The sequence below is a fragment of the Leguminivora glycinivorella genome, chromosome 15 (genome assembly GCF_023078275.1).
Source record: "Leguminivora glycinivorella isolate SPB_JAAS2020 chromosome 15, LegGlyc_1.1, whole genome shotgun sequence".
Lineage (NCBI taxonomy): Eukaryota > Metazoa > Arthropoda > Insecta > Lepidoptera > Tortricidae > Leguminivora > Leguminivora glycinivorella.
The window spans coordinates 19,459,341-19,596,484 of record NC_062985.1 but is presented as its reverse complement, the minus strand read 5'-3'; the positions used below and the strand labels follow the sequence as shown (position 1 = coordinate 19,596,484).

Sequence of the window (137,144 nt, the reverse complement as noted above, 5' to 3'; positions counted from 1 at the left end):
AAGTAAAAACACGTTTAGTATTTTTTTATGAAAAAATATATACCTATAGTTTGATAAGCCTTATTCGTCAGTACAAAAAGGCGGCAAATAAAAAAAAGGAGACGAAAAAATTAGTTTCGCGCTTTTTCTAATGAATTAATAAACTACCAGAGTACAAAAGAGGAAAATGATGGTTAGTAACAAGGAACTATACTCAATAAACAATTAGGACTTCTGCAGTTAATGTTAGGGTCAGATAGGCAGTTAGGTAGGCTCCATTAGAAATCTGGCTAGCCATTAGGCTCATTAGGTCTAATGATTGGGATCTAAGTAAACCACTTTGTAACTGTGAATAATCGAAAGCAAGCAGCGACGGTTGATGATGGTAGTTAGTACAGTCACGGCAAAAATAAGTAATGATTTCTGTACCTTGTCGCTTTCAATCATTTGACAACTTCGTATCACATCAAACAAGATGTTAATGTTACAAGGTAGGTACAGAAATCATCACTTATTTATGCCGGTGACTGTATACGCGCGGTTTCCCGACGAAGTTTTCCTTCACCGAAAAGCGACTGGCAAATATCAAATTGACCATTTCGCACATAAAATCCGAAAAACTCATAGGTACGAGCCTGGGTTCGAACCCGCGACCTCCTTATGAATTGTAAGTGCTCTAAAACAACACCAAACGCATAAAATATGCACCCTACCATGTCTGAACCAGTTTCCGTTAAGTGCTTATAATAACTTATTAATCGTAACTCGCAACTGGAAATCCATTAATTAAAAAGTTCAATCTAAAGATTAAACTCATTATTAGACTTTAGAAGTTACTTTACCAGTTTCGGAATTATTTTGAAGTGTAATTTAAAATTAATACCGCGTTGCTTGTAAAAGGATCATAAAGGTTATTTTACCTTTATTAATTGAATTTACGCAGCGCTGTCTGAGTCGTACTTTTCTTAATGCCACTAAACTTTTCAACACTTGTCATATTAACGCACAAAGTTTGCCCAGTCACTATAATGATTTTTTGGACACATTTTCCTCTTGCAATGTTCACGCCATTCTTATTTCTGAAACTTGGCTTAAACCTGGTCTTGATTCCACTTGCTACGGTCTACCCGGTTTTGTTTTATTGCGCAACGACCGTGTCGGTAAGGGTGGCGGTGGTGTTGCCATCTACATCCGTAGTAATATCCCGTTTAAAATTATTTGTACATCTCCGTCTTTGTTCTCTGGGTCTGCGGAGTACTTAATATTGGAAGTCAATATTTCTGGTACCAAAGCTGCTTTAGGAGTGGTTTACTGTCCACCCAGTGTTGATTACTTTACAGATCTGGAATCTATTCTGTCCCCACTTAGCGCTGACTACACGCATCAGATAATAATGGGAGATTTTAACACCGACCTTATGAAAAATAGTCTCAGAACGCGTAAACTAAATAGTATTCTAGAATCTGCCGACCTTTCAGTACTTCCACTTTTGCCTACTCATCACAACACTGACACATCAGACTCCTGGTTGGACCTAGCTATCGTTTCCTGCACTGAACGAGTCACTGTGGTTGGCCAATTCTCAGCCCCTGGCTTTTCGCGCCATGACCTTATTTATCTGAGTTATCGTATTCGACCCCTAAGTTGCATCGTGTCTCAGTTCAATTGCGGAGTTTTGCGAGACTTGATAAAGAAGCCTTAGAGCGCGATTCTCAGGCGGCTGACTGGTCTTCTGTCATGTCGGCGTCGTCTGTTGATGAAGCGGTGGCGTCCTTAAACGCAATGATCCTAAAACTTTTTGATAGGCACGCGCCGATTCATACTGTTAAACTTAAACGCCCACCTGCGCCTTGGATCACCAAAGCTGTCCGTGTTGCGATGACGCGGCGTGATCGTGCGTTCCGTAAATTTAAGCGTGATCGTTGTGATGAAAATTGGTCGGCTTTTAAAGTGGCTAGGAACAGGTGTAACCAGATGGTAAGAGCAGCGAAACGGAAACATATTCATGACAACATTGCTATGTCGTCCTCAGCTGAGACTTGGAAATTTCTAAAATCTATTGGAGTGGTAAAGTCCAACAACAGCTCTAATAACTTTCCTCTTTCTACTTCTTCGTTTTCACTAAATGACTTGAACGTACATTTTGCCAAACCTTGTTCATTAGATCCTAGTACTAAAGTTAATAGTATTTCACATATTAATGCCCTGCCTTGTAGTTGTAATAATACTTTCTCTTTCGCCCCGGTCACATATGATGAAACTCGAAAAGTAATAATGTCTATTAAATCTAATGCTGTTGGTCACGATGAGTTAAGTAGGACGATGATTCTGTGCATCTTAGAATGTATCCTCCCGGTTATAACTTATGTTATTAACCTTTCCATGTCTTCTGGGGTTTTTCCTTCATTATGGCGCAATGCCTATGTTATTCCACTAGCTAAAGTTACAAATCCCAGTACAATTAAAGATTTTCGCCCTATTTCCGTTCTCCCCTTTTTGTCAAAAATCTTAGAAGCTACAGTTCATCAACAGTTATCTCATCACATCTTCTCTAATCAGTTGCTTTCACCTCTTCAGTCTGGATTTCGTCGTGGCCACAGTACGTCTACCGCGTTGCTTAAGGTAGTTGAAGACGTGAGGGTCGGTATGGACTCTTCACTGCTCACAGTGCTGGTCCTTATCGACTTCTCTAATGCATTCAATGCGGTAGATCACGATTTACTTCTGGCTTCACTTAAGCACATGAAAATCTCATCATCTGTGACTGATTGGTTTACTTCCTATCTCCAACACCGCCATCAGTTAGTTCGTGCTGATAAATCTTCTTCGGACTGGTGTGAACTGCAATCTGGGGTTCCACAGGGCGGCATTCTCTCCCCTCTGCTTTTTTCAATATTTATAAATTTCATTACTACCAAAATCAATTGTTCTTACCATCTATATGCCGACGACTTGCAACTTTACACTCAAGCTAGCGTGGACGATCTAGATCAAGCTGTCGCCAATTTGAATGCAGACTTGGCCAACATTTCTACCTGGTCACGTTGTTTTGGCATTGCAGTGAACCCTGTTAAATGTCAGGCCATCATTCTCGGTAGCCCACGCTTGCTTTCTTTGACTGACACCAGTCAATTGACCCCTATCCAGTACGAAGAAGTAGTGATACCTTTCTTGCCGAAAGTAAAGAATCTGGGGTTGACTATGGATAGCGGTTTGACTTGGGACCCTCAGGTGTCTGATGTTTGTCGTAGAGTGACGTACACTTTAAGATCTCTCTATAGGTTTAAATACTTTCTCCCGTCCTCCACCAAGACCCTTCTGGTCCAAGCCCTTGTTCTGCCCATCCTGGATTATGCTGATGTGTGTTACAGCAATATCACCCAAGCTTACTTATCCAAGTTCGATCGGTTACTCAATAATTGCATCAGGTTTGTCTTTGGGCTCCGAAAATACGATCATATTTCAACTTTTCGCAAAAAACTGAACTGGCTTCCTATTCGTGAACGTCGATCCTTGCGCATTCTCTGTACCTTATTTTCAATATTATTTGATCCTTCAGCCCCAAATTATCTTCGATCCAATTTTAAATTTGTTACCCCGCGCTCGGGCACGGAACTCCGAACCTCCCGTAGTCTTCAACTTATTGTCCCCCGACATCGTACAGGTTTCATGTCAAATTCGTTCACCATCCAGGCAATCCGGCTGTGGAATGATCTTCCTCTCACCATTAGGCAGGCTCGGAACAAATTCGCCTTCAAGCGCATGCTGCGTAAGTATCTGTTTGATAAGGTTCGATAGTCACCCTCAATGATCTTTCACAATGGGTATATTTTATATTATATTTATGTATTGTATATTTATATACCTATTTATGTATAATATTAGGTCTGTATATATTTAAATGTAGCATATATGGATATTGTTTGTATCTTAAATTCTTTTCCATTACACGCTAACTATACTAGGACCCTGCACCTACTTAATCTTTCGGTTTAGCCCATGGTTGACTGGTAGAGAATGCCATCTGGCATTAAGTCCGCCATTTGTACTTTTTTATATTGTGCAATAAAGTTTAAAAAATAAATAAATAAATAAATTTATTAGGTTAGGTACTTACTAAATAATAAAACACTTACAAAACATTTAAATAGGATCCTCTGGCCGTCGTTGTGTTCAATAATTATTTTTGTGTTGTGCAATTAGAGCTCATCCATTAATTACGTCACACCAATTTCATGTCTTTTGACCCCTCCCTCTCCCCTTGTCACACTAAACTACACCCTCCCCCCTAGTGTGACGACACATTCAGATTCTTAGTTTTGGAAGGTAAAAATCACAAAAACACTTTGAAATAACTGTCACATTTCACTATCTGTAATAGGTACCTATGGAGATTGAGATTCACGGACGTGAATTGCGTACCAAGTTACGTCATTTTTAGGGTTCCGTAGTCAACTATTAGGGTTCCGTAGTCAACCAGGAACCCTTATAGTTTCGCCATGTCTGTCTGTCCGTCCGTCCGTCCGCGGATAATCTCAGTAACCGTAAGCACTAGAAAGCTGAAATTTGGTACCAATATGTATATCAATCACGCCAAAGTGCAAAAATAAAAAGTGGAAAAAATGTTTTATTAGGGTACCCCCCCTACATGTAAAGTGGGGGCTGATATTTTTTTTCATTCCAACCCCAACGTGTGATATATTGTTCGATAGGTATTTAAAAATGAATAAGGGTTTACTAAGATCGTTTTTTGATAATATTAATATTTTCGGAAATAATCACTCCTAAAGGAAAAAAAAGTGCGTCCCCCCCCCTCTAACTTTTGAACCATATGTTTAAAAAATATGAAAAAAATTACAAAAGTAGAACTTTATAAAGACTTTCTAGGAAAATTGTTTTGAACTTGATAGTTGCAGTAGTTTCTGAGAAAAATACGAAAAACTACGGAACCCTACACTGAGCGTGGCCCGACACGCTCTTGGCCGGTTTTAAGTAATCTGGGCTGTTCAATGTCCAGGTGTTCTGTTCGATTGGTGTTTGTTGGTGAAATGTATACGGTCAACATTGAAACTGAACACAAACAATTGAAATTGAATTATATTTAACTTAGATTTTGCAAATATTTGTGACTCACAAAACATGGAACTCTTCCCTCCCCCCTGTCACTATATGTCACATTTTGTGGACCCCCTCCCCCTGTCTAGGAGTGATGTAATTAATGGATGAGCCCTACATGTTTTCGTTAGCTTCCATCTACAGAAATTGATACACAAAAGCTGTGAGTAGGGGCGGGCTACCTGGTGCGGTCTAGCACTCTCGAGCGCGAGTCCATACCTACTTGAAGTCGCGCTTGATGTATACGCAAGTTGTGCTAAAGCGCCTGGTTTCACACGGAAATGAAAATTTGGTTATTTTTGCGCAGATACGATCCAACTATTCAGTTTTCATTTTCAGTTGACTTTAATTTATTTCATACCATGTTTTTGAAAAGCACTGCGCAGAAAAGCACAAAATTTTTTTTTACGAAATTTGCTTGCCGTTAAATAACATTTTATCTTTATTTAGCCCTCAGAAATGCGAAGATAAAATCTTTCGGTTTCCTCATGTTACACCGTGTGCACTATACATACATCGCCGGGAAATAAGGGGTTGCCCGCCTCATACTTATCCGGCCTCGATTCGTCGATCCGTCTCCGGCCGGCAACCCCTTTTGTCCCGGCCTCTGTAGTAATCCTCTGTAGTAAATATTATAAATGGGAAAAGTGTGTCTGTTTGTTTGTCCGTCCTTCACGGCAAACGGAGCGACGAATTGTCGTGATTTTTTAAGTGGAGATAGTTGAAGGGATGGAGAGTGACATAGGCTACTTTTTGTCTCTTTCTAACGCGAGCGAAGCCGCGGGCAAAAGCTAGTTTACTATATTATAATTTCATTTCGAAAGATGAATCAATTCATGGTGTGAATAAAACATTAGATTGTATGTTATTTTTATTATAAAACCTTAATTACTGCTATATTTAGGTACAGATATTGTCTTATTTCATAAGCGGTGTACATAAATAAATCTAAATAATAATACTACATAGTATTAGATCTAATACTATAACATCAGCTAAAATACTGATTAGGTTTGTAATGGTTGTGATACTTTATCACAGATATTTATTATGTCTCATAGTAAAGTCATGCAGTTAAATATAATAAATTATGCCTAAATCATTTAAGAGTATTTTATATAAAAGAAACTTATTTAAAAACCAAAAAGCCGCGAAGGAGATGGCGGCACGATCTTGACGTCTTTCGAAAAGATTGGCCAAACATTGCCTTGGACCGAGACGCGTGGAAGAAAGAGAGGGAGGCCTTTGCCCAGCAGTGGGGCACAACCGGCTCACAAATAAATAATAACTTAAAATCGAAATAAGATATCATATATACCTACTGCTTGCCCTTAGAGTTGGTCAAAGACGCCTAGTCTTACAAAGATGACATATAGAAGAGAAATTTCGACGGCTTCCGCTGTGGCGAGGTGGCCTAGGGGTTCATGGCGTTTGGCCCGGATTGCTAAAAGACGCCGGTTCGAATCCGGCCTTCACCACTGGTGGTGCTCGTCATTTTTTCTTTAATATATGACATCTTATTTCGATTTTTAATTTATATATAGTAGTGTAACTACATAAAAAACTCAAATCAAAATATTTGTTAAAATAATTTGATTTGTTCCCATAGTTGCGTAAATAATAACTTATTAAACCATGATTTTGCTCTCACACGAGGTACATATTGCACAAATAGTATTATTACAAATCACATAAGATAAAATTCAGAGATCATTCAGATTTCAAAATGGTCCCAACATCTATAATGCCACAAGGTTTATATATCCTCTAAAATTAAACTTGATTTTCAAGCAGACCGATTTTTCATTAGTATGTACGTACATACTAGATTTTTGAATAGTTTTGTTCGCGATTTTGTCCACATTTTCGCAGGGCAACGCCTTTCGTCGTAAATGTTTCGTTTCTAATGGGTCGGCAACGCGCATGTAACACCCCTTGAGTTGCAGGCGTCCATAGGTTACGGTGACCTCTTTCCATCAGGCGGGCCGTATACCTGTTTGCCACCGAAGTGGTATAAAAAAACCATACGGTTTTCCTTGGGTTTGATTTTGACGTCAGCACAAGTGCGTCAAGTAGCGAATGGCTTTCCTCGCACGACTGACGTAGGTACTGACGTTCAAATACAAGGTTCACACGTCGAATTTCAGACTGTTGGTCAACTCCAGCATTCTTCACACTAGTATGGGTTTCACGTTAGCACAGGCGCGTCGAGCAGCGGGCGGAGTTTCCTCGCGCGACTGACGTAGGGCGCTGGTTGTCGTAGATGCACGGTACGGACGTGAAGTTTGCGACTGTTGGACTCTCCGCCTTGCGGCATACTTCACACTAGTGGCACTGTTGGACTGTCCGAACGCCTTGTCGCAAACTTCACACTAGTGATACTGTTGGTCTGTCCGAACGCCTTGCCGCAAACTTCACACTAATGACACTGTTGGACTGTCCGAACGCCTTGCGGCATTCTTCACACTAGAATGGGTTTCACGTGAGCACAGGCGCGTCGAGCAGCGGGCGGCGTTTCCTCGCGCGGCTGACGTAGGGCGCTGGTTGCCGTAGATGGACGGTACGGACGTGAAGTTTGCGACTGTTGGATTGTCCGAACGCCTTGCCGCAAACTTCACACTCATATGGCTTGACACCGGTGTGACTCTGAAATTAAAGCGTTGCTTGAGAAAATAGGGAACTTGACTGTAATAGTTAAAATAAAATATTTTATACCGTGCACGGCCGAGCAAAACGCGCGCACAAAGAACAACGGTAGAGTTCCCGATATGGAACTTTTTACAAATTGCTGTTAAAATTATGTATAAAAATAAATAAGACAAATGTCTGTCGAGTGCTCCTTTACACTTGAAAGCCTTAAAACCTCAGAGGAAAAAATTCTATAGAGAGGACAAGCCGCGCGCGGCCTGGTCGCAGATGTAGGCCCATTGGGCCTACACCGCCGCCAGTTCGCCGTCCGCTGTCATCGAGTGTACACGCGCGCTGTTCACCGACGAAAAACGAGTTTTATCCAAAATGCCGAAGTGTGCAATAATAACTTGCAAACATCGCAGTGACCTGAATAATTTCCAAGCCGATAGGATAACATTTCATAGGTAAATACTATTTATTTCCTTTTATTTCACATAAAACACGAATTCAACGTAATACTCCGAGTTGTACCATGTAACCTTACGTTTGCTTGTGCTTTAAAACGTTCATTATACATTGCGGCTACACAAGGAACATATTGTAAACAGTGTAGTGTTTTGCGCCGCAATGAACGGTGTACAAAACGATTCACTCAGTGAGACATTTTTCTCGGAAACGAGGCGAGGCGTTCCCGCTATTTATCGTTGTGTGCGTGCGCGATCGCGCTCGCTTATCGTTCGCATGTACACAACCATTGAAATGATGCGCGTGTATTGCGCAATAGGAGCGTCCAGCTACAAGTGTGTGTGGATTAGGTGTGTGCGTGCATTATCTTTACAATTACTGGTGCTTTGTGTGGGTTGCGCAGACCTTGCGACAGGCGTATTCTATACAAATCGCCCGGCATGACCTATCTCCCGAAATCTGTGCTTAAAACACACAGAACAAGAACAATGTGATTTTTCATGCATCTGTCGATTGTTCCAAATATAGAACGCTTTTTACAAATTACTATCTAAATTATAAATATCAAATATAAGACATACCCTAAAATGTCTGTAGAGGGCTCCTTGAAACTTAAAAGCCTTAAAACGAACCGAGCAAGAGTAGGGCCGAGCGTCAAAATGTGTTTTTTTTTCATGCATCTGTAGGTTGTTCCAGATATGGAACGCTTTTTACACAGTGTCTTAACTCTCTGTGTAAATTATGTATAAATAAAATATATAAGACATACCCTAAAATGCCTATCCAGTGCCTCTTTACACTTGAAAGCCTTAAAACAGACGGAACAAGGGTAGGCAAGCATTTTAGTGAGTTTTTTCATGCAACTGTAGATTATTCCTGATATACAACGATTTTTACAAAATGCCTGTCTTATATTAGACACGGGTACATACCCTAAAGTGCCTATCCAGTGCTCCTTTACACTTGAAAGCCTTAAAACACATGGAACAAGGGTAAGGCCGAGCGGTAGATGTTTTTTCGTGCATCTGCAGATTGTTCCAGATATGGAACGCACATGCATAAGAAATAATAAAGATATACATACCCTAAAATGCCTATCCAGAGCTCCGTTACACTTGAAAGCCTTAAAACACATGGAACAAGGGTAAGGCCGAGCGGTAGATGTTTTTTCGTGCATCTGCAGATTGTTCCAGATATGGAACGCACATGCATAAGAAATAATAAAGATATATGTACCCTAAAATGCCTATCCAGAGCTCCTTTACACTTGAAAGCCTTGAAACACACGGAACAAGGGTAAGGCCGAGCGTCCGAATGTGTTTTTTCATGCATCTGTAGGTTGGTCCGGTTGTGGAACGCTTTGGGGCAGACGGCGCATTTGTAGGCGCGCTCTTCGAAGTGCGTGCGCTTGTGGTAGACGAGAAAGGCATTACCCTGTTAAAAAATAATGCAAGTTAATTAATATGATCTGGGGCCCGTTTCTCGAAAGGTACAAGCAAGGACGATTATAAAGGACCAGCAGAGTCCATACTAAACACCGTACCCCGTTGGCAGCCGTAAATCTATGTCGCTAGATGTCACTAAGAGTGTCATTTGAATAAAAATGTCGTTTTTTTTTAAAGTACGCACGCGGTAGTTCAACGGCATTACAAGTGATACAGTGAAAAGTACATAGATGACGCTAGGGGCCCGTGTCATGTTTCGGTCCCTGTTTACAACGCAAGCCATCGTTCTTATTTTGAATTATGACAATCATGCAAAAGAGTACCATACTGTCAAATTTTCTATCTCTTTCATTTCAGCGTGACGTCAATGATTAGTAATATTACTTTCAATATATTTAAAATGTAGATTTTAATGAGGCCATTTCGAACGGTGTTTATGATAGATATCATGTTGACAATCAATCTCCTGACCGTCTCGCTCACACCAATCCTATCCTATATTTAAACAAGTGCGACCGAAACAGTCGAGTATTATTGAAGATTTTTGAATGTCTAAAATCTAATTGGTAGTTGTCGAAAACCCGCTTTTTCCATAAAGTGTTGGCGCGACGTCAAGTGGGTGATAGGCGTACGAGCAAGTACGCGTTGGATGGTCGACTACTATGCGCGGCGGTTTTTACGCGTACTTAGACCGTTTTCACATTTTTATTTATCGTACGTCTATCGCCCACTTCAGACTGCGTTTCGATCGGCGTTTAGCGTCAATGATTATCAGCTCGGCTTCATGGCTTTACGAACCTTAAGCTCGGACCATCGAATATGAAACTTATAAACTTCTTTGTACACAAGGATATAAAGAAGTTTATAACCAGGTGCTCCATGACACCATTGCACCAATCTGTCGCCAGCACCGCTACACTTCAACGGCCAAGTCACGTCAAGTATAAATGGGAAAGTGTGTGTGTCTGTTTGTTTGTCCATCTTTCACGGCAAAACGGAGCGACGTATTGACGTAATTTTTTAAGTGGAGATAGTTGAAGGGATGGAAAGTGACATAGGCTACTTTTTGTCTCTTTTTATATCCCCCCACTTCCTTATAATGGAGGATGGAAGTTTGTGGAGAGATTTTCGAATTTAACGCGATCGAAGCCGCGGGCAAAGGCTAGTTAACTATAATAATAAAGAAATCGCAGTAAGAAACTTTATGTAGATTTCATTACTTTTTAGAGATAAACAAGCAGCTCCATCGAGACGGCTATTTTTTACAGAATGTTTTTGGTGGGATATACATAGGCATAGGTATATAACACTAACAAGGTATCTATTGTCTTAGTCCGTTTTCACATTATCCGATCCGATATCGGATGTCGGAAGGATTTCATTGGAAAAAATCCAAGATAGCGCCTGTAATGTATGGGGTATCAGTCCTACATCCGATATCGGATCGGATAATGTGAAAACGCATTAAATTTAGTCTCATTAATTATTAATTATGTCAGAGTTTAGGTTTATAGGAGTACCAAACGAGTAGTATACGAGTAGAAAATATATTACTAAAACAATACAAACTATCATTAATTTATTATAAAAACGTAATCCAAAGTGCCACACCTAGTCGGCCAGTGCATGGCCTACGCTGCCGATGGTCAGGGTGCTCGGAGTGACATACAAGAAACGCTGAACTATCCGCGTTGTGTCCAAGACGAAGCCTGACCGACGAAGCTAGCAAGTCTCTCTACATGTTAGCTGAAATACTGTCAAACCGTTCACTGTGATTACTCAGATTATTCAAATAAATATTTCATTTTCATTTTCATTTTCATTTTCATATTATAAGCAAAATGATCTTCGAATGAAGTGAACTTTCTGGACAATTGAGATGCATGGGCGCAGTCGAAACCAGCTCGCCCCTTCAGCCGTGTCCCGTTGAAAATCGGAAAGATTCTTTTCCTTAGCACATTTAATGTTTACAAATTGGATTCGCCTTCTGTCACCTAAACTGGTAAATTTATGTATGAGGTCATTGGTCATACAATTATTAATTTATACCGTTATTAATTCTGTATCTCTACTCGCATTGCTACTGCGATTCTAAAATATTTAATATCCATATTATGAATATTCAATAAATCATACAATGACATTTGTGATGTGACATGGATGTCAGATGTAACATCTGTTGGCACAATGATTGCGTTTTGTTGAACGTATTTGAGCTCAACATATAGGTTTATTATCACTAAGTATATTATATTAATGAACAACGAAACGGATGTGACATTTTCCTAGTCCACCAACGTCATCTAGTCATTTTATTTGGCAATAATTAGATAACATGCGAACAAACTTAGCCAGCGAAGCGATCACAACTACGTCGAGGCCGACCAAAAAATATAATTTGTAAAAATTGTGTTTTGAGCCAATATTTTGATATTAAAATAAAGTTTTTTGATAGTTATTCATAGTATAATATAAAAACAAGTAAAAATATGTGTGAAAATATGTTATTTTCCACTCCCGGGTTACGAAACAACGCCATCTAGTTTTAAAGCAAAAACTAAGCTTTTTTCAGGGGTACGCTTTTTTGTATGGGCTATATCAGTCTAGTATTAAATGGTCCTTGGTACAAGGTAGGTAGGCCTTGTATTACAAGCGTGTTTCCATGACAACCCATACGATTTGACAGTTCGCGCACTTGTAATACAAGGCTTGTACCTTTCGAGAAACGGGCCCCTGGTGAAAAATATCGTCACTACTTTTAAAAAATCTCGTATCTCACGCTGTTCCTCAAAGTTAAAACGCAGTAAGTCTATATGAATTCCATACATACTTACTATTATTTTATTTTCATTGACAGACGAAGATACAAGTTTTTTTAAAAGTAGTGACGATATCTGACTGATATTTACATCTTATTGTAAAGAGTTACCCCCTGATTCAATGTTATCAAGCCGATAAAGTTCGTTTGTCTCTTTCTATCACACTAATACATCGGAAAGGGACAAACGAACTTTATCGGCTTCTGACTATAACTACGTACTTACCCTAAAGCTTTTGCCGCAAATATCGCAGATGTAATTCTTCTGTATGGGGTACGGCTTGTCAGGGTGCGCGCGACGGAAGTGCGTCCAGTACTCCCGTGCGTTGGGGATTTCTTCTGAACACTGTGAGAAATTATAAATATATGTATTAGATAGGTAATGTAATTATCGTAGCATTATCCAGTAATTACTGATTTACACAAGGACTTGGCCACAAGTGGGCACAACCAATCAATCGTCCTATTTTGAAATAATCTCGTATCTCACACTGCTCCTCAAAGTTAAAACGCAGTAAGTCTATACGCATTCCATACATACTTATTACATTTTTCTTTTCATTGACAGAATAAGGTACAAGTTTTTTCCTTTTCGTCCTTGGAACTCTGGTCCTAAGAAGCCACGGTTCTGGAGATAGGTACGACTTTTTTCCTTATTCATAAAAAAACTCTCAATTAAAATTAGGCTACATTTAAATTCCGTTTATTTGTAATAAAAAAGGCCCATGTGTTCGTTTTATGATGTAATTTGTAAGACTTATCACACAAATTATGCATTTAACCATAAATTAAATATAACAAGATCATACCATCCCATACATATTAATGCGACCGCCTACGAACGCGCTTACACTCCACCACACATAGATGGCGCCACAAAAAATGCCTTGTTGCCACCGATTATTTGTAGATTGGCATTAAGTGTCAATTCCGAGCCGTAAATCTATGTCAAAAGTGACACAACGCCATCTACAAGTATAATCGAAAGCTACAAGACATTTTTTTTGTGGCGCCATCTATGTGTGGTGGAGTGTAAGCGCGTTCGTAGGCGGTCGCATTTAATGTATGGGATGGTATGATCTTGTTATATTTAATTTATGATTTAACACACTCCAAAAAAAGTCCAAAGTCTTGGGCTTCGAATATCACATTCATTTTGGACGATCTAGGAAGGAAAATAACAAACCGTATCTCCAGAACAGAATCGTCACTCACATGTTCGCAGGGTGCGGGCCAGGCTTGTTCTCTATTCTTCCCATAGTTCTTAGTGTGGCGTCTTGCGTGCGCGGCGCGATGGTGGAGACGGAGTTCTACGCCCGTCGCGAACACGCTGCCCGTTGCCATGGCAACGAGTGGAGACAACACAACGCATGCAGCTGCTTGTGACAGAGACAGCAAGGCCCTCTCACTCTATCAGAGGTACTTACGTGTTCGCAAGGAGCCGGCCAGGCTTGTTCTCTATTCTGTCTTGCGTGCGCGGCGCGATGGAGGAGATGGAGCTCTTTAGGGATGTTACGAATATTTGCATTCGCATTCGCATATGCGAATGATTCGCATTCTTTTAAACATTTGCATTGACATTCGCATTCGCTTCAAACGATGCGAATGTTTTGCGAATGCGAATGTGTGCAAGTCGCAGCTTGTTCCTCGCCCGCGCCGGCCGCTCCAATTGCTACTTGTCGACTGTCGACTCGCGCATGCGCAGATAGGTCAAATTCGTACGGCGTGAAGTTCGTACTCGGCATTTTGACCAATAGTAAGCGTTTTAAATTTTTTACCTAGCGGGTTGTTGGTGATTGCTTGGTTTTTGTTTTGGTTTTTTATGAAATTCAGCGATATTCGCATTCGCATTCGCATTCGCACATTCGCATTCTGAATATTCGCATTCGCATTCGCGAATGTGACACATGCGACATTCGTGACATCCCTAGAGCTCTTCGCCAATACACTGCCCGTTGCCATGGCAACCAGTGGAGACAACGCATGCATGCAGCTAGTGACAGAGACAGCACTAATATCTCTCCCTGTCGCTCTGTTAGTAGTAGTCACTCACATGTTCGCAGGGTGCGGGCCAGGCTTGTTCTCTATTCTTCCCATAGTTCTTAGGGCGGCGTCTTGCGTGCGCGGTGCGATGGTGGAGACAGAGTTCTTCACCCATCGCGAATACGCTGCCCGTTGCCATGGCAACGAGTGGAGACAACACAACGCAATCAGCAGCTTGTGGCAGAGACAGCACTAATATCTCTCCCTGTCGCTCTGTTAGTAGTAGTCACTCACATGTTCGCAGGGTGCGGGCCAGGCTTGTTCTCTATTCTTCCCATAGTTCTTAGGGTGGCGTCTTGCGTGCGCGGCGCGATGGTGGAGACAGAGTTCTTCACCCGTCGCGGACACGCTGCCCGTTGCCATGGCAACGAGTGGAGACAACACAACGCATGCAGTTGCTTGTGACAGAGACAGCAAGGCCCTCTCACTCTATCATAGGTACTTACATGTTCGCAGGGTGCGGGCCAGGCTTGTTCTCTCTTCTTCCCATAGTTCTTAGGGCGGCGTCTTGCGTGCGCGGCGCGATGGAGGAGATGGAGCTCTTCGCCAATACACTGCCCGTTGCCATGGCAACCAGTGGAGACAACGCATGCATGCAGCTAGTGACAGAGACAGCACTAATATCTCTCCCTGTCGCTCTGTTAGTAGTAGTCACTCACATGTTCGCAGGGTGCGGGCCAGGCTTGTTCTCTATTCTTCCCATAGTTCTTAGGGCGGCGTCTTGCGTGCGCGGTGCGATGGTGGAGACAGAGTTCTTCACCCGTCGCGAACACGCTGCCCGTTGCCATGGCAACGAGTGGAGACAACACAACGCATGCAGCTGCTTGTGACAGAGACAGCAAAGCCCTCTCACTCTATCAGAGGTACTTACATGTTCGCAAGGAGCAGGCCAGGCTTGTTCTCTCTTCTTCGCATGGTTCTTAGGGCGACGTCTTACATGCGCGGCGCGATGGTGGAGACGGAGTTATTCGCCCGTCGCGAACACGCTGCCCGTTGCCATGGCAACGAGTGGAGACAACACAACGCATGCAGTTGCTTGTGACAGAGACAGCAAGGCCCTCTCACTCTATCATAGGTACTTACATGTTCGCAAGGAGCCGGCCAGGCTTGTTCTCTCTTCTTCCCATAGTTCTTAGGGCGGCGTCTTGCGTGCGCGGCGCGATGGAGGAGATGGAGCTCTTCGCCAATACACTGCCCGTTGCCATGGCAACCAGTGGAGACAACGCATGCAAGCAGCTTGTGACAGAGACAGCACTAATATCTCTCCCTGTCGCTCTGTTAGTAGTACTCACATGTTCGCAGGGTGCGGGCCAGGCCTGTTCTCTCTTCTTCCCATAGTTCTAAGGGAGGCGTCTTGCGTGCGCGGCGCGATGGTGGAGACGGAGTTCTTCACCCGTCGCGGACACGCTGCCCGTTGCCATGGCAACCAGTGGAGACAACGCATGCATTAGGGTGGAGCGAAAAAACACTTTTCTGGAATTAGCAAACCTAATAGTTATCAATCAATGCCCCTCAGTCTATGAAGCCTTTGTGCAAATTTTCAGCTTTTTAAATCAACATTTTCTGCCTCCGCATTAGGTTTGAAATTTTGAAAATCTCATACAAACCTGAAAAGTCAACTTTTAGAAAAAAAATGTTTTTCTGCAGTATTATGTTCAGTTAGCGATCGAGCGCGCAAGCGGCCGGTTATGTGTTATTGTTAACCTGCTTGTTAAACTGCATAATTTATCTGCGCTATTGAAATCTGAACCCTATTAACGAGTTGTTACGGTCGTGTTTTCAATATGTCATCGTGTAATAAATGTGGTGACAATTTTATTGGTGATGGTGAAGTGCCGTGCTCCTTTTGCGGAGGTCACTATCACTATAGGTGTTCTGGACTGCAGGAAAACACTTACAAGAAGATGACAGCGGAAAAAAAATCGAATTGGAAGTGTATCCCTTGCCGGCAGTCGGAAAACAATGAGTCACTATCTGAACTCTTGAAGGAATTCAAAGGTTTTAAGGTGCAATTGCAAAACATGCAGAGTGGTCTTGACCAAGCAAATGCGGGAATTGCTAATCTCGAGGGGAAGTTCGCCTTAATCGAGGATCGCCTCGAGAATTTCGATGTTCGGCTTACCCTCACGGAGGATAAAGTTGACCGACTCCCAGGGATTGAGGAAAATCTCAAGCAGCTTCAGACTGAGTTTGCTACATTGAAAGCCAATGAAAACGATAGAGATCAGTTTTGCCGGCTCAACAATGTCGAAATTAGTGGTGTTCCCCAAAAAGACAGCGAAAATTTAATGTCAATCCTAAATGCTATATGTGTTAAGGTTGGTTTTGGCCTGCTCGATACTGATGTCGATTCTATACATCGCGTACGTCGATTCCCGGTTTCTGTGAGTAACGGTAACCGCGCGGACCCCAGGCCCCCGGCGATCGTCGTGCGTTTCTGCCAGCGTCGCCGCAAGGACGAGCTGGTGACGGCGGCGCGCGCGCGCCGCGGCCTGACCAGCGCGGATGCCGGTCTCCCGGGCCCGGCGGTGCCTATCTACGTGAACGAGCATCTCACGGCTGTAAACAAGGTGCTACTTAGGCGGGCTCGTGACAGGAAAGCCGAGTTGAATTTCAATTACCTTTGGGTTAAGCAGTGCAAAATATACATGCGAAAGAGTGACAGTTCTAAGGTGTATGTCATAACGAACGAAGCCGACCTTAAGAAATTAAAATGACTGTTTAATTTTATCAAGTGGTTTAACTTAACTTTTAGGTATTTAAAGAGGATGTCGATAAGCACTTTTCATAAAATTAATTACGCAACTAGTGTACTAAACAATTATATTCAATATAAACCCTATGGTTACGAAACTAGTTTTCCAATTTACGGGATCTCATCTATAGTTTTATTGTTACTGACTCGCCTGAATAAAAGTTACAACATATTTTTTCTTAATTATTATAAATTCTTAATTCAACTAAAATAGAACATAATATCTCAATCTATTATCAGAACGTAAGGGGATTGCGGACCAAGTCTCACTCATTTTTATCGAGTGTCATTAATTCGAACTATGACCTCATTTGTTTATCTGAAACATGGCTGAACCCTGACTTTTATAGTAGTGAGTATTTTGATAGCAGGTATGAAGTGTATAGACGTGATAGAACAGGGCGTACAGCGCAGCGCGGCGGGGGCGTGCTGGTGGCAGCGCGGCGCGGGCTGAGTGTGTCGCGCCGGGACGAGTGGTGTGCGTCGCCGCGGCACGAGGAGCTGTGGCTCACCGTGGAGCCGCGGGCCTGCGCCGGCGCCGCGCCCCGCTCTCCGCGAGCCTCGCCCCGCCATCGCCAACCGGCCGGCCGGCCGCCACTGTTGCACATCGCTTGTGTTTATTTCCCGCATAATGATAATCACATCAATTCTCTGCGTTGTTTTTTTGATAATGCCGCTAATTTAATTAACACTTATCCGGATGACATTTTCGTTCTTGTAGGTGATTTTAACGTTTCATATGCCTCTTGGTCCTTGTGCGCCGATTCACATCGCCTCAATATTGAAACGTGTGAAGATCCAACTGCCACAGTTCTCTCCGATTTTATAGCTCTGACTTGTGTAGGTCAATTTAACACTTGTTTTAATATAAATGGACGTGTATTGGACCTGGTGATGGCCAATGTTGGTTGCACTGTCGGCGCCTGCTTGTCACCACTTACGCCGGAGGACCCTCAACACAAAGCATTAAATATTTCACTGGCCCTAAACTTGACTAGTTTTTTACCATGCTTAGCGCCTAATCAGTGTTCTAGACCGATTTTTTACCGCGGTAATTATGACCTTATTCGCAAGGATCTGTCGGAGACTGATTGGTCGCATTTGAATAATATGAATGTTGAGGATTCTGTTACGTATTTGTATTCGGTACTTAGAACACTTATTTTGAAACATATTCCTCATAAAACCGTTAATAATAATACTGGATACCCTCCTTGGTTTTCTCGTTCGCTAATAAGACTTCGCAGGCAGAAGCTGTCAGTCCATAAAAGATGGAAAAAGTATGGCAACCCTCTTGATAGGGCAGAATTTGAATTATTAAGAAAAAGGGAACACAAACTATCTACCGAATGTTATAACAAATTTATTTCATTAGCTGAAGATCGAATACACAGTGATCCTACTTATTTTTGGTCGTTTATGAAGTCAAAATTTCCTAGTAACTGTGTACCCGACCAAATGTCCTATCTTGGGGAAATTTCGAAAGATGGACCGACTATTAGCAACTTTTTTAATAATTATTTTAATTCTGTTTTTGTTCCTGGCTCTTCTGTGTTGCCTGATTATTTACATGTGGCTAATGAGTCCCCTATTGATATTAGTACTGTCGATATTTCGGAGGAGTGCGTCTTCAAGGTTCTGGAGAGAGTAGATATTAGGAAGGGTAGCGGTGCGGACTTAATTCACCCCCTGTTTATTAAAATGTGCGCTCGTGAATTGGCAGTACCTTTAACCCAAATTTTTATTAAGTCTTTAGCCCATGGTCACTTTCCTTCTAGTTGGAAAAAGGCCTTGATAACGCCTATTTACAAAAGTGGCGATGCGCACCTAGTAACTAATTATAGGCCCATTAGTAAACTGAACATATTTGCTAAAATCTTTGAAAAGATCATATACAACAAAATTACTTCTACTTTCTCTCAACACATTGCGCTAAGTCAACACGGTTTTTGTCAGGGTCGGAGCGTAGATACTAATCTCCTGACATTTACCGATCTTATCATTAACAAAATATCTTCTGGAGATCAGGTGGACGTCGTGTATACCGATTTTTCTAAATGTTTTGACAAAATAAATCACAATCATTTGCTTAGAAAACTCTTTGAGCTCGGTATACACGGCGACCTCCTCAGATGGATAAAGTCCTATCTATGCAATCGTAGCCAAGCAGTTGCTTTAAAGGGTTTTACCTCATGCTTCCTTCCTATATCTTCCGGAGTGCCCCAGGGGTCTCATCTAGGTCCACTATTTTTTATCTTATATGTTAATGACATGGCAACCTGTTTCCGGAACTCTGAACATCTCGTCTACGCTGACGATACTAAAATATACAAAACTGTATCCTCGGAGGCAGATTGCCATGCATTACAGCACGATCTCGATAACTTTTCCCGTTATTGTTCTGAAAATCATCTTTTTTTAAATACTGAAAAATGTTACGTAATAAGCTTTAATCGTAAACACGATCCTCTCATTTTTAATTATACGTTTTCAGGGAATAATATAACTCGGGTATCCTCAGTCAGAGATTTGGGTGTTACTCTGGATTCACAATTAAATTACAATTTACATATTGATAATATCTGTAATCGAGCGTATAAAAGATTAGGTATGATTCTTAGGATTGGCCAGCCCTTCAGGCGGCCCAACACTTATAAACTATTATTTTATTCGTTTGTTAGGAGCATTTTGGAGTTTGGTTGCGTTGTCTGGACGCCGCAGTACCAGGTCCATATTGATCGACTGGAAAGGATCCAAAATATTTTTCTCAAGTCTCTGTGTTACAGAACTGGTAATTATTTCGAACGAACTTCGTCTGCTGCAAAGCATTTTTGTGTCCCTTCCCTTAGTAGTCGTAGGCATTATTTAGATGCAATGTTTTTATTTAAAATTCTTAAAGGCGTGATAAAGTGTCCGAACCTTTTAGACTTAATTACTTTCAGTTGTCCGCGACACCCCTACGTCCTAGATCTCTATTTCATATTAGTTTTGCTCGTAAAAATTACTCAAAGCACACTTTTTTCAGACGAGTCCCTAGTTATTATAATAAGTATCTATTTGACATTGATCCTTTTAACACTTCTTTGTGTAGTTTGAAAGTTTTACTCAAGCGAAAAGTGTTTTAGATTTAGACTTAACACTAGTATTACAAATAAAAAACCTAAGTGTACATTTTTGTTCGGTTTAATATTAGTAACTAATATTTACCTCCTCTAACTAAATTAATTATAATTGTATCCGATCGTAGTAAAGAAAATGTATTTAGTCTAATGACTGTAAAACTTCTTAAGTATTACCTACTGTTCATGATTTCTTTTGCTTACCTATTAGCTTACATACCTAATTTTGTTAGTATGTTAACAATCTTTATATTCAGTAATGAACCTCCAGGTCTTTTTTTATCCAAATTACTTAGTACCTACATTGTAGTACACCAACTCATTTGTTTATGTGACTGTTTGTGTTCTAAATAAATTAAAAAAAAAAAAAAAAAAAAAAAAAGTATACATTATTGATACATATTATTACAAGAAACTACCAAAAATTGCGAAAATAGCATTAAAAATTGCCAATTTTCAGTATTTTAGCGGCTCTTTTGGCGAATGTACTGAAACTAGACAAACTTTGGCGATTCTTGACGCTATTTTCGCAACTTTTTGTAGTTTCTCATAATGATAATGTATCAATAACATATACTAAACATAATACTGCCGAAAATTTTTTTTTATCCGAAAGTTGAATTTTTAGGTTTGTATGAGATTTTCAAAATTTCAACCCTAATGCGGAGGCAGAAGATGTTGATTTAAAAAGCTGAAAATTTGCACAAAGGCTTCATAGACTGAGGGGCATTGATTGATAACTATTAGGTTTGCTAATTCCAGAAAAGTGTTTTTTCGCTCCACCCTAGCATGCATGCAGCTAGTGACAGAGACAGCACTAATATCTCTCCCTATCGCTCTGTTAGTAGTAGCTACTCACATGTTGGCAGGGTGAGGGCCAGGCTTGTTCTCTCTTCTTCCCATAGTTCTTAGGGCGGCGTCTTGCGTGCGCGGTGCGATGGTGGAGACAGAGTTCCTCACCCGTCGCGAATACGCTGCCCGTTGCCATGGCAACGAGTGGAGACAACACAACGCAATCAGCAGCTTGTGGCAGAGACAGCAAAGCCCTCTCACTCTATCAGAGGTACTTATGTGTTCGCAAGGAGCCGGCCAGGCCTGTTCTCTATTCTGTCTTGCGTGCGCGGCGCGATGGCGGAGATGGAGCTCGTCGCCAATACACTGCCCGTTGCCATGGCAACCAGTGGAGACAACACAACGCATGCAGCTTTTGACAGAGACAGCACTAATATCTCTCCCTGTCGCTCTGTTAGTAGTACTCACATGTTCGCAGGGTGCAGGCCAGGCCTGTTCTCTCTTCTTCCCATAGTTCTTAGGCCGGCGTCTTGCGTGCGCGGCGCGATGATGCAGACGGAGTTCTTCGCCCGTCGCGAAAACGCTGCCGCACGCTCGGCACCCGTTCCTGCATTTATGATGGACATGTGTAAACCCATTTATAAATTAAATAAATAAATATTGGAGGACACCTTACACAGATCAACCTAGCCCTAAACAAAGCTTGTACAAAAATAAATACCCTTACCGGGTTTCGAACCACGGACCGCGGCTTAGCAGGCAGGGTCACTAGTTTTGAGAATCATCTCTATACACATCCCTCGTCCGTAGTCTACCGAACATGATCAATGATCATAAGACAAAGTTGATATAACTATGAGGAGTACTGCAAGGAACTAATACAGCTACTCACAAACATAAACTGCCAAAGAAAAGTAAAAATATAAATATAAATATCTACTGTTTTCCTATGTAATAAATAATCTCTACTTGTACTAACGTGCTGGTGAACATGTGTCGCTTCCACGCTTGTTATCACTAAGAGTAAGATAAGATAAGATATATTTATTTGCAGAAAAAGGGTTAGTTACATGTCTTACTATTATGTTAGATATAGTTCTACCTTTTCCAGCTGTCTTCATACAGCATGCAAATGTATTTAGAGTAGGATTTTAGTACGTCGCACTCCTGGCAACACGAGCCTGGTTCCTTATCAGCCTTTTGCGATACATACATACTTGAAAGTGTTGGTGTTTTTATGAAGAATGTACTTGACTTCTCTAAGGCCTTTGGCTGACTATACATAAGTTTAGGTACTGCCAGCCAAATTGACTGTGATTTTGACGACAAAGCAGAAAATAGTTAAAAAGTTACCTCTATTAATCAATCTGTAAAAACAACCCTTGTTTTTAGTCTTTAAGAAATTATTCAATAATATAACTACAGGAGTACCCCAAGGATCCGTTTTTGATCCACAACTTTTTATCACAAATTTTACTGACTGTAACGAAAGTAGGTATCAAAATACACTTTTCTTATATGTAAAATTAGTATGGGCGTCCCAGATATAGCTGGTGTGAGGAAGCCCTAAAAGACCTATCCGCACTCTGTGTACCCAACTGGCGGGAAAGGGCTCAGGATAGGGCAGAGTGGCAACCTCTTGTGTCAGAGGCCAAGAGCCTTTTTGGGTCGCTGAGTCAGTAAAGTAAGTAATGTGGTATTCCTTGCCTGCGGCTATGTTTCCGAGCTCATATAACCCTTCAAATCATGAGTGAACAGGCATCTTCTGGACAAACTCACTCCATCGTAGGCCAAATTGCCTTTGGCTAGTCTGTGGCCAAGAGTAAGCCCATTCATAATAAATAAAAGAAACTTAGAACCCCGGCTCGCACCAGTGAGTTTTTCGGAATTTATGTGCGAAATGTCATTTGATATTTGGGTGATTCTAAGTTAAGAGGTACTTTGGACGGCACTGACAAAAAAATATATTTTTTCAAGATAATACTTCATAATAACATATTTATTTTATAAAACTAAATGTTTTCTACCTGGGCACTCAAAATTATTACAGAAATTCATGTAAATTAGTCACAATCAGCTCTAATGTAGGAAAAATGTCTCTCCCCTGGCCTGTCCCCCAACCGAATTTATTTGTCAACAAGTAATTATGACTTTGTTAAAATTCACTTATTATTTTAATAGCCTTAATTTTACAAACATAAATAACTAAGGAACAGTATTTTATGAGTGGAATTTCTTATATTACTGTATTTAACAACAATTATGAACTCCAAACTTTGTCCTACGTGTTTCGTGTCTCGTCCCCTGGCTTTTTAGTTTTCGTTCAAAAGTCGGTTTAATTTGTTAATCTGTGGAGGTTCTGTCCTCTAATACACAGGGTGTTATGTGAAGTTACCGTCAAGAGGCGCGTAAGGCAACTATGCATCCGTTTTGTTGATTATTTCGGCCACGGCACTCGCTGGGTACAGAAATGTTGAGTGAATGCAGTCTTTCCTCTGGTCACTTTTATTTCACAATCATTTGTTTAAATACTAATATATATAACAATATCCACTGTAAATGTTGAATATATTGTTACGTTTATTTATGAATTGCGTACGAGAAACACTTTTACAGCTATTTTTGATTTTCATCGAAAATGTATCTCCCCTGGCGTATCAAAAAAGCCAGGGGAGATACTTTTGTACTAGTTTTGATTATTTTTATTTCCGTTTTCTCTTAACCTTTGTTTAGCGTTGTACCTATTTTTATTTTAGCTTTACGATAGAAGGTTTTCTTTCCAGAAAAACGCAACTATTAAGAAAAAAGAGGACACATTCACATTCAACTTCATATGAAATTTTCGTGAAGCTGTTTAATAAAAAGGTTTAATACTGATATTAAAAGGATAGGTTTTTGTTTACTTGTTGCCTATTGATTGTACATTAAAATTATTTTTGTTTTAATGGATAATATGGAGAAGTGAAAAATAAGACAACTCATTAAGGAATTATCACTTTTCTTGCTGTAAGAATGTTATGAAATGTAAAGTCTGAGTATAAATAATCAATAATTATAATAAAAACAATAAATAGAGTTAATTCTTAAAAAATAAAACTAAATTTTTCATACAACTGTCTCTTCCCTGGTCACAAAGTATCCTCCCCTGTGCAACAGTATCTCCCCTGGACTGAGTATTTCCCCTGGTCGCTGATAAAACACGATAAAACAAATAAATTGACTGGTCCTCTTTGTAAACACTTCAAATTGGCAGTTTTAACTAATACAAATAAACAAATAGGTAAAAAACAACAAAAAAGTTCGCGCCGTCTCTCCATACAACGTATTACCTCTTAACTTAGAATCACCCATTTGCCAATCGCTTTACGGTGAAGGAAATCATCGTGAGGAAACCGGACTAATTCCAATAAGGTCTAGTTTACCCTTCGGGTTGGAAGGTCATATGGCAGTCGCTTTCGTAAAAACTAGTGCCTACGCCAGATCTAGGGATTAGTTATCAAAGCGGACCCCAGGCTCCCATGAGCCGTGGCAAATATCGGGATAACGCAAGAAGAATGAAGGGATTATACTAACTTGAAATCGTTAGAAGGCGCGTGTTTAGCGGAGGTGACCATGTGTCTCTTCCACGCTTCTTCTGTCACGAATTGAACGTCGCACTCCTGGCAGTATGGACCTGGTTCTTTTTCTGTATCTGGTTCAGTCTTTTCCTATGAACAAACACACATTTTTAGCGTTCCGTACCAAAGAGGTACAAAAGGAACCCTTATGGCGCGACTCTGTCCGTCTGTCTGTCTGTCACATTAATTAACGTCTGCTATCGATTTGAAATTTTGCATAGTTATGAACATTGTTAACCTCTACACAGTATTATTTTTATAAGTTTATTAATATTAATCAAATTGTACAATATCAAAACTATTTATTTTATTTTTTTTACAGATTATCAGTGACCAAATTATAATCTGAGCTAAATACCAAAACAGATGAGCTATTTAAAACAGTAACGAGTATCTTACTAAAATATATAAAATGGTACACGCTGAGATGAGGCCATTTCGTGGCACTTCATTCCTTTCTGTCTTGCTGTTATTATGTGTATTTTGTCTTGCCTGTGTTCACGAATAAATGTTTATTCTATTCTATTCTATTTATTATTCACACATGAACAGTTTGAAAAAATGTCGCTAAAAAGTAATGTTACTCAATTTTATTTTCAAATAAAACAATAGAGTAGTTGTAACTTATTTGAAAGTAAAACTAAACTTAAAATACAACAGTTGTAACATCCATTCTTCATAAAATAAGTCATCATCATCATTTAGCTTACATGTGTAAGCCGCAACCTTATCTTTTGTTCGCAAGTAGTAACGCATTTTCTGTGATGTTCGACGACTTTCAGCGAGAACCGTTTTGCTCTTCATCTTTGACTGGAGCGTTAATTTTTTTATTAAATATATAGGTATACTTACTCTTCTTTGCGGTATGATAGACTATTGTTAGACTATCGACCAAGTCTGGTGTTAGGGCTACAATAATCGCTAACATCCTGAACATTAAATAGTTCTAAGACAAAAATCAAAAATGTAAGTAGGGTCTATATCCCGGTCAATATACTTAAGTCAAAGAACGATCTTGTTTTCTTCTTTGTCGTCACACTCTTGACAGAGTGGTCGTGGCCGTCACATCAGGGGTGGTAGCAAGCTTAACAATGCATCGACATTCCTTACGCATTCGTAGAGTGGGCCACTAAGTGCAGCCTTGACTTGGCTGGTCCATCGCATCTGAACCTTCTGCAGGATACTCTTAGCTTTCTTCTGCAGCACCACATTTCTAGGAAATCTATCTTCTTTTCCCTTGAAGTCCACGTCTCAGCACCGTAAAGAAATATGGGAAAGTTGGGAGATACTAATGCCCTGACAAGTCGCAGTTTAGTGGCATTTGTGATGAAGATTCTCCATATTTTGCCGAGCCGGTCCATGGCGGACCTGGTGATAGCCAATGTACCGCTTGATATCATCCACCTATCCTGTTATCAGTGCCCCGAGAGGGCCGAGAGACCACTGCTTCATGCCAAAAACAGGACAAAAAACTAAAAAAAACTTGTTCCTTAGAAGGAAGTCGAGCGTCCAAAAAATACCATAAGAAACCTTCCCTAGAAACTAAATGCCACGGCAACTAGTATTTTTTTTAAAAGAACTTGCTTCAATATAAAAACTTTTCATTAAAATCACTTTTAAACCACCTACTACTAAAAGTGACATAAATTTTGTTTCTAGCCTTTCCTGCGCCCATACTAACTTCTTCAGACAAAAGTTGCCACAGTGTGCGACCTCTAAATATTGTCCGATTTCCCTGATTTTTGGTATATGGGCTCTGTATAGGTGTAGAAACAAGAAGAAAAGCGAAGTCAAAGATAAATCAAAATTTTGGAAAAATGAAACACCCTATTATTCATAGGCAATAAAGATCATTCTATAACAATTTCTGAGGGAATTTCAGATACAAAAGTTCCTGTTAGAGAAAGTGGCCGTAAGAGGAACAGGCCGTTTGAGGAAGTGGCCATCAGAGGAAAAGGCCATGAGAGGAAGTGGCCATAAGAGGAACAGGCCGTTTGAGGAAGTGGCCATCAGAGGAAAAGGCCATGAGAGGAAGTGGCCATAAGAGGAACAGGCCGTTTAAGGAATTGGCCATAAGATAAAGTGGCCTTTAGATAAATGTGGCCCTTCGGGGAACGTTGTCACTAAGTGGCCCTTAAAGGAAGTGACCTATAGGGGAAGTGGACGTTCATACAACTTGGCCTAAAAATTAAAGTGGCCATAAGTAACCGGATCCCTAACAAAAATAATAGCCTACTAGACTCATATCGACTTTGGCACAATAAATTATTGTCTTCTGTAGTATTTGACATAAAACAACAATATTTATAAATTTTGGGTATTAAAAATGTACCACGTATTTTCAGTTAAAAATGTGTGTAATTATTTTGGCCACCGAAAACGCTGTCAGGGATGTAGTGACGTCATCGAATTCGAACCTTACTGCATGTCAAAACAATCACCGACATATTGAACTTTATGCCTTCATACTTAAAACGTCAGAAAATGTTGTTTTCGAGTAGAATGACCTGATGCACAGACAATGTACCTATAGATTAACATGACTGTGTTGTTTTCACCTGACTGCGTATGGTAATTTATTTTGTGGTATTTTATTTCGGTTAATTGGACAGTACTTAATCATATAAGACAGACTTTAAAAATGGGTAAAGTAGCCTATACTCACAACATAGTCCTTATGCATCATAGTCTTGTGCATGGCGAGTCCCAGTTTGCTGACGTAAGAGTATCCACAGACACCGCATATGAATTCTGAAGGGTGCTTGATTCGCACGTGGCTTAGGTATGATGTCCATTTACTGTGAATAAAAATTTAGATAACATTTTAGAGTTGTGCCTGCTCGTTCACTGAAAAGATCGCTCCCAACTAGTACGATCTCCGAAGTGTACTAGTTCGTTCTTTTAGGACATTTAGTACAGTAGTACACCGAGAGAGCTAGAGACAAATCCATACTATAATATTATAAATGCGAAAGTAACTCTGTCTGTCTGTCTGTCTGTTACGCTTTCCCGCTTAAACCACGCAACCGATTTTGATGAAATTTGGAACAGACAATCTTTAGACCCTGAGACAGAACATAGGCTACTTTTTATTTCGAAAAAAAGGGATGAAGGGGTTGAAAAAGAGGTTGAAAGTTTGTATGGGATTTCTTAATTTTAAATGATAAAACCATGAAACTTTATATTTTAGCACTTGATAAGAAATCATTAAACATATATTTAAAGTCACATACAGGTCGAACGCGATTAATTAACATTATTTTTACCTTTAAAATAAACATGGTGGGAAATAAACATTAACTAAAAGCGGGTAGATTATATTTATTTGTCTACCCCGAACATTTATATAAATTAATATCGGGTAGTTTTGTGTTGTTTACATCTCCGGTGACATTTTGCTGGGACGTCAGTCTTCCGCGACCACGGCCAGTGCAACCTGGCCGAAACGTTGGGAAAAAAGGTAAAAATAATGTTAATTAATCGCGTTCGACCTGTATGTGACTTTAAATATGTGTACAAAGCGCGAGAACTTAAAGTGTTATATCATTAAACATCTTGATAAGGGATAGGGATAGGGATAGCGATAGGGATAGCGATAGGGAAAGCGATAGGGATAGCGATAGGGATAGCGATAGGGATAGCGATAGGGATAGCGATAGCGATAGCGTTAGCGATAGCGTTAGCGATAGCGTTAGCGATAGCGTTAGCGATAGCGTTAGCGATAGCGATACGGATACGGATACGGATAATATGGGTATCGTTAGAGGGATACGGATAATCGGTCGGCGGTCTCTTACAATCAATGTGCTCTAAGACGATCGTTGTTTGCTTGCTTGAAGATTACGTTTGCGATAAGTATAAGCAAAATGTAAAAAATTGTAAGGGATAATAGAAAAAAGTACTTTTTACCCACCGATCATAGTGTCGAAATACGGGCTATGTGGGATGTTTATAAAGGTTTCCCCAGCGTATATAGAATTACCTACGCTGTGGTCGATGTGTAATATTTCTACAATCATTGCAAGCAAAAGTATTATGTGCAATCGAAATAATCGCAGATAAATATACCTACAGAGAAACCTACGGTCCCTACGGATCCAAATGAAAATCTTAATGAATACTTTTATTACGCGGGCGAAGCCGCGGGTAAAAGCTAGTTGTGCATATGGCGTACAGTAACGCTCGGTCCGAGTCAGTCGGTTCTAGTTCGGTTGCGGTCGGATCACAAGGATCGCTTTGCTGTCATTGTCACTTCTCGGCTCTTCGCTCCTTTCGCTCCCATTCTGTTGCGCGTGTGTGAGTGTACTAAATGTACTAGAGAGCAGAATCATTTGAGAGTAGTTCGGTCTAGTACAGTGCAGGGAATCGTGTCTTTTGTACTATTAGTACATGTACTACACACACGACACGACATCACTAGCCGACGTTCGCATCACTAGCCGTTTGCAAGATGGCGTCAGAAGGAATCGTCGCGACGATCGTATCGATTGTCATTGATCTGTGATTTACTCTTGTATTTTAGGATTCCGTTCAATAAACTGTATGATTAAGTGGTGACCTGGTGTTTTTACTCTAACACATTAAAACTTACATGTATTCCCAAAAGGATAGGCAGAGCACATGATCTAATCTAGTTTTAGTATCAATTTAAGCAATTAAGGGGTTGAAATGTGTATACTGAATGTTTATCGAATTAAAATGTACGTTATTGTTATTGAAACGTTAATACAAATCACGAAAAACCGTTATTGTCGAATTTGTTCATCTGAAAAAAAAAAGTAAGTAAATATTCTTTCATGCACCATTTTAGCATTTTACGTGTAAAAAATTTAAAAAAAACTATAGTGCTTGGTTTTTTTTTCATACTCGTAATTCTGAAAAAAAAAAAATTGTTTTTTTTTCTACTTGCAGCCCTAGGTAGACTTACGTCGATATTTCGTCGCAGTACTGGCACTTGTAGGTGACGCCTTTATGCCACCGCTGGTGTTGCTTCGCTTGAGTTCTGTAACACAAAACACCTGGTAAAATATCCAAACTAAGACCATACAGACTAGAACTTACAACTTGTATACCTACAATTTGACGTCTTTTTTTTTAGTAAGACTTCGAAGGGATTTTTCCTTTTTGTATTTTTAACCGGGGTGTTATAAGTGTGACGTGTCTGTCTGTCTGTTTTTTTTTTACACTACGTCGGTGGCAAACAAGCGTACGGCCCGCCTGATGGAAAGCGGTCACCGTAACCTATGGACGCCTGCAACTCAAAGAGCGTCACATGCGCGTTGCCACCCCATTTGAAACTTGTACATTCCCTTTTGCTGTGTTAAATACACAGTAAAAAGGAGTGTACAAGTTCCAAGGAGGGTTCGGGTCGCCGACGACTCAAAGGACAATAGAAAGTACTAATTTGTTCCGTAGGTCCTCCCGTCGTCAGCACACCGCACCCTCGTTGAGCTCTGTTTGTCTGTCTGTCTGTGTGTGTGTCTATCTGTGGCATCGTAGCTCCCGAACGGATGAACCTATTTAGATTTAGTTTTTTTTGTCTAAAAGCCGAGTTAGTCGGGAGTGTTCTTAGCCATGTTTCATGTAAATCGGTCTACTTTGGGGTTTTTTTCAAAATTTTAATTTTGTGGTTAGATTATATTCTGTAGGGTAAGATAAGAAATAATACTGCAAGCGCGGAGCCAGCATCGTGCCCAGGGGGGGGGGTCACGTGGTAAAGGCCCAGGCCCCAGGGGGGGGTCACGTGGTCTATTTGTATGGCCAACCTAGGCTCCAGGGGGGTCATGACCCCCATGACCCCCCCCCCCCCCCCCCCCCACCCTGGATCCGCGCATGTAATACTGACGTTGTTTTAGAGACGTAAGGGCAGGATCTACAGGCGTATTTCTTCTCGTGGTTAGCGGCGTGCTTCTGCAGGGCTCGACGGGACCGGAAACGGAACTTGCAGATGTTGCACTCCACTTCGCCAGCGCTCTATGGGAAAAATAAATCATCATCATCCTTGCGTTATCCCGGCATTTGCCACGGCTCATGGGAACCTGGGGTCCGCTTTGACAACTAATCCCAAGATTTGGTGTAGGCACTAGTTTTTACGAAAGCAACTGCCATCTCATTATTTTTAAAATCGGGACTTAATCGCGTATAACTACATATTAAACTGACCTCCAACGTTTCAACTGCCATCTGACCTTCCAACCCGAAGGGTAACTAGGCCTTATTGGAATTAGTCCGGTTTCCTCACGATGTTTTCCTTCACCGAAAAGCGACTGGCAAATATCAAATGACATTTCGTACATAAGTTCAGAAAAACTCATTCGTACGAGCCGGGTTCGAACCCGCGACCTCCGGATCAAAAGTTGCACGCTCTTACCGCTAGGCCACCAGCGCTTCTATGGGAAAAAGAAATATGGGCCATTTTTCAAAGTTGTCCACCCCACTTTTTTTGTAACATGGGTGTTTTATACGCGATTCATATTCAGAATCGCGGGGTATATCGATCCTGATGGGGACCGATTCTTGGATCTCGAACGCATGAATTTGCCGTTCGAAAGTATGTGGAAAACGACGAAACGCTACGACTTTCGAACGGCGAATTCATGCGTTCGACATTCAAAAACCTGTCCCCTTATAGGAGAAAAAAAATGTCCCAAGATTTCCACACATTCTTCAAATCTTCAATTCCGTTACCGCCATACAAAATGTATGAAAAAAATGGTACCTAACGGAATGGGGAAAAACCTTGGGACACTTTTTTTCTCCTATAAGGATTGAAAGAGCTTGCGATTCTGAGTGAAAACCACATAAAAATTTCCAAATCCAAAAAAAGTGGGGTGGACAATTTTGGAAAAATGGCCCATATAATTTATTATTTTTATTAATCTACTTCTTTGCAAGAGAGTTACAACAGATTCGAACTTCCGATCCGAATTCGTGAAAATAAGATCCATCATAGCCGCAGTGACCATTTATTTGACGATCTGGCTTGGTCGGTAAGTGACCCTGCCTGCTAAGCCGCGGTCCTGGGTTCGAATCCCGGTAAGGGCATGTATTTGTGTGACGAGCACAGATATTTGTTCCTGAGTCATGGATGTTTTCTATGTATTTAAGTAGGTATTTATCTATTTAAGTATGTATATCGTCGCTTAGCACTCATAGTACAAGCTTTGCTTAGTTTGGGGCTAAGTTGATCTGTGTAAGGTGTCCCCAATATTTATTTATTTGGTAGGCACTTACGCACTACATCCGATGAATGACAGAAAGAAATAGGCCTTTTTAGGTACTCATTGTCACAGGTGTAATTTGAATGATTCACGGTTAGTTTCATAAGACATTACTGACCAGGATATAACCGTGATTACCTTTTTGATTTTTATTGAGGTCATGATATTTCGACGCAGTTGCATGCATCATGATCACGGGAAACTGAAGACGGCGGGTGGATGTCAAAGTTGCGTAGACAGATCAAAAAGGTAATCACGGTTTATATCCTGGTCAATATAAGTCTTATGTTACAGGTGTGTTTGCCAGATGATACTTTTGCTACTTGCTACCCACGATTAACGGTAAACCTATGAACTATTAATAAAAATCATCATTGTTTAAAAAACCAAATGTGAAGGCCAGTGCACACTTCTCTATATGACACACTTGTCTGTCTGTCTATCTGTCTTACCGGATCATGCTTTCCAACATGGTGTTTCCAAGCCAGTGCGTCTATAAAGCCTTTATAGCACAGATTGCACTGGAACGGAGCATTCAGGTAGTTCGAAGACTGCTGGCGTTTGGTTATCTCAGCCAGTTGCTCTTCCGGCTGAAAACAAAGTAAATTATTTCAATAAAGAAGCCATAACAAAACAAATAATGAAATTATAGTAATCTGTACAGTGACTTGCACTAATACACGGTGCTCGTGAGCATTGCGAGAGACTTTAAGAGCATATTCCTGGACCCATTTTAAGACTAAAATGTCATATACACTTTTCTAGATTTCGCCTAGTTTCAGAGTTATGACCAATTGAAAAAATATTTTCTTATTATTATAAAAGGCTTTTTTAACGATGCTGATGCCATTATGGAGAATTAGTCTCACTATCCTCATTGATAGATGTCCAAAAGTACGAAAAAAAGCTTTAAAAAATGAGGTTTTTAGAAAAAAAAACGTCAAAATTCATTTGAAGTGCTATTTTATGAATAAACATTTACTTTTTATGTGAAAATACATTCGAAATCAGTAAAAAAAAAATTTGGCAAAATTTCCTCATGTGTACATTAAAAAAAATATTTCCTTTAACCTCAGAAATGCGTGGTTAAAATCTCTCGCAATGCTCACGAGCACCGTGTATATTACCTACTTCATGATGGGCACAACACAACATGACAGCAATATATGTTACACATTCTAATGGCATGGCTCTACAAACTAGATCATATCTTCTGCTTGGACTTAAAGCTTCGCTTCTTTCTTGGCCTTCTTGCTTGGGTTGCTTGGGAGAGTCAGACGGGATTTTGGCTTCGCTTCTTTGGCGGCGGACAGGCGCGGCCGGCCTCGCTTCTTTTTCCAAGCCTAGGCTAAGCTATGAGAGTCAACTTGACAACCGTGACATACTCTTCCAAATCGATATCATCGACCCCCACAGTAGCCAGTATTGCGAGACTTAGGCTTTACTTCTTTGTTGGCCTCACGTCTTTATCGAAGTCCAGGCGCCTAAGGAATATAAGGGAAAATAGACCTAAAAAAATACTTACAGTCAACTTGACAACAGTGACATACTCTTCCAAGTCTATATCATCGACCCCGACTCCCCCAGTATTGCGAGTCCGGCGCGACTTTGGCTTCGCTTCTTTGGCCTCGGTCAGGCGCGGCCGGCCTCGCTTCTTTTTCGGGGCCTCTGGGAGCTCTGAAGTGTCTTGGACTTCTGAAGTGTCTTGGACTTCTGAAAGGTCTGTGGCCTCTGGGGCTTCCGGCTCGAGGGTCATTGGAATGTCAGTTGCTTCCTGGAGTAGATAAGTACTTTTATAAATAATAATAATAAAATAAAAAGCCTTTTATTTCCTGTTATTATGTACAATGAAATCTTTGCTATTTGTTAGTAATTGTTAGTTTTTTTTTTCTCTAGTTCTAATTTACCTTTTTGTTAGTGATTACATTTATATTTTAAGTAAGTTTACAATTATATCTTTTGATAAAAAGTACTTTTATAATGGCATTATATTTTGTGTAGCATTTTTTTCTGCTTAAATAACTGATAACATTATTAGCGAGATAATAACAGGCAGGTCAATGTAGTCACAGGTGACAAGCAATAATAATTATGTTACTCTTGAAGACTGCAAAAATATGATACACTGTTATGGCCCTAAAAATAAGATAGGGTCAGATTTTTTTGAGGCTTTAGTTATGCAACATATTATAGTGACTCGTATGAAATTCCAGTATCCACATCCTTATATGTATTATAATGAAGAATTTTTGACGTGATAACGTCTAATAACTCGTTATACTACGGGCAGCATGCACGAAAAAGATGACGTCATTGTCCCGTTTCCCAATATAGCGAAAGCGCCATCTATTGGCGCGCGTAGGAACTAAGCGGCTGATCGATGCGCTCGGTATGGTTGTAGCGTGTGGCCTGAGTAAAGCACCACAGCTGCGACAGATGGCGCGCCCGTGTTTATTATTCTTGAGTGTTTGTAATTTAAAAACATGAAAGATTGCATTAAAATAAGCATCTTTTATAGAATGAAGTTGTTTGAAAAAACTGATTTAGGAGTTAGAGCAGTACGAAGTTGCGAATTTTCCCATAGTATTTACTAAGGCGCCAGAGACTTAATAAATTTACGATGATTTTTTTTACCAATATAACCTATGTTAATATTGATAAATCATATAGAACACGTTTAAATAAGGATGTTTTGTTATATAAACTTTTTCTTCTCCATTAATATTTACTGAGATATTAGGGTTCTAAGATTAGTAAATGGCACTAGCACTTTAATAAAATTAACGCGGGTCTCGCAAACGGTCTAGGATACAAAATGACGACTTTTATATAGGTATAGGTTAGGTTCGTTAGGTATCTTCAAACGGCCGAAGGCTCCTATTCTGTGCAGTTTCTGTAATAAGCGGGGCTCCGTCGATATCGCTTTCTGTCTCTGGCGCCTTAGTAATGCTACGGAAAAATTTTGCAACTTTGCACAACTCTTACTCCTAAATTAGTAGGTTTAAAAAAAAACTTTAATTTATAAAAGATGCTTATTTTAATGCATTCTTTCTAATAAGAACAAAACACTATGCTAGAAAGAGTGCAGAGGAAGTTCTGTAGGCACATTTACAAACGACTGTACGGATATTACCCATATAATTATGTATCCATCTCTATTCGTAACAGGAATGGTTGGTCTTCAAACTCTAGAAACCAGACGGAAACTGCTGCATATTATGCATTACCGCCAACTGTTTCACCATAGAGTAGATGACGCATCCGTGCTTGAGAGAATGGGGCTGCAAGTGCCAAGAGCGAATGTGGTTGTTGGCATGCCGGGCGCGGTGCCGGCGCGGCGGCGGCGGCGCCTGTTCGCGGCGGCCGGCGCACCGCTCGAGCCCGAGCTGCTCTTAACCGCATCATGTTGGAGACAGACGATATTGACATATTTGCTGATAGTGTTGGTGTGTTTTACAGAAAACCCTTAAGGTTCATAGACTCTACACTCCTTAGGTGATTAATGTAATAACCATAGTTTAACTTTTAAGTGTGTTTGCTTTTATTTATGTCAATTTAACATGTACATAATTATATTACCACATAAGTGCTTTGGTGAAATACTGTTAACTTTTGTGTATTTTTAATAAATAAATAAAAAAACGTGAAAAAAGTCCCAGAATCGGGCCCCTTTCGCTATACTCTGACCGCCCCTGTCTATACTACTGTAATGTTTGACGTTATCACGTTAAACTACCGTCCGTAAATCGACTTTACAGACAACCAATTTTTTTTCAATTTATTTATTACCTCCATATCTTGTAACTCTCCATTGCACTCTTCAACTTTTTCTTTTTTCTTCCTTCCCCTCTTTTCTTTTTTCTTTACAGACTTCTTTTTTACTTTTAGACTCTTTTGTAAAGAAAGAGGTTCATCATCACTCGACATATTAGTCATTAAAAAGTCATCATAGTCTTCTTGCTTAATAGCATCTATTTCAACTAGGAAATCATCAGCTGGTTTTAGAGATTCTGTTTTGACTTTAATGTCTTCGTTATGTTCGTAGCTTATTATATTGTTCTCATGGCTGATAGTTAAGTTGGTGATTAATTTAAGTTGTTGGCGGTCTATGCTGTTTAAGGCTTCTGCAGTTATCTGAAAGAAATAATACAAATTTGATATTTTAAGAAATCACTATTCAAATCCCTTCTGACAGATCTTTGTCTCTGAAGAAAGAGAATATTAGAACAATAACATTATGACAGACAGTTGCAATTTGAATGAAATAAAAAAAAGATTTAGGGACAACAATAGGCTAGTTTCCTACTAGGCAAATCAGCTTCTTTTTAAGAACTGTCAAAACGATTTGATAATAAAGAATTACTATGAAATATGCCACAGTTTCGTTTTCTTTTAACCCCTTATTTGCCAAGAGTGGCACTAAAGCTTTAGTAGTTTCATGTGCTCTGCCTACCCCTTTATGGGATACAGGCGTGATTGTATGTATGTACTATGAAATACTGAGGAGTGACGTCAGTCAATTCATTAACTTTATATCTTTCTTTATGACTTATTACATAGAAATTATGTTTAAACACAACTACCTAGTCTAGCCATAAGTTCTGTTACCACTGCTTTCTGCTCCATTGGAAAATTTGCCACTGCTACCTTCAAAGATTTTTTTTAGAGAATCGATATTGGTATGGCGTTTAGAGCAGATACCATACCAATATCGATTCTCTAAAAAAATCTTTGAAGGTAGCAGTGGCAAATTTTCCAATGGAGACAGTGCGTACATCTATAGACGAGTGGCCGGATCGTTTGAGGGCATGTATTATAGCTAAAGGCGGGCATTTTGAATAAAAAATATATTGTTTAGAAACCTTATTAACTTACCTATAAATAAACATTTACTTGTGGTAAATAAATTACATTATTTTAAAAATATGTTTATTTTCATTTGTAACAGAACTTATGGCTAGACTAGGTCACATCTCGGACACTGGCGATCAAATATATGAAAGAGGCGCGTTCCTAGCACACATTGTAAGCTCGTGTAGGTGAACGCGTACCATGCTTGTATGAGTGAGATATGACAGGTTAACTGTCCGCGTTTTTGACATGCGGTAACTGTGAGGTAACCGAGAGGGGGTGGGCGGCGCTTTCAGCGGGGAGAGGAAGTGGCCATACTGTACAATAGTACTCTTTATTATACTGTGACTAGGTACTGTCCATATATTTCCTACTATATTATACTTAATACTAAAAATTTAGCATAAAATACCTTGCCAGTTGCCTGCAACATAGTGTACAGCTCGGCCTGACCGAGCAGACATTTCTCCTTGAAATGATAAAGCTTCTTCATCAGTGCAGTGCATTCATAACAACCGTATGGAGGTAGTTCCATCATGCTTAGAGGCTGTAAAAAAAATATTTATTGTTATATGATATGACTTACATCTTACAATGGAGAAAAATCTGTTTTTTTTTTTTTTTTTTCAATATAACATAAGGTATATTGATTTTCATTGCAGTCATAATACATTAAATTAAATAAAGCTAGACTAGAATATTAATTATGAAAGATTTATTTTAATTTGATTTAATAATAAAAAAAAATCTTTCTTTTACTAATATGATAGAAATTGAAAAAATTGGGGAAGACAATAATTCATAATTGTGGAAACACATGAAAATTCTAGTTTATAGTCTAAAACTTGTACTTACATTGATCCCAATAACTGATTCAAAGTAGCCATATAATGGGTATGTATGTAAGTTGTACATCTTTACTCCCATTGCAAGGCATATTCGGCAAACTTTCACGTCTTCCATCATGTTAAACACTATATTTTTATCAAAAATAATCAAAACATGTACGAATACTTTGTACTTCGCGGTATGATAGAGTTATAAAATATTAGAACTCTCTCAAGACAAAACATGATTGTGAATTGAAATAATATAGTAGAGTTCCTTACGATGCAGAAAATTTGTTACATTATTACCGCGTAATGTTTCCTGGAGATAAATAAAGCTACAAATACGGATTATGTCTTATTATCAGCAGAAATAACAGAACGGAAGAATGTCTAATTTTACACAAGACGCCAAGTCGCTGCCATTTTCGTTGTTGACAATGTTGACGTATGTTGTGCGTTGTGCGCGTTTAGTTCTTTAACAAAAATGATATAATGGCCCCTGTACACACATGGCCAACGGTTCCACCAGCCCTTTGTGAAACCCCTTGGCCAAGATAAGAGCCGCTGTTTACACATTGGCGAACCAATCACTTGGCATTGGCTCTTCATGAAAGATGGACGTGGAATGGAAAAGTCTAGGAAATTCTAGATCATAGACATTGACAGAAAAATTTGATTAAAAAATAATAACCCCGTAGTAAAATTTAATTATTTGATATATTAACAATTTTTTTAATATTACGATAAGAACATTTATCTTTTTTAGGAAATACATTAAACATTTGCAAGGTTATTTTATTTCCTAAAATCTACACTATTATTGACATAGATAAACTTATTATTTTCGTAAATATTTCACTACCGTCCTCTCTGACGGCTGACGACCAACTGAATGAAGCGCCAACGTGTAAACGCAGTTGGCAATTGGCGCCAAGATCCTTTGATGTGTGGACAAAAAACCGACACGAATCGGTTGGCCGGCAAGCGCAAGCGCCAACTGCCAACTTACGGCCAAGTAGCCCTCTACACACATGGCCAAGGGGGTTGGTGGAACTGTTGGCCATGTGTGTACAGCGGCCATAAGACATAAAAATCGAAATCGATTAAAATTGTAAGTACCTAGTTTAAAACCATAAATAATGTGTAGAAAAAATATAAGAATTGAAGTAATAAAAGTAATGTCGCATTTTTTATTGAACAATTATTTTTTTATGCTCTTGTGATAAAAATATTGAGGCTCCACAAAATACGTGGCCTTGGTTGTCGTGGACTTATTGGTCTGGTATCTTCTTCTTTAACATCTAAAAAGAAAGAACTGCAACTACTATTACGCAAATCCTAATTTCAGAGTGTGCGTAGAGCCCAAGTACCGATAGATTTTAGATCTGCGGGAGGTATTTGAACGTCTCGGAAAACTTCAAGCCAGCTGTCATGCTGTCAATTGTGTCAATGTCAGCCAAAACAAAAAAAATATAAAACCGCTTCTTATTGAGCGTGTTGAAAATATTATTAAAAAAAACCTTTTTTAAAACAAAACTGTAAAAAAAATAATCCTTTTCATTTCTCAGTAATATGTCAGCAAACAAAATTCTCTTCGAGAGAGGTGCACGGAAAACCGTGAGTGACTTAAAACGTTTCTCTTGGAAGGTTCATTTTATTATCACATTTTTCCTAATTTACTTTTGCTTTTCAGTCTCAATCCGACCAATATGATGGGGTGGAAGGAAACGACTGGGATGACACTTCGCTCAACTCTGCATACGATACAGCAATGAAAATAGCTAAGGCTGAGGTCGCGAAACGAGTGGCTATGTCTACAAATACTAAACTAGATAACCGCAATGGTAAGTTTCTACTGAATAGCTAGATTGAAATTTGTTGAGGTTCTTCTTTAAATCCTGTTACTCTCTGCTTGCTTGAATAATTGACTCTGGCTTTGGGCAGCTTGGGTAACCTCCTACTCCATTTGTTGACAAATTTGTTGAGGTAGCTAGTTTTATTTAAGAAAAACAAGCTACCCACTTTTTTCTAACTAACCCTTTAACCATTTGAAGTTTGTTTCTAGTCATTCAATTTTGTACTGTAATTCTTATTATAGACATGCATTTATGTTTTATGTAAGATATAAATTATGGTAAGTATTTTCCGCTACCGATTAAAGGGTTAAGTAAAACATGATAATCTTAATATTTTCACTTAGTGTTCTGAACAGTTCTGAGCGAGCATCCATTTGTTTGTGTACAGGTAAAAAGGTTCCATACCTTTCTTGGTGCAAGGACAAACAAATGCTTGCTCAGAACTGTCCAGAACAATAAGTGAAAACGGAGCTTTATGTTTCTCACACAATTTGTGTATGTTCTGAAAATTCTCAACAAACAATCTTATTTTTTACAGACCAAAAGCCATCCAAAAAGCCTTCGAAAATTAAACAACCGGTGGCTAGCTCATCGAAAACGAAGGAATGGAAAGCTGGCATGGCATGCAGAGCAGTGTATGAAGAAGACGGGCTCGAATATGAGGCTTTTATACTCCGAATAGTGGAAGATCAGCAGCACTGTGTAGTTAGATTCTTAGGTGAGAAAATAAATACATATACTCTGTGAAACAAGACTGTCAGTAAATAAGAACAAAGAAAACTGTATGCATCCTTTTCTTTAGGGTGTTGGAGAAAAGGATACCTATAGTTTTCTTGGTTCTTATTTACTGACAGACTTGTTTGACAGAGTATATTATAGGACATTCTTACACCGATTGACTGAGTCTTACAGTAATGTCAAGAAGGCTTGTATTATGGGTACTCAGACAGCAATAAATACATTAGGTTTATTGTTTTTCTTTAAATTTGACATAGTTAAATATTTTCACATTATTGTAAACTCAAGTCTTTAAATCTCTTTTTCAGTACAGATTGTGTTTTTTTTACGCACTAGTGTGAGAAGTGGTTCATTATATGCCAGGTTGAAACTTCAGAGAGTCACCTGTACTGAAAAACGTCGTACGACTCACGTGCGAAAAGGAAATTCGTAACTCGTGGCGATTTATCGCCACTCGTTTCGAACTTCCTTTTTTAAGCACTTGTATCGTAATCTACTATTTTTAACATACGTAATTTCAACCACCACATTGCAGTGTATTATAATATTTTACTACGTTATGAATTTTCATCATTACAGGATATGAAAATTGCGAAATGGTGCCTCTAGACAGTCTAACCCCGAGCCTTGGGAAGAATGCTCGTCAAAAGCAAATCGAAGAAGCAGCGCTTGAGAAGGAAGATTATACAGAGTGCGAGAGTGACAGAACTACGAGTAAGAAAGAGAACCAGACGGAGCCAAACTTGGAGTGGAGAGAGTGTGGGAGCGATAGAGTCCTGAGCCCTGGTAGTACAGGTAATGCACATAACAATTATTTGTGAGTTTGTTTAGTAAAATAAACTACTTTGTTGCTTACCATAAAGACGAGGTTTGCTTGTCTTTTTATATGAATAAACTGACAAGGCAACTTCATAGGAACCGACAAAGTGAGACATTTTACTAAACACACTCACCTTTCTTTACAAGGGGCAAAGTTGTTGTTTAGCTGCACTGCTAATTTTGATACACCACTCTAGTGAAAGATACCAATATTGAACAAAGAGCGTGGCAAGTGGTTCGAAATGCAGAACCTTGAGCATTGCAAGGGTTTAAACTTTCAAACTTGCTGCCTATTTCATAAAAAAAAAACATTTGCTACCAGACAAAAAATGGCGCACTAGGCTTGTAGTGCGAAAACCCGCCCAGCGGGTTCTCCAGCATCTGAGTAAAGTTCACGAGTGCCCGCCAGGCGAGTTCTTGCTGTCGAACGTGTTAAAACTAAAATTTCCCTGTTTCAGAATACTCTTATGAAAGAAAACAGAAATCGCCCAAGAAGAAGAAGAATCAAAAGCCAAATTTCGAGATGCCTGAAATGCCGTTCTCAATGCCTAGTATGCCGAATATTCAAATGCGGAGTATGATGGCAAATGTAAGTTATTTCACAGAATATATAATAGTTACCTGTGTAGTGACGGGTTAAGAATTTCACCACCCCCTTCTTCCCGTGGGTGTCGAAGAAGGCGACTGTGGGATATGGGTTAAATTGTGGCGTAGGCGAGAGGCTGGCAACCTGTCACTGCAATGCCACAGTTTCGTTTTCTTTCAACCCCTTATTTGCCAAGAGTGGCACTGAAGCTTTAGTAGTTTCATGTGCTCTGCCTACCCCTTTATGGGATACAGGCGTGATTGTATGTATGTATGTATATAATAGTACCTGTGTCTGTGTGTGTGTTGCCAGTGTGGTGACGGGTTAAGAATTTCACCACCCCCTTTCTTCCCGTGGGTGTCGTAGAAGGCGACTTTGGGGTATGGGTTAAATTGTGGTGCAGGCGAGAGGCTGGCAACCTGTCACTGCAATGCCACAGTTTCGTTTTCTTTTAACCCCTTATTTGCCAAGAGTGGCCCTGAAGCTTTAGTAGTTTCATGTGCTCTGCCTACCCCTTTATGGGATACAGGCGTGATTGTATGTAAGTATGTATAATAGTACAAGTACAGAAGGCTCACTGCTTTGATGTTTACAAAATGCCGCCTTTCGTAATTCTTACCTACATTAATAAACGGACGCACGCGAGCAGCCGATATTGAGTTTTATTACGCTGCGCGAAGGTCGTCACCGACGGCATGTACAGTCAACCAATTGGAACCCTAGGCCACTCTACAACCATGTCAAAATGACAAGTAGTAAGAGATTTCTTGCAATCTGAGTTATAACGTCACTATGACATAGTTCTACAGCGGCCTAGGGTTCCAATTGGTTGACTGTACTTGTAGCTCAGCGAAAGAATCACGAACTGAACCGCCCTGGTTATTTTCAAGTTTTTGAAAAAAAATAGGGGTGCAATAATCCAATTATTTTATAGTCAACAAGGGAACAAATCAAATTGACTAGGTGCCTTTTTGACCAACTTTTAGGGCGAGCAATTTATTTTGTGCTTGCACCTCCTATATGAATCCTTTAGTTTAGAGGATTACGGTATAGCGAGAGAGATGGCGCTGCCATCTATACAACTAGGGCGCCTAGCCTTATCAGAGATAACATACACTAGAGAAATTTCGTCGGGTACCACGGCGGGCGGGTGGTCTAATGGTAATGACATTAGCCGCGTAAGCTGAAGACCCAGGTTCAATGCCCGGCTCGGCCACCAATGGGCTTTGTCGTTTTTTGTTTCGTGTATGATATATGTATATTTCAATTTATTTTTTTGTAGTCGTATTTTCTCCTGTAATATAACAGAATAAGGCCACCGCCACACATAAAGCGTTTTGATAGCGTAGCGTTAGCGGTGCGCCGGACGAACGCTGGTGTTCCGCTCGTAATCCGCGCGCATTCCGCTCGTTAGTTTCCGCCGGCGTCCGCTGGGCGCAACGCCAGCGTTCGTCCGGCGCACCGCTATCATTTCGCTCCGCTAACGCTCCGCCTAAGCTTTGAATAATTCATTTATACGGGAGCGACTGTGTTTTGTTCATTTCTATCACCGAAAGCTCGTCGCTTACTCGCTTTTGAAAATGAAAAATGAAATGAAAATGAAAATGAAATATTTATTTTTAAAGTAGGCATATTACAATGCGCATATGAACGTCAAATAAAGCTACGTCGGCTCTAACCCTACGCCTCAGCCTCGAGAAGATTTCAGTCCCTCCTCAGTTGGGAGGGGGGTATCCACTATAGGACCAGCAAGAAACTCGTCGGTCTTTTCAAAACATTACATCTTATATATATATATATATATATATATTTTCCTAGCCTATAATTGTGTCCCACTGCTGGGCAAAGGCCTCCCCTTTCTTCCGCCACTCATCCCGATTTGCCGCCTGCTCCGGCCAGTCGCCGCAAAATGCGTCGAGGTCATCCCGCCATCTTTTCTTTGGCCTACCTCTGCCCCGGCTAATCTGTGGTGTCCAGTCGGTAGCCAATTTGGCCCACCGATCTGGATGCATTCGGCAGACATGTCCTGCCCAATCCCACTTGAGCCTTGCAGACTTAACACCCACATCTACAATACCAGTTTTGGAGCGCAGTTCGGTGTTCCTAACCCGATCGGTTCTGCGGACTCCGAGTATGCTGCGCTCCATTGCTCGCTGGCAAATCTTGAGTCGGGACTTTTGGGCTTCCGTCAATGACCAAGTTTGGGCGCCGTATGTTAGGATAGGCAGGATACACATGTCGACGAGTTTGCGCTTTAGTGTCAGTGGAAGGTTGCCCTTCATTAGCGTCTTCATGGACCAGAAGCTCTTCCAGGCGTTCTCGATGCGTCGATCGATTTCTTTGCACTGCCTGTTTTCGAAGGATGCTATCTGGCCCAAATAGATGTATTCGTCGACATATTGGATATCCTGTCCTATAATTAACATGCATTAAATAACAAGATACAATTTAACATGCAAAAGTATTCATCAAAAAAAGTATTTTAGTGGGATCAGAGCCTGTAGTCTCAATTATGATTATTTTTTCTCTTGCAGCTTGGTTCCCTAGACATGCCGCTGCCCCCTCCACCGATTTCAATCCCAACAGAACGCCCCGACCCGGAGGAACAAGCGGTCTCTTCCATGCTGATGAGCTGGTACATGAGCGGGTACTACACAGGACTGTACCAGGGAATGAAACGGTATGTATCTTCATCCCACTCAGGGCTCGGATACCGGTTAAATTTTCAAACCGTTATCATGTACTTGCGGCAAAACCTTTAAATTTCGTTTTCGCTCGAAAAACCGCTATTTTTAAACCGGTTTTTAGGGGAACGCTTTCATAAAGGTTTCGTTCGTTTAACCTGTGTATACTTTTGTTCTGGTCTTATCCAGAGGTTCTCAAATAGGGGCCTGAAAATGCGGCGATAGTGTTACCTCTGAACTATAAAATATAATTTCATTCAAACACTAGAAGTCTTCATCATCATCATATCAGTCCTTTACGGCCGTAGTGACCTGCGATTTTACGGTATACTCTTGGGTCGTCTCGTTCGTTTTTCGTCACGTTTCTAAATTTGTACGATTCTGCTTTCGTCAGCCATTCTTCATTCGTCAATTTAGTCTGCAGTCATTATCGTCGTTGACCATAATGAGTTGTTGGCCATTTTCTTATTTCGACTCAATCGTTTTTCGTCATTTCGTATTTGATCATATTCGAAGTTGGAACCGACCAAAACTACGAAAAAACACGAAAAACATAGATTTAACAGCGAACATGCCCAAAGAAGATTATGACGAGTGCAGAACGAGACGAATTAAGATAAAGATGAACAACGAAAACGACTGTAGTTGAGAAAGACCATCAACGATCGTGACGAATAAAGAATGGCTGACGAAAGCAGAATGGGACAAATTTATGAACGTGAAAAACGAAAGCGTCGACCCAAGAGTATACAGATTTTCCGAATCTCGTCGAGCCAATTTTATACTAGCTCATAGACGGGATGTGAGAGACAAAATAGTTGCGGCGAAAAAAGTTGTACGTGAGCGCCCCTTAGTGCGTTTTCACATTATCCGATCCGAATCACATATGGCGGCTTAAACAGGATATCGTTCCTACATCGGAAATCGGATCGGATAATGTGAAAACGCGTTTACGCAATGGTTTCATTTGCCCTAGAGGCGCCCTCTGCACAGAGTTTTGTTCAATCTATTATAATCTATTCAGTGACCTACCTAACTAACACTTCTCTCGTTACAGAGCAAAGCAGAGCCGCAAGCGAATGTGATTTTCAACAAACAAGCAAGCAAGCAACCAAGCAAGCAAGTGAAAGCATGATTTCCATTTTTATAAAATGAATTATAGTTTTCCATACCTAGTATTAAATTAATATGAATATTAGGAAGTTCATTTAAAAAAGATTCTGCGGATGTAAACGATTTTATGTACAAAATATACAATTTTAATACTTCTATCTCGCTTCTATTAATTTAGAACCTAAGTTTGTATTTAGAAAACTGGCATTTATCATTTGTAAAAAATTCCGAAGGTTAGAAAAACGGATAAAAATATTGTTTATAAAGAGCAAATAAAGTCAGTCCAAGGTAAGTTTGCAACGATTTTGACAGCCTTGCAGACACCCTTGTCAAGTATTATAATGACAAGCAAAACTCACTAAGTACTACTACGAATTCAGATTCATGAACCGAGAAGTTTATACTCCTACAAGGTTGATTTTTGCTTATTGTAATTCGTGACTTGCTTGTGACTCAACGAAAAATTCGATGAAATTATGACGTTCACTTTAAGAGGGCTTTCGTGTGAAAAACAGTGAAATCGCAACCGAGCGCTTGATCATACCGTGTGTGGTATCAAATTAAAGGGCTTTGCGAGTAGTTTACAAATATATGTCACATTATAGGACTTTTTCTACTTGGTCTAACAAAATATGAGAAAATGTCCAAAAGTGGTAATAATTATACCGGTGAAGGCTCGTTTTCAAAAAATAGCCAAAAATAAAAAATAGCAATTTATATTCACTAAGGCATAACAGCAATTTGTAAACGTTGCAGATTAATTAAGTACAAAAATTACTTCGATGTGATGTAGATTTTCAAAGAAATTGTCACTTAATTTTAGGTATTTTCTGAAAAAAGTTGAATTCGTCTCAGCCTCGTTTACTCTTTTTCAAAACCGTATAATAAAAATGTAGTCTGAGAAGATTGTAGTACAGGATATACGAATTATAAATTTACCTATTTTAGTATTCAAAATTGTCCAAATTTTACAAATAAGATCCGACTAATTCAGCTCTATACGTGAGTTTTTCTAAACGTGCATTAGAGAAAAATTCATAATTAATTTAGTGAGTTAGTTTTCAAAAATCCAGTCTTATAAAAATCAAGATAAGAAGATGCTCTAACTGAAACTTGAATTAAATAAATCTATTGGATAACGGAAAGTGTAGTATTTCAGCGACTAAAACTATCAATTTAACATTCTTTTGGCGTTTTTTTTTTTTGAAAGCACCCTTAAACCCTTACAGACGCAGGGCTAACAAAATCGTAGCAATGTATAATCTTGGTCCAATCTTGGTCCCACTCAAATGTAGAAACCAGGGAGAATAGAGGTACCTCTAATACCTCTAATCTCCATAGTAGAAACTCCTTCAATGACAGATACATGTAGGTTTGGTACTGGCTGAAAACGACAGTTTATAATAATGACAGCGAAATAAAAATGCCATTGTCATTCTAGCAGAGTTTTTGAGAAGCATACAGAATTTCGATAACTTTACATTTTTTACCAATGGAAACCGACAAAGAACCTGAAATAAAGGTAATATACAGCCAATCGAATTTCGACCTGATCTCCACAGCTGACACCGCCGACCAAGGCGAATATAGCCGAGATATCCAATCTAACAATGAGGAACCCACTGTACCAGTTGCAATAAAAAAAATATCACGAAAATACTTAGATCTGCCGCAACGTACTATTCCTACAAGGAAAGCCAAAAATCAGGCGAAGCGGGTTATAGGACTGATGTGTAGTTCTAAAGTATTAAAGATAATTTATAGTATGCCTCCGAAAACTGTGAGAAAGGTTCAGAAGAAGCTTGTTCAGAAGAAAGCAAAACGGCCCAAGAGAGCTAGAGTAGTAAGGAGAAAGAAGATAGTAAGAGCAAGGGTACCAAGGAGTTTGAGCAATTCGAGTTATTCTTTTAGTGGTGGGAGTCAATCTTCGTGATGTTTGAAGCAATATTCTTAAAGGGAATCTTTATGGCAGATGAACAGGTAGGAACATCAAATAGATAGGTTATCGTCAACGAAATTTGTTCTTATTACTCGTAATGTGGTCAGAAAGATGTATGAAACATCGCTCGTTGGTATGAGTATGCGTGCGCATGGATTAAATATAAGATCATACCATCCCATACATTAAAATGCGTAGTAAAACACCTAGATGGCGCCACAGAAAATGTCTTGTAGCTTTTGATTATACTTGTAGTTGTAGATGGCGTTGTGTCACTTTTGACTCGATTTATGGCTCGAAAGTGACACATAACGCCAAAGCTACAAGACATTTTTTTTTGTGGCGCCATCTATGTGTGGTGTAGTGTATGCGCGTTCTTAGGCGGTCGCATTTTAATGTATGGGATGGTATGATCTTTTTATATTTAATCTATGATGTGACTCACCCTTACTTAGGATACCTATATGCCATCTCTGTATGCCACTATCTAGTGTTAATTTGGATAATTTTGTATACCTACTTACCTGCTATCATCGTACACCCACCATACGGTATTTGATATTGTTCTATGATTGTTACTCTTAGGTACTTTTATTAATAATGAAAATAAATATTCATGTAAAGTTGATTATTGTATTTAATTTGATAGATATGAGAGTGAGACATAGGTTTTTTCTTATTCGCCTAAGTAAGTATTTTTTATTTATCTTCTGAACTAAGGCATAAAGTTACAAACTTAGGAAGTAAATAAATATTTGGGTTTTTGTTCTGATAAACGCACAGAATTTATTTTATTAATTATCATATATGTACATATTTTGAATAGATTTTTGAAGGAGTTTAAATAATACACAGTCTATCTTAACATTAATTTAATATATTATTAATAATCTCAATCCTAACACACAAATTTCAATTCTCAACTCAGTCATTCATAGCAAACAATAGTTGAAAGCTCAAAACATGGCAAATCACTTATTGTGATGAAAGATATTTACAACTACCATAAATATACAAATATTATTATTATGTTTATTTTTCAAGTAGCTTAATCGCTATATTCGTTGTCAAAGTTGCTCTGTTTGGTGAAGTGTTTTAAGCATTTCATGTAAATGCGTTTCTTGCGCATAACATTCACCAATTCCCTTGAGCTTGGCTAACATGTTTTAACAAAGTTTTCATTGCACATATTCGTAAATAAGTAATATATTTATACTTTTGCAACTTATTTCATTTTAATAAGGTGAAAAGTATAAATATATTTTTAATGGCCAGTGGATGAAATGTGTTCAAAGTATGTAGGTACAATAACAGTTAGACTTCTTATATTTTTATGCTGACTGTCTAGCAGCTCCAGAGCTTATGAAGGCTGGTTTTAGCGTCACGCGGACCTACCGCGCGAAGCGATCCGCACGACCAATTGATAAATTACTACAATTGATAATTATCAGTGTGCACGGTCTTCGGGACGTGGCTTCGGCTGACCAAAACATCCAGCGAGCCAGATTACGATCGGACGTCCTTGCACTCAAGGCCACGTCCACGACCGACGACCGAAGTTTGCACGGTTATCTAAGTGTATATTCATTGTCTAGATCCGCGTCCGCGGTCGCGCGACGACGGACGTAGTATGTTCCTAGCTTAAACCGCTCTCTGAACTTTATACATAATAAAATTATTAGTCCGGTGCGGATTTCTCCGTGGTCCGCGTGACACTAAAACCAGAGTATTTGCAGTAGAAATGGCAGTGAACACTTGATCAGTGATTATAGAGAAATCCATCCTCAATATCCTCATGCGCTTGATATTCCTTCCTATATCGGTGGATCAGACAATACGTATACCCGATGTTCAGCGCCCCATTAAATATGGTTTGGTTAGTTCTCATTTCTTTCCAGATCGATCGTACCAGCATGGACGCTGCCCCTTGCCACTTCACCGGCAGGTAAGTTCCATGTTCTCAGTCGTTCTAGACCGTTCGTATTATGTATTCGTTGTCGTTCGTACGTTGAATTACAACCTGAGCTTGTCCGGAAAGCTTCAGACAAGATTTTTAAACCCCCGACGCAAAAACGACGGGCTGTCTTGTCTGTATTTGTCTTTCTGTGGCATCGTATCTCCCCCACGGATGAACCGATTTAGATTTAGTTTTTTTTGTTTGAAAGATGAATTGGTCGGTAGTAGTCTTAGCCATGTTTGATTGAAATCAGTCCACTATGTCGGGGGTTTTTCAAAATGTAATTAAAATCGCGCGTGTCGTATAAAGTTGTAACTTCGTCGTCCTCGTTTACAAACTCTGAACGTTGCACGTTGTACCTGTGTCGTATATTCTGTATGTTGTGACTTGGAGTAGGCTTGTGTAGTACATGTACTAATAGTACAAAAGACACGATTCCCTGCACTTTACTAGACCGAACTACTCCCAAATGATTCTGCTCTCTAGTACATTTAGTACAGTCACACACGCGCAACAGAATGGGAGCGAAAGGAGCGAAGAGCCGAGCCGAGCGTTACTGTACGCCATATGCACAGAACGAACTAGTACACTTCGGAGATCGTACTAGTTGGGAGCGATCTTTTCAGTGAACGAGCAGGCTCGACTACAACTTGGAGACAGACATCAGAGTTTCTAAGCCCCTCAATTTCAAGATCTCTGACCGCTGTTTCTTCATCGTTCGTTCTGTTCTTGTGAGACCTTCAGCTTCAGACAAGAGTGCTAAGTTCGTGTGCATCGTGACTCAAGTCGATGGTGGCTGCTGGCACGCCTGGAGTAGCTGCACCTTCCCCCGGAGGCGTACTCGTTGGTGGTCTGAAAAAATATTGATGGATTTCACACAATGTGGTCTCATTCAAGGGTTCTTTTTTCAAAGTTGTCCGCCCCACTTTTTTTGTAACATGGGTATTTTTACACGATTCATACTCAGAATAGCGAGGTCTTTCGATCCTGATAGGTGAAAAAAAATGTCCCAAGATCTCCACACATTTTTCAAATCTTCCATTCCGTTACCGCCATACAAAATGTATGAAAATATGGTAATGGAATGGGAAAAAAACCTTGGGACACTTTTTGTCTCCTATTAGGATTGGAAGAGCTCGTGATTCTGAGTGGAAACCACATAAAAATTTCCAAGTAAAAAAAAAGTGAGGCGGACAACTTTAAAAAAAATGGCCCTTAAATGTGGTGCTGAATAAGAATGGAGAAGACAAGTTGGTCACAACGAAGATGTGCTGGAAATTGTAGAAGAAAGAAAACTGATGAATGAAATAGAAAACAGAAGAAGCAAAATGATTATGGTTACTTAATTGATGCTCCTTCTTTAAAAATATACTAGAAGAAAAGGTAAAGGAAGAAAAGTTCGAGGAAGACTCAGGAAGGGTTTTGTTGACCAGCTCAAGGAGAAGGCCGGTGTCATATCGTGTCAAGAGCTAAAGAGGAAAGCGGAACGAGGAAATATGGCGCATACCATACTCCACCGACGGGAGCTACAGAGATGAGGAGAGAGTTCTCATTCCAGCCAGACTCCTCACACCATGTTATCTCGTCTTTTTAATAACGCCTCCCTTTCGTAAGAAAAAAGAAAGGGGGACGGAATGCAAGAATCCATACAGTAATATATCCAGAAAAATCGACAAGTTCATGTTCAATGAAACTTTGTACACTAGTTTATCTGGCGATAGAAATGAAGATCTGCCGAGACCTACTTAAAATTAAGTACGTTCCGAGGAATATTTCATCTAATAGTAGAAGTTCAGTGACCCTTAGCGCCACTAAGCGTCTCATCATTTTCACTGGACATCTGATCTGATGCTCGTGTATAATGTAGGGTGACACTGATTCTGATGATGTCGTCACTCACCTAATAATATAAGGTCCCTGCTGCAGCAGCGTGATGGGATGCGAATAAGGCGCCCGGCTGTGGAAGCTCAAGTTGCCAGCGCCGCTGTTGTTCAGGTGCCCGTTCATCACGATCCCGTTGGACGTCTGATTCTGAGACGTGTTCATGTCTGCACGAAACGCCTGAAAACAATGGTCACAAATGAGTATGGCTAATAGATGAAGCATTGAAGCTAGAGAACTCGCGGTCGTGGTATAACACCAGTTATTGTGGTGATTTTGAACTGTCGAATTCTTTCGAGCTCCAATGTTGTATCTACAATTTGGGGTTACTTTAGACGTCTAATGAATATACATTCCATGTGTGTGCGGTGCGCCGTCGCGAGCGCGCCATGGATGAATGAATTGTAAAACTTGCCAACCCTTTTTATGGAGAACACTCCAGTACAGCTCCTCAACATCAGACGCCTACTACACAACTGGAGCGTTCGGACGAAATCATTTAGTAGCAAGGTCGCGACCATTTCAGTTTTATGGTGCGAGGGTAAAAGCTACAGGTGTTGGCAAGCGGTGCGGTAGTAGAAAGGATGTTTCCTTCTTTCTTGAGGCGATGTTTGCCCTCAGGCTAAAAAATTCAGAATCCCATCAGCTGCGAATTTGTGTACTTGATGAGACCAGAATTTTACCCACTATTTTTACCGCGGGTCAGACCCGAAGAGCCTTTCCTTGTCTGAAGGGAGCTTATGAGATTGTGAGAAGACAGAACGAGATTGTACCTTGACTAGGTTAGTCTTCTCCTTCTGGCACACGAAGACGTGCACCATCGCGCAGCCGCAGAATATGAAGCCGACTCCGATGAACACTGACGTCACTATCGAAGGCGTGGAGTGGAATAAGAAGTCAGAAAGAGATAGTACGTTGACTAGGCTAGTCTTCTTCTGCCACACGAAGACACGAAGAGCCGCATAAAGAACATTGATCACTGATGTCACTATAGCGAGGAGTGGAACCGATTGTCAGAAAGAGATAATACCTACTAGACTAGGTTAGTCTTCTCCTTCTGCCACAAAGACACTAAGAGCCGCAGAATAGGATGCCTAATCCAATGACTGCTGACGTCACTGTTACAGTGGAACCGATTGTCAGAAAGAGATAGTACCTTGACTAGGTTAGTCTTCTCCTTCTACCACAAAGATAAAAAGAGCCGCAGAATAGGATGCCTCATCCAATGACTGCTGACGTCACTGTTACAGTGGAACTGATTGTCAGAAAGAGATAGTACCTTGACTAGGTTAGTCTTCTCCTTCTGCCACAGACACGAAGAGCTACAGAATAGGATGCCTAATCCAATGACTGCTGACGTCACTGTTACAGTGGAACTGATAGTCAGAAAGAGATAGTACCTTGACTAGGTTAGTCTTCTCCTTCTGCCACACGAAGACGTTGTGGACCATCGCGCAGCCGCAGAATATGATGCCGACTCCGATGAACACTGACGTCACTATTGCAGGCGTGGAGTGGAATTGGATGAATGTGTATAAGATTATGCCTGGAAGACAAAAATAGTTGGTTAAAGACATAGTCAATTGGAACCCTAGGCCACTCTACAACCATGTCAAAATGACAAGCAGTAAGAGATTTCTTACAATCTGATTTCTAACGTGACTATGACATAGTTCTACAGTGGCCTAGGGTTTCAATTGGTTGACCGTACACTTCGCAGTAATTTTTATTTTAATAAAAATTGTTTAGTGTCCATCGTGAGTCAGATATTAAATCTAGTAGTTAGTAGCTCCTACTTAATATTGTCTTCGGTTACCGCGATAGTTACTCATGAAATAAAACTATGGAAACGGATTAAATCGCGTATAATGAATTTACAATTCATCCCGACGTTTCGAACACTTTACAGCGTTCGTGGTCAACGGGTGACTGAGGAAAAATTACAATGTGCAAAAGCTACCCACATACAAGAAATATTAACCAACCATGACCATAAATAATATATATTTCTAAGGCAGGTTCATACACTACATAAATAAAGCTAGTTATACAATATTCAATAAAAAATCCATTACCGAAATGGTTGCTTTTAGTGGCAAATATATGTCTTATTTGACTGTTTAACTGTGATCTCGGTGTTATAGGCCCAATCGCTCTAAGTCTAAGGCACTGGTCCCATCGCGAGCTAGTAAGCTATGAGCTATTGGCTATAAAAACGAACAAAAGATAAACACTCCTGTGCAAATAAAAGAGACACGGCGATTTTGATAGCTCACCGCTGGGCGAGTAACTACTAACTATCTATATCGCCGTGTCTCTTTTATTTGCACGGGAGCGACTATCTTTTGTTCGTTTTTATAGCCGATAGCTCATAGCTTACTAGCTCGCGGTGGGACCAGTGCCTTAAACCTAAGTACTGCTACTTAAGCTGCATCCAAAGTTTACCTCTGATAAGACTCCTTCCTTATACTTATCATAGTACAAAATATAATAAACTTCACAATGGCTAATGGTTGAAAAACTAGTGGAACATAAACAGACACCAAAAACTGTTGTCTTAGTTTTGTTGTTTTTGGTGTCTGTTTATGTTCCACTAGTTTTTCAACCATTAGCCATAGCAACCAAAAGCAATACTAACCTGTTAAAAACACAGGTATTGATATAAAGAATCCCCCTACAGCGCATACTCGTGTTATCGCCGACTTCTGTAGATATTTGTTTGACCTGGAAAAAAGAAAAAGAAAAAATTAATAAGCGTATTTAAAATCAGATAAAATGCTAATACATATCCTATCCTCTTAAGTTTTGTATTGGAATAAAATAATCTCTTACAAATTGATGTGGTATCAGGGACCGGACAACCCATTCCGCGCTACAAGCCTTTCATTGGGAATCCCTAACGTAAGGACGACCCAATCGAGAGACTCTCCCTTTCGAACTGCAAGCCCATTCATTTGACTAGCCCTTACAAAAAACTTAGCAAAACAATAAAGCTAGCCCTGTGCATTGGCTTACCGCTATCCGATACGGCTTGCAAGCCTTTAATAAGGGTTACCCTTATTTTAAGCGCTATTTATAAGGCTTTCCCTTTTGTTGAAGCGTAGTCGAGCCTTGCGTGAAAGAGACAGGATTATGAATCTAAGCTAGTGTAAGAACAGGAAGGAAAATGCGCTGTTGCCACTCCGCACTATGCGCCCCATTTTTAATTTTGCAACGAAACATGTATTCGTTGGATAGAAGTAGAACACGGCTAGAAATTATTTTTAATGAACTGGGAGACAAGGGACTGATGGATCGCCTGATGGTAAATGATCATCGTCGCCCATAGATCAGTATGTATGTTCGTACGTATGAATGTATGTAGGTATGTATGAATGTATGTAGGTATGTATGTATGAATATAAATATGTAAATATGTATGTATGCATGTAAATATACAGTGTTGGCAGAAAATCAATACAATTAACCATTATCATTACACATTGAAAACGTTAATTGCCAACATAAAAATAAGCCGTTTTCGTCATCCAACTCGCCTTGATGAGTTAATTGGGTGAGCAGTTTCTAAGATAGAGCTGATGCTGAACCCTGGCTTTTCCCAGGGGAACGCGGGTTTGGTTTAACATAGGCAAGCGCTGTTTTCGTCATCGGACTTGTTTTGATGAGTACTTGAGTGAGCAGTAACCAAGGTAGAGCTGATGCTGAACCCTGGCTATTTCTAGGGGAACTCGGGTTTCGTGCAACATAGGCAAACGCTGTTTTCGTCATCGGACTTGTATTGATGAGTACTTGAGTGAGCAGTAACCAAGGTAGAGCTGATGCTGAACCCTGGCTTTTCCCAGGGGAACGCGGGTTTGGAGTAACATAGGCAAGCGCTGTTTTCGTCATCGGACTTGTCTTGATGAGTACTTGTGTGAGCAGTAACCAAGGTAGAGCTGATCCTGAACCCTGGCTATTCCTAGGGGAACGCGGGTTTGGAGTAACATAGGCAAGCGCTGTTTTCGTCATCGGACTTGTATTGGTGAGTACTTGAGTGAGGAGTAACCAGGGCAGAGCTGATGCTGAACCCTGGCTATTCCTAGGGGAACTCGGGTTTCGTGCAACATAGGCAAACGCTGTTTTCGTCATCGGATTTGTATTGATGAGTACCTGAGTGAGCAGTAACCAAGGTAGAGAGCTGATGCTGAACCCTGGCTATTCCTAAGGGAACTTGGGTTTCGTGCAACATATGAAAACGCTGTTTTGTCATCGGACTTGTATTGATGAGTACTTGAGTGAGCAGTAACCAAGGTAGAGCTGATGCTGAACTCGGGCTATTCCTAGAGGAACTCGGGTTTCGTGCAACATAGGTAAACGCTGTTTTTGTCATCGTGAAATATCTGAGACTCGTCTTTATGACTGGTACTTGGTTGAGTTGAGTAGTACCATAGAATCTGTCAAACTATTTCTGTTGATTGTTGTGAATTCTATGAAGATCGTTTGAAACAGAAATACTTTTCTGGTGGAAATCAAGCATACAGCGCGTCTGATAGTAAGTAGTTACCGCAGTCTATGGACGCTTGGAACTCCAGTATTCTCTTTATTCCCTGTGTTACTATTAGTGAAATCGACTGTACTTAATTTTGATATTCAAATGGATATACATACGTATTTTTTTAGACACAAATAAAGTGTTTCATGTATGGCAAATTAATAAATGTGTTCTAACTACTTGATGTTAATATTCACTTCTGGTAAGATTTTTGTTCAGTTAATATTATGTTTTTATGCCTAACTTGAGATTGCATGAAATATTTCTATGGGGGCGTCCATTAATCGCGTCATACGTTTTTGGCTTATTTTAGACCCCCCCCTCCCCCATGGTGATCTTTGGTGATATTTTCAGGACCCCCCCCCCTTGGCCAATATGACGTGTAATTTTTTAGCAACTTAAGTAGACTTTTTTCCAACCCACGAATCAACCAAATCTTGGCGCGAAATTCAAATTTTCTATGAGAATTAAACCTTCGCCCCGTCATTTTTAGTGCGTTTTCACATTATCCGATCCGATATCGGATGTAGGACCGATATCCCCTACATTTAAGCCGCCATCTTGGATTTTTGCTTTAGAAATCCTTCCGACATCCGATATCTTATACGTATTTCAAAAATATATGTTTTTAATAATTTTCAGTCAAGTAATTTAAGAAAACAGGCAAAAATGACCATTCCCTTATCTCCGAAACTAATTAGCATAAAATTTTCAAAACATCACCGGGTAAGCCTTAATGTATAGATTACAACAAAACCTATTAGAAAATATATAGTCAAGCCTAAATTGGACTTAAAAGAAAAAAACTCAAATTATGAATTTCACTCATGGGGCTGCAAGGAGTTACCAAATCTTTTGAAAGTGTACTCGCGTTTGAATATTACATGTACATTCATTTTTGTTTCGTCTTTTTAGGGTTCCGTAAGTCAACCAGGAACCCTTATATTTTCGCCATGTCTGTCTGTCTGTCCGTCCGTCCGTCCGTCCGCGGATAATCTCAGTGACCCTTAGCACTAGAAAGCTGAAATTTGGTACCAATATGTATATCAATCACGCCAACAAAGTGGTAAAATAAAAAGTGGAAAAAAATGTTTTGTAAGGGACCCCTACATGTAAAGTGGGGACTGATTTTTTTTTTCATTCCAACCCCAACGTTTGATATATTGTTGGATAGGTATTTAAAAATGAATAAGGGTTTACTAAAATCGAGAAAAATACGGAAAACTACGGAACCCTACCCTGAGCGTGGCCCGACACGCTCTTGGTCGGTTTTTTATAAATTGTTCAAAATATTATTATTTTATTTTCAAAAATGACTTAGCGCCTCCAGAAGGCGCTTAAGCTCTTCTTGTGATATAACCATTGCAACACGAGTCCAACTCACACTTGGCCGGTTTTTAAGTGTTATGGCTCGTCTATTATTCCGCCAACGTCAAGGTTTAGGAAGGCACGCGTTTTTAGAAGACAGTTAGTCGGTGAGCTCTACATTTTGTCAAATTTGCCGCCTTTTTTCAGTGCCATGATTAGGTTGACCGACTATAACCGATTGTCCGTGTACACGTGATGAGGGCAAACTAAAAAAATCTTTGAGAATTAAAAATAACCGACTGCACACAGCTCTTTTTTTCTCACTTGATGGTCTCATCGAAAGATCAGCGCTGGAAGTTAACAGCAACACGCTGAGATGAGGCCATTTCGTGGCACTTCATTCCGTTCTGTTTGTGTTGTAATGTGTAATTAAACTTGACTGTGTTCACGAATAAATTATATTATATTCTATTCTATTCTGTTCTCTTTGCACTGCACAACGCAAGTTCTGACTGTAAAAGTTGATATTATAAAAATAGCTCAGAAATATGATTTTTTCTTTACGTTAGTGTAACAAAAAAATACACGTGATATGTTCCTAACCCCCCCAACCCCCATGGTGATACTTGGTGATTTTTTCATGACCCCCTCCCCCCCTATGCAGTATGACGCGATTAATGGACGCCCCCTATATTATAATGTACCGAAACCAGAGTTGCCCTAGATACCGCCAGGGCTCAGCTACAGCGCTGTCTTGGCTACTGCGCACCCAAGTCCTCGTCAAGACATGTCCGATGACGCAAACAGCGTTTGCCTATGTTACACCAAACCCGAGTTCCCCTAGGTACAGCTAGGTTTCAACATCAGCTCTATCTTGGGTACAGCTCACCCAAATACTCATTAAGACAAGTCCGATGACGAAAACAGCGTTTGCCTGTGTTACACTAAACCCGAGTTCCCCTAGGTGCAAACAGAGTTCAGCATCAGCTGGACTTTGGGTACTGCTCACTCGAGTACTCAAGACAAGTCCGATGACGAAAACAGCGTTTGCCTGTGTTGTGTTACACTAAACCCGAGTTCAACTAGGTGCAGCCAGAGTTCAGCATCAGCTGGACTTTGGGTACTGCTCACTCGAGTACTCATCAAGACAAGTCCGATGACGAAAACAGCGTTTGCCTGTGTTACACTAAACCCGAGTTCCCATAGGTGCAGCCAGAGTTCAGCATCAGCTGGACTTTGGGTACTGCTCGCTCGAGTACTCATCAAGACAAGTCCGATGACGAAAACAGCGTTTGCCTGGGTTACACTAAACCCGAGTTCCCCTAGCTGCAGCCAAGGTTTAGCATCAGCTGGATTTCGGGTACTGCTCACTCGAGTACTCATCAAGACAAGTCCGATGACGAAAACAGCGTTTGCCTGTGTTACACTAAACCCGAGTGCAGCGATAGGTGCAGCCAGAGTTCAAAATCAGCTGGACTTTGGGTACTGCTCACTCGAGTACTCATCAAGACAAGTCCGATGACGAAAACAGCGTTTGCCTGTGTAACACTAAACCCGAGTTCCCCTAGGTGCAGCCAGGGTTCAGCATCAACTGCACTTCGGGTACTGCTCACTTGAGGACTCATCAAGACAAGTCCGATGATGAAAACAGCGTTTGCCTGTGTTACACTAAACCCGAGTTCCCATAGGTGCAGCCAGAGTTCAGCATCAGCTGGACTTTGGGTACTGCTCGCTCGAGTACTCATCAAGACAAGTCCGATGACGAAAACAGCGTTTGCCTGGGTTACACTAAACCCGAGTTCCCCTAGCTGCAGCCAGGGTTTAGCATCAGCTGGATTTCGGGTACTGCTCACTCGAGTACTCATCAAGATAAGTCCGATGACGAAAACAGCGTTTGCCTGTGTAACACTAAACCCGAGTTCTCCTAGATGCAGCCAGGGTTCAGCATCAGCTGGACTTCGGGTACTGCTCACTCGAGTACTCATCAAGACAAGTCCGATGACGAAAACAGCGTTTGCCTGGGTTACACTAAACCCGAGTTCCCCTAGCTGCAGCCAGGGTTTAGCATCAGCTGGATTTCGGGTACTGCTCACTCGAGTACTCATCAAGACAAGTCCGATGACGAAAACAGCGTTTGCCTGGGTTACACTAAACCCGAGTTCCCCTAGCTGCAGCCAGGGTTCAGCATCAGCTGGACTTCGGGTACTGCTCACTCGAGTACTCATCAAGACAAGTCCGATGACGAAAACAGCGTTTGCCTGTGTAACACTAAACCCGAGTTCCCCTAGGTGCAGCCAGGGTTCAGCATCAACTGCACTTCGGGTACTGCTCACTCGAGTACTCATCAAGACAAGTCCGATAACGAAAACAGCTTTTGCCTGTGTTACACTAAACCCGAGTTCCCATAGGTGCAGCCAGGGTTCTGCATCAGCTGGACTTTGGGTACTGCTCACTCGAGTACTCATCAAGACAAGTCCGATGACGAAAACAGCGTTTGCCTGTGTTACACTAAACCCGAGTTCCCATAGGTGCAGCCAGAGTTCAGCATCAGCTGGACTTTGGGTACTGCTCGCTCGAGTACTCATCAAGACAAGTCCGATGACGAAAACAGCGTTTGCCTGGGTTACACTAAACACGAGTTCCCCTAGCTGCAGCCAAGGTTTAGCATCAGCTGGATTTCGGGTACTGCTCACTCGAGTACTCATCAAGACAAGTCCGATGACGAAAACAGCGTTTGCCTGGGTTACACTAAACCCGAGTTCCCCTAGCTGCAGCCAGGGTTTAGCATCAGCTGGATTTCGGGTACTGCTCACTCGAGTACTCATCAAGACAAGTCCGATGACGAAAACAGCGTTTGCCTGTGTAACACTAAACCCGAGTTCCCCTAGGTGCAGCCAGGGTTCAGCATCAACTGCACTTCGGGTACTGCTCACTTGAGGACTCATCAAGACAAGTCCGATGATGAAAACAGCGTTTGCCTGTGTTACACTAAACCCGAGTTCCCATAGGTGCAGCCAGAGTTCAGCATCAGCTGGACTTTGGGTACTGCTCGCTCGAGTACTCATCAAGACAAGTCCGATGACGAAAACAGCGTTTGCCTGGGTTACACTAAACCCGAGTTCCCCTAGCTGCAGCCAGGGTTTAGCATCAGCTGGATTTCGGGTACTGCTCACTCGAGTACTCATCAAGACAAGTCCGATGACGAAAACAGCGTTTGCCTGTGTTACACTAAACCCGAGTTCTCCTAGGTGCAGCCAGGGTTCAGCATCAGCTAGACTTCGGGTACTCATCAAGACAAGTCCGATAAAAAAAACCGGCCAAGAGCGTGTCGGGCCACGGTCAGTGTAGGGTTCCGAAGTTTTTCATATTTTTCTCAAAAACTACTGAACCTATCAAGTTCAAAACAATTTTCCTAGAAAGTGGTTATAAAGTTCTAGTTTTGTGATTTTTTCATATTTTTTAAACTTATGGTTCAAAAGTTAGAGGGGGGGGACGCACTTTTTTTCCTTTAGGAGCGATTATTTCCGAAAATATCAATATTATCAAAAAACAATCTTAGTAAACCCTTATTCATTTTTAAATACCTATCCAACAATATATCACACGTTGTGGTTGGAATGAAAAAAAAATCAGCCCCCACTTTACATGGGGGGGTACCCTAATAAAACATTTTTGCCATTTTTTATTTTTGAACTTTGTTGGCGTGATTGATTTGATATACATATTGGGACCAAATTTCAGCTTTCTAGTGCTAACGGTTACTGAGATTATCCGCGGACGGACGGACGGACAGACAGACATTGCGAAACTATAAGGGTTCCTAGTTGACTACGGAACCCTAAAAAGCAGCGTTTGCCTGTGTTACACCCGAGCAAAGCAAGAGCCTATCATAACTAATAATAATAATAAAAATGTTTATTTATCAGCTCACAAAGGATTCCGAAACTATATGTATTTGGTATTGAAAATTGAACCTTATTTTATCTACAGCCGTTTCCATTAAACAGAAACGCGCAAATATCACACACAGTGCCGCCATAGGTAACGATCGTATGTTATTTCGTTCGGAGTAATGTGTGCTTTATGAGCGAGGTACAGGATTTAAACTCGCACGATATGATCTATAAGGGAAAGCAAATAAAACCCAATATAAGGCTCACCCTTATGGCGTTAGGCTGAGCCGATGATAAGGGTTTTGAAAGGGTATTGGGCTATTTTAGGTAAGCGCTTTCGTTAGGGCTTTAAAAGCAAAATGAAAGGGTATCGCGTCAAAAGGGTAGGGTAAGTTAAGCCTAACGAAATACCCATACAAAACCCCGTATAAGGGATAGCGGGCCGGTCCCTGATTTTGATCACGACTTTGCTGTTCGTCATCCATATATTACGTCAAAGTGTAAGGGAGGGGGGGGGGGGGGTCATACTAAATGTGACAATCCATGTTAAAGGGATACAAAAAAAACGTGACATAGGAGGGGGGAGGGGTCCAAAACCTTGAAATTTGGTGTGACGTAATATGTGGATGATCCCTAAGGTACCTATAGGTATTGTTACTTAATGTTTACATATTCTAACATTGAGGTATATGTACTACGTACTAGAGGCGACGTTGCTAAGAGAATTTTTACACAACGCACTGCGGTCCACTGGACCGCAACGTTGTCAGTCCTTACCGGGTCCTTGCGGTGCAGTGACGTGCCGTGATGCATTTACTTTCCACGTGAATAATGCCTTCTTGTGTGTTTAAAAATTGTACTAATCACTCGAGGAAATCAAATAAAAGCCAAGGTGTGACATTTCATCGGTAAATTAAACAAAAAACTCGTCTATAATATTTTAAGATTGAATATTCTACAAACTCGCGAGCGGGCGCGACACTGCCGCCATTTTGGTGACGCAATCATAGACTATAAAAAGTTAACCGCGCAGATGTGCCATTTACACTGTTCCTACTACATATGTAATGTGTTTCATCTCTAATAGAGTTGCGAAATATAAATATTTCTATTTGGTAAATTAATAAGTAACTACTTACTATTTCATTAATTATGTTACTAAAATATTTTAAAAAAAATATTTTTTTAATATATATAGTTAATAGTTTTTGAGTAAAATTGTATTTTTAGCACGCTCACTTTTTGCAGTTTTCTTCGGCCTGGTCATGAAAAAATGGAACAATTTATACGCTTTGTCCAAAAAAATCGTGCTGAGGAAACTTGGTTACCAACTGACCACACATATGTATGTTCATTGTGTATTTTAAAGAAGAAGATAAATGCAGCACATTTATTTTGTATTAATTTGTATTGTTTAAATTGTAAATAAATAAATAAGTTTGACTAGAATATCCGTATTTAACTATAATGTAAAATTCCCGTTAGGCAGAATATAATAATGTGTCACATCTGGTGGTAGACCTACTCTACGCGTAAATAACCGCTCCCCGCACCCCGCGCATTTGTCAGCATGTGCAGTGTTTTTGCTTGGCAACGTCGCCTCTAGTACGTAGTACATATACCTCAATGTATTCTAACGTATTTTTAAGTGTTTACCAACGTGTTTTTGTAAATATTTAATTTACACAATAAGGCCCAACACAACAAGGCCCAATGCAAACACTAAGTTGTCGAAGTTTGGCAACGGCAGAGTTTGTGTACATACCTACAGTACAAAAGTGAAATCTTTAAATTAGCAAGTAGGAAATTGACCAATACAGAAAGTCTTCGCAAAGAAATCAGTAATAATGTTCATTTTAAAATGTTGTCTGGATTAAATTGAAAGCTAACTGCGTTTTAAGTTATTTTAGCGAAAAAGTAGGTAAGTAATTAGATATATACGGTATACGACTAATACGACGCAACGTACACGCTATGTTATTTGAGATCGTTAAAGTCCTATCAAAACCAATTCTAATCCTTAACAAATTTTTAAATAAGAACCGATCCCCAGTTAATTAAGTTTCATTAATTAATAATGTAGGTCCAATATATTCTGGCAATATATTCGGAAGAAAAAAGTGCAAAATTCACATTTTCTACATGTTTTAAAACGGTCGCGCCTAAATTTTTTAAGTTTCTAACGCTAATGTTTCGGCAAAATACTCATCATACCTATATTAGTTAGACGATTACGATGTTATTTATATAGCCGATTAAAGAAATTTAAATATTTCAATCTATCCTGCATTTTTTTTTAATTTGTATCTTTTCTAGTGAAATGGCGATGGCGTGACAGTTGTTTATCTCTATCTCTACCTGTATGAGGTCATCATTCATTCACCATTCGTTCCATTCGCTCTCAAGATTGCACCATGCACATAATTTTATTATTACCCAGGCATTTTAACCTGACCAATATACCATGCGTTTAGCGTGAGAAATCTAATCTTGGACCAAAATAAGCGTTTCTTACAATTTTATCTCAATTTTCTACACGCATCTGTCAGAAATTTAGAATTGGGAAAATTAAACCGAACTGTTTCGCTTCCACACGCAGACCGCCCCCTAATCCCTAAGGATTTGTTACAGTAGGTACGCACCTGTACGAGTATGTAGTACATAAAACATACCTAATTAACAGGGATAAAAAGATGCATTTACACGGTACCTATACAATACAATACCATACAATACTCTTTATTGCACACCTCACATAGTTTAGTTTACGGTACCTATACTATAATCTGTTCGGGTCTTTCAAGTAGAAGAAAAACACTTTGTGTAGACATTTCTAATTCTAATCTAAGTGCTCTAAGAGTTCTTTGTATTATCATCCTCGTCAGAGCATTAAATATTTCATATATCTGTGTCATCCTCCTTGCGTTATCCCGGCATTTGCCACGGCTCATGGGAGCTTGGGGACCGCTTTGACAACTAATCCCAAGATTTGGCGTAGGCACTAGTCTAGTCTTTATTACGAAAGCGACTGCCATCTGATCTTCCAACCCGGCGAAGGGTAAACTAGACCTTATTGGAATTAGTCCGGTTTCCTAAGAGTTCTTTGTGTATACTTGTAAATTAAGTTCTTTGTGTATACTTCTAAGGGCGGTTTCACACTATCGTATCAAGCTTGTATGGAGTTAGCTACGATCAATTTGGCCTTATTTGGCGTAGCTTGTATAGTTTATACGCGGGTTAAAGTATGTTACATTTGATCTGTACAATTGTAAACCGCATCAACTAAACGTGAAAATTTGAATTGCAAGAGTTACGCAGGATTAAGAAGGCAAATCATCAGACATCGGATTCCGTGGGGCGAAAGCTAGGGACTTCCTATATCGATAAACTCATTTATCGATACTAGTTCTAAATACTAGTGATCACACAAAGGTTTGCTTATAAATTTTATTTTTTTAAAAGAGTATCCGCATGTGACACTGTTTGAGTTGCAGGCGTCCATAGGTTACGGTAACCGCTTTCCACCGCACCGGACCGTATGCTTGTTTGTATTTGTATATATATACAATAAAATAAGAACTCAATTTTCTTCTTCTTGTTTTGATAACGTTTTAAAAAGTTTACTCGTCACAATTTATTTCGACGCTATTTATTTTAGACGCTATGAATGAATTTCATACTGGTCTTCAGAACAATAGTTACAAAAAACACACAATGTTGGGGGCGGTCACTAGTATATAGAACTAGTATCGATAAATGAGTTTATCGATATAGGAAGTCCCTAGCTTTCGCCCCACGGAATCCGATGTCTGCAAATCATACCCAATTACTAATTATTTCATAACCTTAGTACCACAGATGTTATAAAAGACGCAACGATCTAACAAGATTCACCTATTACAAGCTATAGATTACAAAGTAAATGCAATCCAGTTAAAGTTACGACGGGAAATCCGCCGGGAGTAACGGTTCATTTATTATAGGTTCTAGAGGTTCGCCTATAACGGCTTAGGAGAGTGATCGGACGTAACTTAGACTTGAATAGAAATGGTATTGGAATGTTAAGCGGTGGGTAAGAGTAGAATCTCCTATGAAGTAGAATTTGTAATGTAAATTTGTAAATATGAAAGCCCCTACCTTGGAGATTTTGTTACGCCGAAATCTGAACGATTACGATTGATGAAATTTTGAAAACCTCTAATGCGATCCAAGTTCCAACTGATAGCGTTAAACGTTTAACGCTCAGTGACAGCGTTAAACGTTTAACGCTCGGTGTTGCCAACTCGAATTTTAATACCCCTTCCTATTTTCATTTCCACATTACGAAGTTCCACTTCTTCCGCGCGAAGGGACGCCACGCAGCCCACGCACTATTGTTTTCATTTCAGATTATTGTTTTTATCAACGGTTGGCCAAAAATCTGATTAAGTATAATTTATTTATTTGTTTGAAAATTGCGAATTTTCATCGATTTATATTTATAATTTCATTTATTTATAAAATATACTCCGGACTCTCAAAATCGCTGCCACATTCACTTGGTAGGACTCTAAGTGCGGTTTCAGTTTATCAGATCCGATATCGGATGTAGGACCGATATCCCATAAATTACAGGCGCCGTCTTGGATTGTTTTCACTCCGATCCGATATCGGATCGGATAATGTGAAAACGAACTAAAACCCTGTTTAGTATTTCCTATTCCGTTATAAAGCGCATAATTCCCATATCTTCATTACAATACAATCATCTAGGCTTCAGAAACCTGGATACGCCTTCCTAGAACGCCTTTACTGTGTTTGTATGTCAAATAGCAAGGTTCAGTGGCACGTTAGATTTTACATGTATAAAGTGCATTCTTAGCAATTTAAGGGTTGAAAGAAAACGAAATCGATATATTGTGTTAAGTGATAGGTTGCTTAGCCTTAACCAGTAAGATGATAATGAAACAATATAACCTAACCTAACCACAAAATTAAAATTTTGAAAAAAACCCCTGACCGCGATATAGTGAAACATGGCTAAGAACACCGGGAGTGTTCAGATAGAAACTGGGCAAAGTACATGCGAGTACGTACGAAACTGTTACCTAATACAAATTAAAAACTTATTATGATGCAATTATGGTAATCAACGCTGTAAGTAGTTAAAAGAGGCAGTCCCAACAAACAAAATATCCTTATAAAATCAATCTATAAGGGCTAAACACTCATAGTAGTTTTAAAATAGCATTCATTATGCCAGAGTTCCTTATAGCGGCTCATTATAAGAGAATTTGGCCTAATAGTACATTTACTCTTATAATTTGGCCATGTACACGTTAATAAGTCAAATTTATATGACTGCAATAAGGGTTTAAAAATATTTACTCTTATAGTAGCTCATTATAAGAGGATTTGGCCAATAGTACATTTACTCTTATAACTTGGCCATGTACACGTTAATAAGTCCAATTTATATGACTGCAATAAGGGTTTAAAAATATTTACTCTTATAGTAGCTCATTATAAGAGGAGTTGGCCAATAGTACATTTACTCTTATAACTTGGCCATGTACACGTTAATAAGTCCAATTTATATGACTGCAATAAGGGTTTAAAAATATGTATTTTTATAGAAGCCATTTAAAATGCCTTTTCGCTGTATAATATTCAAAGCACTATAAAAGCTTTTGTTATGGCCAATTATTCTTATAAAAGTAATGCATAAGATAACTATGATGCTTTATGCCTCATAGGAGCATATTAGAAAACGTCTATCCAGCAAACAAATTATAGCATTTTATAAAGTGTTTAAAAGAATTAAAGCAATACATTTTCTCTTATACAATAATTATAAAAGCATTATTCTTGAAAGTGTCGTATTAAAAGTTTTTATAAAACTTGATTCGTCATTTTGAAAATCCAGCGAATGTGAACAATCTGATCCCAACTTATCGATTAGTGGTTCCGTAGAGGATGCCATTATGGAATAATTATAAGAATATGCAGGCAAGCAGCAGTGACAGTAATACAGGTATATCGTTAAATGATGAATTGAGTTTGGATTTAGCTTAATAATTATATTTTTTGTTCTTATTTAAGGTGTCTGTAGCTCTGCGGTGAAAAATGTTAAGGTATATACAGCGGGGCCGCGGGGCAGATATCGACTGGAGGGCAAATGTAACTGGTCCATTGTTTCCATGTTTTACAATGTTTACATTATTAAATAGAGTGTCCACCGGTTATACCAGACTAGCATGCACTCGGAGGTGGCCAATTATACATAACTGAGCGTATAAGAGACTATTACCAAGGCACTCAGTTTTTTTATCCATCAGTACCTACTAATATTAATTTTTAAGATTAACTTTATTAGAATAAGTTCCAAAAGTGTATTCCTTACTTTATGGACTTTGGTCTGAAATAAAAAAAAAATCTTTTATTGCGGATTATCATTGTGAATGTTGGACGATCTGAATAAGTGAATACAATGTTCGGCTATTTTAAGAAGAAACCGATTTTATATGTAGTCCTTTTGGGACTAAGACAGATTAAAATTGAGGACAAATAAAGACAAGATATTTATTTATGTGCAACGAAACCAAACCGATACAAGTAACTTTATAAGATTAATATTTTCAGTTCTATTGCTCACGATGTTGCTGTTTCAATGAGTCTACATACTTCAAAATATTAATATATTCTTCAGAGCGCCTACACGGTGGTAGAAATTGTAATTAACCTATCAGTAAATTTCCAAAATAATAAGTAGTTTCTTTTATCGAGGTCTTCATCAAATTCACAAAAGATATATTGATTTTCGTTTTCTTGTTTTGAATTATCAGCGCCATCTTTGCTTGGTGTGATTTTCTTACAACCTAAACTATTTCCTGCGTCCTCTTCCATTTTGCATGTTTTTTGATCCACCACTCCGGGCTTATTTTTGGGTGTAAGTAATGATTGTGACTGATTTTCTCCATCAGAATATGTGCCGTTTTGTAGTTCATTTACTAAGAGGAGGAGAAGAATTGTCATCTTCACGTCACTAAAAACGGCTGACTATGTATCTCATCCACAGATTCTGTAACAATAACCATAATAATAAATATCAAATAGCGTATTTGACTCAGCATTTACAATAAATCAATAGGAAGTAATAAAATAAGGCACCAGAAGATTAAATATTCCGAAGCACAAGTTTGTTTTAAATTGAAAATTCTAGGTATAACTTCCTAATGAAATATTGAAAATATCAGTATTACCTGACATGCTGCGGACTACACGGTTTTATTTTGTTCTATGCCGGTTAATCGAACCAAACCTTTATCAAAGCGTTCCCCAAAATACCGGTTTAAAAAGAACGGTCTTTCGAACAAAAATGCAATTTCAATAACTAGACAGCGGATTTCAGGTAGCGATTTAAACAGCGGATTGCAGGTAGCGATCCAAACATTAATATGGATATGACTAGTGCAATTTTTTAAATACATGTCATGTGGTTTATAATCTATTATTATTACCTACATCGCACACCACAAACTTCACTGAATAATTAGATTAAATTAATGTTATTTTTTCAACAAACTACATTTAAAAAAAAGTATTTTATTCTAAATAATGGACTTTCAATTTAAATATATATAAGAAGCGAATTATTTTCATTTTTATATTCTTTGAGCCATAATAGAAGTTTTTACTGTGCAATGCGCAGAAGAAATATTAAAGAAATAAGTATAAATAAATATTTTTTTTATTTTTATTTATTATCATTATAATTTTTGCCCAATATTCACAAAAGCATCCAAAAAGGGTTTTACTTTTATGTTCCCATACATTTTTTCGTGTGTAGAAAAAATAATAAATATTGTATGCGAGTCATATTCATATTAATATTCAAATCGCTACCTGAAATCTGCTCTCTAACGATAACGTTATGAATTTTTAACTGGTATCCGTTACAAATATTTAACTAGATGGTAAGGTTCGGGATTTCACTAATTGTGAGAAGGAACCCTAAAGATATATAAAATGGCGAATCATAAGTAACACCGGTGGCTATTATAAAGTATTTACTCTTATAGAGTATTTGTAAATGATGTGCTTACTGCTTTTACTCTTATAACAGCCTTGCTCAAGACATGTCAAAATTAATTAACCGCATTTTTAGTACAAAACCGTTGAAATACAAGGGCGCATTAATAATACAACACATTTTATATCACATTTCACCATGAAATTGGATTCCCACACAGTTTTCATAATAAATAAGCAAATAATTGTAATATGTAAAAGTTAACTTACCGTTTACTAACTTGCAAAATGGATGACTTGATGATGATGTACACATAAATCACTACGAAAAGCACAATAAACTTTTAAAACAGCATCCTGTTTCGCCGTTATGAGTTTTACTCCCTTATATCTGATGATCACAAAACGTGTACAAGAGCTATTGCCCTTATTAAAGCTTTGAATATGATTCTTACAAGTATAATTGCCTTTATTAAAGCTTTAAATATGATTCTTATTAGTACATTAGCCTTTTAAAAGCACTTTTCTTGCCATTATAAGGGTAACTTTCTTATTGCATGCCATAATAAAGCACGTACAAGATAAGAAAGCTTATAATATAGCAACTACAAGGGGGATATAAGGTTTTTGGCCTTATAAAGTGTGCCCAAATGCCCTCTTGTAAAGGGTTTACATGGTTATTATAAGAGTACTATTTTTGGCATTATAAGCCACTATAAGACTAATTTTTGTTAGTTGGGGTAGGTACCTAACTGTAATTGCCAGTAGATATTTATTTCTAAAGAACTCAAATTAACGACTCCTCTGCATGCAGTCAGCAGAACTACATAGGAAGGTATGATGTGGGAATGTTGACGTATCAGAATTGTTCACCATTTGGCAATAATAGAAAAGAAGGTAACAAAACCAATTAGTAGAATTTTGAAAGTACTTGGTCCTCTAGCCGAAAGCACCATCGCTCCGTAATAGCGTATCGTAGTCATTTCTCTTTATTCCTCTTCCATACTGCGATAGTTCTAGTTGCGTATCGTTTGCCACAGGTACTCTTGGTTAGAGGGCCAGGCCCCGTAACCGAATGGCATTTCTACGACGCGAAACGAAAACGAAACGCCGCGAAAGGTAGTCTGGCTCTGTCGCGACAATACGCAAGAGCGATAGATATCTACGAGCGTTTCGTTTCGTGAGCCTTGTCCATTCGGCTACGCACGAACGGTAATAAGAGATCTGGCAACATCGTTATCAATAGCTAAGTAAATAGTTTCTGATAAGATTGCGTCATTGTTATCAATTGTTTCCAGCTGGAGAGCCGGTTTCAGACAACAGGTATGTCAAAATTGTCAAACTTAGCTATAACATAATATAACAGTCATCGTGTTCGATCGATTCACGATTTTAAGTGTGTAATAGAGTGATTTGTTATTTGTTGATTGTTGTAATAAAGTTATTTGTTTTTCTCTCGGCCCTTACTTTGAGAACCCCTGACGTGAGCTGCACGTGTTACTTTGACAGTGACAGCAGTTTGTTTACGTTTATTCCGTTCAATTCGTATATAATAGGAATATAGAACTGTGTTGTGACTTTTAAACAGAGAAGGGCCTTTATACTCAAGTGCAAGAAATTCCTACTCATCTGAAATCCAAACAGAAATTCAGATAAAAAAATCATATTGCACATGAACGAGAAAGCCTTATCGTTAGGCATTAAATGCTACAATATTGCTTAAGGTACAGCGGGGCAAATCTTCCCTTATTCAAAATATTATGGATATTTTTGGTCCTCATCAGGATATTCCGGATACTCCATATCAGGAACTTTCTTCTGTCTATACGGAGTTATATATGTCTTTGCTACGGGTCAAGGGAGCCTGGGGTCCACTTTGACAACTAATCCCAAAGTTTTATTAGTACATGAAGTGTAGTAATAGTATATTGTGCAACAAGGGAGGTAAGGGGGATTTTGTCGACGAGTGTTTTAACTCGCGACAGCCGCAGGCTGGAGAGAGTTATAGACACGAGTTTACAAAATCCTTACCTCCTGAGTTACATTACACACAATATTTTTCATCACATTTGAGAGGAAAACACAGAGAAAAAAAATCATAAGGCAAAATCTTCAATGAATGGCGGTGTTGTACTGCTCGTTGCTATGGCAACACGGTCAAGCGCAATCGAGATGGCCGTCACAATTTCCTGCCAGATTGCAAATTATAACGATTTATCTACGTGAAATTTACAAAATAAATGTAAAACACACTGAAATAATAGTAAAACATAAATAAAATGCATTTTTCATACCGTGTAATATTTTTTTATAGCTTAATAGTCAAATTTCAATTGTGCAAAAAAAATCCTTGGCTGATTGAAACATCCTTTGCCTGAAGAATTGTACGGATTGTATTATTTTTTAAAACTAAATCCATTATTCCCTTGGGAATAAAATAGTACATTACTCTTCAGTACACGTAGACGCAATGAGACCTTTAAACAGCAAATGTGATGAAAAGTAAATTTAAATTTCTACGGACGAAGTAGGCTAGTCAGTCAGGCATTATAGGTATAGGTTAGGATTATAGTTACATATTTTGATATTATGTCAACCATCCTCCGCCTTACAGAAGACCGCAGCCAAATAGCACTAGACCTTACTCATAGTGTTGTCTTTCTGCCGGTGAGGAAGGCCGCCAGAGCTCAACGAGGGTGCGGTGTGATGGTGACGGATGGATCTACGGAACTAATTTGTTCCGTCTATTGTCCTTTGAGTCGTCGGCAACCCGAACCCTCTTTGGAATTTGTACACTCTTTTTTGCTGTGTACTCAGCACAGCAAAAGGAAGTGTGCAAGCTTCTAATGGGTTGACAACGCGCATGTGTCACTCCTTGAGGCGTTCATAGGTTACAGTGACCGCTTTCCATCAGGCGGACCGTATGCTTGTTTGCCACCGACGTAGTATTAAAAAAAACCATTGTCATCTTGCCATTGCATCTTTTTGCACAAAATACCGTAGCGAAAATCGAATTAGCATGATAACCTTTTATAAATGCCTGCGAACGTTATCAGTGACCTAATCAACGATTCGATACGATAAGAACCGCATAAAACAAACACTGAATCGCATTATGCAGCCAATCGCAGCGAAACGAAAATTGTACAATATCTCAGTAGAAACTCTGTGTGTGTGTCTGTCTGTGGCATCGTAGCTCGCGTACGGACTAACCGATTTAGATTTCGTTTTTTTTGTCTGAAAGCTGAGTTAGTCGGGAGTGTTCTTAGCCATTTTTCATGAAAATCGGTCCACTATGTCAGGGTCGGGGGTTTTTTCAAAATTTTAATTTTGTGGTTAGGTTATTGTACCTTTAGTTGCGAGTCTAATCAGCAAGTTTGTTGAGATACTTAGAGACCAGCAACTACAATTACCTCAATTGATAATAATGATGATAAACAATTTTTATATTAAAGGAAAAAATGGAAAAAAATTTTTACGCTTCCGGCGGGACTTGAACCCGCATCCTTTTTGCAATCCGTGCAATGCTCTTACCAATTGAGCTACGGAAGCCACGCCGGACTTCGCAAATCTTTCCATGCCTTTCCTTTTGTACACACGTCTTGGGGTTTTCCATTTTTTCCTTTAATATAAAAATTGTTTAGAATTCGTTAGCAGACGTTTCTGCTTAATAAAAATTAATGATGATAAAGTAATAAGTTAATAACTAAATATCAAACAGCCAAAGTTTCTCAAACTTTTTATTTATTTGTCGTCTTATATTTTTCATAATATCTACCTACATCTTAAATAATGAATGATCCAGCACCTAATGTGTTATGTATATTGACTGGCTCTGGAATGCATATTATTTGTAAAACTCAAGGAGTCAGTAGGTTACCATGTTTCACCAAAACCTTTAAACGACCAATCAGGCACACATTATTGTGTACTTACTGCCTTATTCTTCTAAACAGTTTCTTCTTACCTGCGTGAGTCAAGGTCGCAAGGTGCAACCGACTGTTTTGTAAAGTCAAAACTAAGCGAAATGGGACTCTTTGTATGTGTAGATAAGGATGCTGATAAATACAAATCGTCACTACTTTTAAAAAATCTCGTATCTCACGCTGTTCCTCAAAGTTAAAACGCAGTAAGTCTATATGCATTCCATACATACTTATTACAATTTTCTTTTCATTGACAGACGAAGATACAAGTTTTTTTAAAAGTAGTGACGAAATAATATTATAATGAGTGACGGTAGCAGTTTCGGAGGCACGACAGAGTGATTGTGAAGTCAAGAATTTCGTTATCAGCGCGGCAGGAGGTGTTTAAAATTGTTTGTGTCATAGGTCTTCCTTGCGTTATCCCGGCATTTCGACTTGGTTTATATTCGAGCTTAGAGATAGCTTGATAATGATAATGTATCCCAGGGAACGTACTATCAGCTGCAAAAGTAAATGTATGAATGAATTCATCTTCTGTGTGCAACTCTTAAATACGTATGAATCATGATGATGTTAGAACTTAATGGGAACTTTAGTTAGGTAACTGATCGTTTTTCTACTCGTCGTCTGTAATCTGTCAATTAGGACACCACAGACCAAACTATAAGTGCTAACTTTTCAGTGTTGGATACTCTATGGCAGTTCCGACCCAACTATAATATCTCATTATAGTTGACTTTAGTTAAATTATAGTTAACTAAAGTCAACTATAATGAGATATTATGATATAATTTCAAAAATAGAACTTCATACAATTTCTATACTAATTTGCGATACCTGGCCAATTTTTCTGCATCTGCACACTTTTTTTTATCTGTCGCGTTATCGGCCAATCAGAGACGACTATTACAAACAATTGGTTGCTAGGTAATTCGATGTTGATACAACGGTGAACGACGCTATTAACATTAATTTTAACTTGAATGATGATATTTCCGTCCATTGATGATGAAGATCATGTCTCGTAGAAAAAGTATTGTATACAATAGTGATATACTTAAGCTTTTCACTCTCGTACCGTACTATTAGGCCACTCAGCAAGCTTCGTGGCCTAAACATGGTACTCGACTGAAAAGCTGTGTATTATATCACGATTGTATAAAATACTATTTTGAACGTGCAGTCAGGTATGTGGGTATTTTATAAGTATTGCCTATCGTGATCCTTGGTCACGAGTAGATACGGGTATGTCGCCGTAACAAGCTTAGACGTAAGGCTTCGAAGGCCCGATTTATACTGAGACAAGGTGAATGAAGAACTGTGTCGAGTGCATAACTGCATACCTTGGAATGAGATTTACTTACAAACGAATTATTTGATTTTGGAAAAAAATACACTTAAAAGCTGATTTTTTTTTAACATTTACTGCGATTTGTAGTGCGATTGAGATACAATTTTTACGATACAATCACTTGAAGAGGGAAAGAGGGAATTCGAAACGAGAAGTTTAACTTCGACCGAAGTGAATGTGTTGACTTGAGTGAGGTATTCCCCTCTTCACGCGTATATCGTACGAGGTTTTTCAGGCCCCGTAGCCGAATGGCATTTCTCCGACGCCAAACGAAAGCGATACGCCACTGGCTCTGTCGCGCCAATACGCAAGCGCGATAGAGATAGATATCTACTAGCGCTTCGTTTCGTGAGCGTTTCGTGAGCGATTGTGCCATTCGGCTAGCCACCCAGTACATAATTATGACCCCTTGAAGTTTCGACCTGACAAGAAATGTACTGCTTTGAGAACTAGTGCGGAAAAAACACTATTTGTACAGAAAAAATAATATTATGATATTTGTGTCAGTCGCTTTTCGGTGAAGGTAAACATCGTGAGGAAACCGGACTAATTCCAATAAGTCTAGTTTACCCTTCGGGTCGGAAGGTCAGACGGCAGTCGCTTTCGTAAAAGCTAGTGGCTACGCCAAATCTTGGGATTAGATGTCAAAGCGGACCCCAGGCTCCCATGAGCCGTGGCAGGGATAACGCAAGGAAGATGATGACCGCCGAGCTGATCTGACTGACGCGGCGGACACTGAAAACATCCATTTCTTGAAAGCAACCACAAAAGTGTCATAATGAGTTAATCTCCATAAAGATAGCTGACTTTGTTCCTTAGTTAACGTAAACCGATACTCTTATAAGTTCCTTAAAGAATCATCAACACTTTGTTAAGGAAATAAAGCTCAAATTTCTCTGGGTTAGTCTTTTTCTCATCAGCTATAAACAAGTCATGTAAGAAATCGTACAAATGAGTTTCTTTGAAAATTAATAAGCGTGCTTAAATATGACGACACCAGTGGACTATTTTACCACAGTGATATTGACACTTGACACTGACAATTCTATGCATATAGCTAGGTTTACACGGGCTTAGTATTTGTCATTAGTATTAGCGATTTGGAGCTTGTCAGCAAAATGACAAGTGGCAAGTAGCCGTCTACACATGGGTATTAGAGTAAGTAAACTAATCACTGGAGTAGTTGAACTTCACTTCTCAGTAATGTTTACACCACTTGTAAAGTGGCAAGTATTAGTATTTTTTGCCGGGGCGATAGATACTTGTCGCTTAGTAAACAGAACCGACTTCTATTCACGCACTCGCAGTTGCACTAATACTAAGCAATTGTACAATGTGTTTACACGCATGTGACAAGTGTTAGTGACACGCACTAAGCATTAGCTACTAAGCCCGTGTAATAATCTGGGCTGATAAGTAACATTGTTAGGCTCCCAACAGACAGTCTTAAAAATTCATAATCTTAAAAAAAAATTGTATGCAAATTAACAGTTCAACTGACACTGACATCTGTCAGTGTCAGTTTGAACTGTCAATTTGCATACAATTTTTTTTTAAGATTATGAATTTTTAAGACTGTCTGTTGCAAGCCTTACTCAGTGTCATTATTTCCTTGTTGAACAGGTAATGAACGGCGAAGTGTGACTGTCGGACGACAATTGTCACTGTTTTTTTTTTTATTATTATAAATGGGCTTACTCTTGGCCACAGACTAGCCAAAGGCAAAGACTGTTGTGAAATAGGCCACAGTACTCGTCAAGGTATGTTCATGAACTGTTACGTAATATGTCGTCAAGGTGCTACCTATGTGAATTATGTAAAATAGGTATATAAATATGTATATGATTAATGTTTTAAATTACTCGAGGGGTTCCCAAACTTTTAAGCACCCCCCCCCCCCCCCGCCCTGATAAATACCCTCTCCTCTTATTAGTTAGGTATTGTGTGAAATGTGGTAAAGTGATATGTGCACTTGTCTCACGGTACCGCGCCCCGTTTATAATGTTTACAAATTGAAGAACGATAGAGAAATGAAAACCCATGCGGCCGCGATATACGCAAACATTCGACAGCCCCTTTTCTCCATAATAAACTCAAATACAACCAACCATATTCAAAAACAGATTCACAAATAGAGATAGCTGATTTTATAACTATTGAAAAAAAAACCGGCCACGAGCGTGTCGGACCACGCTCAGTGTAGGGTTTCGTAGTTTAACGTATTTTTCTCAAAAACTACTGAACATGTCAAGTTCAAAATAATTTTCGAAAGTCTTTATAAAGTTCTACTTTTGTGATTTTTTTCGTATTGTTAAATTTATGGTTCAAAAGTTAGGGGGGGGGCACATTTTTTTTTCCTCTAGGAGCGATTATTTCCGAAAATATTAATATTATCAAAAAATGATTTTAGTAAACCCTTATTCATTTTTAAATACCTATCCAACAATATATCACACGTTGGAGTTGGAATGAAAAAAAAATCTGTCCCCACTTTACATGTAGGGGGGTACCCTAACAAAACATTTTTTTCCACCTTTTATTTTACCACTTTGTCGGCGTAATTGATATATCGGTACCAAATTTCAGCTTTCTAGTGCTAACGGTCACTGAGATTATCCGCGGACATACGGACAGACAGACATGGCGAAACTATAAGGGTTCCTAGTTGACTACGGAACCCTAAAAAGCTAAGGATATTTTTGTCCTCAATCGGTATAACTGCCTGCAATCCGAAAGGCTAGCAAATTCCGATTTGCCTTTTTACAATAACATTCCATGGGGCATTTTTTGTTCTCTTTCTGATCGAGCATTCGCTAGTCAGGTATGTATTGGAAAAAATGTATATTCACACGCACATCCTCCATCCTGCTCTCGCATAATGTGAGGGTAAAGGATGGAGTATAATCAGGCAGTTAAAATCGTGTAAGCTATTTAGTACTTACACTACTAATTACATTATTCAGTTATGAATTTTCATGGGCGATTCTGATATATAACTCATGTTGTTGGGATACCCCCATTTGCCAGAATTTCATTTGCCATAATTTTATTTGCCATCCTATTCAACAATCATAATATTGTTTCTCATAACATCTTATGCCATAATCATTGTTTACTATATTAATCTAGTGCCAGAAACTTTGTTTCCCATAAAGTCAGTTTCCATAATGTCATTTGTCAGAATCATCGAAATCCGTAATTACCACATTCCATACCATCATTTGTCATACAAATTAGCGTCCAGAAAAGTCAATTTCCATAATGTGCTTTGGCAGAATCGAAAACTACTATAATAGGTACTAGAAGGACTAGAGAATGAAACTGCTATCAGAAAGTAGGTTAGGTTAGGTTAGAACTGTGACCCCCTGGAAAATGAAACTGCTATCAGAAAGTAGGTTAGGTTAGGTTAGAACTGTGAACCTCTGGAAAAGGAAACTGCTTGAAAAGTAGGTTAGGTTAGGTTAGAACTGTGACCCCCCGGAAAATGAAAATACTATCAGACAGTAGGTTAGGTTAGGTTAGAACTGCGACCCCCTGGAAAATGAAACTGCTATCAGAAAGTAGGTTAGGTTAGGTTAGAACTGTGACCCCTGGAGAATGAAACTGCTGGAAAAGTAGGTTAGGTTAGGTTAGAACTGTGACCCCTGGAAAATGAAATTGCTATCAGAAAGTAGGTTAGGTTAGGTAATAATATGGGCAACAATTAATATGGCAATAATTGCTTATGGCGTTTGAATATTATATGAAACCATATTATTGCACTTAATAATATGACTAACAAATAGTATGGCATTGTATGATTATGGAAGGTAATATTCGGATAAACAACGAGTATGTCATATGATTTTTATGGTAAACAAATCATTCGGGCAAATGAAATTCAGGCAAGTTAGATTCGGGCAAATGAATATTATGTTAAATGACTGTCGGGCAAACAATAGACAACCCATGTTGTTCATTTAGTTATCATTTTTATGAAGTCCTGGGAAAATATAAGATATATTAGTCTGCATATTTCTAAAGGTCAGGCGTAAGTTCAAAGCTTGGTATGTAATTTATTTGAGAAGCCACGGTTACCTAGTAGAAGAAACGGATTTTGAATAAGAAAATAATACACCTACCTAAACACTTTTGGAGCAAGACCATCATCCTCCTTGCGTTATCCCGGCATTTTGCCACGGCTCATGGGAGCCTGGGGTTCGCTATGACAACTAATCCCAAGATTTGGCGTAGACACTAGTTTTTACAAAAGCGACTGCCATCTGACCTTCCAACCCGAAGGGTAAACTAGACCTTAATGGAATTACTCCGGTTTCCTCACGACTCACGATGTTTTCCTTCACCGAAAATCGACTGGCAAATATCAAATGACATTTCGCACATAAATTCCGAAAAACTCATTGGTGCGAGCCGGAGTTCGAACCCGCGCCCTCCGGAACGAAAGTCGCACGTACAACTTACCGCTAGGCTAGGTGTCCTGTCGTTTCGCCAAAAAACGTTTCGTCAAATTTCATTTCCCAATAATCATATCGCAATAGTTTCATTTCCCAAAGTATTGTTTGGCAAAGGTATGTTTCGCAATGAATTTGTTTGGTCAAATTATCATTTGGCACAATTTTACTTAGTCAAATTTTATTTAGACAAAACTTTATTTCGCAAACGTTTTTAATGGCAAAACTTATATCCCAAAAACATGTTTGGTCAAAATGTCACATCGCAAATTTCGAAAATATTTAGGCATTTGCATTTTCATTTCTAAGGGATTAATTTAATTTACTTTTTTTATTTAATTTATTTATTTAAAAGATTTTTTTGCCTTTAACTTAAAATTGTCAAATGATAATTTCAGTTTTATTCCCAAGGCTTCAGTTGGACTAGAAAAGTTTGCTCAACTTTATTTTTGTCAAATTAATTACTGGACAAAATTATTTTGTCAACTATTTTTTTGTCAAAAAATGTTTCTACAAATTACACCATGCAAAACCACGTTTGACAATAAATATTACAAGGCATAAATGTAATGAAATAATTTTATTAGTATTGTAACAGAAAACTCGTGTGCGACAGGGTCAGTTTAGGTGCGACGACGAGCGAAGCGAGGAGGAGCGTGTTAGGTTGACAGTGAGCAAACCGGAAATGGCTTTTTAAAGTAATTAAAAATTAATAGAACATAATGGTTTTGAAAACATAAGGTTTCTTTTTAATAAAATGTATCCGGACATGTAAGTGAAAATGTCATCCTTGACATTTGCAGCAGGAGGAAAAAAGTACGACATACACATTATTTCACACAAATCTTGGACACAAAGTATAAAATCAACAAACAAATTTCTAGTGCGCCATTTAATTACAATATATTGGGAAATGGAAATTTTGCCTAACAATACCTTTGACTAAATAATATTTGGTAAAATGAAATTTGACCAAGTAAATATTTTGGGAAACAAATACTTGCCAAAAAAAGTTTTGCTAAATGTCAATTTGCGATTAGTTGTTTTGCCAAACGTTTATTTGGGAAATGATAATTTGGGAATAATAGTTTGGGATGTGAAACTTTGGGAAACGTTTTTTGGCGAATCGTCAGTAAACCCGCTAGGCTACCTTGCTTACATCGTTAATTGCTTGCTTGCAGCGTTTACTTGATGATGAGGATAGACATCCATGCCTTCAAAAGAGTTATAGGGAGCTAAATAATTTTTAAGAAAAAAAAACCGCCTTCCTTTGGGGTTCCGGATGATAAATACTTTCAAATGTTGGATTATGTTATCAATTCGTCTGTATATTTTTTAATGTTTGTTATTCGATATCTCCGTAATTAATTTCTGAACCAATTTTGAAATCTGGATGATTCTGAAGTACTTACAGATGAGAATGATTATCAGAACGGAACTCTAATCAGGGGCGGCTCGCTCTTCATCAGCAGTTCCACTGCACCAAATGTCACTGTTCTGGGCTTATATGCATGCTGTTCTTATAAAAATACCAAAGTCACTATAAGTGTGCCGTTCAGATTTGAGGAGTTCCGTTCTGACCATCATCAGCAGTTCCACTGCACTAAATGTCACTGTTCCGTACGTAAATGCATGCTGTTCCTTATAAAATACAAAAATCAGAGTTATCGAGGAGATATCGAGGAACAAACATAAAAAAAAGTACAGACGAATTGAGAACCCCTTCCCTTGAGATTTGGAAGGCGGTTAAAATATGATTAAAACGGTTCAAAAATGATTATGACTTATTAGTAAATTATGATTTCATCATCTATGGTCAACGAACACGCGGTGACATACAGGTTCGCGTGGGTGGCGGGGTCACGGGCCCACGCGCACCGCCGTGTATGGTTAAACGGTGAAGCTTATTGGGTGATAAACTAATGGTGCACAGTGATTTTAAAGAATATAGCTTATTATGTGATACGCTACTAGGGTGATATGGCACACTGTGCCGATCTTTAATTCCGGCAATGATTATTTGTATAGCATTTACAATCTTGATACTAAGAATCGCACCTCAATTTTTTTGCGCCAACATAACTACATTGATGCTGCCTATACAGAGTGGGGCCTGTAACAAAAGCAAAAAATTAAACTGTAGGCTATTCTCCTTATACTGATCAACATTTGTTCAGCGACTTTTAAAAATAACTTGTGTTTTGATTTTTATCACCCTTGAAAGTTTTTTCTAAGAGGTAATGTATTGCGAATTCTGTTAAGTCTAAAGTGTGACAGACAACGTCAATGACAACAATAATGGCGTACATTGAAGCTAATATTTATTTTGTATGAGAAATTAAAAATTTAAACACTTCATAATTTTTAAAACTCACTGAACAAATGTTGGTCAGTTTAAGGAGTATAGCCTACAGTTTAATTTTTTGCTTTTGTTACAGGCCCCACCCTGTATATTTTTAAATGTGTATTGACATGATATCGTGATATTAAAATAAAGAAATATGTCATTTGTCCTTTCGAGAACTCTTTCAGTCCGAGTTCATAAATATGTGTACATTTCTTCACCTTAGTTCGTTGCAATTAGGTGAAAAGCCGGCCAAGAGCATGTCGGGCCACGCTCAGTGTAGGGTTCCGTAGTTTTCCGTATTTTTCTCAAAAACTACGGAACCTATCAAGTTCAAAACAATTTTCCTAGAAAGTATTTATAAAGTTCTACTTTTGTGATTTTTTTCATATTTTTTAAATATATGGTTCAAAAGTTAGAGGGGGAGGACGCACTTTTTTTTTCCTTTAGGAGCGATTATTTACGAAAATATTAATATTATCAAAAAACGATCTTAGTAAACCCTTATTCATTTTTTAATACCTATCCAACAATATATCACACGTTGGGGTTGGAATGAAAAAAAGTATCAGCCCCCACTTTACATGTAGGGGGGTACCCTGATAAAACATTTTTTTCCATTTTTTATTTTTGCACTTTGTTGGCGTGATTGATATACATATTGGTACCAAATTTCAGCTTTCTAGTGCTTACGGTTACTGAGATTATCTGCGGACGGACGGACAGACGGACAGACAGATATGGCGAAACTATAAGGGTTCCTAGTTGACTACGGAACCCTAATAAGGGTTCCTAGTTGACTACGGAACCCTTATAAGGGTTCCTAGTTGACTACGGAACCCTAATAAGGGTTCCTAGTTGACTACGGAACCCTAAAAAATGTATACTTATTTATGAACTCGACTGTACCTACCATTTGGGGGCGCTGCAGTTCTTGTTCTCTAAACAAAGAACTAAGGTATAAACATTTTTTATTTTCTGGCATTATTTCTAAATTAACCTACAAAAATAAATAAATTATTTAAGTTGGCTTATTTTAACATACAGGGTGAATTTTGATAGTAGGTACCAAAAAAGTATCTCTACAGTTTCTATTCTACCTTACCGAAACCTACACGTTACCCATATAAGTTTACAGAAGTCACAGGGAATGCACTAACAGGTCACTTCACCTGTATCTTATGTCCCTTTGTCGACAACCAGACTGTAAACAACATACTAAGATAATATAACCCTTTTGGTCTTTTACAGACTATATTTTTGTAGTCATTTTGGCTTGGCAGAGAAATTCGTCACGGCTTTAGACGTCAAACGGGTATGTCTGTCTCTGGACGTTTGTTTACAATCAATGCTTTTTCATTATTTTATAAATAGCTTAAGTTTCTTAGGAGTTAGTCGGATATAAGACCTTTTTTTGGGATAATCGAGAATCACTGAATAACGGTCGCATTCGACGTTTTTCGAATTCCTCAATCGTCACAAGGTCAATTGTGTTTGGGACGAATTATTTTTTTTTGTTTTGTAGAATTTGATATGACGAATTTTGATTACGATTTTTATCGTCGATTTTTGTAAAGAAAAGGGTACTCTTTAACCGATCCAAAGTCAATGGAAGACTTGAATAGTCAGGCTAAGACACTAATTGTAGTGTTATTATGTATTAGTTAATTCGACTTAATCTACTACCTATGCAAAAACTCGACTAACCAAAGTGAAAAGAGGAGACTTTCGCATGTTGATCATCCACATACGTTAGCCTGTGGCACTTTAAAAGAATTCGACTGATAATCATAATGTTTCTAGAACTGTTTTAATACATTTTAAAAATACATCATTTAATTTAGGGAACACCCAAACTACGTGACCTTTTTTTTTTGCCCCGCCCCCTCCTCCCTGGGTGACCAAGCGTAGTATATGCCATATCCCCCCCCCCCCACCCTTTAGTTTTCACGTAGTATTTATAAATGAAGTTTTGAATCAACTTTTGCAGAAAGTTGTCAATAAATATTCGTGTGTCTATATCAAATTTAACATTTGATTTTAATGACGCGTGTTTGTCATTTTTCTTTCCGGCCTTTAAACAATGATTTTCATCTCATAACCTTCATCATCATCACCAGCCTATATATGCGTCCCACTGCTGGCCACGGCTGGGCCAATATTCCACAGGTTACGTGACAAGAAATTTTGCCCCCGCATAAGCATAAGCTACCCCCCCCCTCCCTAAACGTGTCACGTAGTTTAGGTACGTTCCCTTAGAGAAAATACCTACTCACTATTTTACGTTAACCTTTTTATTAACACTGAGACGTTGCTCAAATCGTGTTCGCTCCAGGCGACTCATTTCCACCAATTTCATCAAACTTTGACTCTACATCTCTACAATAAGACACATTATCACATAACTACATATTTCTATGAAAGTAACCACCGGAAATAATCGAGATTCATTCAAAGCGGCCTTGTTCAAGGATCTTCTGTGAAAGAGTCCTCTCAATTTGTTATTCCAATATAAACTTTAAGTTCCTAAAATAATGCTCAAAATGATCTAAAATATAGGCGTGTGATTCAGAAAGCAGATTTTGTTTGTGTGAAAGAGTCTTTATTTTTAATAAGAATAGTGTTTAAGACGATACAGGAGGGGTCAATTCTTCATACAAACGCTCTCGACTATTTCCTCCCTGGTTTTTGAAGATAGAGCAATGATGTTTTCAACAGAGATTATTATTATTTTCATCTGTGTCAGACCGTTTTGATTTTTTTGATATTCTTATTTTTACAGACGCTAGAGCCCATCAAAAATTTCCAAAAACGGCCTTATTGATTATGGCGTTAAAAAAGGTGTGGTGTTCAAAATTGGTGACAATTAGCCAAAAACCTAAACGGTCCGACACAGATTATTTCATTGTTACTCAGAATCTCAAATTTCGTTACGATTGATTAAGTTTTGAAGGACGAAACAGTTGAAAGCGGAACCTCGATTTTAAAGATTTTTTCCCAATATCTTTTAACTGAGTTGTTCCTAATGGACAATTTTTTTTCGACAAATCTAGTTAGCAACACTAGTAAATTAAACTAAAATTCCCAAATTGAAAGGGGGCCTTTCCATTTTAGCATTTTCGCTCCTTTAGCGTCTTAAGAATAGAGTATAAAGATCGAAGTATAGTCATGTGATACAGAAAACAGATTTTGTTCATTACACTGGATTTGACTGGTGAACCATAATGTACTTATTTATAGCGGCATTTTAATATTTCAACGGCTTCGTGGGTGGTCTAGTTAGTTATACAGGATGAAATGTATATCGTGATCGGAAAATTAATTTACATATTTTGAAATCAATTTTTATTATTTAAATAAAGTATTTTTGATGTAATGTGATATAAAACTGTGATTAATCATATACTCATAGTCAAACGGCAGACAGATTGAATTCAATAATGATGTGCAACTCTTATTTAATTTTGCTGAATTAATGGGTCTTATTTTAACAACTATGAAAGTAAGTTTAGCCTTCACGATAAATCTTGTCTCCTACATGAGAATATGTAAACAGAAGCGATATTGGAAAATTATAAATATGATTTTGATTAGTCATTACTTGTACGTTTACTCTTGTAGATATATAGCACTACTATCTATGTCTCTTCTTATCTCAATAAATATCAAAACATAGACAGTTTCTAAAGGTTTAAATGCAGCTTCATCGCACAGAGGCAGATGGCACAGTATCGCGAGAAACGCAGTAATCTGTTTTATTTTAAGACGCTACAGCAGCGAAAATGCTAAAATGGAAAGGAGCCCCTCTTTCAATGTGGGAATTCTAGTTTAATATACTAGTGTTATTAACTAGATTATTTAAAAAAATCCATTAAGAACAACTCAGTTAAAATATATTGCGAAAAAATCTTAAAAATCGAGGTTTCACTCTCGACTGTTTCGTCCTTCAAAACTTAATCAATCGGAACGAAATTTAAGAATCTGAATAACAATGAAATAATTTGTGTCGGACCGTTTAGTTTTTTTGGCTATTTGTTACCTTGAGTATCACACCTTTTTTGCGCCATAATGAAAAAGACCGTTTATGGAAATTTTTGATTGGCTCTAGCGTCTTTAAAAATAAAAATATCAAGAAAATCAAAACGGTCCGACACAGATAAAAAAAAATCTGTGTTGAAAAAATCATTGCTCTATCTTCAAAAACCAGGGAGGAAATAGTCGAGAGCATTTTTATGGAGAATTGACCCCTCCTGTATCGTCTTAAGTAAGTACTGTTATTTAAACTTTATTATCTCTACTAGCCAACCTCTCTTCCAATTTATAGGATGTAAATTTTTCAGAAATATTTGTAAAATTGCGCCAATTTTGTACAGACCCTCCCTCTTAATAAAAAAAATTGACCTATACATGTTCAGCCATATCCATATGTATTACAGACATTTCTATGAGCGATTCATGAAAATCATTTTATTTCTTCAGCAAAAAACACGTATAAAATTACATATCGGCACTACTTTAAAAAAACTTGTACACCGGCCGGCAACGCACCTCCAACACCTCTGGTGTTTCGGGTGTCCATGGGCGGCGGTGATCGCTTACCATCAGGCAACCTGTCTGCTCGTTTGCCTCCTATCCCATAAAAAAAACATATCTTTGTCTGTCAATGAAAAGAAACTTGTAGTAAGTATGTATGGAATAGTCTTACTGCGTTTTAACTTTGAGGAACAGCTTGAGATACGAGATTTTTTAAAGGTACCTAGTGACGATATACGTACCTAACAACATACTACCGCTATGACGAATTCTAAAATCATAATAATAAATTAATAATTCTTTCCGAAACGGCAAAAAAAATAAGAAAAATTAAAATGATAATCATTAATGAGTTTTTTGACCGAAGCTCTCGTGCGTATGTTTACTGTGCCGTACTCCAGAACCGGTCTGAAATATTTGCGGCCTCGTACGGCCCATTCAGACACACCCGGCACTAGCTAGCGTTTCTGAATACCTTTTGTTTTGACATAACATTTGACAGGAAATTTTTGTGACAATTGACACGAATAATCAAAAAATACCCAATCAATTTGGTAATAAGCGGCTTACCTGACTCTCTGCCTTGAATTTATAACGTTTTAGAATACGTAACTTGATAGTAAACGACACGTAAAATTATGTTGTATGGATAATATGGATATATGTATTTGTATGGAGAAAGTAAACGGCGCCCCCAAATGGTTACGTAAGTAATAATACTAGAAGCAAAAAAATATACATTTACCGTGACGTACCCAGTAGCGTCACAGACTCATGCCAAAGCCTCAAGGAAAATAGTGTCGCTTGAGTAACCTATATCTATACTTGAAATAAGAAAATAAATAAATATAAACAAAACAAATGTTTATATATCTGTATCTTCTTACCAAGACGGCTTTGTGGTCTTGTGATAATGGAAGTTAGGAAATTCAAATTTCAGACGCCATTTTTAACGTTAACCATTCGTGTAGTAAAGTTTTTAAACTTAAACTACTAACCATGGTTATCATCTTAAATGGAGATGGAGGCACCTACAAAAATCTTATCTTGTTTAACTAACCTATATTATATGTTTGCAGCATAATTCCGTAAGCTCTGTTACTTAAGCGGGCTCTTAACACAACACTGTAACGTTAACTTCCTTGTAGATGTATAGAGATTTATTATACGACTTCTCATATAGTCTGTACTTTCCAACAGATATAGCTAAACTATATGAACATAAATACATTGTGTAATAATGTCCGAAATAGCTACTAAAATAAAGTTGTAGGTACCTAAAAACACGATTTTTTCTTCAAATAATTTATTTATTTATTAAATTAATCTAACATAGTTATTAAGTTTTAGAGCTACTAACCATATTATGGAACCTGTCTTCTGAAATAAATGATTTTTATTTTTATTTTATTTATTTTTATTTATTAAATAGATCTCTCATCTTCCAACTATGAGGTGCTATAAGTGTCATAATTATTTTTACCTAATTCAAATTCAAACTTGTTTTTATTAAAAATAAACCGTTTACAATATAAATATTTGTTTAATCAATTAATCATCTTACAATTACATAATTAGGCACGTAAGTAAAGCACTTTAGTTTTTAACCATGTTTAAAAGTTTAAAATTGAAAACAACTTTTTAAACGACCAAGCTTCAATATAACCTCATTCTTTGCAAATATATATGTAGGTGAATTGGGCAATATAAGTAAAATATTTTTTTTTAGCATAAAAGTATCGTAAAGTCGAATGAAAACGCGATATAAACTGCTAACAATTTTGAAAGTACATTTTCTGTGACCCTGAAGATATAAAATTGAGAAGTAAGTATTTTAAAATGAGAACTTGTTTTTTACATACATACATACAATCACGCCTGTATCCCATAAAGGGGTAGGCAGAGCACATGAACCACTCAAGTTTCAGTGCCACTCTTGGCAAAAAGGGGTTGAAAGAAAACGAAAATTGTGACATTGCAGTGACAGGTTACCAGGCTCTCGCCTACGCCACAATTTAACCACGTATCCCACAGTCGACTTGTTTTTTACAGTAAAAAAAATAGATTTATATTTTTTATCGTCACGTCGTCACTTAAGGCATTGTTTTTGAACCCTTTAAAAGTCACCCTGTATATGTCACAAATAAGATCGACAGCAAGACACGAATCTTCAGTTACAGAAGCGCATTCTAAGACACGATTTTGCTTTTTATAGAATTACGAGTAAAAATGCCTAAAAAATACTTTCTCACGCAGTGAATGAAGTAGGGACAAAAGATATATCAAAGAAGCTGACGGGAAGTATTTACCGATTTGATTTAGATTAAGGGTGACGAGAATACTACAAGAAAGGTCTCTTATATTATTATCAAAACACCGTTTTGTTGAAATTGTAATGCAAGTTTATTTCGTTAGATACGATATTTTATTCAAATATTTTTGTGCACTTTGGGCGCTCCGATAATTATGTCTAAACAAAACATTGTTTACAAAGCTATTTATTTTGTTATATCTTCCTGCAATCAGTCAAAATATAAGCAGCAATATTTGATATCTAGATATCATAATAAGCAAGTACCTACTCATTATGAAACATGACTATTTTTATGCATAATCAGCAGATTCCATTTACAAGCCTATAATTAAAGACCTATCAAATAACACTGAAGTTCCCACGCGTGTGAAAAATTGCTCAATTTCGTTACATTTGAGATCGACTGCACACTGCTATTAAATGGATAGCTGCTCTGTTTTTTAATTAAAATTATTATGGGTGCATCAGATTATTTTTAACAAATTAATATGAAAGTGACCTACGTATTTTTTAACCAATACATACTATGATCAAATAGGTACTAGGTAGGTACCGATGAAATGTTGAATTTGATATATTTTGGCCTAGACTAGTTCGACATACAAATAAAATAAAACATTTATTTATTTTCTACCAACTAGTGCAACACGCTACGAGATTTAATAAAATAAAAAATAATTTGCTACAAATTACAAATCTTAAAATTTAAGTCGTTTTCTAAATGTTGTATTATATTATGACAACTTGAAAAAAAAATCCGCTTGTAATTTGTAACTCGTAGTGTTGTAAAACGGGCCACAGATTTGTCAATTGTAAAACGTAACTATCAATAACATAATCCTACTGAAGAAATGAAGCAAACGTTAATCCTTTCATGCATTACGATGCATTTTATAAACATTCCGTTACCCAAAAACTTGTTTTCAACTGCGAGTATTTTTAGCAGGTAGTTTTGATTACGAGATGAGATGAAAAAGAAATGGGAACGGACTGTATGAATTTATTTTGATAAAATTAGAATAATAACGGCAAGGAGCGAACGAACGGCACCTTTTTGCATTAATTTTTAAGCATTTGGAGATTTATTAAACATTTATAAAGTCAGTCTGCATCTGCACCAACTTGAACTAGACAAAGTGAGTCATTGGCATTATAAATGTCTTATTTACCTACTTAAAAAACACAAAAAAATGCTTCCAACACTTTGGGATTACAAACGGCATGCAAAGTTTCCTGGAAGGTGTAAGAAGGTGCGTTAAAGTTATTTTTTTTTAATTCTACGTCGTTGGCAAACAAGCATACGGTCCGCCTGATGGAAAGCAGTCACCGTAACCTATGGACGCCTATAATTCAAGGAGTGTCACATGTGCGTTGGCAACTCATTAGAAACTTGTACAATTCCTTTTTGCTGTGTTAAGTACACAGCAAAAAGGAGTGTACAAGTTCTAAGGAGGGTTCGGGTTGCCGACGACTCAAAGGACAATGGACAGAACAAATTAGTTTCGTGCGTAGGTCCTTCCGTCACCAGCATACCGCACCCTCGTTGAGCTCTGGCAGCCTTACTCGGCAGGAACACAACACTATGAAAGTTGATCGCTTATAGAAAATTTATTTGTTGTTGTATATTTGTGGTTATATTTAAAAAGCTCAAAATGAGCTTAAGAGATATTTCTTTACTTCAGAATAGACAAGATTTATTATGTACCTGTACCTACCCTATATCTAGGAACAGGGGGCCGATTTTTGAGTCTCACTGTCACTAGTTATTAATTTTCTGGGTGCCCTGAAAACCAGTGTCGCGTCTATAAGACACGGTATTCGCTGAGTGGCATCCTATTTGGTGTACTAGTTATTAAGTATTATGTACTTGTTTTTATTATGTATCGTATAAAATACCGGTTGAAAACTTGAAAACGGTGAATTGCCTATTATTTTCAGTGACAATTTTCTGAATTCGAACGCGTGAGACTCAAAAATCGGCCCCCAGGTACGTAATAAAAGATCATAAATTCCTCATGCCCTTTTTCTTTCATCTCATAAAATAGCCCTTCGATCTACACTTTGTATTCCTATAATTGAACATTATCTCTAGGCTTAGATGAAATGCCGGGAAACCTGTTCTTCAGTAGCGAGAGCAAGTCATGGCAACGCCAGGTGCCTAGAAAAACTAGACGTGGACTGGTTCGTTAAAATCTAGATTTAGATAGCATTAGCAGATGCGTGGACACATTTGTGTGGGAATGTTAGGAGCGACTTGTTTGTATGTATCTTCTTCTTTTAATATTTTTTTTTTACAAATTACATATTTTACTTGGGTTTGATACAGTCACCATCACAAGTGTTGAAGGAAGCACAAGTGGTTCCTGTCCTTGAATATTTTTAAGAAATAGAAATAGAAATATTTTTATTCATGGCAAAATAATACAAAAAAGACACACACAAATACAGATCAACAACAGAGAATTATTTACACACATAACATCACAAAAAGGTAAGTAGGTACCAATAGTTGCCATGAAGATGGTCCTGACTCAGCATGGTGTTAGCCTGGGTGGCCAACGCTGATCTTCCGTCAGGGCCATACCGAATGATACCACGGAAAGTATACACATTACAAAGGAAATTAAAATTTAGAATAAGTTTTCAAATACATTAAACTTGTAGACCATGTAGTGATGTTCTCGACAGTTACGACAACCTAACAGCATTAACGTTTCTTTCTCCATACCTGCCCAAGGTCCTCGACCACCAAACGGGCATTTTCAGAATTTGGGACCCCCAATTAGCGTAAGTTGTTAACAAGAAATAACTCGCTGTCAGTTTTGTGGGTGTCCCAAATTATGATGACACGAGGCAACATTGACTTTAGGGGATCTGAATGTATTTACCCATTGATTTCAATCTACAAATTATCTACATTGGTTTATTTTATATTTTTTCACACACAGTCACAGTTTCGTTTTCTTTCAGCCCCTTATTTGCCAAGAGTGGCACTGAAACTTGAGAAGTTTCATGTGCTCTGCTTACCCCTTCATGGGATACAGGCGTGATAGTATGTATGTATGTATATTTTTTCATTAAATTGTTATCTATTTTTATCCGTTAAATAATTGTAATATTTCCATTTATATACAGAACCCTAAGATCCGGTCATCTGTGGGAAAAAACTGGCTCTGCAGCAGTTGCATAAGGCAAGGTTACTGACACCCGCCGGGTAAAGCATCAAATACTTCATGTAAGTACGTGATATGCATTGAAGGAGTCAAATTGTTTCTCAAATTAATGTGTAAAGTGTACTTTGAAAATGTGATTTTAGAACCCTATATGTTAATATATTTATATTGTCAGGGCATTTTTACACGGATTGACTAAGTCCCATGATAAGCTGCTCAAGATGGCCTGCTAGTTTTTTAAACTTAGACAAAAGTACAAGCATAGACAATAATATTTACATAATTAAATAGGTACTTAAATAAATAGACAATTAATACAGCTAAGGGACAAAAATAAGTGCTTATCACAGCCAATCCAATCCAATCTGTTTTTTTATGCAATATTTTGGCGGGGCGGCAACCCGGGACAGGGCGTTTCGGTGTCGAGCCATAAGGAGGCCCGACCCCAACTAGCGAGCTGGGACCAGGGACAGAGAAAGAGAGAGAGATTTTGGCGGAGCGGGTTGCCCAAAAACCTACAGCGTTAAGGGAGATGAGTTAGATAATATTTCCGATATTGATATATTTCGAGCAAACAAAAGGCTGCAAGATATAGACCTGACTGTAATATACTATTAAGCGAACCGTAATGTTTTTTTAATAATCATTTGAAAAACAAGTAACAACTTTACAACTTACAAAAGAACAACCGGCGTATCAAAAACGGCACTGACATCTAACCTTTCAAATTATCAGGTTTGAAATTTGCATACCTCTTTATTTCAAGGTCGGTTGCTTGTATGCGGAAGAAATTAAATCATTTAATGAATAATTAAATGTATCTTAAGTAATAAGTCTTTACGATTCAGTCATACTAAACTGTTTTGAAATGGATATCACTGTGGACTGTGGAGTGTGAGTAATGTTTTAGATTCCAAGGATTTATTATGATAACATAAAAGATACTTGTAAAACGAAATGGGTAGGAATATTATTAAAATAAAATAGGTCATCTAACTGTTGATGTTGACATACGTTTATGACAGAAAGGTTATATTTTTTGTTTATTATATTATAGTTTTATATCTACAATTAGGAAAGTGTAAAGTTTTGACAAAAACCAAAGCCAATTTAAAATAATACTTTTTAGAAAATATCCCAGCGTCTCCACCATAATGGCCCGATTCGAATATTTCAAATCGTATTTTTTGAGACATCTTGATGTCACATCGGTATGGATAGGATACGTCATCGTCGATGTAAAAATATTCCTGAACAAAAGTCACATTTTACACATGAAACATCGGTATCGCTGTGTCATTTTAGAAGCACTTTTGAAATAGAACGTGTCAGTTAAAATCGAATGCTCGCTACACCCCATGAATAATCCACGTGGAAATAATGCATCATATCCGGTATATATCGCAACCCCTTGATATTATCGATGTTATTGTTAACAAAACATTCAGTGGCCAAAGTCATACTTGTTTAGTCGAAATTGCTAGTTGCCCAGAAACCGTTTTGATATGACTCCGAGTATTACCAACTTTCATACCACTGTCGACACGGAAAAGTCAACATCGATCTATTGGCGTGGTAACATTGTACGTAGGTACTCAATAATTTTATTGGCGTAATTTAAGGAAAAGGTCATAATCCACAAAAATAAAACTAATTATACAATGTAATTTGAACTTTCCGTCGAAAGGAAAAATCATCTGATAGTTCAGTTCGTCTCTCGTCTTTGACATTGACACTTTTATATTAGCTAACGTCAGCGTAAGTTACTTTTCAGTACAGATGGCGCTTCTTGCCTACACTAGTGCGCAAAATTTCTTGACAGGTCGAAACTTCAGTGGGCCATGTGTAGGTACTCACAGGCTGAGCCGACTATTGTCTGTCGGGTAATCCAAATAACGTCCTCTCTAAACGTCACCAACAAACGCATGCGATTTGTTAGACACTGCGGCTTTCTTTCATTGCCCTTATTAGCCCCATTTAGACGGTACGAGAAATCGCATACGAGTTTTATTACATTGCGGTATTTAATGACTGTGCAAAACTGTATGTAACCTCAACAGCCCGCACTGTAACTAAAATCGCATGCTAGTTCGCAGGCCGTCTAAATCAGGCCTTAAGCCAGCAAAAATCTTAAGATTACATGCCAATTTTTGCAAAGTTTGTAAAAACTTTTCGACGGGTTTTAGTGACATTCTCATGCTTCGCCATTCCATTCCAAACTCTGCAGAGATCTGCCCTCGACGCTAGCTATGGACCTGTTGAAATCTTCCTATTCGACGACAACCGGTCTTGCTGAGGAATTTTATAATTGAAAGCTTTTCCATTGGTGACTAACTAAGTAATCTAGTAGGAAATGAGACAACTAATTATTGTAGAAGATAATGTTTTATGACGCCGTACGCAGTATTTTAAGAGTTTGTTTTAGTATGTCGTTCAATAGAAGGTTAATGATGATCGTCAACTATTTAACATGGAAAAACACAGACGTTGTTCTATGATGATTTATTTTATCGGAATACACCGATTGAATAAAACAAATTGAGAGGGATTCAAAACATATAAGTAAACGTTACGTATTCATAGAAATTATCTAGGTACTAGCACGAACTATGTACATACGAGTATTATACTACGGGACTGAAAAAGCCCATACAAAAAAGCGTACCCCTGAAATGTATGGGCTTTTTAGACTTAAAACTAGATGGCGCTGTTTCGCAGCCTGGAAGTTGCCAAAATCATATTTTCCACAAATATTTTTGCGTGTTTTTATTTTTTATGAGAACAAATGACATATTTTTTTTAATATCATGATATCACGTCAATACACATTTTGAAAAAAAAAAAGGTGGCGCTAAAAAATGGAGGTACGATTCTAGGCATGAAGATTGTAAATCCTATATAAATATTCCTTGGTACTAGTAATGACTATGGTGTTCCTGACCTTCGGAAGGCGTGCATGGAACCGAAGCCAACATGTTGAGGCCTTGTGACACTTTAATGTAATATACCTAAGGGGTACAGCAAGTGGATGCTGCCCTTGCCAGTGTCATCATGACCACAGAATATATAATATGACGACATGGGACGGACGCAGAGGCAGCACCCGACAAGGTATAATGACTATTTGTGAGTTAGAATCTACGCCTGCCTAATAAAACGATATAAGTAACATTTTGATCCGTTAGACGTTTGAACCTCAGCCTAGGCAAGGTGGAGCGGCGATTTGCGCAGGATGGCTGGTAGCAGCTGGATGCGAGCAGCCGAAGATCGGAAACGGTGGCGTGAAATTGGGGAGGCCTTTGTCCAGCAGTGGACTGCGATAGGCTGATGATGATGATGAGACGTTTGAACATTTATTGCAGACACGGCGTAAGGGCCCTTTAGACATAGTAAGCCACATATAGGTAAACTATAATGCAAGAACATTTCCCTTGTAAACGGAGTAAAAGGACAGACTTCCGCATTGGTTCGCTGTACAGTGTATGTATGTATGTTCGTCTGCGACCGCATACTCTAAAGATCACTGGAACGCGCAGCACTATAATAGGTATGTAACGACTGGATAAATTTAGATTTACGCTCTATTGTAGAGACTAGAGACTGAAAACATGAGTTAGTTGGTATTAAAACGTAGGAGACTAAGACTTGTGTAGATATGAGCACTTAATTGGTACAGCGTAGTCACTGGCATAAATACATATGTGATGATGTTTATACCTTGTCATAATAACGTCTTGTTTGAAATGTCATACGAAATCGTCAAACGATTAAAAGCGACAAGGTACAGAAATCATCATTTATTTATGCCGGTGACTGTACTTCTACATAAAGTGCCTTCCGTACTCTACTTCACAATATACCTACAAGTTTAGTAAAATGTTCTCAATGAAGTGACTTTTCAGCAGGTATGATTAGTTTTGACTGTGTTGATAAGGAGAAAGAAGACATAGAATTCATACGGAAAGTAAACAATCTATACATAACTAATGTGTCTTTTATTTACACTCTTGTTCTTGCAGATTGATACCAATGCTGATGTTATTGTACGTAGTTACATAAACATACACTGAGAAGAGATTTATGTTTTGATTTTGACGACTGCAGATGCTCCCTATGATAGGAATTTTTATATTTGGTTAAAGCCATGAACTGACTGCAATTTGTATAAACAGGATGATACATACTAAAGTACTTACTTATAAAAAGCATTAGAAGCTTGTTATCTGAATTTACCGCGTACTCGGCCGTTTGATCCCGCATTTTTTACCGTCCATTCAATAACCGCCACAAGCAACCGTTAAACACCTGCCGCGACCAGCGCAGGGAAACATAACCCCAAATACAGAAATTATAATATAAAATGATAAAGATACTCTGTAAGTCTGTATAGGCCAGTCGACATGATTTTCGCCCAATCTGGTTATAATATTGCGTGATGAAATCAGGTGCTGTGGACGAAAATATGGAACTGGATGACCGATTCTATTTGATTCAATTAGAAATTTATGACTGCTGATAAAACAGAAGATGCGCTTTTGGAGGAATAGTTCAAATTCGAGCGCTCTATTGGTCATGAAATTGTGTAGGTATTTCTGCGGAGAACTGATATCGCCAATATTTTTCCGACTACAGTTACGTCTAACGAACTTTAATTAATTATACAAAATCCATAAAGCCGAAAAGCACCACGTTTATTTCGTACAGTTAGCCGTTGTGCAAGATAACCAGAATCGAGATAAGACTGTTTGCTCTTGGACGTCCCGCGGCAAGTCTGAACGTAATCTTTATACGCGTTAAAGTGCTGAACGTGAATATAACCAGTTTCGAAGCGTTCTTAACGGTTAAGGCGCCGCCGCTTGACGGATGGTTGGATTCTGTGGACTCACCTCCCGTTGGGGGCCGACGGAGAGTGCACCAGCTTCACTGCGAACAGGAACTGTATAGCACACACGAGAAGACAGCACAGGTTCAGAGAGAGCGTCAACGCACATAAAGCTAACGTCACTTCGTACACTACGGCGAACTCTTCAGGAGCACTTGTGGCCGGCGCTGATATCTTGAGTAAAAACAGCAGCGCCAGCAAAGCCAAGAGTAGACTGACGAGACAGAGAAGTGCTAAAGAAGTGAGCGCTTCCTCGGTAGCCGCTCTGAGGGTCCTCGATTTCCCAACTGTGGGAGTCCTGGCTCCGATCGCGTTTCCATTGGCTATCTTTGGCGGAGAGGCGACCGGCACGGGGGCCAGCACGGGCACGCTCGGGTTCGGCTGCCCGCCGGGGCTGACGCTCGCCGAGGTGCCCCCGACGGAATGCTTGGAGGAATCCAGGGTGGAGACGTTGAGGGGTAAATGATGGTGCGGCCGCCGTGGCATGTTCTGATAGCGTTGGTCGGCATCGTTCGCCGCCGGCGGCCGCTGAGCGTGCTTCAACATGTCGCGGTTAGGCCGCTGGCCATGCCGCGGACCTGTTCGCGGGCATAGCAACCGAGTAGCGGGCGTGCGTCTCGCCGGCTGTCGCGAGCTTACTGAAGCGCCGGAGCCCCCCTTCTCTTACCTGCGCGTAATTATGTCAGTTATAATATACGGTGCAGGCGCAGGGTGCACTCGGCTCATACAATTGGCCCAAACAAATACTTTCAATTGTTTACAACAAGTAAGATTGTTTGCAATTTGGAACATTGTTTTAAGACGTTTATTATAATGGAATTCGTAAATATTGTAAAGTGGCCGTTGAAGTGTTTGATTTGAATATGAATGTAATGAATGGTATTTATACTTTTTTACATGCCAATGTTTTTAGTTTTAACAAAGAGGATAGAGTCTTATCTTTGTGTTTACGAAGTTATAATATATGTCTTTGGTTTTAATAAGTACCTACAGACAGCCATTAAGCGTACTTTACCTAATACGCATCTGGCATCTCGTCGCTGCGCGTGCAAATTTCGCTATGTGTTTTTAACCTACTTTTAAAGTAATGTTTTGTGTTGTGTCTCCTGTAAATTACAGGAGACACAAAAAACTGTTTATTTCGGCAATTATTTAACATAAATAAATCAAAATTTTTATGGCATAAGTATTTTCACTTTTGCATACATTAAGAAATTACTTGAAATTATATTTTAGTTATTATAAGGTTAAAAAAAATTTTTTTCATAAATATGTTACATAGCGATTATAATTTGAGTCGTAAATAACCGGTATGTGTCTTACAATCACATAACTAGATTTTATTCTTAAGGAACAAAATACAATTTGTGCACTTTATCGTCACATAGTTATTTAATCATATGATTTGAATTAACTTTGTTGTTGTTTATTTGTAATTTATCAATTCATTTTCGAATAAATTATTTCAGAAAAACCACGATTTAATACTATAAGCTTAATACACAATACTATAATAAAAAACTCGATTTAATTAATATATTACTTTACTACCAATATATTATTACAACTCTAATAATATAGTTATTCCATTAATTTTTATGAATGGAGGTTATTTCAGTTACAAAGTTGCTCAATGTGGTATTATGTAAACATTTACGTATTGAATAAGTTTTCATTATGCATGTTTAACTTGAAAAAACCGGATAATGCTAGTCTGGCTCGAACACCGAAGGTTACGTGTACATTTTACTTTTTTTTTCTTACAACTATATATTAATAATCATGTACTGATGTATGGTGTAATACGATTTATTTTCCAAATTTTATAGTTTAGGTCAACCGGAAGTACCCTATTAATTTTGACTTCCTTGAGAGTGTAGTTTTTTTTTTTCAACTCAATTAACCTATGTTGTATTTACTTAGAAATAAGGTTTTTTTACAGCTTCAAGGAACGGTACAGTACACTTGAGTATAGGGTTTTTCCGAAATAAAGAATATTGAGAAATAGATAAACGGATAGACAAGAAAGTACATAATTGTATAATAAGGGTTCCATTTTTCCCTTTTGATCCGAAAAAGATAAAAAATCTTTGTCATTCAAAACTTTATGTGATTTCTCAATTCAGCTTTTTTTCATTTATTAAACATTTCATTTTCATTAATTTATTGTAAAATGTTTCCAGAAAGGATAGGTAGATCTTATCACACAAAATTTCATACAAAACGATGTCTTGCCACTTCAAGGCAATGATAAATCACTTGCTATTTTTTTGAGTTACTTAGCATAAATTTATCTTATTTCGATAGTTTGTAATATACGTTTACACACACTGAACCCTACACGAAATTTGCCAGTATACTAAACACTATATATTTCTGACAGTTAATCTTAAAAATCAATTTGAAATGATTTATTTTTAACTAATATTAAAAAATGACTATTCGGTCAGAGCGAGTACTTTCAGACATAGTCTCAATAAAAAGGGAAACTACACTCTGTCTCATTTATAGAGGTTATACTTGACGACAAACCCAGCTACCATACACCATTTAAATAAGTTTTAAGAGATTTTTATAAGAAAAGCTTGCTATGTGACGCAAAACACACGATCTGGAAACATTCACGATTTCTACAAATAGTACTAAATTATCGCTATGTATGAGATTGTACAAATCGGGCACAAACATCTAACACATCTTATTATACAATATTTCCAAAAATATAGCTATGTGTCATAATTCACATAGCAGGCGCAATTCCAAAACTGCTGTTATAAGAAGATAATGTAGTTATGTGATTTATTGCAGTTAGCGATTATAGGAAGAACATTCAATGTATGGGCGTCACATACCTACTTTTGATAAAACCTGTAATACTGAAATGAGCTCGACGCTGTTTTTGGAGCATATGTATCTAGAAATAAGGTTTAAAATGGCATTGAAAACGAAAAATCGTTAAAAATCACATAGCGAATTTTGCACGCGCAGCGACTCTGCTACTGAGTTCACTCTAGCACTCTTCATTTATTGCGTGAAGCGTAGCTTTTTCAATGTCTAAAACATCTTATTTTAAATTAATTAAGTTTTTTTATTAGAGGTATTATTATTTTATGATAATATCGTCACTACTTTCAAAAAAACTTGTATCTTCGTCTGTCAATGAAAAGAAAATTGTAGTAAGTATGTATGGAATGCATATAGACTTACTGCGTTTTAACTTTGAGGAGAAACATATGAGATACGAGATTTTTTAAAAGTAGTGACGATATACTCCTAAGTACTTCAAGAATAATAACATTTTACATTTTATTCTATGTTACTAGGTATTAGTGTTTTGATGGCCTTTGTGCATGATTTTTTTTGACAATTTTTTAAAGAAAATGTTTCTACATTTTGAATATTTTCTAGTTCCTACCAGACAAAGGATAATTTCGAAAAGTCATAAAATGTGTTGGTCCAGTTCCAACCACTAATAGTCCGTTGCTTCTGGAAAGTTATGTATGAAAATGTTGGCATAATTAATGGAAGATTTTTTTTGATTGGGATATTTACATTACAGGCCGAAGTTATTTTTCATCAACCCTCCCCATCCCTCCCCCCTCTGCGTCACCCCTCGTCCCCCCCTTAAATAGCCGAAAATGCGGTTTTTCGCGATTTCTGACAAAACCGTTGTAGATACAGAAAAAGCGTGTAGAAAAAAAGTAATCCTTGATAAATTTACTACAAATCGTTCATTGACACTTTGGTTCTAGCACTTATAGGTTTCGCGTGATCCATCACGAAAGTTGGTCCTTTACTGCAATTTTCTTTAGTGAATGTTAAGTTTTCTCCCAAATTGCTTACGAAATCTGTTTGATATTACTAAAATATTATAAACTGAAAATGAATTTCAGGGGCAAAAATCACTACCATGGGTGGGACTTGAACTCACGGCTACTGGATTGATACTCCAGGGCTCTACCAACAGTTAGAAAAAGCTCATTCCCAGTCATAGATACACTATATAGATCAATGGTACTCCTAGCGACTACTACCGTGAAAATATTACGTCTTAAATAGTTACTGGAATTCCAAGACATATTGGAAATTCCACCCATGGTAGTGATTTTTCCCCCTTAATTTTATTTTAGTCATGAGTTACAATATTTTAGTTATATCAAACAAATTTCGACGATTTCGTATGCATTTTGGGCGAAAACTTAACATTCACTAAAGAAGATTGCAGCAAAGGACCAACTTTCGTGACGGATCACGCGTGAACTATAAGTGCTAGAACCAAAGTGTTAATGAATGATTTGTAGTAAATTTATTAAGGATTACTTCGTTCCTACGCGCTTTTTCTGTATCTTCAACAGTTTTGTCAGAAATCGAGAAAAACCGCATTTTCGGCACTTTAAGGGAGGGTAGAGGCTAGAGGGGTGACGCAGAGGAGGGAGGAGTGGGGAGGGTTGATGAAAAATAACTTAGGTCTATAACGTACATATTTCAATTTAAAAAAACCTTCCATTAATTATGCCGTAATTTTAGCTAATTTCCCCCTGCTATAAGGTCTGTAAATTAATTGGTAAAATATGGGTCTAATTATTAAGTGCAAAGCTGCACACTGACCTATATTCAGGTAGTTTTAAAATAAGAAATAGGCAACTTAGGCAAGTAGGTTAAATAGGTAGTATAAGTACATTATGGGCACAGATGTAGTTATTATCTACCTTTAATATGCCACGCAGTATATTACGGTAAATAATTGCTACTCTGAAGATGCGACGCATGAGAAGGATGCTCCGGATATCGTGGACTCAGCGTCGCACTAATGTGTCTATTCTTCAGGAGCTCAAAATCAAGCATAGTCGTTCACTCTCGCACCCCTAGCAGCTTCGGTCACGTTACACGTAGGGATGACTCCGCCATAGGTAGAGAAGCTTTTTGTTCAGGGAAGAGTGGGCCGCCCACTCTTCCCTGAACAACAAGTTTCTCGTGTAACGTGACCGAAGCTGCTAGGGGTGCGAGAGTGAACGACTAAGTGGGCGGTACAAGACCCAGACTGCGCCCCGCAATGCGATGGACAGACCAAGTGAGGGCTCTCACCGGGTCACCCTTAAATCTCTGCGCACGGAACGCTGCAAATAGAGCAATATGGCGATGGCGGGAAACCATTAAAAAGGCAGCACAACGACCACAATGACCACGACTACTCTGGCAAGAGTATACGACTAAGAAGAAGAAGAAGAATTGCTACTCTTATCTATTGTTTTTTGTTTGGTGCGCGTGCGAGGTTCAATTTCCAGGATGATTTATTTTCATTAACCTTTTTCAGTGAATTGAAGCATATAAAATTATATTATGAAAACAACTTTTATTATTAAAAATCATAAAAATGGGTACTCTCTCTTCTCTCTCTCTCTCTCTTCTATCTCTAAATAAAATCATCATTATAACCTAACCACAAAATTAAAATTTTGAAAAAACCCCCGACCGCGACATAGTGGACCGATTTTCATGAAACATGGCTAAGAACACTCCCTCCCGACTAACTCAGCTTTCAAAAAAAAAACTAAATTTAAATCGGTTCATCCGTTAGGGAACTACGATGCCACAGACAGACACACACACAGACAGACAGACACGTCAAACGAATAACACCCCGTCGTTTTTGCGTCGGGGGTTAAAAATCAGTACTTACTTAGACATCACAGTATTCTAGAATCCCTAAGTCAAAACCGACCATATGTGACGTTTTTCTCCGCTACTTGAGAGTTTTTTTAAACGTATGTTATTTTTTTTAAATAGAATATAGATAAAAAGCTGTATCGCCATTTGACAGGAAGCTACACCGGCTGCTTGGCCCGTGCAGGACACCTGCTACAGGTGTCCTATAAAAACTGTAACACATGGACAATGCACAATTTGTATGCTTTTCTTTGTAGGGCTTATGATTATGACAGTCCGTTTACATGGTTTACTTTAGGGACTAATTGACGACGGGTTTGGCTCAGTCGGTAGTGACCCTGCCTGCTAAGCCGCGGCCCTGGGTTCGAATCCCGGTAAGGGCATTTATTTGTGTGATGAGCACAGATATTTGTTCCTAAGTCATGGATGTTTTCTATGTATATTTACAAGTATATATTTATCTATTTAAGTATGTATATCGTCGCTTAGCACCCACAGTACAAGTTTTTCTTAGTTTGGGGCTAAGTTGATCTGTGCAAGGTGTCCCCAATATTTATTGAAAGGTAAATTATCTTATACTTTTAAACGAGCAATTCTTGTATATTTATTTATTTATTTATTTATATATGTCGGCGGCAGATCGAAGAATCCAGCAGAACACGAGATTCCTAGGCATATCGTGAAACGCCGCCAAATCATGAATTGCCTAAAAGTTGGCCAGGCGTATCACGATATGCCTGATAAACAATACGGCAGATCGATTAGAGCAACGCATTCGTCGATATTCCTAGCTCTATAGCGGGCACTTCGTAGAATAGTTTCTTTCTTGGCTTCTTGGCTATTGGTGGCGCTGCGTATGCAGCGCTTGCTATATTGCTATGGCGGTGTTTGTTTACCGAGTGAAAGATGTCGGCGCCTCAACCAAAACGATTTTAGCACCGAAAATAGTGTCATTATGGAAAATAGAAGTGCAAAAGAAGCTTTTGAGCATCAGCTCCATTCATTTTATGTGAGTACAAGGATTCTGTGCACAATGTCAAAAAACAGTAAGTCTCGTTACATTTCATTTATAAAATACAAATTATTTAATTAAATATAAATAAATAATAATAATATTGGATAATGGAAAGCCTACTTAAGTATTGAATGATATGGCGGCGTATCATGATATGCCTACGAATCACATGATCTGCTTAAATGCCACTTACGGGATTTACTTGGTGAAATCATGAAATGGCGGCGTTTCATGATATGTCTAGGAATTTCACGATCTGCTTAAACGTCACTGGGCAAATCGTTAAACGGTGAGTTTTGAACGATATGGCGAATGTTACTAAGCCAAATCATGATTTGGCGGCGTTTCACGATATGCCTAGGAATTAGACTTATATTGACCGGGATATAGACCGTGATTACCTCAGACCATCGAGTGTGGACGCGACCAGTGGTAACGCTGAAAGTGAACGCAGCCGACGCGCGCGAAGGTGGGTAGATCGCGCGCTGTCTATACAACTTTAACATCCACCCGCCTTCGTCAGTTTTCCGTGATCATGATGCATGCAACTGCGTCGAAATATCGGGAGCTCGACAAAAATCAAAAAGGTAATCACGGTCTATATCCCGGTCAATATAAGTCTAATGAAAATAACCGTGAATCATTCAAAACTCTTATGCCTAGGAATCTCGTGTTCTGCCGGATTCTTCGATCTGCCGCCGACATATATACCGACGATCTCGGAAACCGCTCTGACGATTTCGCTGAAATTTGTTATATGGGGGTTTTTGGGGGTGAAAAATCGATCTAGCGTAGCCTTAGATCCCGGAAAACGCGAATTTTCGAGTTTTCATGAGTTTTTCTTTCGCGTTAGTAAATGTAAAATATGGTCGTTAATTTCGCCGCGCGCGCATCTATTCCGTTTAGCTCAGTCGTACGAGGTCGGTCTAATGTATGCAGATAGATCGAAGTGTCGGTTTCGAATCCCGGCCAGATTTTTTTTTTTGTATTTATAAGAATTTTTTTATCTAAAGACGTGATATAATAAAATAGAACCGAGCGAAGCTCGGTCGCCCAGATATTAATTTATAATGAGAGCAAACTGTGAAAAGGCGAAAAGATCGGGGTCATTGGATCATTGTTATCAATAAATAGAATTTCCATCTTTGCATTAGGTATATTTTGCCGATGCTGCGTATAGTCGGATGATCAAAGTAATTTTAAGAAAGATTATGAACAAAGTGTTGAGAAAATGTCGCGCATCCATAGCATAGGTAAATTAGGTACTTAATTTAATTTGCAATAGAAGAATCATTTAACTACGTCTGGGGATCGATTTTTGAATTTCGAACGGACGAATCCGTTCGAAAGTCTGTGGAAAACGAAGTAATGCTATTTTTGAAAAAGGACGGCTAGTAATTTTAAAACTAGTGGTAATTACCACTGGTTTTCGATTCTGTTAGTAGAATTTTAAATCGCTAGTAGTGGAGATATTATTGAACGAATTTCACGAAATCGAATGGCCGAGATTCAAAAATCGGTCCCCTGGAGAAGAATTGATAATGTTTTTTCATGGATTTTGCCCTAGAAGACGAAAAGACGGTACCTATAACCTAAGCCTATAACGTTTTTGAACGTTTGTGATCGGAACTGAAGTGACAAGAGGTCGTTGGTTGTCTTTAAGGAACGGAAGGAAGCCCTCCTTTCACAGTCAAGTAAGTCAAGTTACCAGGATATCCGGCTACATTCGACCAAACCACATAACTTGAGAAGGCGGGAGCTAAATTCGACTTTGTGTTTTGATAGCTCGCGATATACCTAAGTATAGCTTACTTATAAGAGAGCTGTTTTATTGGGATTCGTCCGGATTTCTCACGATGTTTTTCCTTCACCAAGAAGCGACTGGCAAATGGGCCATTTTTTTTTTAAAGTTGTCCCCCCCCACTTTTTTGATTTGTATTTTTTAATGTGGTTTTCACTCAGAATCGCGAGCTCTTTCAATCCTAATAGGAGAAAAAAAGTTTCCCTAAATTTTTTCCCATTCCGTTACCATTTTTTAACCCCCGACGCAAAAACGACGGGGTGTTATAAGTTAAAAAAAGTTCCAAGATTTCCATACATTTTTCAGACCTTCCATTCCGTTACCGCCATACAAAATGTATGAATAACCTAACCACAAAATTAAAATATTGAAAAAGCCCCCGACCGCGACATAGTAGACCGATTTTCTTGAAACATGGCTAAGAACACTCCCGACTAACTCAACTTTCAGACAAAAAAAAACTAAATCTAAATCGGTTCATCCGTTCAGGAGCTACGATGCCACAGACAGACAGACAGACAAACAGACAGACAGACACGTCAAACTTATAACACCCCGTCGTTTTTGCGTCGGGGGTTAAAAATGGATCAGTTACAATTGCCCCCCAGTCGACATTTGCCCCACTGTACCTTACTACAACAACAATGTTTGTATGAAGATCTTAGCGACAGCCTTCTCAAGTGAGGACGTTGTCCGGCGTGATTGAAAAACTTGCATCTTTTGTAGAGTGACCATGATTTCTCTCAAAAAAAGGATAAGTGCAATACAAACAGTTCGAATAAGTAGATGCAATGCAGACGACACGTACGACAGGCGACATTTTAACTAAAAATAAAATTTTTGAAAAAACCAGCATTAGTGGACAGATTTTCATGAAACATGGCTAAGAACACTCCCGATTAATTCAAATTTAAACGAAAAAAACTAAATCTAAATCGCTTCATCCGTTCGGGAGCTACGATGCCACAGACAGACACACACACAGACAGACAGACAAACATACAGACACGTCAAACTTATAACACCTCGTCGTTTTTGCGTTGGGGGTTAAAAATATACAATTATACAAAAAACTTCCTAATTAAAAAAAAATATTTATTCAATAAAAATGAAACATTTTTTTTTACATTACACTTTCCGCCAGACTGTAGAACAGTTTGTTGGCAGGAATAGGCTCCCTTTCATTACATTACTGTTGGTTCTTAAACTTAGGTGCTAAAATTACGAACGTGTTTTGGAATCCGACAATATCCGGAGTTTCTTTAATGGGTCTTGTTTGTGGTCACCCCGCGGGCGGCCCGTTGTGCGCAAGAATGTTGCGAATCTAGTCGGCGGCGACGAAAACCATAGACTTGGGATGATTGTTTTAGTTATTGTAGTTAGTGTGACCAAAAAATAACTAATTTCGTTAGACAAGTGATTTCCCTATTAAGTTATTCTACACGAAAAATTCCACAATTCTGTTGTATTGTAACTGAGATTTTTCCTCATCTGTCGCTTGTCCACTCGACAATTCCAGGTCCAGCCGAATGGCACAAACGCTCACGAAACGAAACGCTCGTAGATATGTTAGAAAGTAACAATTTGTTTTCAAACAAACTTAAAAATTGGCTAACCAAAAAATGTTTTTATACTGTAACGCAATTATTCGACATTGACATATCCACTAAACAATAATTTATTAATAATCCTTGTACCATATCAATTTCATTCTCAAAATATTCTATTCGAATTGTAATTTTATTTAAATGTAACCTACATAATATTTGTTATTGTAATATTGAGTCCTAATTTTATAGACGTTACAAATATGTTTTGAATTGATGATACAAAATAATTTATTCCCTGTTGTTGACATGTAGTATTTTAAGAATATTATGAATAAATGAGTATGAGTATGAGTATCGCTCGTGCGTAGAGCCAGACTACCTTTCGTGGCGTTTCGTTTTCGTTTCGCGTCGTAGAAATGCCATTCGGCTACGGGGCCAGTACGGCCAACACCTAACTCACGTTGAGTAAACCCTTCAGTAGCGGCAAAAATCAAAATACTGACCATCATACTTAAAACAAAAACGCATATCTACAATAAGAATTACAGTTTAAATTTGAATGACTTGAAGAAACGTCAAAATATTCAAAGGGTTTAGGTTCGTTCGGTAAGATCGGTTGTTTAGTTTCAAGCCAAAACCAGAGATTAGGCTGTAAGCTTTAAGTATTAACACTATTAACCTTTGGGAACAACATAATCTATAGTTTTTCCACGAGCCACTGTGGGTGGGTTTACCGCGTACCACTGGTTTGCGCCTCATAGTACACCCTCCCCCCAATAATTTTTGTGTTTCATAATGTATTTATCTAAAGTAATTTTCACATAACTTATGAATACACAGTGTAGACTGCCATGTCAAAACATATTTTGCCGGGGGCCGATTTTTGAGTCTCACTGTCACTAAAATACCGGTTGTAAACGGTGACTTGCCTATTATTTTCAGTGACAATTTTCTGAATTCGAACGCGTGAGACTCAAAAATCGGCCCCCTGGTCTCAAAAATAATTTAAAGCTGAAGTCCGCAGTTTATGCAGTCATTTTGTAGTAGGTAGAGGTTAACCGCACGTTCTTAGTAGAGAATACTTTTATTTTAATTACCGCGTAAAATAACATTACGAGGGTAAGTTTAAGGTTTTAACTACCTTTTCTGTCTCTTTCTTACTCACAGGTAAGTGGGTATCTGAGAGAGACAATATGCTATGAGGTCTATATTGGGAACACAGTCTTCCACACCGTGCAATTTTTTTTTTAAGTAACTTATAATAGTTATTTGTTATACAAGGGGGCAAAGTTGTATTTTAACGCCGAGTGTGGAATTGAAAAACGAGCAAGTGAAAGGATTCTATCGTTGAACCACGAGTGAAGCGAGTGGTTCGAGAATAGAATCCTGAACTTGTGAGTTTTTTAAAACACGAGAAGTAAAATACATTTGCACCCGAGTGTAACACAAGACTTTTCCCCTCACTATAGCGAGGAAACTACAACGCAAAAAATGCGTTTATCACTGCTTCCAGTAGTTCCACAGGTGGTAAATCATCTTTATTACTAGATTCACCTACTTTTATCAACTTTAAAGCAGTTAATTTCACTTTATTCAAGGTCAAATTACTTTACCCACTAGTGGATAAAATGCGTTTTTACCCGCTGGTATTAAAGGACAAAACACGTGTTTCCGAGCTAGTGAGGGGAAAAGATACTTAAAGACCTTACCAAGAGTGTAATAGTGAAATATTTACTAACTTCTGCATACTGAACTTACCAATTACCATGTTTTCTAAAAAACTCGAAAATTTGCGTTTCACGGGACCTAAGAGACTATAAGCTAGATCGACTTTTCACCCCCGAAAACTCCTATAAATAACAGATTTCAGCGGAATCGTTACAGCTGTTTCCGAGATCGCCGGTGTATACAAATAAATATATCTACAAGATTTTCTCGTTTAAAGGTATTTATATATATTAGATAGCTTACGCAATAACCACAAAATTTAAATTTTGAAAAAAAAAAACCCCGACATAGTGGACAATATTTCCATCAAACATAAGCTAAAAACACTCCTGACTAATTCAGCTTTCAAACAAAAAAAAACTAAATCGCTTCATCCGTTCGGGACTCCCGAACCGAATGGTAGCTCCTGAATCGGGAGCTACCATGGTACAGACACACACGCAGACAGACAGACACGTCAAACTTATAACACCTTGTAGTTTTTGCGTCGGGGGTTAAATAGTTATTTGTTATACAAGAGTGCAAAGTTGTATTTTAACGCCGAGAGTGGAATTGAAAAACGAGCAAGCGAAAGGAGTCTACATAATAGTTGAACCACGAGCGAAGCGAGTGGTTCGAGAATAGAATCCTGAGCTTGCGAGTTTTTAAGCACACGAGAAGTAAAATACATTTGCACCCGAGTGTAACACAAAACTTTTCCCCTCACTATAGCGAGGAAACTACAACGCAAAAAATGCGTTTAATACTGCTTCCAGTAGTTCCACAGGTGGTAAAACATCTTCATCACTAGATTAACCCACTTTTATCAATTTTTTATTTATTTATTTTTTTTTATTTTATCATTTTTTTTTTATTCAAGGTCAAATTACTTTACCCACTAGTGGATAAAATGCGTTTTTACCCGCTGGTATTAGAGGACAAAACACGTGTTTCCGAGCTAGTGAGGGGAAAAAATGTTTTTCAGCCAGCATATTGCGAACTACCTACGACAATAACAACCATCCATACTAATATTATAAATGGGAAAGTGTGTGTCTGTTTGTTTGTCCGTCTTTCACGGCAAAACGGAACGACGAATTGACGTGATTTTTTAGGTGGAGATAGTTGAAGGGATGGAGAGTGACATAGGCTACTTTTTGTCTCTTTCTAACGCGAGCGAAGCCGCGGGCAAAAGCTAGTAGAGGAATAAATAATATAAAAAAAAATAAGGAATGAGTTGTAACTCCATACATCAGTAAATCCTAGTTATTTGTAGTGACATCTAGCGTCAATTACGCGTCAAATTGCGTAAATTATCAGTACTGCTGTTTGTCATTAGATGTCGCGACGAACGAAAAGTCTATAAGTCCCTTCGGTCGTGTTTTAATTTATCGCCACTCGTTTCGAACTTCCTTTTTTACGCACTTGTATCGTAATGTACTATTTTATTTGTGGCCTCGATCATTAGAGTGAAATTGGAAATCAAAAAACCTAAAATTTTAATAATAATATAATATAATAAATATTGGGGGACACCTTACACAGATCAACTTAGCCCCAAACTAAGCAAAGCTTGTACTATGGGTGCTAAGCGACGATATACATACTTAAATAGATAAATACATACTTATATACATAGACAACATCCATGACTCAGGAACAAATATCTGTGCTCATCACAAATAAATGCCCTTACCGGGATTCGAACCTGGGACCGCGGCTCAGCAGGCAGGGTCACTACATACTGAGCCAGACCGGTCGTCGATTTTAAAAAGCGTGAAAATCTCGAAAGCCAGGCGACTATTACTAAACCTTAATATCGATTTTCTGGACCAGTATAAGGTGCCCTCTTAGTGGTTAAAAGGTTGTCCATTAATTAGCGGGCATCCTGTATAACAAAAATCATAAGGAATAAATTAAGACAAATATTCCAACCGACGGCATTTAAGCCAAGCTCGCCTCTAAGGTGCAGTTGTTTACGCCCATCGACTGTTTTTTGTCATTTTCTTTTGCATACAAAAGTGCAACAGAGATAGCGCTCTATTAACGTTGTTAAACGAATAGGGTATAATGCTCAACAATTTTTAGCTAACATTGCAATTAATCAGTATTGACGCGTGCTTGGCGCTAGATGTCACTAGAAATAACTTTCATTTACTGATGTATAGAGTTACAACTTTTTTCGTACTTATTCCTCTACTAGCTTTTGCCCGCGGCTTCGCTCGCGTTAGAAAGAGACAAAAACCGGACAAGAGCGTGTCGGGCCACGCTCAGTGTAGGGTTCCATAGTTTTTCGTATTTTTCTCAAAAACTACTGAACCTATCAAGTTCAAAACAATTTTCCTAGAAAGTTTTTATAAAGTTCTACTTTTGTGATTTTTTTCATATTTTTTAAACATATGGTTCAAAAGTTAGAGGGGGGGGGGACGCACTTTGTTTTCCTTTATAAGCGATTATTTCCGAAAATATTAATATTATCAAAAAACGATCTTAGTAATCCCTTATTCATTTTTAAATACCTATCCAACAATATATCACACGTTGGGGTTGGAATGAAAAAAAATATCAGCCCCCACTTTACATGTAGGGGGGGTACCCTAATAAAACATTTTTTTCCATTTTTTATTTTTGCACTTTGTTGGCGTGATTGATATACATATTGGTACCAAATTTCAGCTTTCTAGTGCTTACGGTTACTGAGATTATCCGCGGACGGACGGACGGACGGACGGACGGACGGACAGACGGACAGACAGACATGGCGAAACTATAAGGGTTCCTAGTTGACTACGGAACCCTAAAAAGTAGCCTATGATAACAACTCATCTACGCACTATCACACTCTTCTTCAATTGTGATAACTTTCGAACACTTATGTAATGTTGACCCTGGGGTCAATCGAGATAAGCCTTGAGTCACTTGTGTTGTGTCGCTATAAGCGTGCGGTTCAATATGTCGTAAGTTTTTTTAATAAATTCAGTGTCTAATATTCCATTTTTAACCCCCGACGCAAAAACGAGGAAGTGTTATAAGTTTGACGTGTCTGTCTGTCTGTGTGTACCTGTTTGAAACATCGTAGCTCCCGAACGGATGAACCGATTTAGATTTAGTTTTTTTTGTCTGAACGCTGAGTAAGTCGGAAGTGTTCTTAGCAATGTTTCAAGAAAATCGGTCTACTATGTCGCGGTCAGGGGTTTTTTCAAAATTTTAATTTTGTGGTTATACCTATTAGGTATTCTCTACTATATCCGTAGGTCTTCTCTTCAGCTTGAATGCTTTTTTATTTCCATGTTCCGTATCCGTGCGATCTCATTTTGTGATTCTCATTCTCAATTTCTCATGATGTTTTTATGAAAAATTTAAAATTCCGAATATGTACTTACCTGTACCTGTCGGAAAATTTGGCTCTAATGTAATGCAAAAAAGGGATTTTAGAATAGACCCAAGAAACGGTCGGAATTTTTATGTAAATAGTACAGTACAAAATCTACTGAAACATTTTCAAAATAACGAAGAAAGTTTGCCAGGTTACAGTACCCAGGAAGAAGTATATTTTATCGGTTTTGATAAGGTTTTCATAGCCAACTCTTGACTATCAAATTTGAAGTAAATTTAAAATGAGAGATGTATCAGAAACGATGCTATTATTCGTCGCATAATGACTGTCTCGGTTAAGACATGGTTGGGTCTGCCTAAGGCCCATATGGTTGAAAGATTCGCTGGCTATGACTGAGATGGTAGAGCGCTGGGATAATAATGGGTTAATCCAGAAGCCATGAGTTCAAGTATCCCAAGCAAGACACTTTTTCCAGTTTAAAATTTGTCAAAATTGACTTCTTCAACAAATTGTACTATAAATAAATATTAGACAGCTCTTTAAGTGACTACAGTAGCGCTTGTCTGTGGTAACCTTGACTTTGCTTTCCGATTCGTTCTCGTAAAATAATCTACTAGGATCGTATGTTCGCGTATTTTTAGGTTAGATTGGTGTTTGGTTATCTGAATAGACGTATTGCTGTTTTCGTCAGTCAACTGTTTATTTAGTTTAGTATTTATATTTATACCTATAGGTTAATAGTTTGTGGTTATACCTACTAGATACTTTAGTTAATTGTAAGTAAATATAGTTAATTTAATTATAAGTAGCTATTTACCATAATAATAGGTACATTATTATACAGCAATATCATAGTGTTGACAATGTTTATCTTATAACAATTATTTACTTGATATGGTTAACGGTATTGACGTAAGAAGTAGGTATTACATTATAAATTAAACCATGCCAATTGAACCCTGTCAATTAAACCCGCCTGTTGCCCTTAATAAAGCTATTAATTGCCTCAAAATGCTGAAAATTAGGCATACCGGTGGAGGTTGAGCTCTGAAATTATTGTACCATAATACAATGTTATCAAATTGTAAAAAAAACCGGCCAAGAGCGTGTCGGGCCACGCTCAGTGTAGGGTTCCGTAGTTTTCCGTATTTTTCTCAAAAACTACTAAACCTATCAAGTTCAAAACAATTTTCCTGGAAAGTCTTTATAAAGTTCTACTTTTGTGATTTTTTTCATATTTTTTAAACATATGGTTGAAAAGTTAGAGGGGGGGGGCGCACTTTTTTTTCCTTTAGGAGCGATTATTTCCGAAAATATTAATATTATCAAAAAACGATCTTAGTAAACCCTTATTCATTTTTAAATACCTATCCAACAATATATCACACGTTGGGGTTGGAATGAAAAAAAATATCCGCCCCCACTTTACATGTAGGGGGGGTACCCTAAAAAAACATTTTTTCCATTTTTTATTTTTGCACTTTGTTGGCGTGATTGATATACATATTAGCACCAAATTTCAGCTTTCTGGTGCTTACGGTTACTGAGATTATCCGCGGACGGACGGAAGGACGGCCGGACGGACGGACGGACGGACGGAAGGACAGACCGACATGGCGAAACTATAAGGGTTCCTAGTTGACTACGGAACCCTAAAAAGCTCACGACGAATTTAGAACCTCCTCCTTTTTTTGAAGTCGGTTAATAAATCGAACCTAGTTGTTGGTAACTACATACTTGATTATTACTGGTGTTAAGGCTTAACTTATAGCAATATTTGCGTAAAATATCATTAATTCTTTAGAAAAGTAAAAGATAAAATGATGCTTCTTGAAAAACATTTCCCCTCCACGAATTGTCGCACAGCTAATGAAAACGCAGTTTACGTGAATATCCTGTGCGGCAAAACAGTATACCTAGGTACCTAAATAGGTGTAGGTACATATTCGATGCAATTCCCAAAAAAGTAAAAATTTCCAGTAGGGTTTTAGTTCTTTTGAACTAAATCCAAATTAGACAAGGTAATTAAATATTTATTTAATCAGTTCTAGTTTTCAAGTTATTGTTTTTTAAATAAATACTTATTTATGTTTTACAGACAACTCATGGACGTGGTGGTCATAGGCTGCGGCGCGTCAGGCATAGCCGCTATACGACGACTCCATGATGCAGGACTGAAGGTTCTTGGGCTGGAGGCAGCTGACAGGATCGGGGGCAGAATCAACTCTGTCCAGTTTGGAGAGGGGAAGGTGGACCTTGGCGCAGCTTGGTAAGTGTGACGTAGAAAGCATTATATAATACAATCCTGATGCTGAACCAAAGAAACATAACGCAGTTCTAAACTATGACGTCAGATCAGAACACAGACTTACGTGTCATAGAAAGACAAGAATAGTTGCTGTGGAGACTTTATGATGCAGAACTCAAGGTTCTTGGGCTGGAAGCAGCTGATAGGATCGGAGGCAGAATCAACTCTGTTCAATTTGGAGAGGGGAAGGTGGGTCTTGGCGCTGCTTGGTAAGTGTGACATAGAATCCCGAGATTCCCGAGGAACCAAAAGATCATAAAGCTGAGTTAGCTTTCAAAAGGGTCTTCAGATTTTTAGAAAGATAATACTTACGGAAATAAAATAAGTCAGAGACTACTACGTTTAAAACATCTGATTTCACTCAAAAACCGAAGGCTCTTTTGAATTCTCATGGGCTGTACCGCAATACTGCAGTTGTAAACTATGACGTCAAATCAGATAACAATCTTGACGTTTTTTCGAAGGATGTGGATATCGAGTTTATAGAAAAACTCTGGTTTTTCCGAGTAAAAATGAATCAAGACCTTTTTTCGCTCCAACTGAATGTTTTATTTCTTATTCCAGGTGCCACGGTGAAAAAGACAACCCAGTGTTCGAGCTAGCGAACCCACTGGGTCTTCTAGGCCGGCCTGAACCCGACAACAAATGGTTCCTCCTGTCCAACGGGGACCTGGTGCCCAACGACAAGGCAGAGAGCATCGTCGACGCGTTTAATGAGGAAGTGGGGAAGGCGGATAAGAACAGCAAGAAGGGGATTGCTGAATGTGTGAGGAATGCGTGAGTATGCGAAGATACTGTCTAAGGAAAGAACCCTTGAAACCTAAGGATAAACCGCCAGAATGTCACAGCGAAATAAATAAATAAATAATGTCCCTTTAGCAGAACATATTAAAAATGTAAAATCGGGTAACTCACGAAAAATTGTCGAAGGTGGCTCGACATAATATATGTCAGTGTCTCACGGTAGTTTTATTATTAAAATACCTTTAGCAGAGTTCTAAAATTGTTTCTGCTGCATTTTTATGTGATGGATAATATCCAACCACCAGAATACTTAAAACCACCAGGTTATGAATACACTTTGTGTCCATATATGGAACTCAAAACCACAAGGGTAGAGATAGTCGTCAGACAAGTAGAGGTGCTTTGGAATTAAACCAATATTTAAGAGTTCTTTCATTGTCTCTTGACTTTATCACACCTCGGACATTGGTGATTAAAGTATATGAAAGAGGCGCGTTCCTAGCACACAGTCTAAGCTCGTATAGGTGAACGCGTACTATGCTTGTATGAGTGAAATATGACAGGTCGACTGTTCGCGTTTTTGACAGGCGGTAACTGTGAGGTAACCGCGAGGGGGTGGGCGGCACTTTCAGCGGGAACCGGGAGTGGCCAACTGTACGATAATACTCTTTCTTATACTGTGACTTTATATACTCCACTTAATACAGATGGTCAAGAGCAGAAAGGAGAATCGAAGCTCTTCCTTTGTGACTATATCTAAGCAAAGTGGTTCTAAATTGACCGAATTCTTCTCACAAGTTCATATTTTGATGTTTACATCCTTTCAGTGCCACATCAAACACAACCCTCAAGAAGGATCCCAAACTCACCCGCATGTTCCTAGAGTGGTACGAAAGGAACAGCCATCTTGGGGGTCAGAAGGACCCAAACCAAGGGAAGTCGCTGAAGGGGCTGGAAGAGTTTTGGAATTCGGAGGGGGAGTTCATGTTGCATTGGCAGGGGAAGGGGTACGCTACTATATTGGATGTGCTTTTGGTAAGTATTTCCATAGACAAAGGGTTCCGTATACTTTGCAATAAATCACATGGGGTCCTTTAAGGTTCTCAAGCGTTATAAACACGTGGCATCGTAACTTTTCTCGTAATTGCCCTATAAAGAATATGCTGTGCCATATATTCTGCTTCTGCTAGTTTTGCTGCTATAAATTTGGAAGCGGTTTTTTTAAGTTTCGAATGTATTAATGGTAGCATTAAGTATTAAGACGTTACATACTTAGACATTAACTTACTGATGAACAAAGTTTTGTACATTTTGGTAGTGGAAGGTTCGAAATACTACACAAAACAAATACAGGCAAAAACTTCATTGCAAACAGAATAGTGAAAGCTTGGTACAAATTACCCTCTGAAGTTGTGAACTCAACCAGTGTCAATCAATTTAAAAATAGACTACACAAATTATCTAAGAAGTGAAATCGTGCAAAGTGAACTATGATTTAGACGTACCAGCATCAACTGCTGCCTAAAACAAAATAAAAATAAATAAAATAATAAATTCGTCTAACTTTAAAACAATCTATATTTTTCGTAGAGTGACGGCCACAGATGTCATAATTATATACCATAGATCAAGCAAACGTATCTACTTAGCGTGTCAAATGAACTCAGTGAAATCCACTGAGTTGTCCGTCTTTACTCGCAGCTTGCAGCTTTCGGGCGTCAATTTTTGTAAGTTGAAGTCAACCAAAACATAAAAAATGCCTCGTTACGTGATATTCAATTGCAACAACACAAAAATTATGAACAATCAAGAGCCTGAGACATATTTAAAATTACAGGCAAGAATCAACTTCAGTACAAAATTTGACACGCTCGGCCCCTATACAAACATATGAATTTGTTTCTTCTATTCTGTGGTGACGGCCATGATCATGTCACGATAGTAGAAATTATCTAAGTTACAGCAGAGTAAGCTAGTTCCGACTCTATCTAATCTTTACTACTGTCTTTGAGCTTTGCTAAGTATTTTCGTTTGTTTTTAATAATTTATGTTTTACAGAACAAATACCCCGACCCATCCAAGGCGATACCCGTCGATATCCTTCTAAACAAAGAAGTAGAGAGCATCAAATGGAGCAGCAGCCAAGGGGATCCTGAGAACCCTCTAGTTCACATCAAGTGTAAAGATGGGAGCTTGTATGCTGCTAAGAGTGTTATTGTCACTATTTCTATAGGAGTCTTGAAGGAGAGGTAAGTTACTGCCTTCTGTACTGTGTGCGTAATCGAATGCACAAACACTATAATATCTGTTTCGTGACTAGAGGTAGATCGCTCTTGCGTATTGGCGCGACAGAACTAGATCATATCATATATCATATCATATCATATATTTATTCAAAGAAAACAATACAGGTATTGTGTTTGAATTGAAGCCTTAAAACTAAATATAATGGTACAATAAAAATGGTAAGCCTAGATATTAAACATTATGAAAAATTTCGTCTACGGTGTAAATACAACTTCTCAATAAAAACTTTTTTAGTTCTTTTTGAAATAAAGCGTAATCTGTAATGATTTTAAGTTCTGTAGGCAATCGGTTATAAATACATATACCTTGATGGCCAGCGGAATGTGCAGCAACCTCGAGTCTGGGACGAAACTTTACCTTCATATTTTTGGTGCGCGTAAGTAGGCGTTTCATGTTGCTCCGAAGAAGACTCGTTCCTTAGAAGCTTTGTGAGCAACACCAACACATACAAACTAGGCACTGAGAACTCCCAACTCTTTAAAAATGTGTCTACACGAGACCCATGGGGGTATGCGGAAAATAGTACGGACTGCTCTCTTTTGAATTATAAGGGCTCTGCTGATATTATATTTGTAGCTATTTCCCCAGATCTTGACTAGACCGCATTTCTGTCGGCGTCTGGCGTCGACGATTGCCATTCGGCTACATCGGCCGTACTGTCATTGAAGTGGCGTATTGTTTTCGACGTGACTTGGAACTCCGGTAGCTGTTTAACGTTAGTGTAACACTCTGGTAGTAGATGTCGCTAGCGTGTCTCCGTAAAGGTTCATGTTGTGGAAAAATTTACTGCCCACGTGTCAGATGTTGGTAACTCTCAAAGCATGGGTTAGTAATCAAGTGTCTTGAGTTCAAAAACACGGAATTTTTCAATCTTTGACTAGGGACAGTAAGATGTTTGCTTTGGATATTGCCTCAAATTGGTCCCAAGCAAACCAACCATGTAGCAAGAAGTCCAAATTAGAAAGAAGTTTGAACGAAAGCAGTAAATGGATATCCGATCCGATATCGGATGTCGGAATGATTTCAATGGAAAAACAAGATGGCGCCTATAATGTATGGGATATCGGTCTTACATCCGATATCGGATCGGATAATGTGAAAACGCACTTAGGTCGAACAAACCAAATGATGCTCATCAGGGTTCCGTATTGTATTTTCCAGGCACGCTCAACTGTTTAACCCCCCTCTTCCGGCTGAAAAAGTAAACACCATAAACAACCTACAGTTCTGCGTCGTCGGCAAAATCTATATCGAGTTCGAGAAGCCTTGGTGGCCAAAATCCCCTGCCAATTTCACTCTTCTCTGGCAAGAAGAAGACAAAGCCAAATTCTCTAAAGAAGAAGAATGGATCACAGAGATCTTTGGCTTTATTACTGTGGAGAATCAGCCTGTGTTGTTGGCGTGGATATATGGGGAAGGGCGCGAGAAAATGGAGAACGTTAGTTTGGAAGGAGTGAGGGCTGGTGTGGAAAAAGTGCTGGATATCGCGAGGATGCAGTTTGAAGTGACGCCGGTGAAGAATATTATAAGGTAAATTTTAAATCTTCTTTCTCTCGTGACGTCATGAGAGCCTAGTCAGCTTTTATAGGTAGTCCCTTGATATACCGTAACCCATAGGACAAACTAGACCTTATTGGGATTCGTCCGGTTTCCTCTCGATATTTTCCTTCACCGAAAAGCGACTGGCAATGATCAAAGGTTTGAGACCTTATCAGAGTTGCTCAAAAACATAAAAAAATAACCGGCCCCTCTATCAGATCCTGGATTCAATCCTGATACCTGCATCGAAATCGAAGAATTTCATTCCTCTCCTGGGGTTCAATGTCCTAATACTAGGACAAAATACCTACGATGGAATTTGAATCTACGTTAAATATAATTGAGTTTTGATTCGTTCGATTTTCAAAAAAATGAAATTCAGCCCCGTTTTATAGTACCATTGATTCAAATTTGATTGGCAAATTTTTTGTATGGTGGGTCGCTATAGGATACAGTGGCCATTCTTGTTACAGAGGACATTTTAAACAGTAGACATTCTAAGTCGACGTTCTGACACAGTGGGCTTGACTCAGTGCCCTGGATATTTTAAAACAGTGCACACTCTTAACCTACGTTTAGGGATTGCAATCCGGCCGGATTTTGGCCACGATCCGGCGGATCCGGCCGGATTGGCCTTGAGGATTAAAAATACCCAAATAGTACCTCATTTGTATGTTTTCAGCATAATACGATGGTATTTTGCTTCACGATTAATAAACCAAAAGATTAAAGCTTAGAAAGCAACATTTTTAATAGGTAACAAGTAAATTTTACTACAATAATCAGTCACAACCTACGTTGTTTCTCTTTTCAGGACCCAATGGGCCTCAAACCCCTTAACCAGAGGCGCGTACGCCTACCGAAGCGTAGCCAGTGAACTGAACGGAGGCAGTGCTATATCAATGAGTGAACCTTTATACCACAGTAACAAGTTCCCTATAGTATGCTTCGCGGGAGAAGCGACGTCGCACCACAGGCATACCGCCGTGCACGGCGCTGTAGAAGCGGGGTTTAGAGAGGCGGATAGACTCATACAGTGCTTTAAGAAATAAACATATTGTCTTTGATTTGTATTTTTTATTACTTTGTGAAAATTACACATAGAAATATGAATGCTAACAGAATTAGGATTTAAATCAAACCAATGTGATTACGAGCTAGCGAAGAGAGATGGCGCCACCATCTTCACTCTAAGACCAAATTAAATTATTTCATAGGAAATATTTTAATTTGTGTTTTTTAGTAGACATACTACTATTATTTTAACTATAAACTGAAATAAACTTCATATACAAAGAAAAAATTACCAAGGCCTCCAAGTGTCCGATGCTGGATTCGAACCAGCGTACTCCGTTTATTTCAGTTTATAGTTAAAATAATAGTAGTATGTCTACTAAAAAAACACAAATTAAAATATTTCCTATGAAATAATTTAATTTGGTCTTAGACTATCATTTTTTCTGACAAAATATGTATGCTATAGTATAATTGAGACACTAGCCTTCTTTCTGGCAAAATTTGCATGACAGAGTATAATTAAGACACTGAACGTTTTTACTGACAAAACGTGTGTGCAAGAGTATAATTAGGATACTAGCATTTTTTTCACATTTTGTAATATTTGTAACTTTATTTGAGCATTTCTTTTTTTTTTTGCCAATAAAAATTTTTTGATTGTTTTAGGGAATTTTAGGTCAATTGTACTCAGAATCACGAGTACTTTCAATCTCACTGGGAGACAAAAAGTGTCCCAGAATTTCCATACATTTTTGTTACTTTCCTCTTTTGTTACCCCATACAACATCCTACGGAAAATGGTAACAAAATAAGAAAAAATCGTATGGGACAATTTTTTTAACTACTAGGATTGAAAAAGCTAGTAATTCTGAGTAGAAATAGCATTTTTTTTTAAATATCACACGTCATAAAAGTGGCAAAAAAAAAAAGAAATGCTCATTTATCTATTGACAAAACTTGTCTGCCAGAATATATTTAAGACACTAGCCTTTTTCTACTTTAGAACGCTATTAAAACTAAATCTATCCTATTTGCACATCCCTCAGCAGCACGTCCCGGATGACCTCCGAGCATATAATGTTCCCCTGCTCGTCCACGTCGCACATCGTGATCTCGACGGCGCTCGCGTCGCGGCGCTCACTGCTCGCGCCCTTCAGCGAGATCTCGAAACTCGTGGGCGTCGTGAGAGTGGGCTTCGATTTCTGTTCGAGATTTTATACTAAATTGTACTTAGACACGTCCACATTATCAGTGGAAAATGATGTGAAATTCAAATTTTGAAACTAAAGCCTCCGCCACACGGGCGCGTTTCGAGAGCGTCGGCGTCGCGTCAGCGGAGCGACACGCCGGCGTGTCGCCCGCCGGACGCTGGCGGGAAGCGCGCGATGCGCGCGCAATCCGCTCATGATCTGAGCGATAGGGATAGCGATAGGGATAGGGATAGCGATAGCGATAGCGATAGTATCCGTATCCCTATCGCAATCGCTATCGCAATCGCTATTGCAATCGCTATCGCTATTGCAATCGCTATCGCAATCGCTATGCTGTCGCTGTCGCTGTCGCTATCGCTGTCGCTATCGCTATCGCTATCCCTATCGCTATCCCTATCGCTATCCCTATCGCTATCCCTATCTCTCTTTTTCAACCCCTTCATCCCTTTTTTTCGAAATAAAAATTAGCCTATGTTCTGTCTCAGGGTCTAAAGATTGTCTGTTCCAAATTTCATCAAAATCGGTTGCGTGGTTTAAGCGGGAAAGTGTAACAGACAGACAGACAGACACACAGACAGAGTTACTTTCGCATTTATCTTTCTACGTTCGAATTCATGATGCCGTAAATCCGTCCGATCGCAACGCGCGCTGTGTTATGTGTGACTGCACAAGCGTTCCGAGGGCGGACCGCTCGCGATGCGCCGGCGCGACGCCGGCGGAGCGCTCTGCCAACGCGCAGAAACAGCGCGCGTTCAGCTCGCGTGCCGCTAAGCTGACGCAACGCTCTCGAAACGCGCCCGTGTGGCGGAGGCTTAAATGCGTCCGTTTTTTTTTTTACTTTTTCTACTGACAAAATGTTTGCCAGAGTATAATTAAGAGTTAAGACACTAGCCTTTCTTCTGACAAAATATGTGTACCAGAGTATAATTAAGACACTAGCCTTTTTTCTACTTTAGAGCGCTATTAAAACTAAATCTATCCTATTTGCACATCCCTCAGCAGCACGTCCCGGATGACCTCCGAGCATATAATGTTCCCCTGCTCGTCCACGTCGCACATCGTGATCTCGACGGCGCTCGCGTCGCGGCGCTCACTGCTCGCGCCCTTCAGCGAGATCTCGAAACTCGTGGGCGTCGTGAGAGTGGGCTTCGATTTCTGTTCGAGATTTTATACTAAATTGTACTTAGACACGTCCACATTATCAGTGGAAAATGATGTGAAATTCAAATTTTGAAACTAAAGCCTCCGCCACACGGGCGCGTTTCGAGAGCGTCGGCGTCGCGTCAGCGGAGCGACACGCCGGCGTGTCGCCCGCCGGACGCTGGCGGGAAGCGCGCGATGCGCGCGCAATCCGCTCATGATCTGAGCGATAGGGATAGCGATAGGGATAGGGATAGCGATAGCGATAGCGATAGTATCCGTATCCCTATCGCAATCGCTATCGCAATCGCTATTGCAATCGCTATCGCTATTGCAATCGCTATCGCAATCGCTATGCTGTCGCTGTCGCTGTCGCTATCGCTGTCGCTATCGCTATCGCTATCCCTATCGCTATCCCTATCGCTATCCCTATCGCTATCCCTATCTCTCTTTTTCAACCCCTTCATCCCTTTTTTTCGAAATAAAAATTAGCCTATGTTCTGTCTCAGGGTCTAAAGATTGTCTGTTCCAAATTTCATCAAAATCGGTTGCGTGGTTTAAGCGGGAAAGTGTAACAGACAGACAGACAGACACACAGACAGAGTTACTTTCGCATTTATCTTTCTACGTTCGAATTCATGATGCCGTAAATCCGTCCGATCGCAACGCGCGCTGTGTTATGTGTGACTGCACAAGCGTTCCGAGGGCGGACCGCTCGCGATGCGCCGGCGCGACGCCGGCGGAGCGCTCTGCCAACGCGCAGAAACAGCGCGCGTTCAGCTCGCGTGCCGCTAAGCTGACGCAACGCTCTCGAAACGCGCCCGTGTGGCGGAGGCTTAAATGCGTCCGTTTTTTTTTTACTTTTTCTACTGACAAAATGTTTGCCAGAGTATAATTAAGAGTTAAGACACTAGCCTTTCTTCTGACAAAATATGTGTACCAGAGTATAATTAAGACACTAGCCTTTTTTCTACTTTAGAGCGCTATTAAAACTAAATCTATCCTATTTGCACATCCCTCAGCAGCACGTCCCGGATGACCTCCGAGCATATAATGTTCCCCTGCTCGTCCACGTCGCACATCGTGATCTCGACGGCGCTCGCGTCGCGGCGCTCACTGCTCGCGCCCTTCAGCGAGATCTCGAAACTCGTGGGCGTCGTGAGAGTGGGCTTCGATTTCTGTTCGAGATTTTATACTAAATTGTACTTAGACACGTCCACATTATCAGTGGAAAATGATGTGAAATTCAAATTTTGAAACTAAAGCCTCCGCCACACGGGCGCGTTTCGAGAGCGTCGGCGTCGCGTCAGCGGAGCGACACGCCGGCGTGTCGCCCGCCGGACGCTGGCGGGAAGCGCGCGATGCGCGCGCAATCCGCTCATGATCTGAGCGATAGGGATAGCGATAGGGATAGGGATAGCGATAGCGATAGCGATAGTATCCGTATCCCTATCGCAATCGCTATCGCAATCGCTATTGCAATCGCTATCGCTATTGCAATCGCTATCGCAATCGCTATGCTGTCGCTGTCGCTGTCGCTATCGCTGTCGCTATCGCTATCGCTATCCCTATCGCTATCCCTATCGCTATCCCTATCGCTATCCCTATCTCTCTTTTTCAACCCCTTCATCCCTTTTTTCGAAATAAAAATTAGCCTATGTTCTGTCTCAGGGTCTAAAGATTGTCTGTTCCAAATTTCATCAAAATCGGTTGCGTGGTTTAAGCGGGAAAGTGTAACAGACAGACAGACAGACACACAGACAGAGTTACTTTCGCATTTATCTTTCTACGTTCGAATTCATGATGCCGTAAATCCGTCCGATCGCAACGCGCGCTGTGTTATGTGTGACTGCACAAGCGTTCCGAGGGCGGACCGCTCGCGATGCGCCGGCGCGACGCCGGCGGAGCGCTCTGCCAACGCGCAGAAACAGCGCGCGTTCAGCTCGCGTGCCGCTAAGCTGACGCAACGCTCTCGAAACGCGCCCGTGTGGCGGAGGCTTAAATGCGTCCGTTTTTTTTTTTACTTTTTCTACTGACAAAATGTTTGCCAGAGTATAATTAAGAGTTAAGACACTAGCCTTTCTTCTGACAAAATATGTGTACCAGAGTATAATTAAGACACTAGCCTTTTTTCTACTTTAGAGCGCTATTAAAACTAAATCTATCCTATTTGCACATCCCTCAGCAGCACGTCCCGGATGACCTCCGAGCATATAATGTTCCCCTGCTCGTCCACGTCGCACATCGTGATCTCGACGGCGCTCGCGTCGCGGCGCTCACTGCTCGCGCCCTTCAGCGAGATCTCGAAACTCGTGGGCGTCGTGAGAGTGGGCTTCGATTTCTGTTCGAGATTTTATACTAAATTGTACTTAGACACGTCCACATTATCAGTGGAAAATGATGTGAAATTCAAATTTTGAAACTAAAGCCTCCGCCACACGGGCGCGTTTCGAGAGCGTCGGCGTCGCGTCAGCGGAGCGACACGCCGGCGTGTCGCCCGCCGGACGCTGGCGGGAAGCGCGCGATGCGCGCGCAATCCGCTCATGATCTGAGCGATAGGGATAGCGATAGGGATAGGGATAGCGATAGCGATAGCGATAGTATCCGTATCCCTATCGCAATCGCTATCGCAATCGCTATTGCAATCGCTATCGCTATTGCAATCGCTATCGCAATCGCTATGCTGTCGCTGTCGCTGTCGCTATCGCTGTCGCTATCGCTATCGCTATCCCTATCGCTATCCCTATCGCTATCCCTATCGCTATCCCTATCTCTCTTTTTCAACCCCTTCATCCCTTTTTTTCGAAATAAAAATTAGCCTATGTTCTGTCTCAGGGTCTAAAGATTGTCTGTTCCAAATTTCATCAAAATCGGTTGCGTGGTTTAAGCGGGAAAGTGTAACAGACAGACAGACAGACACACAGACAGAGTTACTTTCGCATTTATCTTTCTACGTTCGAATTCATGATGCCGTAAATCCGTCCGATCGCAACGCGCGCTGTGTTATGTGTGACTGCACAAGCGTTCCGAGGGCGGACCGCTCGCGATGCGCCGGCGCGACGCCGGCGGAGCGCTCTGCCAACGCGCAGAAACAGCGCGCGTTCAGCTCGCGTGCCGCTAAGCTGACGCAACGCTCTCGAAACGCGCCCGTGTGGCGGAGGCTTAAATGCGTCCGTTTTTTTTTTTACTTTTTCTACTGACAAAATGTTTGCCAGAGTATAATTAAGAGTTAAGACACTAGCCTTTCTTCTGACAAAATATGTGTACCAGAGTATAATTAAGACACTAGCCTTTTTTCTACTTTAGAGCGCTATTAAAACTAAATCTATCCTATTTGCACATCCCTCAGCAGCACGTCCCGGATGACCTCCGAGCATATAATGTTCCCCTGCTCGTCCACGTCGCACATCGTGATCTCGACGGCGCTCGCGTCGCGGCGCTCACTGCTCGCGCCCTTCAGCGAGATCTCGAAACTCGTGGGCGTCGTGAGAGTGGGCTTCGATTTCTGTTCGAGATTTTATACTAAATTGTACTTAGACACGTCCACATTATCAGTGGAAAATGATGTGAAATTCAAATTTTGAAACTAAAGCCTCCGCCACACGGGCGCGTTTCGAGAGCGTCGGCGTCGCGTCAGCGGAGCGACACGCCGGCGTGTCGCCCGCCGGACGCTGGCGGGAAGCGCGCGATGCGCGCGCAATCCGCTCATGATCTGAGCGATAGGGATAGCGATAGGGATAGGGATAGCGATAGCGATAGCGATAGTATCCGTATCCCTATCGCAATCGCTATCGCAATCGCTATTGCAATCGCTATCGCTATTGCAATCGCTATCGCAATCGCTATGCTGTCGCTGTCGCTATCGCTGTCGCTATCGCTATCGCTATCGCTATCCCTATCGCTATCCCTATCGCTATCCCTATCGCTATCCCTATCTCTCTTTTTCAACCCCTTCATCCCTTTTTTTCGAAATAAAAATTAGCCTATGTTCTGTCTCAGGGTCTAAAGATTGTCTGTTCCAAATTTCATCAAAATCGGTTGCGTGGTTTAAGCGGGAAAGTGTAACAGACAGACAGACAGACACACAGACAGAGTTACTTTCGCATTTATCTTTCTACGTTCGAATTCATGATGCCGTAAATCCGTCCGATCGCAACGCGCGCTGTGTTATGTGTGACTGCACAAGCGTTCCGAGGGCGGACCGCTCGCGATGCGCCGGCGCGACGCCGGCGGAGCGCTCTGCCAACGCGCAGAAACAGCGCGCGTTCAGCTCGCGTGCCGCTAAGCTGACGCAACGCTCTCGAAACGCGCCCGTGTGGCGGAGGCTTAAATGCGTCCGTTTTTTTTTTTACTTTTTCTACTGACAAAATGTTTGCCAGAGTATAATTAAGAGTTAAGACACTAGCCTTTCTTCTGACAAAATATGTGTACCAGAGTATAATTAAGACACTAGCCTTTTTTCTACTTTAGAGCGCTATTAAAACTAAATCTATCCTATTTGCACATCCCTCAGCAGCACGTCCCGGATGACCTCCGAGCATATAATGTTCCCCTGCTCGTCCACGTCGCACATCGTGATCTCGACGGCGCTCGCGTCGCGGCGCTCACTGCTCGCGCCCTTCAGCGAGATCTCGAAACTCGTGGGCGTCGTGAGAGTGGGCTTCGATTTCTGTTCGAGATTGAACTCGAAAGTGTTTGAAAGGGAGTCTTTCGGGCCGCTGTAACCGTCGACTATTTGCTTTGAGACCTGAAAAATAATGTTTAAGTTGATTATTAAATTTATAAAAAAAAGACGATTTGAGAAAAATACCAAAGTCCCACAGAGTCATACAATAGTTATTTGTTATACAAGGGGGCAAAGTTGTATTTTAAGAGTGTGAAATTGAAAAACGAGCAAGTGAAAGGATTCTATAGCTGAACCACGAGCGAAGCGAGTGACTCGAGAATAGAAACCTGAACTTGCGAGTTTTTTAACACACGAGAAGTAAAATACATTTGCACCCGAGTGTAACACAAAACTTTTCCCCTCACTATAGCGAGGAAACTACAACGCAAAAAAATGAATTTTACACTGCTTCCAGTAGTTCCACAGGTGGTAAATCATCATTATTACTAGATTCACCTACTTTTATCAATTTTAAAGCAGTTAATTTGACTTTATTCAAGGTCAAATTACTTTACCCACTAGTGGATAAAATGCGTTTTTACCCACTGGTATTAAAGAACAAAACACGTGTTTCCGAGCTAGTGAGGGGAAAAGAAAATTACCATAGAGTCATACAAAGATAAGTCATACTATAAGAGTTTTGAATGATTCACGGTTATTTTCATTAGACTTATATTGACCGGGATATAGACCGTGATTACCTTTTTGATTTTTGTCGAGCTCCCGATATTTCGACGCAGTTGCATGCATCATGATCACGGAAAACTGACGAAGGCCGACGCGCGCGAAGGAGGTCCTTCGTCAGTTTTCCGTGATCATGATGCATGCAACTGCGTCGAAATATCGGGAGCTCGACAAAAATCAAAAAGGTAATCACGGTCTATATCCCGGTCAATATAAGTCTAAAGTTATACTATTTTTAAGGCTTTAGTATTTTACCTCTAGAATCTCGTATCGGGTTGTTGTTAGGCGGTACATGCCGTCTTCGCTTATTTGGTATCTGTAAAAGAAAGATAATGTACCTACTAGACACATTAGACCAAAGAATAAATCAAATCATCATCATTCTCCTTTCGTTATCCTAGCATTTGCCACGGCTCATGAGAGTATGAGAGCCTGGGGTTCTTTAACAACTAATCCCAAGATTTGGCGTAGACACTAGTTTTACGAAAGCGACTGCCATTTGACCTTCCAACCCGAAGGGTAACTAGGCCTTATTGGAATTAGTCCGGTTTCCTCACTTTTTCAAAGATTAAATCCAATAAAGAAAAAAATACAGTCATGAACGTCACGATGAATGCCTAGGTAGAAACAACGTCTCACGTCACGTCATATTGGAAAGATTTCTGTAAAAAAACTTCTAGAATTCGAATAGTACAGTGATTTCAGTGTCTTTACGCAGGTAATAAAGTCAATATCTATAACAACACATCATTATAAAATAAGTTCTCTGCCGCGTCTGTCTGTTTGTGTCTGTTGTGACTCAAAAACTTCTCAATTGATTTTAATGTGGTTTTTCGCCTATGACAGTGATTCTTTAGAATCATTTATATATATGTATCCGTCTATAGTTTCTTCCATATCTATAGTTTAATATAACAATAACATACCTAAACCTACTATGCCCGAACGGCCACTGCACGCCATGCACTTTAACCAGATGCGTCGTCAGCCGACTGCCTCTGGAAAACACTTTGTCCTTCTCGCACATATGGCACGCGTATCGCTTCCTCTTCTTCTGTCCTTGTTCCTCGTCCGATATGTCGCTGTCTTCTTTCTTGCGTTTCTTTGTGTGCGTCTCTATGTGCTTGCGGAGATCGGATTTTGTTATAGCCCTGAAAGTTAAATACAATGAAATGTTAGACGAGCTAACCAATTCTCGACTTCATAGTCTGGAGCATCGTCGGAAGGGTGCCAGCTTATCGGTCTTTTACAGGATACATTTGGGAGAGAGCCCTCAGGAACTGTACAGTCGCCATCAGATATATCGGAGCGCCCAAGGTACTCAAAAATATCTGAACACGCCTCTAACGCCATGGCAATACAGGCGTGTTCAGATATTTGTGAGCACCTCGGGCGCTCCTATATATCTGATGGCGACTGTACAACCTTGTTCCTCCGTCCCCATTTCAGCATAGGACCAACAGACAATCGGCAATGCGGCATCGCTTCACGGTTAGTATTCCATAGAGATGCAACGGATAGTTGTTTGGCCGGATACCGGATACCGAATATTCGGACTAATCATCGGCCGAATATTCGGTATCCGGCCGCCGAACATTCGGCTAGCAGAGTTTTACCTACAATACCTACAATTTAAGCAGGGAGCGGGCAAATCATGCAGGTTTTGACTTGTTTCGCAGTGAACTGCGCGCGGAGTCGGTTTTAAGTCCAAACTAGTTTTGATATAATTTTATAATTAGTTCGTTCATGGCAAAAATGATGTTTAAATGTTTTTTTTTTTTATTATAAAGGGCTATGATTATAACCGTAACTTTTTTTGTACATTTAAGTTGTTTACCCCAAAACCATTCAACCAAAAATAGCACATCCGGTATCCGGCCGGATAGTACGTCACTATCCGGCATCAAGCCGAATATTAAAACAAGGGCCGAATCGGCCGGATACCGAATAGTAACCGAATATTCGGTGCATCTCTAGATTCCGATAATACGCACTAAGCGTTTCGCTTCAACATTTGTTTTGCGAACGGCCAAGGAGTGGAATGCCCTGCCTGAGTCTGTGTTTCCACATGAGTACAATGGTCTCTTTAAAGCAAGAGTAAATAGGTATCTCATAGGTAAGCGTACTCCACCGTAGACCGCATCATCACTTACCGTCAGGGTGTGATCGTGGTCAAACATCTAACGTCTAAAAAAAAAGTATCGCAAAACGTATCAATCCAAAATGAATGTATGATCTTACTGGGATTAGAACCCAGAACCATCAGCTTTTTAAAGCAGCGTTAGTCGTTAATACTGACAATGCCGTATAGTTTATCAAAATAAATAGTAGATTAGGAGTGAGAAGATAAATTTTTAATATGTTTAAAATACTTATTTAAAAAATGCGTCAGTGCAGTAACAAACTAGGGAAGGAAAGTTATTCCAGCATCGCGTGCCTTTATACGGAAAACTATCCAAGTTTAAGTACCCACTCTTAGCATTTGCAGTGTTGAAAGACAGGTTGCCAGAGACGCGCATATGGCATTTACAGCGCAGCGGAGTAGTGCTATCTCTGTCATTCTAAATTATATGCGGGAGCGCAAATGGCATTTAGAGTGCAGTGGAGTATTATTATTTCTGTCATTCTTAACCTAGGGCCCAGCGGCGTAGGTCTGTCTCTGTTGGTCTTAGTCATATGCGCGAAGCGCATATGGCAAGTAAAGCGTCACAGTATTCATTTAATTTTGAAGTGAAAAAGTTGAAGTAACATTGCTGGTGGAGGAAAGATATTCCAGTATCGCATGGCTGAATATAAAAAACTGCCAGGAAAGGTAGTTGAATTCTATCGTAGCAGCGAAGGCGAAGTTTTTTATGCATTTGAGTAAATTTCAGTATATTTAAAAGATACTGTACTTTTTTGGTTCAAAGAATAAACGTTACGGCCCAGCCACGACAATGGTCTAAGCGCGACAGCGGTGAGCGGCAGCCATACATGCGAATGAAAAGTCCCATCGCTGTGTCTCGCTCCAATGTATGGCCGCCGCTCACCGCTGTCGCGCTTAGACCAATGTCGTGGCTGAGCATTTATAGTTTAAGAAAGCCTTACTTATGTTCGCAGGTCGGGCACTTGTGCGTGCGGCAGTGGTCGGGCAGGTGTCTGTAGCGCACGTGCTGAGCCAGCGTGGCGAGCGTGGGCGCCGACATGTCGCACAGCGTGCACGCGTGCTGGGAGATGTGCTGGCGCGTATGCTGGCGGAGCAGGTACGCTGTGGCGTAGGAGAAACTGCAGACGGAGCAGGTGTGCTCGCTTGAGGGGTGGACGTTCTGGAACAAGTTTTTGATCATTCAGCCAAATTTGAGATAACCTAATAAACCACAAAAATACAATTTTGAAAAAACCCCCGATCGCGACATAGTGGACCGATTTTCATGAAACATGGCAGAACACGCCCGACTAATTCAGCTTTCAAACAAAAAGAAAACTAAATCTAAATCGGTCGGTAATCGGTAATCCGGTCGGATTGGGTCATCAGTTCGGGAGCTACGATGCCACAGACAGACACACACATAAACAGACTGACAGACAAGTCAAACTATGCGCCGGGGGTTAAAAACACTTTGGCGTTGTCTTGTGAATCTTGTGATGTGATCATGGCAGGGTCGCCATGTGATGTGCGTTACTGTGGATCCAGCAAATGTACGTGTTGCTGTTGAACACTGAAGTATCAGTGTGTATTTTTAAACGACCGACGCAAAAACAACGGGGTGTTATAAGTTTGACGTGTCTAGTGTTGAGTTCCTCACTCGTGAGGCACCTCATTTGTACCACTCATATTGTTAATTTGTCGCAGTACTTCACACGGCAAAAATGTATTGCATCACACTTCAACTCACCGCACCTCATTTTACTCGCTTGTGACAGTCGCAACACAAACACCTCACGCCTCACAAAGCATTCACGTACTTCAAATGTCACAAAAACGTCAAAACTCATCATCCACACGCGCGCCTCGCGGCCCTCAAATACTCGCTCGCAACAGTAGCAACACAAACACCTCATTCCTCACAGATCATGCACATACTTCAAATGTCACAAAACGTCAAAAACTCATCATCCACTCGCGCGCCTCGCGGCAGACGCGGCCCTCAAACTCCGTCGCGAGAGTCGACACCTCAAATGAAGTGATCAACCACACGTTCAGTTATCGAACTACAGACCTTATGGCCGGGACAAAAGGTCCACCGATAAAATAAAATGTATCGTTTGACTCGTTTGTACCGGAAATCGCTTTGTACCGGAAAGACAGAAGAGGCACTGTGACAACAACACTTCAAAAATCCTTTCAAAGTGAAACAGATAGTTACGTTTACCATAAGAGGGAGTGAGACAGACACACGCGGGCTTCAAATTTGCCTCACCAAAAATACGTTACACATGACTCGAAAGAAAACAATCTTATGCGCCGCAAGTTTTCATACATTTTACGCCTTTTTGATCCCAGGATAGTTAACTTGCTCGCAAAAATCGCGCGAAAAATCAGACGATTTCGCGTGAACCACATCTTTTGTCTCTGTCGCATTTGTGAAGTCATGAATAAATGCAGCTGAGATGCAAAATGTTGTTTTTCGCGGCAGGTCTTCATTTTTGAATTTTTTGATAGCTATTATTGTGCTAACACATTGACCAGTATAACGTGATCTACCGCAGCAATAGAGTTTGTATGGCTATTGTTATGTGTAATCAGGGAGCTCTCTTAGACTGGACGTTGAAATGGTAACTCAAGTGTTTTGAATATTCGGAATACCAAGCATACCAACACAGAGGGCCAACCACTGAGAAGATGCGTTTACGAAGCTTGCTTAAAAACAATTACAAGATTACTGACCGAAATATAATATAAATTATGTGAAGCATGGTAGTTTAATTAAGTATTTAATCAGTAATAGAAAGAATAATTCATTTCTTAATTCAATAGAATGATAAATAAATCCGACACGAAACGTAATTCACAGGCGGTTGACGTTGACAGTAATGACAGTTTACAGAAGAAAAGTTAGTTTGTACGTACTTAGTTGCATTAGCAATATTTGCATAAAGTTTAGTTTTGTCCTACAGTGATAATACTAATAAATGAGCCAAAATGTAATAATGGTGACAACTTTTACACAATCAAATATACCTGTGATTCTGCCTTAGTGTCATTTGTGTGCAAAAAAATAGTGAAACTGAACTGAAAAGACTTACCGGCGTCGCGAATGTTGATGGTGTTTTTAATTACTATCATATTGCTTTTAAAACACATGGAGTGGTAGGTTTGTTATTTTTATGTAAAAGTGGTACTAATTATAAAACAATACGAACTTTAGTTTGTTTTAAAACATGCAGTTTTATGGTAACTATGCTAATCAAAGTATGTTATTATTAAGCTGTTAATAATATGAAACCACTGTAATTTGTAGCAGTAATTTAAATGGAACAAACTGTAAATAATATTATTCAATGGCAAAATTAGACCCAGTTCCATAAAAACATCAAATTAAGTTGTTATGCAGGCCTCTATGACAGTCCTTGAAATATTTTTTAATTTTATCTATTTTCTCTTGTTAAATGTTCAAGTACTCATTATGACCAATGAAATTTAGTATGTATAAAGGATATTTACCTAGTACACAACTACACATACTAGTTTTTGTTGCCGATGGAATTTGTCAAACAGCCGATGCTAGAAATTATATATATGTGACAATCCATAAGAAAAGGGCCCTTATGGCGGTTTCTAGTTACGGAGATATCGACGTTTTTGTAAAATCGTTCGAAATTATCGATTTTTGAATTTATGCAAAATAGTAAAATATACGAATAGACGTGCAATTGTAGCTTGGTTTCAGTAGTGTCCGTTAAGTATTTCTATATTAAAATTCAGCTCAAAGTTTAGTAGAAAAGGGTCCTTATGCCAGAGCGCGTTCGAAAATATGAAAACTGTTGTTAAAAAATGTTGTAATTACTTACAACTTTTGTTTATAAGTTAGTTTATGTTATATAGGTACGATTCAATGAAGTACTTTGATACCTAATTTAAAAATTACCCGATTTAGGTACCTAGTCGTCAATTTAAAATAAAAAAGTTTATTCTTACCGTAAACTGCTGCAACATTGCCTCGTGGCTTCAACTTAAGGAAACAAACACTTTATTTATAAATGCAATTGTAGGCACAGTTGATGCCACGTGGCAATGTTGCAGCAGTTGACGGTACGTAGTTTATGAATGGTCCCTTATTGGTGACATTATCGGTGGTAAGATGTGTTTTCTTCCGATATACTAAGTGTCTTAAATAATTAAAAAACAAATATTAAGAATTACAAATCGATCTGGTAGGTACTGTGTGAATTAATAATTATAATAAACGTTTTATGAGAATTACTGATTAATGATCAAGATTTTAAGATTACTTCATATAACATTTTTTCTTTGGTATTCTGTTATAATACAAGATAAGTAACTAAAATAATAAAATACATTAGCAATGAGTAATTTTTATCTGTGATGGTCATAAGGGCCCTTTTCCCAAATGTATGGGAGTAATTTGTGATTTTTATGTAACTTTAAAAATTTATAAATAAAAAAATAAGACATGCAGAATAATTCTGACACTTTAGTTATAAATGTGTAGACTGATTAAATATAATTTAGAAGTCTCTATACGAAAATTATTATTATTATAGGAGCAGATGTTAAATATTCTAATTGTGATATTCTGATTAAAATATACATATTGGGATTTTATTTCTATCCTTAAATGTAAGTTGAAACATATATAACTATGTACTATAGTTCAGATAGCAACATATTAGAAGAAAAGCCAAAAAAATATGTTTTCCTAATTTTTTTCTTATAAGCGACTTGCCCTAATCAAAGCTCGATTTTTCATGATCTGGAAGTCGATGAAACACAATCACAACTGATTCTCAAAGAAATGTACCTTGAGATACACAATCAATCGTCATCTATGTAACTTCCAATGGGAACACCCTTAAAGTGAGTTTCAAACTTCTTTTCACGTTTTCTCAAAAGTGCAATACTTAGCATGTGTATGCTTGATGATTTAAAAAAAAAAAAGTACGTGGCCTAGGGCCATGATTTTTTTTGTATTAGATAGCTTATTTAATGCAGATTTAGGATCTGTGCCTAACTCAATACCTGCCATAAGGGCCTTTCTGTGATGGATTGTCACATATATACAGATCAGTACCTCACCTCATTTGAAGTAAGACATTGTAACACCTCATTTTTGGAAATGAGGTACTCATACAAACTCATTTGAAATTGATGTCCTACCCATCACTAGACGTGTCTGTCTGTCTGAGTGTCTGTCTGTGGCATCATAGCTCGAAAAAAAAACCCCGACCGCGACATAGTGGACCGATTTTCATGACACATGGCTAAGAACACTCCCGACTAACTCAGCTTTCAAACAAAAAAAACTAAATCTAAATCGGTTCATCCGAGCTACGATGCCACAGACAGACACACACACAGACAAGACAGACAAACAGCGGACAGACAGACATACACGTCAAACTTATGACACCCCGTCGTTTTTGCGTCAGGGGTTAAAAAAAAGTAAATTCAGTGATAAAAGCTACAACTAAAACGAACAGCTAGCCAAATAGGTACTATTTCAATTGACAAAAGTAATTAAAGATGACTGACCTGCCTCGTGCGATGGTCCACGATCTTTCTATTGGTCGCGAAGTGCCGCCCGCAATGGTAGCACGCCAACAGACGCTCGCCTATAAAATTGATAAACAATATAGTAACTATAGTATAATATCCTATATTTCTTAGACTAATCATTAATCAATAACGCTAAAGAGCGTATTTATTATCAGGAGCGGCTTAACTACTCTGCGATTCTATCGCCGCGCTATAAGTACATGCCGGCGGCCGCGAGTTCGCGGCCCATTCAGTGGTGACGACCTTCGCAGCGCAATAGAATTTAATGTCGGTGCGGTCATTTGTTAATGTAGGTAAGAATTAGAATGGCGCATTTTGTGAACATCAAAGGAGTGAGCCTTCTGTACTTGTACCTGTATGTGAGCGCACGTGGGTTGTTAGTAACACGGCGCGCGGGAAGGTAGCACCACAGCCTGCCCACGAGCAGGTGAGGCGAGGGGCGTAGTGGGTGTGGAGAGCCACATGATCTAGGAAAGCCTGAAAATGAAGCAACGTTTCTTACTGGCGGCGGAATGTTATTCCAGCATCGAGTAGCAGCATATCGAAAACTGGCCGAAAAGGTTGACGTGGTTCGTGGTGGATAAGGCACGACACACTCACGAGTCACGCTCGACATCGGGCAAGGTGCATGCTTATAATAAGCAATTGTTTTAAGTGTCTAAGCCATAGTTAGCCTGATGGTAAGAAGTCACCTATGGACCCTTGCAACTCCAGAAGTGTTTATTCATTTATTAATTTATACCTGCATAGACTTAAACTTGCTTCCGCACCGGACCCACAGACAGCAGAAGTCCTCCTTGAGCACCGGCAGCTTGTTCCTCAAGCTGGAGTCTTTTTTACAGCACGCCAACTTGAGAGTGGCTTGCGCGTTGAAGCCGATGCCAAGCAGGCGGCCGTGGTACGCGTGGTAGTTCATGTGGCGACACATCTCGTCGAAATCTGTGTTGCTGTGTTTACAGGAGTCCCAGAGGCAGGAGTAGATTACTGGAATAATGTTTACTAGAATTTTTATGGAGAAATTTATAACCTAACCACAAAATTAAAATTTTGAAAAAACCCCCGACTGTGATATAGTAAACCGATTTTCATGAAACATGGCTAAGAACACTCCTGACTAACTCAGCTTTCAGACAAAAAAAACTAAACCTAAATCGGTTCATCCGTTCGGAAGCTACGATGCCACAGACAGACAGACACGTCAAACTTATAACACCCCGTCGTTTTTGCGTCGGGGGTTAAAAATGTAATTGAATGGTCTTTGAGAGAGATTTAGCAGATTGTAAATAACTCTGGTGACAGGTAACCGTGTGGTGACGGTCATCCTTTCTTCCCGTGGGTGTCGTAGAAGTCGACTGTGGGATATGGGTTAAATTGTGGCGCAGGCGAGAGACAACCTGTCACTGCAATGTCACAATTTAGATTTGTTTCAACCCCTTGCCAAAAGTGGCACTGAAACTTAAGGAGTTCATGTGCTCTGCCTACCCCTTTATGGGATACAGGCATGATTATATGTATGTATGTAAATAACTCTTAACCTTGTGTTTGCACACCTTAAAAAAGTTGTATTTTAAACTGAGATTAGTTTCATTAGTTCAAAAAACTTTTTTTTTACAAAGAAAATATATTTTAGCCCCCTTATTAATTCATAAACGTACACTACAATTAGATTAGATGTTTAAATGTGAAAATTCCCTTGAAACAATATCTAGATATCAATGTACATTGGGTGGCAGCAGGGCAGTAACCAGACTTAAATTTAACATAGGGCATAAGCTGCAATTACAAGTAGAGTGCAATAATTGCTACATTATTAAAGATTGGTGATTCTAAGATAGGACAATGGGGTTTTTTGTAGGGAATTGTCAAACAATGCCCCCCCTAGCTACAGCTCTGGGTGGCACGAGATAAAAACATTCACTACCAGACAAAAAACGGCGCACTATGTCAGAAACCGGTGGTTTTTCATAACTCTTGGTTGCAAAAGTGTCAAAATAACATACCTTTACCATCCTCCTCAGACACTTGCAGGTCCGAAATGTGGTTACGGCAATGGTCTTGGAATTCCTTGTAATCCTCCGTAACATGATTACAGGACAACCATCCACATTCCATGCGCACATCTTTGGTTCGCAGCTTTTGTAGTTTCTGAAAGAATATTAGAAAATTAAGGCCTTCTTATACTTAATTAAGTCAGTCTACTTACTACGAACTTAGTCTAATTATAGTAGTAGTTATAAAATTTCCTTTGACACCTAAACAGTTAAATTTAAAAGTTACATATAGAATTAAGAAGAATGACTGAGATTTTGAGGTACACATACCTCAAAAACTCAACACCAGAGTGTTTGAAGCATTTGTATAGTATGAAGAAAAACTATTTGGGATAAAATACCCATAACCATAATAATCATCTAAATCATGCCTCAAAATTGACCCCCCCCCCCCCCGAGTTCTGTGCTGCGCCTATCTGGATCCACAAATCATACAAAAATAACAGAGACATACCTATTAGGTACAGGTAAATTAATGAAAAACTACTTACCACAGCCTTTGGCTCCACCGAAGGTTCCCCAACGCCGTTCGGCACAGTAGCATCATCCTCGGCGGCTGACAACAAAAACTTCTTCCTGTCAGCATTGTTTTGTATTATAAACTGGATATCATTCTTATTCTGCTGGGACTTTTTCGCGCATTCACTATTCTGCTTCTCGACCCAGTCCTTGCAGAAATTATACCGCACATCTGTGATAGAGTCATCTGCAGCT

General features: G+C 39.1%; 5 protein-coding genes across 13 annotated transcripts in view; 2 read left to right on the top strand and 3 right to left on the bottom strand.

Annotated features, from left to right (window-relative positions):
* Positions 1 to 6,595: 6,595 nt before the first annotated feature.
* LOC125233980 (zinc finger protein 700-like) lies at positions 6,596 to 38,094 on the bottom strand. The gene is made up of 13 exons (XM_048140160.1): positions 37,706 to 38,094; positions 37,263 to 37,397; positions 35,789 to 36,133; positions 33,525 to 33,773; positions 32,452 to 32,589; positions 30,625 to 30,752; positions 29,707 to 29,781; positions 27,445 to 27,577; positions 24,736 to 24,869; positions 21,631 to 21,769; positions 12,680 to 12,799; positions 9,427 to 9,624; positions 6,596 to 7,740 (listed from the first exon to the last, which is right to left on the bottom strand). Exons 1-13 carry the CDS (start codon positions 37,814 to 37,816, stop codon positions 7,573 to 7,575), a joined length of 2,073 nt encoding a protein of 690 aa, XP_047996117.1. The 5' UTR covers positions 37,817 to 38,094; the 3' UTR covers positions 6,596 to 7,572.
* Positions 38,095 to 39,151: 1,057 nt separating this feature from the next.
* Positions 39,152 to 45,634, top strand: LOC125234013 (survival motor neuron protein). The gene is made up of 7 exons (XM_048140194.1): positions 39,152 to 39,297; positions 39,374 to 39,524; positions 40,075 to 40,254; positions 40,854 to 41,069; positions 41,552 to 41,682; positions 44,214 to 44,359; positions 45,421 to 45,634. Exons 1-7 carry the CDS (start codon positions 39,253 to 39,255, stop codon positions 45,446 to 45,448), a joined length of 897 nt encoding a protein of 298 aa, XP_047996151.1. The 5' UTR covers positions 39,152 to 39,252; the 3' UTR covers positions 45,449 to 45,634.
* Positions 45,635 to 49,892: 4,258 nt separating this feature from the next.
* Positions 49,893 to 96,597, bottom strand: LOC125233961. The gene is made up of 5 exons (XM_048140133.1): positions 95,974 to 96,597; positions 53,892 to 53,977; positions 52,654 to 52,799; positions 51,273 to 51,433; positions 49,893 to 50,224 (listed from the first exon to the last, which is right to left on the bottom strand). The coding sequence occupies exons 1-5, from the start codon at positions 96,513 to 96,515 to the stop codon at positions 50,119 to 50,121; spliced, it is 1,041 nt and encodes a 346-aa protein (XP_047996090.1). The 5' UTR covers positions 96,516 to 96,597; the 3' UTR covers positions 49,893 to 50,118.
* On the top strand, positions 91,050 to 119,011 carry LOC125233959 (peroxisomal N(1)-acetyl-spermine/spermidine oxidase-like). 3 transcript variants are annotated; one of them, XM_048140131.1, is made up of 7 exons: positions 91,050 to 91,149; positions 113,145 to 113,315; positions 113,919 to 114,131; positions 114,926 to 115,133; positions 116,157 to 116,347; positions 117,567 to 117,935; positions 118,759 to 119,011. In XM_048140131.1, the coding sequence occupies exons 2-7, from the start codon at positions 113,152 to 113,154 to the stop codon at positions 118,994 to 118,996; spliced, it is 1,383 nt and encodes a 460-aa protein (XP_047996088.1). In that variant the 5' UTR covers positions 91,050 to 91,149; positions 113,145 to 113,151; the 3' UTR covers positions 118,997 to 119,011. The 3 variants fall into 3 exon arrangements, with proteins under 3 accessions (XP_047996088.1, XP_047996087.1, XP_047996089.1); XM_048140130.1 differs by lacking the exon at positions 91,050 to 91,149 and adding an exon at positions 110,598 to 110,666; XM_048140132.1 differs by lacking the exon at positions 91,050 to 91,149 and adding an exon at positions 111,710 to 111,822.
* A 5,475-nt stretch (positions 119,012 to 124,486) lies between these two features.
* LOC125233892 (histone H4 transcription factor) overlaps positions 124,487 to 137,144 on the bottom strand; it is a 13,524-nt gene continuing 866 nt past the window's right edge. For 5 of the 7 annotated variants that reach the window (XM_048140053.1, XM_048140054.1, XM_048140049.1 and 2 more), the window contains exons 2-10: positions 136,922 to 137,144; positions 136,380 to 136,524; positions 135,122 to 135,363; positions 134,733 to 134,856; positions 134,356 to 134,435; positions 129,750 to 129,967; positions 127,589 to 127,813; positions 126,918 to 126,978; positions 125,652 to 126,059 (exon numbers count right to left, since the gene is read on the bottom strand). The exon at positions 136,922 to 137,144 is cut by the window's right edge. In XM_048140053.1, coding sequence (XP_047996010.1) covers positions 125,802 to 126,059; positions 126,918 to 126,978; positions 127,589 to 127,813; positions 129,750 to 129,967; positions 134,356 to 134,435; positions 134,733 to 134,856; positions 135,122 to 135,363; positions 136,380 to 136,524; positions 136,922 to 137,144 — 1,576 coding nt within the window. In that variant the 3' untranslated portion in view covers positions 125,652 to 125,801. Of the gene's footprint in view, positions 124,829 to 125,651; positions 126,060 to 126,917; positions 126,979 to 127,588; positions 127,814 to 129,749; positions 129,968 to 134,355; positions 134,436 to 134,732; positions 134,857 to 135,121; positions 135,364 to 136,379; positions 136,525 to 136,921 lie in introns of those variants that run through there. The other 2 variants (XM_048140047.1, XM_048140048.1) reach the window with 2 other exon arrangements.

Coding starts and splice junctions, on each gene's coding strand:
- LOC125233980 (XM_048140160.1), bottom strand. CDS start 37,816: ATGATGGAAGACGTGAAAGTTTGCCGAATATGCCTTGCAATGGGAGTA. Junction 21,770..24,735: donor GCGCCTTCTAACGATTTCAA/GTTAGTATAATC, acceptor TCATAAATGCAG/GAACGGGTGCCGAGCGTGCG. Junction 9,625..12,679: donor TTTGCGGCAAAAGCTTTAGG/GTAAGTACGTAG, acceptor ATTTTTTAACAG/GGTAATGCCTTTCTCGTCTA.
- LOC125234013 (XM_048140194.1), top strand. CDS start 39,253: ATGTCAGCAAACAAAATTCTCTTCGAGAGAGGTGCACGGAAAACC. Junction 40,255..40,853: donor CTGTGTAGTTAGATTCTTAG/GTGAGAAAATAA, acceptor TCATCATTACAG/GATATGAAAATTGCGAAATG. Junction 41,683..44,213: donor TGCGGAGTATGATGGCAAAT/GTAAGTTATTTC, acceptor TTTCTCTTGCAG/CTTGGTTCCCTAGACATGCC.
- LOC125233961 (XM_048140133.1), bottom strand. CDS start 96,515: ATGTTGAAGCACGCTCAGCGGCCGCCGGCGGCGAACGATGCCGACCAA. Junction 53,978..95,973: donor CCGTCGGCCCCCAACGGGAG/GTGAGTCCACAG, acceptor TCTTTTTTCCAG/GTCAAACAAATATCTACAGA. Junction 50,225..51,272: donor CAGGGACCTTATATTATTAG/GTGAGTGACGAC, acceptor ATATTTTTTCAG/ACCACCAACGAGTACGCCTC.
- LOC125233959 (XM_048140130.1), top strand. Junction 113,316..113,918: donor GTGGACCTTGGCGCAGCTTG/GTAAGTGTGACG, acceptor TTCTTATTCCAG/GTGCCACGGTGAAAAAGACA. Junction 114,132..114,925: donor GCTGAATGTGTGAGGAATGC/GTGAGTATGCGA, acceptor ACATCCTTTCAG/TGCCACATCAAACACAACCC.